The sequence below is a fragment of the Plectropomus leopardus genome, chromosome 10, assembly GCF_026936395.1.
Source record: "Plectropomus leopardus strain MGB_pleo_1.0 chromosome 10, ASM2693639v1, whole genome shotgun sequence".
Classification (NCBI taxonomy): domain Eukaryota; kingdom Metazoa; phylum Chordata; class Actinopteri; order Perciformes; family Serranidae; genus Plectropomus; species Plectropomus leopardus.
Genome location: NC_142185.1, coordinates 17771577 through 17915755, shown reverse-complemented (window position 1 = coordinate 17915755; position 144179 = coordinate 17771577). Strand labels below are relative to the sequence as shown.

The 144179-nt window shown below is 38.8% G+C and overlaps 1 protein-coding gene, 1 long non-coding RNA gene and 1 pseudogene across 4 annotated transcripts; 1 reads left to right on the top strand and 2 right to left on the bottom strand.

The window, feature by feature from the left end:
- Positions 1–9583: 9583 nt before the first annotated feature.
- On the bottom strand, positions 9584–23759 carry LOC148188502 (glycerol-3-phosphate dehydrogenase, mitochondrial-like; annotated as a pseudogene).
- A 6693-nt stretch (positions 23760–30452) lies between these two features.
- LOC121949080 (nuclear receptor subfamily 4 group A member 2) lies at positions 30453–36436 on the top strand. Its single transcript, XM_042494680.2, has 8 exons — positions 30453–30612; positions 31112–31213; positions 31394–32265; positions 32726–32855; positions 33026–33189; positions 33525–33727; positions 33895–34073; positions 34176–36436. Exons 3-8 carry the CDS (start codon positions 31396–31398, stop codon positions 34430–34432), a joined length of 1803 nt encoding a protein of 600 aa, XP_042350614.1. The 5' UTR covers positions 30453–30612; positions 31112–31213; positions 31394–31395; the 3' UTR covers positions 34433–36436.
- Positions 33980–129266, bottom strand: LOC148188501 (uncharacterized). Of its 3 annotated transcripts, none has more exons than XR_015777633.1 (4): positions 129130–129266; positions 121646–121804; positions 57972–58062; positions 33980–34102 (listed from the first exon to the last, which is right to left on the bottom strand). It is a non-coding gene; the product is annotated as an uncharacterized LOC148188501 (long non-coding RNA). The 3 variants fall into 3 exon arrangements; XR_015777632.1 differs by lacking the exon at positions 33980–34102 and adding an exon at positions 53121–54690; XR_015777631.1 differs by lacking the exon at positions 33980–34102 and adding an exon at positions 56118–56756.
- Positions 129267–144179: the final 14913 nt, after the last annotated feature.

The window sequence follows — 144179 nt, the reverse complement described above, 5'->3', positions numbered from 1 at the left end:
TTTTCCCCATGTTTTCCGAAGAAATTAAACCAATATCCCTAGGTTTCAGGGGTTTAAATGCATGTGAAAAGGGTCTAAATGCAACACAGCAAAACTGGTGTCGATCCAGGAGTTGAAGGGTTAAACTTATACTCAGGCAGTGCACAACTCAACCTTCCTGTTTCAATGTGCAACCTTTAGGATGACAGATGAAAACCTGTAAATTTATCAGCTCCAGCTCTAATCTGCCATTAACAATTACTCTGCTCTGGTCTACTAAAAATGAAAAGGAGTATATGGCCTATTTTTAGCGGTGAATATGAAAATGACAAAATTTCAAAACTTTTGTGTAACTTTTCAAGGACCCCAAATATCTCTTATCCAGCCCAATATGTTTTCCTTGCCCAGTTGCTCTTATTTTTTTCCAAACATATAAGAGTCAAATCTATTCAGACATAATTTCAGCATCTCTAATTATGTGTTCAAGAACTGTGAAATATGTAAAAATCCAACAATAATTTCTGTTGTGACAGTTTCTGGCTATGATAAGAGGTGTAACTTTGGCAGTTTTTAAAGTATGCATTCAAAACTGGTTTTCTTAAAAAGAAAAGAGAAAGAGAGAAAAAATGCCAATTTTTTAGTTTGTGTAATTTATTACACACAACAAACATGATTTTTCCAAGGCTTTTAATTATTATTACTTGTTCCATTACTTTTCCAGGGCTGGAAAATATGATTGTGAAATGCCATGACTTCTCCAGGTTTGCTATGATTGTGAAAACCCTGTGAAAAACCCAGCTTACGCACCCTAATTTTGGTAGAAAAGGGGTATATGGGCAATACATTTCACAGACACACAGTAATGTCATTCATTGACTAATTGATGTACAGCCTCAAATGGATAGGTCAGGTCTGGTTTAGCAATACTTTTACTGTGGCCATGTAAAGGGTCTCAAGACAGTTTCACACTAAATGATGCATCAAAATTTAAGCTAAAAAGATAATTAAATTGTATTTAAGTGAATCACTTTCTCCTCCACATGTAGTTTCAATAAATCCGTAAAGTTAGTTTGACACCGATGTTTGATGTGCCTGTCACATGGTCAGTTTAGACTGATCTTCTTTAAATCCTATAATGACCATGAACTTTGTTTCACTCTTTTTTAAAACCCCCATATTCTCACTGCAAAGGGGCATTTATAACTACTGCCGACCAGCTTTTCACATAAACCCTGAAAACACAACTTATCGATTGTCGTCTGAGGACCTCAAATGACCTAACTAACCCAAAAGCTGAAAACTCCAGAGACAACAACTGGAAATGTGAAAATGAGAAGAGAGGCTGCCTGGTGAGCACATCTCAAAAAGTCCCCAAATCTCTCAGAGCGGGTTAAATGCAAAATAATATAAGCATTTCATATCAAGAAATGATGAAAAATTCTTATGAATATGTCTCTTCAGTGTTTGCTGTTGCAGAAATGTGTTTAATTTAGAAATTGTGTTGACAGAAACTCCCACACAAGCCCCCACAGCAAACCCACAGCTCAATTAGTAGTGCAGCAGGGTTCACTTAGAGAGACCTGTCACTAGCTGAATTGCTGTTTACAAGTAATCCATACTGATACGGTGAACTGGCTTTAACTAACGACAAGACCAAAATATGGTCCTATTTGTTATACCCCAGTGGCTCAGGAACACCACTGATTGAATGTTTCCACTGAAAGTTGTTTAGGCACACTCTTAAAACAATAGTAAAGTGCAAGCTTCTGACATTTTAGTGACTTTTTCATGACATGCAGAGTAAAGTTCATGAACAATTTTTGCCAGCATCAAAGTTGATTTTTACTCCTTGTATTTGACTGTACGGCATTAGGTCTATTTAAACTTGGAGGTAGAAGAAACATTACAATGTCTTCATGACACTTTTATGCTTTTTGAATACCTGCTGTATCATTTTCCTCAGTTTTTCAGGTTTGGTCGTAATCAAAGTGTTCAACAGGAAGACAAAATATGTCATTAGATGTCATTATAGGGGTACAATCACAGGGAAAAACAACATGGATGTGCTGTTCCAGTCAACATTTGGAGTGTTGTTACTGATCCTGCACATCAGACCGTGAGAGTCTGAGTGTCATGGTTACTGAGCTAAAAGAGGATTCATCTGCACATGGCTCCTATGAAAGTAGAGTAATCTAAAACCTCTCCACATCTCATAAAGGTGCACTAGAGAAACAACGCCCACGGCTAATAATCAAATATAAACATGTTGTCACACACACACACACACACACACACACACACACACACACACATCCATGGTTGATCAAGCCCTTATTTCTTTAAAAAAATGTATGGAACCTTTTCATGTACTATTCAGCAGAGAAACGAGGAACACCTGTAAAAGGCCCTCAGAGACCATTACAGACTATGCCGCATTCACAGATGTTTGGCAGAAATGAAAAAAGGTTCCCACACCTTATATGTGTGACTAGACAACTCAGGACAGTTGTATAGCAGAGTTGGTCAGGTAAGGCTTAAAAATATGGTTAATGTTGCACTATTAAAATAAAGTTCATTATAAAATACATAATATAAATGATCTTGAATCACAGACTTTGGCATAAATGAAGTGTCAATATTTGCTTGCCTTTTAACCTTTTGAAACTTGAGCAAATTAGCTCGATTATTTTCAAAAACATGGGAAAATGGTGGTGAGCAACCTAACAAGAATTGGTATGACAAATGTAAAAGTAAAAACCAAAAACGACAATAAAAAGGAATAGCGAAGGTTCTAAAAAAATAATGTAATTTGTTTTGAAAAAAAATGTTCACAAATGAATACTGCATAATCAGATATTATAAATGTAACACAAAAATCTGTGTGAAACTCTGATCCTAGAAATATCAGGCAATGCATACTAGAAAGTTCCCAAACAAAGAACAGTTTCCTCCTTGTAAAGGTGCTGCGAGGAATTTAAGGACAGCAATCAGATCCACGTCTGGGCTGCACGTCAGATGACTTATTAAGGAGAGAATGACAGGAAGGGCAAGGTTTCAACTAAGCTCAGCAGAATCAAACTGTATCAAAAGTACTGCTCGGGAGTGAGCTAATAATAGACCAATACAAACAAAACTCGCGACAGGAATAGAAAGATCAAAACAATGCCTATTTAGTGCTCACGCAGGCAGTGTGAATGGCTTTTGTGTGGCGCTTATTATTGCAATCTCAGAGTAGCAACGGTACAGAGCAAATCTCAGTAATTAACCTATGGTAATGACAAAAGCCAATTTATGGCTCTTAAAGATCAAATGTATCTGGGTTAATGTGAGGTCAATCTAATGCATGTGTGGGAATAGCAGCACTGGAATTGAAGTAGCTGGTTGTACTGGGATTACTGTCAGTGTGAATGGTGCTGTCAAAAAGATCCATTCTAAATAGACAGTAATGCACAAGCTGGTGTCAGGCTTAATTTGACCCAGAAACAGAACACAATGTGAACACATTTATACACTGGATCATTGGTCTAGGAAGTATAAGGAGCTAAACAGAAGACAGATAAAAAGCTTTTTGGGGGGTTGTTTATCGACAGCATGTTTTGAAAATGAAACTTGACTCGTCTGCTCACTTTCTTTCACATGCCTCGCCACAATTCAAGGAAGAGCCTCCTCTGCAGCCTGCATGCTCAGGAAGCCCAGCAGTGTCTGCCACAATGGCTGTGATTACTGTACATAGTCTATTACAACATGAGCCCCGTTTCCACTGCAGGAACTTAACGACACGTAACCTGGAGATTCCCATCAAACTGAACTGCTGAGAAACTGGAGCGCTTGGTACAAGGTTCTGTGCTTTATTTCCATTGTGCTTTACAAACCAAAATATTTCTAATTCAAGTCAGTAGAGTGCAGTTGTGGCATTGGTATGAATATGAGTTTCAAGCCCTTTCACATGTGCACAGAAATTTAGGAAAACTGATTGTATGGAAAAAAAATATTTGGATGGACCAAACTCCTGCTTGACCAATAAAATCCTTTGTTCCAAATCCAGGTTTTAGCAAACTTGATGCCAAAATGGGGGAACGTGTATCAATTTGGTTTCCCAATAAAGGTTCCCCAAATAAAGGATGTATGGCTTGAGATTGCCCAGCAGCTGGGATATGGTGAAGATAGTAATGTTGTTGATGTAAACTTGCACAAATAAAGACAAAATGAATGCATGGTCAGAAAGCCCCATCAGTGTCTGTATACGTATCTAATATTGAGCATAAATAAGCCATTACTCAGACGGTACAAAGACCACTTATATTATCAATACATAATTTGATGCCAGCATCAGTGTGCCATCTTACTCTTTGAAAGGAAGTTTTGATCGAGGCTGTGTGTCATTAGTAGGCATAGACAATGATTTCTTTCCACTATAGCTTCCCATCAAGATCAGAATCTAATTTGAGGTTCTTCTGAAGTCAGCTGTGGTCAGACATTTTCATACATTAGAGAGCTACTGTTTACAGCCCTACTTTACCAGTATTGTCTGAGGTCTGCTGATGAGGGCTTGTTGGTTGTTCCTTGTTCCAGTCTCAAAGCTGAGGTAAACATTTGTGTTTGTTAATTCTATATCAGTTTCATAGTTTATTTTTATTGCTATAATTCTTGTTTACTCTTGCATTACAGATGGATAGCAAGTTAAAGAACAAACAAGTTCACAGTAATATTCGGAAATGTCCCTTGGCATAGATTTGACAAGCCACTGGAGCTTCCTATACCGACAGCAACTACAAAACAACAAAAAACATCCATCAGATGGTGTTTTGATGATGGTGGTGTAGAGTCATCTGTGCTCTGTATTAAAACATCTGCATTTATTTCACGTCTGCACTTATTTATTCAGGTTTTCCTTTAATTTGTCACCTGTTTATCTCCATTGATTTGTTTGTTATTGTGAAGCACTTTGTGACACCTGCTCCAGAAAGCTGCTGTGTAAATGAACTGACTTACTGTTGTCAGGTTATAAGAGCTCTCCTGACCACGTCGTAGGGCCCGATCTCTGCAGGTGGAGGCCAGATGTTGGGCCACCTGGACACAGCGACAGACAAAACAGGCATTAGTTATTCAGCCAGACTCCAAACAGAGCCTACTGACAGATCATGGCTCCTGGGGAGTTATGCTGCATTTAAATAGCACCTTTTGATATTAGATCAATACGACGGATTAACAGTCAAGTCACTCATGGGCAGATGCTGCAGGGAGACAGCATGCTTTGACTGTGATACATTATGTGCCAGAACTAAACAAAGAAGTTATTTCAATTCCAATGGTTTTGTTACTTTTTTCACAAAAGGTCAAGCGCTGTCAAAAATATCAGCATATTGACCTTTTTAAACATTCCAGAAACATTGGGATCATAGATTATGCTTTCTTCCCCTTTTTCTTGCCAACAAAGGGTTAAAACTCATTCACACCAAAGTCGCAGGGGGCTGCAACTCTCTGTGCTTGTCGTTTGCAGGTCATTGTACAGTTCATTTGAAGTCTAACATGGCATTGACTGTCCTGGTGATATGTGTGTATTATCAGGAGGACAGAGACACTGTGCAGGATGACAGCAGGCTCTGTTACTACTTAAGAGGATCTGTTCACTTTTCACACATGGTGGCTCATTCACTCACCGTCCAACACCTGTACAAATCTTCATCGTCCGTGTTTGCAGTCTTATTCCAACCCCCTCCCCCATACATTTTATGTTAAAATCTTGTTTTGTTTGTGCACACCGTGTGACAGGACAAAAAAAGTTTGTTTGCCACCAATCAACTCGCATCTTATCTAGAAAGTTTTCTGCCCATTTACAGTAGGACATCATCAAAAGAATGTCTTTTTCATTTTAACAGATTATGTATTACTGTCAGCCTTTATTTAACCCTATGAAACCCTATGAAACCTGGAGAAACATCACTTTTCTTGTGCTGCTTTCAGACACCTTTCACAAGTATTTAAACCTTTTAACCCTAAGCAAATTGGTTTGATATCTTTCAAAAACATAGGAGAAAAAAGGCAATGGGCAACTTGGCAAGAAATGTTCCACATATTGCTAGAAATGTGTATATTTTAAAAAATATTTTAAGAAAAGCTCGGGTAAAATGTCAAAGGCAATTAAGAAAAAAAATAAGCTATGGGAAAACATTGTTATAATTACCATGATTACATGTTTAAAATTATGTTACAGAATTATTATATTTCTGTATACTCTTATACTATACTTTTTAATTTTTTTAAACTGATTTTCAGGTAATTTTCATAAACCTTTAACTGATTTCTTGCTAATATTTGGCTCATTTTGTCTTTTATTTCTCATTGCCTTCTTCCCATGTTTTTCAGAAAGAAATAAAACCAATTTGCTCAGGTTTCAAAGCGTCAAAGGATACAGCTATTTTTTGTTTTTTACTTCTTGTCAACAATTCCCATGAAAAGACCATAAACAAGACTGGTGATATGTTCCTTCATTACCATGAGCCTGGTATTTGTAGTTTTCTTGCCAATCCCACCAATATCATGCTGCTGGTCTAAGTAAAATGTACTAGTTCTTCCTTTATGAGTATTATTTTCTAGAAACTACAGTTACCATAAATTTCCAGTTTTTAAAAATTTATATCTTCAGTAGGAACCAATGGATAGGAAAGCCAGGAAGTAAAGATAAACAGACTGTTGAATTTTAAGCATTGGTCTTTATATGGGACAATATATGTTGTCAATGTTGACAATTAATCCTAGAACTCATTGGCTATTGGTCTGACGATTAACCTCTGGGGGCAACGGCACATTTTGAGGGGTTCCGGTGTAGCCAGTAGATATCTAGGTCAAGACTTTGTCTTTTGAGCACCGGTCATTTTGGCTAATCCTTACAAACAGATGGTTTGGGGTTTTTTTTGTTTATATATGAGTTTAGATTAAAACACAATAAAACACTTAATTAGAAAAAAAGTTTCTAATTACAAAAATTGAGACTGCCCCCTCCCATGAAATGATCCCAGAGATCGTTTGTACAAGAAGCTTATTAGAACCTATACTTACCTTTATGTTAGGTGGCAACCTCTAGTGGCTGTAGTAATTATGACTGGAGCAAAGAAGGAGGTCAGGTAGCGTTAAAGAATGACCAAGTCTGTAAAGATCGGGGTGGATGGACCTTGACCCTGGAGACAGCTCTCTGTGTCCTGTGTAAAATCAAAAGTCAACATTAAATCTTTTTCAATTTGCAACATAAATTTTAATATGCACATAAGTTCAGTTACTTAACATATCATACTTATGTGTCACATTATATATGTAACCTATTACATGTACTCATTGTAATGAAAACCGTGGTTCCTTTCTTAAAGATAACCAAGTAGTTTTATTTCCTAATCAGAACCAGGTAGAGATACTAACTTAAGAGATGCTCCTGTGGGTTGTATAAGAGGATAGGTACAAATGACTGTGGTCGTATGGGTTGGAGGACTTTTGGTAAAAAATATAGATTATCCCTTACCTTATTATTTAACTATGTTAGGAATAGCTAGGCAAAACACAAAACTTCAGCTTTGGTTCAAAAAGAACACTTTTCTTGTCCTTTTCTTTGATATAAGTGTATCTTGATGTAAGTAGTTTTGTTGTTAACATACAAAGATCGATTATCTGCTAAAAGCAGCCAGTTGTGATAGTTAGTACATTTACTAAGTGTGTCTTAATTAAACTGGTAGCCAGTTCAGTGGGAAGGGAACTGGCAGCATGGAGTAAGAGGAAGAAGAAAAATGCCCTGTCTCAGCCAAAACTGTTTTTTTGAAGGTCGTGTTCAGGATTGACATTCCCAGCAATTACACTGAAATTGCTTTATATTATTAATATTACCTCATTTGAAAATAAAGCAGTGGGTAAAATGTTTTTGATCACTCCAGGGTCACGAGACATCACCTCTCCTGTCTTAGACAAGAGCAGAGACAGGCGGGCTGGCAAACATAAACATGTGGACACCTATGGACACACACATCCTGAAGATATATGCAATGCCTGTGTGTCTGTGTACACACACACCCCTCAAGTGAGTTGTCTATTTCCTGTATTTCACTGCTACAGCAGAAAAATAAACGAGCTCCAGCTGCTGCTTCTCAACAATCCACTTTTTCTTCTATCGTAGTGACATATAAAGAATTAAATATTAATACGCCATTGTGTATCGATTGAAAAAATACCTGCCACTATAATGGGCTGGTTGATATTTCTGAATAAAACAATGACAAACTCGTTATCAAAGGGCATTTTTTAAACATTCATGACAGCAGAGTAGCTGTGGAGCAGAAGGCCTCACATGGGCAATAAAAAGCATGCAGATGAAGACAATACCCATTTATAGTTGTTCAAAATGAAAGTTATGCATGATAAACAATGTCCCTTGAGCTGTATTAACCTTAGAAGACCTGGCACAATGGATTCAAAAGTCTAATTGATTATTTTGATGGGTGAAAAGGGTTCAGCTAACACTTCTGGATGCTTACAACTCAGTGCAGCAGTGATAATCAACCATTTTCTAATTTGCATTAAAACAATAAGGTGATTGACACTGAGAATTGTTTCTCTACTTTTAGTATACAAATGGTTCCAGAGTGCATAAAGCAGCATCAGATAGAGCTTTAATTGCTATATCGTAAGCAACTGGACTTGCTTGAGTTTCTTGAAGACGTCTCGCTTCTCATCTGATCTGAGAATCTCAGATTTTAGGAACGTCCTAAAATCCTAGAAACATTCATGGGGCTGCTGCAACTGGCCCATGGCCTCCAGTCATTTTGCAAAAGTGGCCCTCAAGCAAAGCAAGTAGAGTATCCCTGCAGTACAGTGTACAGCTCGTACTGAATACAGACAATAGAACACATGTTGTAGAATTTAAGCATAAATGATCACAGTGAACAAAGGGAAGATGTTCCTTTGGATGTGAGGGCTGAAGGATTGAACTGGAAATATTCAGTGGAAAAAAAATTTTCAATCTTTAATTCCAGAGGCAGGGTGAGCGGCACTGATGCCTCCTTTGTTTGGGCTGACTCATGGTTGGGGAATGGAACTGTTGTGTGGTGTGGAAAGATTTCACCACAAAAACAGAAAAGAGAGTCTACATCAGGCTGCAGGAAGTGAACAAAGGGAGTCTTTAAACATGCCAGTCCAGTCAGTGGAGAGCCCAGTGGAGTCAAACTGAGTACAGTTGAATGGAGATCTGCTGCGAGACATGCAGAGACTCTGGTGTGACTGTGAGAAGCCATGGAGACTCTTCTCCCTTCAGGGGAGGACTGGGGGAAACATTGGCTGTCCACTGTGGGGGCAGTAGGTCTTCTGAGGTGTCACCTCCACACAATGTGACAAACCCCTCTGGTATGACCCTTCTTCACACTCCCCCATACCCTTCCTTTCACGTTCTTAGACAAATGAGTGAAGACCCCGGTCCGGGCGCAACCACAGGCAAGGACGGAGACCGTGTGGACTCCGCCAGTCACAGCTTCTCGCTCCATCACTTCACACTTATATCCCCCGTGCTCTCCTCTGTCCCTTCTCCTTTTATTTCTCAGGCTTCAGGCTCTTTCTGCTCATTTTGTGACTACAGGACTTTTACCAGGGTCTCGCCCAGACATACGCCACATGTCACCCCGCTGTCCGTGGCCACACAGCCTGAAGCCAGATGTAGTCTGAGGCTTGAAGTGGAGAACCACTGTGACACATCCCCAACAACCCTTTCTCTGTCTTGTTCTCCATCTCTTACAATGATGGAAGAAGCACTCAGATCCTTTACTTGAGTAAGAGCACCAACACAACAGTGTAAAACTACTCCAAGTAAAAGCCCTGTATTCAAAATCCTACACAGTAAAAATACAGTAATTTGTTTTAACTTAAAAATGTCCAGTCTGCCTTGAAATTTTGAGTGGACTGAATTTGAGAAGACAAGTTGAAGTTATTTTGTAACAGTTCACCTTGTTCTTCTTCATTAAACTTAAAAATTTAAGGCAGTGTGGACACTGACTCTTCTAAGATAAGACTTAATTGCAGTGCTTTTTATCAGTCTAGATTGTTTTGGTGCAAGTTGCAAGGTGGACATTTCCACCGTAAAGATGTCTGCCTTCTCTCCAATATAATGAACAAGATGACACTTGGCTTGTTGTGCTCAGAGCACCAAAAAATAAAAAATAAAATTTAAACTCAACTGTAATTTCTCTTCTCAGAAATTGTGATCTGGTTGTTCCACAATCTACAGAACTTGTTGTGAGCAGTCTAATGCAGGAACTATTTTATTTCTAATAAACTACACCAACCAACCGTATCATTGCACAGGAAAAAGCATACATCTATAGCCCACCTGAAACCACTATGCTGGGTAACGCTGCAGCTCAGAGGACGTTACTAATGTTTACATCTCACGCTGTCGTGAGCCCGAGCCTCCCGTCCATGAGTAGATGAACGCTTCCTTCTGAGCAGTGATACAACTGTTCCTACATTAAACTTTTTACAACAAGATCTGTAGATTACCTTCACTAACTGGGTCATTATTTCTGGAAAGGGACATTGCTGTGAAGTTTTTTAAATGCATGTTTTTAGCTCTTTGAACACCACAAGCTGCCATCTAATTCAGCTATATTGAAGAGAGGGCAGACATCTCACACCATAACAATCTAGATTGCGAAATTGGCGGGGTAAGAGGAAGAAATATGTATTTTTGATTTTGGGATGAACTGTCCCATTAAGTAATGTTACACTTTTTTGGTCGGCAATTTTTTTTACAGCATCCAAAATATAAGTAGTGGAATAATATTATATATGCCATTATTGGATTTTTATCAATGCGTTGCTTTCTAAGTAGCATATAACTGCTGTTATACTTAATTTATATACAGCTATACAGTAACAAGCTAAAGATGTCTGTCAATAACAATATTACATATTTATGTAATATTGTTATTCCAAAAAGTAACTATATTTATCAGATAAATGTAGAGGAGTAAAAAGTACATTTTTTCCTCTTAAATGAAGTAACGTACAGGTATAAAGTAGCATCGACTGAAAATTCTTAAAAAATTCTCAAGAACCTCAAAATTGTATTCAGGTGTACTTTTACCGCTGATCTCTTTCCACCTTTCTGCCATAACTGTCTCGCAATCTCTTGCCTGCACTTCACAGGAGATCAAATGGATTGTATCTGCCGACTTTTTCTCAATTTTTTCCCTTAAGCATATAGCAGGCACAGCTAATATTGAGGGATGCAAAAAAAGAAAAAAAAATCCTCATGGACTAATCTTGTGCTGAGTACAGCCATGATAATGATGATGGATTAGAAATACAGCAGTGTATTGGGATTACAGTGCTATTAACTGTCCAGGGGAGGAGGATGAGGAGGCAGACCAGTATCAAGCTAATCAATCAAATAATCGGGACAAGCCCTTGTCTACTCGAAACAATTAGACCACTTCTCCAAAATCAATAGCCCTGCATTCTGTTTAGATACCCACTGGTCACTCATTCAATAAAGCCTCCGCGGGTTTTGATAAGCCTGCCAGTCGGCAAGGGCCATTTGAGGCTCAGAGTGGAAACCAAATACATCAAACAGGCTCCAGGAAGGCCTCATAAAAATTGCAAATCGAAAACAATATAATTTCATGTGGCAAAGGTTATTTTTCCACTTGTTCATTATCAAATGTCTCATGTGAAAGCATTGCTATAAAGGGGGGAAAAATCTATTTTGTCTTGAGCGTTTGGGGAAAACAAAAGGGACATGTATTATGTCTAAAGGAAAACAAAATAACGATGGAATCAAAGGGGTTCATAAAGTTGCTCTGAGAAATAGTCCTGCTAGTGGAGGTGTCTCCTGCTTCCAGCGCAGCTCCCATACATAATTAAAGCAGGAATTTGTATCTGTCTGCACTCTGTGGCCTCCTGATGAATTAATATCTGGTGGAAGTCCTACACAGCCATCAGATTAGCTCATTTATTTCTGTCAGCTGCTTGCTCTATCAGCTATTTGTAAATCAGAGAGGGTGGGTGGGTGGATGGAGAGGGGGTGTTCAGATTGCTGGACGTATATTTATTATCATAAATGGCTGATATGAATTAGTTCTGATTTAAACGTCCAGGCTATAGTGCCGCAAGTGTAAGTGCACAGTGATGACTCATTTTTTTTTCCATGGGAGAAATGTTATGTTGACATAGTTGTGCTAGTTATACCTCAGCGTCACAGCACTGTACTGTAAATCTGACTGCAGACACGCAGTTGATAATTCGGTACAATTCTGAGATTTTGTGATTTAGAACAAAAACTCAAGGTAAGGCATCCTTTCACAACTAAGGTCCACGTCTGTGGACCAGCCTGCCTGAAGACCCGAAGGCAGCAGGGGGAGTCGAATATTTTTGAAGCAAACTCAAGACCTACTGTTTTAGTCCAGCTTTAATATTATCCTTTTATTTACCTCTTTTCTACTCTTTAGAATATTTACTTATTTATTTATATTACTATTATTTGACTTATTTATTTATTAGTTATATCTCTCTATCTATAGGTTTTACTCTCTGGTGTTTCCTCACGTATGGTAGCATTTCCTCAGTTCCCGGTTTTAATGAGTACTCTTATTTTAGTGCTTTACTTAATTACAAAGTCTTTAGCTCTAAACTATTTTATCCACGTACTTGTGTGGGTGTGTTTGTGTGACTTTTGCTTTACTGTATGAAGAACCTTTGTGTTTCAGTTTTGTTTGTATGAAAAGTGCTTTACAAATAAAGTCTGACTGATTGATTGATTGATTGATTTGTTTTCACCCAAATACCAGCATAGAGGTCACAGTCAGTTCAATTTGTGTGAAAATCAGTGTGATAATCACCTTCTGTGTCCTGCCTGAGGTTGACTTCAGTCAAGATGAAGTTGACATCCTCCTCCATGGGGATGGTTTCCTGTGCGTGGGAGTGTTTGGGCATCCTCTCCCAGTACGAAGGTGACGTGACGGGATGTTGTCGGTACTGAAGGTGTCTGTGTGTGTGTTATGTGCACTGGAGAGAGCAGGGGTAGGGAGGGGAACAAACAAGAAGACTGCATTAACCTTTGGTCTGCTGGGGAGGGGAGGGCACGAGCGGGCCGGGCTGGTTGAAGGGACACCCCATAATCAGGCTCCTGTCAGCGCTGTTTCCAGGAGATTAATTCAGCTGGTTTCAATTCCAGCCGCTGCTCCCCTAGCCTCAACCCGGGGTGCACATATTGTCCTGTTTAAAACACATGCACGTGGCACTGACTCAATTTAACACAGGCATGGCTGAGGGGGAAGGCTGGGTCACAAGAGTAGCCTTCCTCCCTTGCAAATACAAATAACATGCATCAACAGGAAAGCAGAAATCCCAGCTCAGGCCGAGGCAGAGAGGAATTCAATCAGAATGGAGTTACAAGAGGAAATTATTTTTGACCACTAAATTACTGGCAAGAGATGTAAATCTTCTCTTACAGATATGATTACATGATGCTCTCTTCAGCTATGGTGCTTGATTTCTGCTAAGCACCTGCTCTGAGCCACCCGCACCAACAGAGCTGCCAGACACTGCCAGGCTGTTGTGGCCAGAGGCTGAAGAGGAGACTCTACTAGCTAATGAACTGATGAGACGGCAGCGCTAAGGAGCAGGTGATACAGGGGGACAGTGACAGAGATGTAGGGGCCCACCGTTACTTACCTGTAATAGCCCAGGATGACGATGTGCACCCCAGCACTGGGCTGACAGATGTCGGGGTTCTTCTGATCATCCATTTTCCGTAGCGCGTCTGTAAAAGGTCCCGTGGCATTGATAACACATTTGGCTCTGACATCAAATTCCTGCCCTATGAAAGAAAACAGCATCAATCACCAGGGGCTATTCATCTGTGGCTGGTGACAAGCCGGATTATTAATTTATCAGCGAACGCCCCCCTCTCTCCGTAATAGAGTGGCTCGAGTGTGTCCATGGGAGACTTCCCAGGATTGTAATTAATAGGAAACAGACATACCTAATTTCCCTCTTGCCTCTTTGTGTCGCAGAGTAGCTCAGTGGCAGTGACTGAGGGAGCCTTTTGAAACTGTGGAAGGGAAATGTTTGTTAATGTGATGCTTGATGTTGACGAGCTACAGTATATAATGGGACGTGCATCAAAAGATACCATGAGGATAGCAAATGATCTGTTTTGACAACGAGATGAATGACGGACTACCCTTTTCTAATTTGACATGTGATGTTGCCACTGCTAAGAGAGAGGAAGAGGAGAAATGGAATGAGGCTGGTGAGCTTGAGATTCATGTTTTTGCAAGAAAAAAGACAAATAAAAAGAACTGATGACAAAACTGTTTCTATTATCCTTTGAGTCTAAGCCCTCCCTGTGTAAGGCCCTCTTTCTCAAATTATTAAAGTGAGACATCTCCTCTGAGAGCACACTTCCATCTTTTAAAACATCAGGGGGTGGTCATGTGTTGAGATCCTCAAATCTTGGTTATTCATGAAATGTTTCAGAATACCATCTTTTACCCTTAACTGCTTTATTCTTCCAAAGCCAGCCCTATGCATGACATTTAAAAGGTAAGTAAGGCCATTTGGAGTACGCTAATTCCGTCTTATGTTCCTCCCTACAAGATCTGAAGCGGCCCTCTGCGCCATAAAACGCTTATAAAATATTAAAAGCCCCTGCATTAGATGTTCAATGACTATGTGCAAACTAGCACTGAGTAAGAAGTGCTGGGAGGGCCCCTGTTGTGAGGGGCTGGAGAGAGTGGGAATAGAGTGAGGCAGGAAGGAAGGAAGCGGCTTTTGTTGGATTTACCTGTGATCCCATCCCTGCAGTGCGCTCCGCAGACCCTCTCCTTCCCCGTCTGAGGGTCTGCCCTCTTCAGTAGGTGCACCACTTCAGTGTAATTGGCTATGGCAGCCCCATACCTGGCAGCAGTGAGGGCGATGGCGAGGTTCACTCGAGCATCGTTGTGTTGTCCTGCAGCGGGGGGACAGGACCAGAGCAGGGGGATGTGAGTCACCCCGAGCCTGTGACTGGTGGTATGGAAGTGTGTCGGAACCGATATGTCACATCTGTCCCTGTCACTTTGCATCAGTGCGATGGCTGCTCTGGCCACACAAGGAGCACACTTAAAGCCACAGTGGCCCTTTGGCCTGAGTGTGTGCCCCCCCCAACTGCCTCTCCCCTCTCCTCTCTCCTGCGCTGGGAAGGGGAGCTGCTCCTCGGGAAAAGACAGGGAATGTGGGGATAAGGAATAGATGTATAAATATACCGAGAGTGCAGAGGAGGGAGCTGAAAAACCTGTTGTTTATTTCTGCTTTTAGAGGATGCTCAGTTACTATTAAGACATTTTATCACATTTTTTTCTATGGGCTCCCACCTACATAACACTCATTTTTACACATTCAAAGTTAAATGGGAATAAAAACAACAAACAAAAAACATCCTAGATTTGAAAAAGAACACCACATGAAATGCTTGGTGAAAACAATCCCTTCCTCTCCTGATAATCACATTTTTCAATATGTCAATATGACGGTAAACAGCTCTTGACAGCGTCTGATCTGCTTTTCCAGCCGAAGATCCCTCGGCAGAATCCTTTTAATGAACAGAGAAATCTAATATCAAGATTTATGGATTAATCCCTCTTCAGCTCTAAAATACCAGAGATCTATATTCAGAGTCACAAGGTCACAAGTTTTGTAATTTAAATGAAAGGGTCTAAAAGGTGACAAATGAACAAAGCCCAGTTTCATTAGGAAGTGATTCTTATGTACATCTTTGAAGATTTATTGCTGGACAATCCCTTGGTTCAAAAGTAAAGAGAGAATAGAGATGATTAATCACTTTTAATGTTGGTGTCTCGGGTGACTTTCTTTCTATTTGTTATTGCCAGGGAAGTTCAAGTCCTCATTGTTGGCCAGGGAAAATGTTGCTACTTTGCAGGAATGAGCAGGGTCCTTTGTGCCCTGATTTATTTTACGTTTGAGCGACTCGAGGCTAGCTAGCTGGTGGGCTCTGCTTAATGCTACGGCATGCTGGAAGCCATTCCCCCACTATGGGAAATAAATAAATAAATTGAAAGCAAAAAGTAAAAAACAAGAAAACAACAGATTTAAAGGCCACATTTTAGAATGAATTACATACAAGAGTATGCACCCTGCCATGATGTATTAGGAAGACCATGGAATCCACTTTTTCATCTCTGTAGGGTGAATGTGACCATTATAGGAGGTGGTTAGCAAACTTATGCCACCGGTAGTGTGCGTGCACATGCATACACAAGCATGCACGCACACACGCGAGCAGAGTTGAGAGGGGGGCTCGGCACCAGTAGGCAGTGTCTGATCCTTGGTGATTACTGAGCCTCCTAATGACCTTTGACCCTGTGATTCACAGCTCTCTGTTGTGAGCCTGTCACAGATTGGCACTGGGCAAAGAACAGGAGCATTAATACTACATTAAATGTCAGGAATTCAAGGATTAGTCAGATCGCAGCGGCAGGATTTATGAATGAACCACGCGCGACGGCTATAATAACCTGACACGCTGATGAAGATAACAATAATGATGATGATAATTATCATCAGCAATTAAAAGCCAAAATGGCCGAATGACAGAGCAGAGCTAAATGAGCATCAAAGCTCCCTGGAAGAACAGGAGCCTCCTCCTCCTCCTCCTCTTCCCTTCCTCCTCCTCCTCCCCTCCTCTCCCCTCCCTCTCATCCCACCCCTACCTCCGCTCGGCTCACACCACCACTCGTTCCAGCCTCCTGGAGGTACAAAACTCAGTGGAGTGAGAGGAACTCTGCGGCTGGACAAAAAGCTGCAAAATGACAGGGACAATAATGACAATGAATGTCATGTCTCCCAGTCATAGAGCCAGAGATGCTTGGCTGGGCTGACTTGTCCAATTAAATTGTTACAGGTACAGTGGGAGATGAAGTTATTATCCCAGATGCTTTTGTCAACTACTCCTCCAGCACAAAGAAGGGCACAGTTGAATTGTGTGTAAACAAACAAGACACAATATTTCCTTAAAAGTATAAAAGTTTAAACATGGCCGCCAATTTTATTATATACATTATACATAAAGAATATTTTTGCCGTGTGCAAATACTTTGAGTTTATCGGCACCATTGTCTGTGTGATTTACGTGCATGTTCTGGCAGTGTGTTCATCATTTCTGACTAAATTTTATGTTTGCAAAGACTACGTTTTCTAAGGCTAAAGGATGTCTACATGTTGAAACTATCTGACCATGATGGCTTGAAAAATCCTGAGGAGATGAACCCGAGCAGTCAAAGCCCGATCCCCAGTAAAGAAGGTCAGGACAGAAAATGTCACTGCCATAATGTACCCACTTGCGTATGGGGAAAAGGGGTGGAAAAGACAGCTTGAGGAAATATTTAATACATGTAAGTGGTCTAATGTTTTTAATTTTTTTCATTCTTTTGTCCTTTCTGCACTGATTATGATTTTAGAATATTACCGTTATAAAACTATATTGTTTTTTTTTAGATTTACAAATTCCAAGAAGTACAAAAGAAAACTGCTATTATAAAACAAATGCAAAGAGCTCATGTAAAATACCCCCCTCTCCTACTTACTTCTGCTAAATGAATAAGGTTGACAGATCACTGCTCAGATAGTGGCCGTATTCCCTCAGAAGTATGTTGCCTTTTTGCAGTACATGGGAATCCACATATCCTCAAATGCTAAATGAAGTCTGACAGATAGCCTAGAGAAACAAAGTTGGGAGTTTGCAGCTACAAGGGAGACCTTGAGTGAACAGGACATGCTATGTACACCCTGGCTAACAATCAACATATGCTTTGTTTTTCTGATGCCAACACGAGGCACATATAGCCTGGAGAAAGATGGATCCTGGGACTGGTTGGAACGCGATGCCTACTGGCTATTTTCTATTTTAAAAAATGCTGGTTCTAATTTGTTTACGCTCACGTAGACAGCAATTACAAGGCTGTGGGAGACACAAGATATTTTACATAGAAGGTAGCATCTAGAATTTAACATGGGATGGCTTTTACCACCTGGCGAAAAACTGTTCCTCTTTCAAAAGGTATAAAAGATGCTTAAAAGACAATTTAACGACTGTTTTGTAAATACTGTATTACATGTATTTCTAATGTATTCACGTTAATTTGTTCTATCTCTCAGTGACATGTAGCCAATCACTGCATAAAGACCTGCACACACTCACACATACATGTACACAGACACATCTACACAAATGCTTACATAGATTTTCTATTACTTTTTGCCTCTCCCTGTACTGTATACTGTGTAATTTTTTTGTCATTTTGTATATTTTAAATTTTGTAAAAAAAAAACAAACCCAACAACAACAAAAAAACCCCAACCTGAAACATTATTGGCGAATAATAATTAAAAAGCTGTGTTAAGTTACAGTGCCAGACTGTGATCTAAAAAGAAAATGTCTGTGGCGCTCTCATTTAACACCTAATTTAAGGGTTTATGGCAGCAAAAAGGACTTTAAATGTGCTTTTAGCTTCATACATGTGTTATATGGCAGCCCAAATATCTGTTGTTCTATAAGTAAAATCACTAAACTAGTGTTCCTCACACTTTTTGTTCAAGACAAGAAAAAAACAGGTCCTGCAATCACACGAAACAGATAACAGGAAAGATTTAGATTTCCACAATTTGCCGCCAGACTGCTGCTAACGGCATCTCCAGCTGTGATAAGTGCAATAATTTTTAACATTGCAGTGATTCATACACTTTCATGGTGCATCGTGATGTGCACAGCGCACTACACACTGTTCGAGCAACGATGTCCTGATTTGAGGCTCTGAGCATCATAATAAACAACAGCTCCCACCAGCTTTTCTTTCATAAGCACGGAGAAGCGCAGGAAACACTGCCTCGCAATACCAGGAAAAATACAACAGTGCAGGGTTGGTAATATGTGCTGTGGATCACATGTTAGCACAGAGTGACACTCTTTTATTCCCTGCAGCTCTATGACAGTATTTGCAGCACTAAAAAGGACTTCATTTTATGATAGGCTTGAACTCTGGTTTGACTGATCATAGTTGGGTCAGATATGGCTTTGTGCGAGTGAAGGAGGGGCTCTGGGATGGTGACAGGCAGCATGATGAGTTAAGACGCTGCCACGGCCCAGCAATGAGAGAGAAATCAGAAAATCTCCTTTCCCCCTCTCAGTAATGAGCCACACCTGTACACTGCTTTAAATACCAGAGAGAAGCTTTAAATGTCAGGTGCAATTAAAGCTTATGATTCAAGGCTGCACAAATCAAATCAAGGCCCCGGAGTTCACCCAAGTCTGAGAGAGCAAAGGCGAGATGGTGCAGAGATGCCATGGACCACTCTTCCTTTACCTCACACTTCAATGGGCCTCTCAGCCCAAAGGTGATTGTAAAGTTTACTACCATTCAGCTGAACTTCTCCATCTTCCCAACTCCATGCCTTTATCAAAGGAAAGGTTTACTGCTCTTTCTGGTATATGAGGTGAAAAATGATCAGAGAATAGTTGAGATGAGGTTTTGTAGTGTTATGGAAAAGGGTGTTGACAAATAGATGAGAGATTGTCACACAACTGGACTAGACTTTGACTGGACATGAAGGTAAGAGTTGAAATGGACTATTTGTCAGATATGAAATATATTCTAATTAGGGCTCAACAAATGATTATTTTCATAAATTAAAAAATGTTATCTTGCCAAATCAATTAATCATTCCATGACCGTGAAAAATGCTGATCACAGTATCCTAAAGTCCAAGGGGCCTTTTTGTCCAACCCTGTGCCAAAACCTAAAGATATTCAATTTACTATCACAAAAAATTAGGAAAACCACCAATTATTCACATCTCAAAAGCTGGTGAAAGTGATTTTTTTGTAATTTTGCATTAAAAATGACTTTGGGGGATCCTCCAGCATAAGCAAAGTTCCATTAGGACATTTTAAGACTTTTTTAATGACACTCAGGATGAAAAAAAGACTAATTTTACAAAAAGTAAAATTTAACCCCCCTGCCCCACCCCGCCAAAAAAACAACACACAAACTGCCATCAGTTACTTAGGACTAGAGACATTTTTTTTCCTAAATGTTAACTGTAACATAAAACTTCAAAAGAGATCTGGGAAATACCTGGAGTTTGTTGGTGAATTCACTCTGTGTGTGGGTTTCAGCTGCCTTGATTCCCAAAGTGCAGAGATTAAAAAATGTTTTGCATGAAGTACTCTATTCCATATGCATTGGCTTGTAATTGTTTCAGCTATGCCAAAACATCTTGCTTAAATAGCCAATTTTTGTTGAATTTGCGCTTCCCCATCCTGTCCAGGTGGCAGTGACAGCTATCCAGCAGACAGTGGATTCTCTGCTCTGAGCATTGCGGCTCTAAACAAAATATGAGTGTTGTTCCATTATCCTGATCTGAATGATGTTAATACAAGACAATAAATTATTCTTAAAAAATATATTTTACCAATTATTTCAAGATTTTACAACTCAGTAGAAAAAAATATTCATAAAATTCTATACTGCACTTATCGTAGAAAGATTGATTTAAGACATTTTAATAAGAATCAAGGCCTTATTTTCAGGTTTAATGAATTCAGTGCCTTTTACGACTTTTTAAGGATCTGTGGGAACCCTGGACCCCAATTATCTAATTGTTCCAGCCGCATATTTCAATTCCAACTTAAATTCAGCTTTTATCTTGATTCTTAAGGTAATAAATTAAACATAATCTGTGCGCGTTTGAATGACAGCAATGACCTATTACAGCTTACCTTGTCCTGCTGCTATCAGAACATTTTATTTCTCTAATCAAGAAGCAGACTTTAATTTCTCGCCCTTTTGTTATCTGTTGATTTTGAGACCTGAATTTGATTTTAGCTTTTGAGGATAAATATTATTGTGACAGGAAATCTTAAGTCACAAGTTCCAAAAAACTCTTGCTTTAATTTGCCCTCTGTTTCATCCAAGAAATGTAGCACAGGCTACATTTTACTGTTGAGCTGCTGACTAGGCAGTTGCGTTTCCTGCAATCACACTAATTGGTCTCCTCTGCTGCTCACCTCCAGGACCCTCGTATGTTCATACAGATAGCAAAATAAGGCTCCTAAAGAAAACACAAGCTGAGAATAATGAGATTTCTCATATATTGTGAAATGTAACAGAAAATGGTGACATTTCAGTTTGAACCTGGGTGAGTCGTCTTAAACAATTCACAGACAAAGGAGGACACATAGGCTTCATTCCACCTATTACTGAGGGATAATTTCATGAATTAAGTCACAATATGATAACAGCAGAGGTCTGCTAAGTTGTAAGAAATCTTTAAAACAACTTCAGAAAATCTCAGGCAGGCAGTCATTCAAGAAAAAACATGTCACTGCTTCCCGTGAATGAAAAATGAACATGGGAGGGTAAATAAAGCAATATGACCAGAGGGACCAGGAATTCTGCGGATAAGTGTCAGCTGCGGAGAAAAAATGAAGCATTTACCTGTTTGTAATCCAATTTCATGATGGCTTTCTGTAGATATCGGACTCCTCCGTGAATGAGCTTGGTGCTCCGGCTGCTGGTGCCTGATGAGAAATCGTCTCCCTGCACAAGGGCAGTTTTGAGATCTGACAATAGGAGCCAAGGAAACACATCAACACTTGGATACTTATTGTCCCAAATCTTTAGAGTGGATCAAGATGCTACTCACATATGCACAACTTTCCACTGTAATATTCATGACGAGAACAATATTGTGAGGCCATACATATTCCATTGGTTAAAAACAACAATCATTTCCACCAGTGTGACAGTATGAATCTCAAAAAGGGAACAGCATGTTTTTGAGAGCACAGCTATAGAAACAAAACATAGAAAAGAAATCTAGAAAACACTGGGTTTTTTTTGGAACAATTTCGATAAATGTGTTTATGAGATATCGTACGACTTTCCGAGCATTTTTAACACCAAAATCGCTCTTTACTTTGACTATTTGAAGCTTCTTTGCTGTCCCAGATGGTCTGTAAATCCCCGTTTTGAAAAGAAGAAAAGAAGAATAACTGAGGATTAGAAGAAAGGGTTTGAAAACCCCCTCTACACCGCCATTAGACAACCCGAGTAAATAAGGGGCAAAACACATTTAAGAAGCCTCCTACCAGCGGCATAGATAATTGATTTAGTATGTAATGGTAACCACGAGAGGTTGCTTCCTTCATTGGAAGAGAACAAAAGAGTTATCATTTATTTCTTTTGGAGATTGGACTAAAGCCCATAGACTTGTTAAGGAGAGAAATCCTCCCAGTTCAAACATACTGCTGCTCCAAACTTCATAGCAGACATGCGAAGCGCCTTACAGACCAAGCCCCAGAGAGACGGCTTGGAAGCAACTCCATCACAATGGCAAGGAGGTTATGCAACATCAGGATGGAGAATGCCCATTTGTGGTTGCAAGTGGGGGCTGAGCAAGTATCTGCCATGAAAAATCCTCTCAAAAAGCTTCTCCCAAAAAACGATGGCACTGTTGCTGCAGGAAAAACTGGGATTTATCAATTCGCTCATAAACCCCAGTACAGTAAACCAGATGATACTTTTTAGTCAAAATCAACAATGTGCTAGTTGATCTGTCAGTACTTTCTAACTTCCTTGCCATATATTTGGGACTTCTGAGCCTTAGACTATTGGTGCTGAAGATGTAAAGCTTTCAAAACAGGTTACAAATCCATATATATATATATATATGGAATAAAAGTCATATATGAAAAAATATAATTTGTGGCAATGTTTGTTTTGGCAGTATTAAAAGGTTAATTTAGCTTAAGAAGTAGAAGAATTTTGTCAAAAAATAAAAGAACCAGAAACCCTTCATACTTGAGTTCATTAAAAAAATCACCATTTTTTGATATAGATTTCAATGGACTGGGGTCAAAAAAAGACAATATTTGCCTCTGAGATGTAACAGAGTAAAAGTATAAAGCAGCATGAAAGGAAAATACTTAAGTAAAGTTGAAGCACCTTGAATTTGTCCTATGTACAGTAATTGAGTAGATGAACATTCCACCACTGGAAATTTATGAAAACAGCTGGGCACTATTCATTTTAACAAATATTACTCAAACTGGACTGAATTTGTTGGAGACTATTTTAAACTGTGGATTACTACACATTTGGTGCTCTACTGAGCAGCAAGACAGTGTATTTGGGACTGACTTAAATAAACTATGGCGCCCATGTTTGCGGTAATGACAGAACATGTCACCCAGTGTAACAGTGTGGCTCACAGATGTGTTTTTAATTTGGACAATGATGGAGTCCTGTGGCACAGAGAAATAAGATGGATTTGGCTACAAAGTTATTAAGATAAATTTGTTGCTGGTTTGTTAACAATAAGCAAAAATGAAATATCACCAGACTTATCCTTTCAGGGGATGAAGAAACATGTTCTATAAAAGCTGGCAAAATCTACAGTGTCAATAAAATAACCGAAACAGTTAAGGTCCCAGAAACAACACGTGAATCTGAACTTAAGAGCCTGCTTTTAAATGAGTAGTACAAAACTCCAGCTCTTTTTTTTCTAACCCAGAGGACAAAAGCAACTGTCTCCCAGTGGTTGCATCTCACCTGAGTCAGCGGCTCTTCCTCCAACGCCAAACCGTCAAACTCCTGTGAGACCTCCGTGAGGCCACTCTGACCTCTGAGCTCATCCATGTAGATGGTTTCTACCTGTTCGGCTGCCTCCACATGGGATACACAGGCCTGCAGCATCCATGCAAAAGAAAACCAGTCATCAATTTCTTTGTCATGTGACTCCAGGGGACAGTGCACATTAATAAATATGTTTCATTATTATGCATATGTCTTTATATTCCTTATGATGGATTTAGGAAAAAAGAAGCCATGCATTTTCTGTGACAAAGCTGTCAGACACCATCAAGCAATAAAAAACAATACATCACATGCTTATTTATATTCCACTCTCCCAATAACATTTCAAAATATTGTCTTTCTAGATTAATCACAAAATCTACATGTGGCACGCAAACAGACGGCAGTGAGACATGTTAACAAGCAAATTCGACTAATTGTGAGACGTGTACTTAGTAAAGAAGATGATGGCACAGGATTATCTAAAATAAGCAAAACAGAAAAAGACAAATGACAGCCATTCTCAAGTTTGCTGCAGTTGTTAGTCATGAGCACATTACAGAGGCACAAACACGATCTACCATCTGTTAGACAGAACAGTGAATAGGATGCAAAGCAACTGAAATTAGTCTCTGAGTAGCTCCTTATTATTTATACCATTTACCATCTGAGATCCATAAAATTAAACTGTCTAACATGAGCACACTTTTAATTTTTTATTCATCCAACATAATCTGAAGCCTTCTAATTATATGAATAAGTCTAACACAGCATACGAAGAAATGCTCTGCAATACTTAAGGGAATCTCACCTGTTTTCTCTTATATACTGCCAACTGTATACTTATACTCAAGTGTTGTACTCAAAAGGAGAGTTCAGTTGTTTTTTTAAGTTGGGTTGTACAAGCTTCATATCTATAGTCAATGTATTACAAACAGTAGAAGGCAGTAAGCTTGAACCCAGTTTGGAGAAGCAAGCAGTACCACCACAGGTGTGTAGCATTTTACTACTGTGAACGGGGACAGCAGCAAAATGAATTTTAGCTACCAAAATATCTATCTATCTAATAAGCGTACACTCTATTTTTTGATATTTTTCACTGCTTTACCTTGCCCTTGTCATCTATGCTTTCCTCAAAGTTACCAGACTCCAGACTGATGAAAACAGAAATTTTACCTTAACACAGGAGCTGCTGCTCTACCGCTGCCTAGATCAGTTAGTTTGTGTTATATGTTACTTTAGTGAATCCGAACAAACCCTTTAAAACATAAAAGTCACACAATGACACAAACAAACCAAGTGATAGAAGCAGCAGCAGACCAGCAAGTCCCGTGTTCTGCAAGGTATAACTACTGGTTTTGTCACTGGGGGCTCTTGGTTTTGAAGAGAGTGACAGCTTCAGTTCCCCATCAAAAAGGGCTGTCTGATGACAAGGTAAAGTGGTGAAAAAAATCTAAATATAGCCTACACTTAAACTAATATTGTTTTTTTTAGTATTGATTATTTTAGGTGGGACTTTTTTTGAGGTGGCTAAAATACATTTTCTAGCTGCCCCTGTCCCCAGAAGCTACTTTGTCTAGCTGTTGTAGAGGTACTTCTCCAAATTGGGGGCGAGTCAACCGCCATCTGCTAATACACAAACTATGAATTAGTACCTCATACAATCCCAAAATGTTACTTTTTATTTATATCTACCTACAATTCAATTGGAAATGTTGCGTGTTTACTTCAGATTTGTTTTACAGCAATAGCTACTAGTTACTTTTCAGGTTAGAATTTTACAAAAAACAAAGTATTATAAGATTATAAAATGTAATGCATTGTTGAAGACTCCAATTCCCAGCCTTTTTGAATTGTATCTTAAAAGTAGTACCTAGTTGCGTAACATTTTTATTTTATTTTATTTTATTTTACCAACAACACATTTACCCACTAAACTTCACAAATGGTTTAATTTAAATAAATGTTGGACGCCAAAAGACGTCAAATTAACAAATATTTCTTAAAACACAAATAAAATAAAATTGATTTGTTCATCAGAACTATCAGAACTTTGCGTTTTCTTCTTTCCTTGTCCATTAATTATCTTTTAACCCCTCAGATTTATTTTGAGACCCTTGGTTAGTTGGGAACCACTGGACTAAACTGTCAAACTGTATATAAAGTATTAATAAGCTCCATCTTTACCATCTATAAATGTAAAATACTACATATACACCGATATATCAGTTACAGGGGGTATTTTACATACAGAACAAGTACTTTTACTTTCACACTTCATGTACATTTAAGTGGCGATGTTAGGATGATAGGATTTTGAGTGCACGACTTTTACTTGCAACTGAGTATTCGTATGTTGTTGTATTGGCACTTTTACTTCATTTAAGGATTTGAATAACTCTTCCACTCCTTCAAACATGACAATTGCTGTGCCTATGAAGGTTTCTTTGCTGCAAACAATGTCACTATCGCAACACTGATCCTTCCACTGATCTAGAACCAGGTCTACCTCCTTACACCACAGCTTGAATGGTGCACTGTACTAAACTGAAGGCACGAGGAAAAAATCCTCCCATCTAGCTGCTTAGAGGAGAAAGCCTTGCAGCTTAGGCAAAGCTTTATCCAATTCCCTCATCATCCATTCTAGGACGTTTCAGTGGGGCCGAAATGGAGTCGCGAGCAAATTCCAGTACAAAAAGAAATCTGCCACAGCAAGCCCACTATCAGCGTGTAACCTCGATGAGCAGGCTTGTGTCTGTACAAGCAGCTAAATCTACTTGCACCTCAAGCAACTGAAAGAAACTGTTTTTTTTAGCATCATTAGAGAGCAGAAGCTCATTTCTCATGTAATTTTGGTGTGTATTTTTTAGGCAAAGTTCATCAATACATTTGACTAGTGATCTTTTAACTGCTCAATAGCCAGTGGCACTGACATGGTATATAGGAGTACTGAAGGCCTGCATTTATAACTATTACAAAGAGATTCACTTTACACTATTTAGAGTCCTCTCAACCTTTGAGAATTCAGATATATTATTAATCAAAGAGATTGACAAAGAAACTAATGGTTTGTCTGATTTTCACTGGGGCACAATCCAGCCAGCAATTGATTGTGGCACCAGGGACACCTGCAGCTTCAGAATACATTTTCACTTTCAGAAGGAGAGAAAAAAACAGCACCACGAGGAAATATTGCCCCACCACATGAATATGCAGGGACTTGATACCAGCAGTGTCATTACTAATGTTGCTGCCAATTACAGAGCATGTCATGACACTGTGATTCATGAATATTCATCGTTGACTGATATAGACAGCAGCAGTATGCAGAGGCCTCTATTCCCATTTTACTGTCTCATTGTGAATGGTGAACAGGTACCTCCATCATGCCATGGAGGCGCCTTCCAGCTGCAAGACAAGCTGTTCCATAAGGCATTGCTAGTTAACAGTGTGTTATATAAAGGTGTATAAAAGTGATGAAGTGCTCCCTGGCTCTAAAGAGCAGGCATTAAAGCATATTAAGTAGACATTTAAGCTTGTAAAGTGGGAATCTAGAAATGGAAAGAAGACACTGAGCAAAGGGATGCCTTCAGGGTCGGGCTGTTCAATTCTCAGAAAGTTTGATACTTGCTGGTGCTTCGAAATGAAATGAGGTTTGTGCGAGGGACCAGCAGATTTTGCAAACTACCTAAGCTTTGATTTAAGTGCGTGTGAGAGGTACAACTCCCTCCTGGTTTCTATGCAGTTTCAGGGTTAACTAAGTAATAGGTGGTTCAATCAGTGATTATGAAATTAAAGTAAATGAGCTCTTTACTTATTTTCTCAGTTTTCTAAACTAGTTTCATGTTTTTGTTTAGCTGCAGCCCCAAAACAGTGAAATGAGAGTAAGGTGCATAGTTGCTAAAAACAACCAACTGGAGCCAAATTAAAAAGTAGTTGGTTCAAGACTTTGATCAGCGAATGAAATGGTGATCTGCTCACTTTCCTGTTGTCACCCTGAAAAGGGCAGCCACTGGTCTGACTGGGATCCATAAGTAACCCATGACCTTGAGTTGATGACTATCCATTAATAAATTGCATTTCCTGCAGATTTCCAGATTCTACCTCAGGGGCGTGTCCAGGGAGTGGCCTGGGCCGACCCTGAAATCTAATTGTCCACCCCAGGTGCCAACCCATTATGATTGGCTGTCTGTCCGGACAGTTCATGTTTGATGAGTAAAATTAATTTTTGTTTATAGGTGCAATTCAGTCTCAAACCTAAGAGGCAGTAATAAAGTGCCACAGTAGTGTTTGGACTGACTAATTTTACATAGAAATATATTGATACAACTGTAAAAAATGTATTCACACATGCTCATTTATTTTAATTTTTTGGCACTTAAAGTTTGTCGACACTTAATGTATACTTGCAATTGTACTTTTAATTTCTGGAGGAACAATTTCCTTATTTTAGCATGAAAGCTTTATTCTACATTTGTGTGGCGTCATCCTGTTTTCTTGTGATTGATAGGTTTATTAATCTTTTAAACTAAACTATTAACAGGAATCTAAGTCTCTGCAATGTTAGTAATTAAAGTAGATAAGTTGTGGAGATAAAAATGTTAAATTAAAGCTGTGCCAAAGTGTGTGTCGCAGCAGCAGGCCCCGTACTTTACGCCTCCCCCCACTTGGGCCACCCCAGTGAAAAAAAAAAAAAAAAAGCCTGGACACACACTGTTGTACCTACAGAGTAATTAATAACAGAGCTGTGTCAGTCTGTAAGCCTATGAAAACAGATGCATTTCTCTCTCCCTCCCTCCCTCACGCACAGTTACGTGCCCAAACACTAAAATTGGTAATGTCAGTAGACATTTCTGCAAACAAAGTTGAAAATACAATCAAACAAACTCCTCACTTTCAAATTGCTGTCAATTAATTGTGCATATAAATGGGAAGTTAATTATTCTTCAGTAAAATGGCCAATTAATCTGCTAATTGTGTTTTCATTCCAAATTCTAAATGGATAACAGAAACACAGTATGACCCTGCAGCATCCTGTCACACAAAACAGTTCTACAGTACCTACATACAGTTGTGTGATCAGTCAGCACACAGTTAAGGGTTTACAAGGTTTTATGTGAAGAAACTGGAAACATAAGTGCCAGTGAGAGGCGGCACTAAAATACACCTCATCGAAAAACATCACAACTTTAACTACATTAGTTAACTTAATATTCACAGAGCAGTGTGGTGAATTTGCAATTTACAAATCCTGCCATCTAGTCCACCTGAAAACGACTGGGCGTGACCACACAGCCTTAATGGGGTTAGGTTAATTAAAAGGTTAATTGTAAGAAACAGGAGCTGTTTGATGTATGGCTGGTGAACAATAGTGTCCTCTAGAGGTGAGTGTAACCATGATATACAGTTTTCTTTTCCCCCCTTCCTTGCACGCTCTGTCCTTGTGTGCACTAAGCGCAGGGCGCACACACTCATTCTCTCTCTCTCTCTCTCACACACACACACTCACACACGCACGCGCGCGCGCGCGCACACACACACACACACACATACACACAGGCACACGCTGCTCTGAGACTGATGGTTGTTCTGTGGCTCATATAATAAAGCATCAATCCACTAGAAATAACACACTGCTGCTGTTACCTGCATACATCTCTAACTACATGTCTTGTTGCTCACTATATGCTCCCTCCTCACCTTGGCTTGCTGCCCAGGGCCCGTATGCATGTAGAAAGATTTAGGCCAACTTGATTGGCTACAAGGTGTTGGTGTAAGATTACACTGAGATCAGTTATTCCATCGCTGCAGAACAATAAAGCCAAAAGATTATTTTGGCGACTGCGTCAACTTGAGCGTTTTTCTGCGTCACTCTCCATTCTGCCTGCTCCTATCACGTTTCCCTCTCTGGGGACTAAATTGGTTCCCCCATGACAACTGGCTACAGGCCCACTAATTACCCCCCACCCCTTTCCTCCAACAGCAGCTCACATGCACTACACAGCAGCTCTATGAATAGGCAGCCCACCCCGCAAACCCCACCCCATCTGAGGTCTAAATTTGGAACACAATTGAAATACAGAAATCCTGTCACAAGATAACGAAGAATAATATTGACCCTCGCTTCATTAGGCCTGTTTTATACATGTGTAGTGAGTCTGGCATATCAGCCACATTGTGACATAACTGTGCCTGGATGTGCCAATGTGCACTCATTTCAATTTTAAAATAACAGCTATGAGGCAGTGACTGCACTCAATATTAGTCAGCAGGGATGTCTTACCTGCGAACTGTGTGTTTTTAAAAACGCACCTTTACATGTTGGCCTGCTGCAGCCCCAAATTATATCGTAATGATGTTAAATCAGTTATCTCTGTCCACAATCAGTGACAGTCCCGTGTGTTTCTACGGTGGAGAAACAAAGGAAAAACATCAAACTCAAGTGAATCATATGTGCAGAAACTCATCGTAACCTCTCATTTACTTTGCACACATGTGACAATGAAATCACAGCACATAGATTCATGTCAACCCACAACAAGCGTCACCTAAGTCCTCTGCAAACACCAAAGTGCCTGCACGGAGCACAGAGGGGTTTACCCTCCACTACATCTCTGCTAATGTCCATGTGGGAAGCAACATAGAACACATACCACAAGACAAACATACTCGCCAGAAAAATTGGGGCTTGAGAAAGTTCCCCAGCGGATTGGTCCTTGTCTGTGTCGACGCCGATGACGTTGCGCTGTGAAACACGTGGGCCACGGTATCCAGAGCTCACATAAACAAAGCCACATTGGCCAGACTGGGTAGTCGAAGCTGGTGTCGCTGTCAGTGCGCGGAGTCACACGGTTTTGTCCGCCTGGCATTGTTGGGTACCGCCGCTCATGATTTGGAGCTTTTACACAAATTGATGAATACCCCCTGCATGTTTATCGCATGGATTGAATGCCACGATCCTGATGTGAAAGAGGTAAGAATGACTCTTTGCTTTATTTGCAACATGATCTGTGTCTGCGCTTTACTTGCGTCGCCTTCTCCGAGCCTTTTAAAGCTTTTTTTTCTTTTGGTTTCTTTTCACTGTTTAACTGAAATAATTAGGAACTGAATCAGACTGCGTAGATCTGCTGTTGCTGCTGTAATTTCACGAGTTTTTTTTCGTGGCTTTCTGCTTTCTACACAAGTAATTCTAAGTGCGCAAAGTTGGTCTGATCACCACAAACACTTTATAAGAAGAAAAGAAAAGAGGACTTTTTTATGTTCTGTGTGCACGTATTTTGTCAGTATCCATTCAATTTTTTGACATATTCTAAAAACGCTATGCGTAATTACAAATTGGTTGCAGTTTGCGCGCAGTTTTGTGGGATAAAATTGTCTGTATTTGGGATCTTGATGTCATTTTTTTCTTCAGATATATGCTTTATTTTATAATCTAAAAATCTAGTAAATTACAAAGTGATGTGTTTTATTAGGGGAAGATCCAGGACAGAGCCGCTTTCTTGCATCCTGACACCCATACAGTTCCTGACAATACCCGTTTCAAGTGTCACCGAAAAACTGTCAGAAGACTTGAGGTAGGATATGGAAAATTATTTACAAATATAATTATAGATTGTTTTTCCACTGTATTTTATTATGAAAATACTCATACACTGCTATTTAATGTTTGGAGTAAAATTAGATTAAATACTAAACTGTGAAACTTCCCTCCCGGTTTCAAAGTCTAATGTGTTTCTACCGGTTCTGATTTGCAGCCATGCCCTGCGTTCAGGCTCAGTATGGATCATCACCTCAAGGAGCTAGTCCTGCTTCCCAGAGCTACAGCTACCACACCGCAGGAGAATACAGCTGCGACTTCTTAACACCTGAGTTTGTTAAGTTTAGCATGGACTTGACCAACACTGAGATCACAGCTACTACTTCGCTCCCAAGTTTCAGTACATTCATGGACAACTATAACACCAGTTACGACGTTAAACCGCCCTGTCTGTATCAGATGCCCCACTCTGGAGAGCAGTCCTCCATCAAGGTGGAGGACGTCCAGATGCATAACTACCATCAGCAGAGCCACCTGCCACCTCAGACGGAAGAAATGATGGCTCACTCTGGGCCTATGTACTTCAAACCGTCCTCGCCTCACGCACCGAGTACCCCAAACTTCCAGGTCCAGCCTAATCACATGTGGGAGGACCCCGGCTCCCTGCACAGTTTCCACCAGAACTATGTCGCGGCCACGTCTCATATGATAGACCAGCGCAAGAATCCGGTGTCGAGGCTTTCGCTCTTCTCCTTCAAGCAATCCCCGCCCGGTACTCCAGTGTCCAGCTGTCAGATGCGGTTCGACGGGCCGCTGCACGTCTCCATGAACCACGATAACCCGGGCGTGCACCGCGGCCTGGACGGCCAGAGCTTCGCGGTGCCCAGCGCCATACGGAAACAGGCTGGTCTGGCCTTTCCTCACTCCCTGCAGCTCAGCCACGGGCATCAGCTGGTGGACAGCCAAGTGCCATCGCCCCCGTCCCGAGGATCTCCGTCAAACGAGGGTCTGTGTGCTGTATGTGGGGACAACGCAGCCTGCCAGCATTATGGAGTGAGAACCTGCGAGGGCTGCAAAGGATTTTTCAAGGTGGGCTGACATGACAGCAACCGTCAATCAGAGTTTCTGTTGTTACACGAAAGATATGCTGTGTGTTCTTTATAATTGAAGGCGCCCGTGATTTAAAATTTGACCTAAAATAATACATCCTAAGCATATAATACAATTACATTTTAGACACTAAATAATAAACAGCACCTTAAAGTGCGCGCGTGAAAAATAACTTTATATGACAAGCACATATAGTTGATCTCAAAGGAATAAGTAAAATATGAAAGACCACGAATGTCTATTTGCTGTTGGTCTATTCCCTCTTGTTGGTTTATTCAGCGCAGTCCCAAACAGGAGATGAGACTGATATTATATCGTTTTCATCTTTTCTTTTTTTTTATATCACTTGTGCAGCAATCCACACTCCATGTTCTAGGTGTTATATATCCTTGGAAACAGGCCTGTAGAGTGACTTTGTTTATTTTTTCTGTCTTTTCAGCGCACTGTTCAGAAAAATGCAAAATACGTGTGTTTAGCAAATAAAAACTGTCCTGTTGACAAACGCCGAAGAAACCGTTGCCAATTCTGCCGTTTCCAGAAGTGCATTGTCGTCGGAATGGTGAGAGAAGGTATGTTTAGGCTATGCATTAAATTATTTTAGACCTGTAGTTATATTTCCTGTGGAAACGTGTGCGTAAAAGAGAGTTGGATTCTTATTTAAAGCCAGATTGAAGTATTTACTCACAACACCAGGAGTGCGTATTAATGATTTATATGTCATATTTTTCTTCCAATGCAGTTGTCCGAACGGATAATCTGAAAGGTCGGAGAGGACGCCTACCATCCAAACCCAAAAGTCCCCAGGAGCCCTCCCCACCCTCGCCGCCGGTGAGCCTCATAAGCGCACTTGTTAGGGCCCATGTGGACTCCAACCCCTCCATGTCTGCTTTGGACTACTCCAGAGTAAGTACAATGCAAGAAATAAAAAACACTTAAAAAGAAAAAAGTGACAACTATTAATCCAGGTGAAAATAGAGGGAACAAGATTGACGGCCTTTTTTAATTTCTTTTAGGTAACAATTTACAGCCTTGAAAGTTTTCTGTAATACTCTCAGGCTTTTAATGTGGTATATTTTCCCTCCTAAGTAAATTGCGTTGAAATAGAGAACTTAATAAAAAGAAGACATGAATTTAATAGTGAAAAAGCACCCTCTCCCTCTTGGAAATGGGCATTTGCAATTTCACGGATTATATATTTTAAAGGACCTCATTAAGGCGCTGTTTAAATTAAATTCCAGTTCCAGGCTAACCCTGACTACCAAATGACTGGAGACAACACTCAGCACATCCAGCAGTTCTATGATCTCCTGACGGGCTCCATGGAGATCATCCGGGGCTGGGCGGAGAAGATCCCCGGCTTTTCTGATCTACCGAAGCAAGATCAAGATCTCCTCTTTGAATCCGCCTTCCTTGAACTTTTCGTCCTGCGGCTGGCGTACAGGTGAGCCGCCTAATTACTAAACAAAACAATCTGTGGCTTTAGATAATCATCAGCTCCTCCTTCAAGCTTCATTGCTTTGGGTTTTATTAGCTGCCCAATAATAAGGAGGCTCTTAAATTCCCATTTATTGCCAAGCATAATTAATGGCATTTTCTTATTAATTGCAGGTCCAACCCGGTGGAAGGCAAACTTATTTTTTGTAATGGAGTGGTGTTACACAGGCTACAGTGCGTCCGTGGATTTGGAGAGTGGGTGGATGCAATCGTGGACTTTTCTTCCAACTTGCAGAGCATGAACATAGACATCTCAGCTTTCTCCTGCATCGCAGCGCTGGCCATGGTAACAGGTGCGTGAAGGCGGCAGCTTGTTTGGAAACTACGATTACAAAGAATGCAAAATTTTAGTTAACGTATCGGAGGTAATTTATATGTCTTTTTTTGTATTTCAGAGCGACACGGGCTTAAGGAACCCAAGAGAGTGGAGGATCTCCAAAATAAGATAGTCAACTGCCTCAAAGATCAAGTGACATTCAATGGCGGTGGACTGAATCGTCCCAACTACTTGTCAAAACTCTTGGGAAAGCTCCCCGAACTGCGCACGCTATGTACCCAAGGTCTGCAGCGTATCTTTTACCTAAAACTAGAAGATCTAGTCCCTCCGCCAGCAATAATTGACAAACTTTTCCTCGATACCCTACCTTTCTGAGTCTGACTCCATGGCAAGACCTCAAAGAACTTCCAAAAGACTGTTTATGAGTCAGACAGATTTTTATTATTTCTGAATATTTGCAAGCTCCGTAGGCTAACAGAACAATACCATATTATGAGTAAAGACAGAGAAAAAAAAGAATAACAAGAGGAAGAGACAGAGTTTGATTGCTGTGTAGGCCTTTTAATTCTTTTTTTTTTTTTAAATGCCAATCAAGTGAATCATCACGGGGAATTTCTCTCCCGAAATTGTCAAGTTAATCCGGTCTTGCAATCACTTACTGTTTATTTAACATCGGCTCTACTGATTCAGCATACTCAGATGTAATATATTTCATTTATATATATGAACACACACGCACACACACACTGTATATTATGATAGATTATGTGATGCCTCCAGTGCATCGGTTTATAACATGTGTACAAAGTTTGTTATAATGAAAAAAGATTTAATTTCCTTTTTTTTCTGACTCGTGCCTATGTGTTTCTGACAGGATCCCAAAAAGTATCCAGAAAAGACAACGCATGTTCTAGTTTTCTTTTTCTCCTTTTTTCTTTTCTTCTATAGGCACTTGCTGAGGTGATGTCTATATATAATATATACCGGACACTATGTAGTCTGCTAGATTTGATACAGATTCGTAGTTATGGCACTCCTTTTATGTATGACGCATATGTGGAAAAATATCTCATCTGTATAGAAAATGAGGGACCCATGGTGTTTGTAAAACTGTCAGACATTCCTTGTTTGTATGTGCTGTAAGTATTGTTGCTGTTGAATATAAACGTTTCTATATATTTATTATTTCTATTGCCAAGAGCTACACTAAGCATGGTGCAATTTAAACGATTTCAAACCATCCAAGTTTCATGCTGAGCACGTTGTCTATGTTTTATGTCTTATAAGCGTCTATAGGTAGTTATGATTTAACACGTTTTTTGGAAATGGAAAAAAAACAAAAACTCCCATCTTATATCAAGAGGTTCATGAGTGTGTGATATAGGCCCACATCTTTGACATCATGATGTACTTAACTTCTGTAACGCATTTGGTGCCGGATTTAAAAAAAAAAAAACTTTAGAGAGAAAGAAATATTTAATGTTTACAAATAAAACTTTTAAATCAATTCTTTTGCTAAATAATTTCTTTTAAAATAATTTAAATTCTCTGATCGGAAGGCACGAAAGAGAACATTTCATCTGAGTTTTAACCCTTTAAGCTAATTTCTATAAGTATTGTGATCAAGCCCATTTGCGCAAAATCAAACATTTTAATGACTTGTTTCTTTTAACATCGTACCTAAATTAAATGCGAAATTCTGTATAATTATTGAGTTCGTTATTGCATTTAAAGATTAAGACAATGTCGCTAATAATGTGCAGGCCTAATCTTTTGTCTCATCTTAGCCTGTTTAGATTTTCTAATTTGTTTCTACAAAAAATCTGTTACACATTTTTCTTCAGACGATCTAATTGTTTTATTTCAGCCTAAACTGAGCAAATATTTCGGTTATCAAAATGACATATTAATACAATTCAAAGTTGGAGATTTACTTAAAGTTTTCTCCTGCATGCGTTCATATTTCTTATAGTTGAATTGTAAAAAAAAAACCCCAAAAACAAATAAAAAACAATGGCATTTTTATTAACACAACCCAGGCTGTTAAAATACCTCCTTTCATTATTTGCCTTTTAGTGTTTTACAAAGGAAACAACAAAATTAAACAGGAGTCTTCATTTTCCGCTTGAATCCCAAATAAAGTAAAATTATCAGCGAACAATTTCAAAAAGAAAATCGGGGTTTTATAATTCAGTCTGTTCCTCTGGGTGCTCTTTGTTGACGCGCAACTTGATGCAAATAAAAGTTTAAGGTTGTCTTTCTGGACAGACTGTCCTTGTTGCCTAACAGTCAAAGGATTAAAAATGTGATGTCCACCTTTATGTTATTTCAATTTGTACACAAGATCATGTTTGCGTTACTTCAAATCTGCCTTCACTTTTATCACGCAGATTTAACCTGCCGATGATTCAGACCAAAACTTAAACGGACAGTTTTCCCCACAATAAAAAGCCTACAATGTGCTATAACAAATCAAAAGAAAACGCAAGGAGTGTGCAGCTGAACAATTGTGAAATCCTGTTGAGCGCTCGTTTACATTGTGCGTCACAGCGCTGCACTTTGCTGCTAATTTTTAAATGAACAAAAAATTATGACGCTACACACGGGAACATTTTTGTCTAAGCCACCGTTAAAGGTTTAACCGGAGCCTGTTATGTAGTTGTTTTATTGTAGTTTAACAGTAAGATTGTCCAACAACCCCCCGGGGAGTCCGACTCCGCGCCTTTCATTTCAGTCAGGTAAAACTCCTTTAATCCCATTTACGGATCGCCTTCACACAACACACAACTACAATTCACACCGTTTTCGAGATGTTGCTGCGCATCAACCCCGCGTCTTGTAGTCTGCACATGCAGAAATGAAAATCATCCAGAGATGTGTATAAAACGGCAGTGATTGGCCTGCACGAGCTGCAGCAGTGCGCTGTCACAAACCCTTTCCTTTAGTCTGTCAGAGGAGAGAAGTGACGCTAGGCTCTGAGGCATGTCTGGGACTTATCCTCACTGATTCCACATTTATCACATGATCAAGATGAAGGGAACAGCTTATTTTGAGAGATATTAGCAGCAGGCAATAAATTGTCTAAATAATTAGATCGTCACTGTAAAGTGCTAATTCCAAGGCAAATTGGGATTACACTCAGAACCAGTTTGCTGACATTTAGCAGATCTGTTGAAAGGGTGCATTACAATGTCACAAGTTCTCTCTATTGACTCAAAGTACAGTTAGGGTTTTAAACATGTCTATCTCCACACAATAAAACATGACACAAGTAGCTAATACTTCTGTCAGTGTTTGTGCATGATTATACATGCTGGAGGACTTGGAGTCTAAATTCATTAAGAGCCTATGACTTAATTTCCTCCCTGCACTTGACATCAGTGGAAGGTTAGACATGATCATGTCAGCATGAGTAGAAGAAAGACAAGAAATAATTCTCCAGTTGTTCATGCCTCGACTGCAGCTCCTGCACAGAGAAACCGAAGCCAGCAGGTGAAGGTGGCCATCTTTCAGAGAACAGAAGTAGATCTGCTGCTAAGTGCTCTTACACAAAGTGAGAACGGAAGGAAATTATAAGAGTCCTGGCTACTGCGAATGCTGCTTCACATTTACAGTAATAGATGCTACCACACATGTGCACGGTGCACATTGTGACGACCGTGGATTATATTGCACGCACAGCTGCACATTGCTGCACTTTTGTGTAATACTGTGATGCAATTTGACAGCTTCACATGTGCGGTGCTTGGTGGATTTAGAGCTCTAGGTGTTACATCAGGAGTCACTCCCCAACAACAAAACTGAACAAAGATGGACTTTCTCGACCATGTAATTTTATCATTTTTTGTTGACAGCTGACAGTGTTGCTTTGATTTAGTCTGGAGGTCTCATGTGTGAATTATCATGTTGGGAGGCCAACATAAACCAGCCCTTTGCCTCATCTGATCCTCATGGTGGGAGAACACTTGACCTTTCACCTGTGCACTACATGAGAACTCGTTAGGACATCCAATGAGGGAATCTCACTGTTACTCAAAGTGCAAGAATTATGTCCGCAGCAGTGGATGTAAGATACAGAGAGGATAATTACAAAGATGCACAAATATGCAAACTTCTCTACATTGTGTAAAACTGTACTTCCTTACACGATCTCTACTGCACATGAGTTTCAGACACAACATGTAATTTTCTCTGACTTGGATAGAATTAAGCTGAGAGTAAATGACAGCTAAGTGTTATCTTTCTTTACATTTTCATGTGAGCGGCATTACAAGTTATTTTGAGGCACAGAGTGAGAATCTTATTAGGAAGCTTGTGAGCAGGACCTGAAATAGATCCACATTGCTTTATGACTAAAACGGCATGACATGCTCTTTATTAGTCGACTTTCTTTCAAATGAAAGTGATTAACTCATCTAACTTTTTCCTGTATGCCAGTGCACTCTGGGTTTCATACTGCTACCTGAGGTGATATCCCACCTGTCTCATCCACAGTCTTTGGTTGTGTACCACTTTTCAATAATTCTGCTGCACTTCTTTTCATGTTACCTTTCCCTCCGTTCAGGCAGCAAGGCTGCAGTAAAACATGTTGATTACACAACTTATGAATCTCACGAGTCCTCCCGACTATAGCTCTAAACAAAATGAATGAATAATGAGCTGAATGATGGCCCTTTGGATATGACTGCCTATAGTTATATTACTGTGACTATTTGATTTACCATATTGAAATGCTGATGATTGTCCAATAAATAATGCAAAAAGCTGATTTCCAAGTGGCGAGGCAGAAAAAAAAAGAAATCCACCTTGCATATAGATGGAAGTGAGCCGTGTCTGTCCCTCTCAGCCTGTGGCCCAGAGCAGCTTTATCATTCATAGGACTAAACAGACAATCAATTCAGCAGCCATGTATGAAGGATGAAGGGATGCGACAAGCTGTGAATGATGAGGAGCCAAAAATCAAAGGCCTCACTCCTTCTTAGCTCTAATGGCCATTACCAGCCCAGACAGCACCAGTAAAATGAGGTTAATCATTTGCACAGATCCTTTCAAAGAAGATTGACTGGACTTGATGCCTAGTCAGATCACTCATAAATATTTACTTCATATTAAACAGCTGTGTATGCGTTGTTATCGCGCATTGATTTCTGACGGATGCTATCAAATTATTGTTTCAAGTGTGGTCAGTTAAAACTGTTAACACAATGCTTGTACCAAGACTCAATTATGGCAACCACAAGGAATTAATAATGCAACCAAATTGACAGGACATGATGTTAGAGAGGAGATTCTTTGGGTTTCTGCGGGAAACAGAGTAAAGTGACTTACAAATTATTGTATAATACAGAAGCAGAATTTGAATTTATTGCTAAACTATATTACACCCTGGAATAAATAGCCCTGAAGTTTATGGACGTAGCATGTATCAGTATTGAACACACGGGCTCAGTCCTTTGACCTTATTGACAAAACGAAATCGGAAATTTCCTTTATAGAAAGAGTTAATGTTTCCTCGGGCAGACATGTTTCCGATTCAATTAGTTTTAATGAAGCCGGTGCTCAGTGGTTACTGAAGTAGAAAAAACAGACATAAATGCCTGATGGTAATAGAGGACATATTAAGGAGGAAGGGATCGGACACACAGTGCGTGTTTCTAAGTGGCGAAAAATGCCTCTATCAGGCTGGTAGGAGCCAGTAGCTTGGGAAGCAGTGAATTGTATGAGCCTCAAATGATGCATTAGGATCTCTGGGGCGAGGCTGGAGGAGACTGAGGGGCAAACTGTAAAAACACACGGGCGAAGAATCTGCTTTTGATGACGCACGTGGGGGTATCGCCACACAGACGGTAGAATGATGCCCTTCTCAAAATCACATCAAATCAAATTCTTGGGCTGATGTCATTTTGTATTATTTTTTTGTCTAAAATGATGCACATTTATTGCTTTTTGTATTCTTCCCCATTTACACCTTCCACTGTGACAATGTGACTGAATGCAGGGCTGCAAACTATGCCCCCCCCCACCCACCTCCCCCGTCTGATGTCAGTGTGTAAAATGTCAACATGGTCAGATGCACTGGCTCAGTTCCCGCAAGAATATGCCCTCATCCTGTGTTATGGTTTGTGCTGCTGCTCCATGTGAAGTGAAACATATTAAACACACCCATGCACATGTAATCTGCTCATGTCTTTGAGTCAAATCGTGTGTGTGTGTGTGTGTGTGTGTGTGTGTGTGTGTGTGTGTGTGTATGTCTGGTTCTCTATCATTTGCTAAGTGTTAGAGTTCCTTTGAGTGTTTTGCAGTCCTCTCAATTAAAACAATCCAGATTAAAAAGCAGGTACATGGGCGCTTTGGTGACATAGAGATTTAAGGTGCAGGCCATCTAATCGCAATTTCCAGTTTGAATCCAGATGTGGAACTATGTTGCATGTCATCCACATAAATCTCTCTCCCTGTATTTCGAGTTTGCCTCGATGATCTGTCCTCAAAATGTATTCATTTAGAAGAATGCAGGTGTAATAGAAGTTATGTGCTTCACTTGGACAAATGTAGAGCTAAACAAAAATTATACAACTATTAGGGATTTTTAAAGGTTCAACATAGAGGTGTGTGATATATTGAATATACTCAATGTATCGCAGCTTGTTCAGTGTGAGATATGTAAAATGACTATATCGTGAAAATCAATTATAAATTGCGACATTTGTTTAAGCCACCGGCAAGACATTTGCTTCAGTGTTTCGGTTCTCTTGCTCTCTCTTCTATGGCTCTCTCCCCTCACACACACACACATGCGCACACACACACACACACACACACACGCACACACGCACACACGCACGCACGCACACACGCACGCACGCACGCGCACACACACACGCACTCGCACGCACACACACGCGCACACACACACAAAGCAGGGCTTTTGCAGAGCTCCATATTGTGACTGTTTCGTCACATTTTACTGCTATGGAACACCAGTGCGACTTGCAAATACTACCAATAGATGAACTGGAGAGCTGTTAGTTTGTTTACAGCTTACAGCGAATAAATCATAATGTTTAATGGTACGGCAGTAACAGTTGAACTTTCTGCTAATGCAAACATCCATCTGTTGACTTTTTAAGCTTCAAGTCCACAGCAAAAACATCGACACTTCTGAACCGAGATGAGCAGGGTCATTAAAAATAAAAGCATCATGGGTTCCCCTTTGATTTATTTAATTCAAGCTATGCTCTTTAAAATGTATTATATGAGTACTTTAACTTTGTTATGACAGTAGCTACTTCAGGTTTATTGTAACTGCAGTTTATTTAATAATATAATTATTTGGAGTAGATTTCAAAATATTAAGATACATATTGTGTGCTGCGATACAGCCTAAAAATACTGCAATATTATTTTAAAGTCATATCACGCAACCATAGTTCAACCAGAAAATGTGTTCTTACAAGCACCAAAACTAAGATCCCAGTTGTGTCACCCCTTGATTAAATCAGCAGACTTGGAAAAACAGGTTGCGAAGCTTTTGCAGCGACAAAGTCCTCCCTTCAGTGTGATTTGGTTTCCAAGCTGAATCCCAACAGAGATAATATCAAGTTGAGAAAAGGAAATAAATGCCTTAAAGTGTTTTTTCACTTCACTCACAACAATTTCAGCATTTCCTTTACCTCAATCTTCCCTGTGCTGACTACCAGGAGGTAAACAAGCCTGAAATTCACTCACCCTTGTCTGCATCTACAGGACATCTCAGGCCTCTACTCTTGCTCTTGTTTGCTGCTAGTGTATGCATGGATTTCTGTGTGCATGAATACATACACTGTAGGCGTGAACACAAACCAGTAGTGATGGTTTTACAAAGCTCTCAAAGCACATATAAGTACACATCTATAGTGACAAGGTGCCAATAGATAGTGGAGTGGTGGATTCTTGAAGGGTCAAGAGGGGAATATGATGTGTGTGTGCATGTTGGACAAAAGAGAGGGGGGAGAGGGGGTTGTGGGGTGTGTGAGTGTGTCACAACAGACAGAAGAGATCCAGCCCAGGCTCCCACACAGCTTTGTCATATCACTAGGAGATTAGGAACACACACATGTCAAGCTAGGCAGAGCCTTCTGCAATAATGCACCTGCCAGCTCTCAAGATCCACTCAACCCCTGTTCAACCCCTTGTTCCGACATGCTAACACAAAGGCTCTCACACACACACGAATGTACAAAATTTTTAAATATTGATCCCCTTCTGTTAGCGCACATGAAAACTGAAGAATGAGATCAGTGGAAAACAAATTAATTGATAAATAGCATGAAGCGTGTTAACTTGTCAAACAAAAGAGGAACAAATCAAATGCGTATATTAAAGTTATAGGAAAATGTAGTTCAGCAGACGAACAGCGAAAAATATCAAAGAAATGAAAAGGTTGGGATCTGGGGAAAGTGGATATTTTACATGAAAATCCCAACGGGAGAAGGTCGTTGTCTTTCTTCATGACAGAGTTCTCCAAGAAGAGAAGAAGAGAGGGGATGCTCAAAGAGATTCATCTTCACCAAGATCCAAGGTCATCCAACCTAGTCATCCTAGAAGCACTTGAAAAATATAGAGTGACGACTGGAGATATTCGTCCCCCCAAAAAAGGAGTGCGGAGGAAAGACTGACTGAAGAGAATCACTGACCTTCAAACAAGCTCTCTATCCATATAGAGTAGGGGAAGACATGCACAATCCATCAAAAATGCACATGAACTTTCCCTCTTCAAATAGTTCCCGCTTGAATAGCAGTCAATGGATCAACTATGAATATTGCATGTAGTGAATTGTGGGAGGTTCAGATTGAATTCACCATGAAAAAAAACCCAAAACAAATCAGTGATATTAGAATATCTTTTTAGATCAAGTCTCGAAAAATACATCATGTGTAAAAAAAAAAAAATTAATTGTGAATTGTGAGACCCTGTTTTTGTTCAAATAAATTAGGTGTGTAAGCATTTACATGTAAGAGAAGAAAAAATAAGCTACATATTAACAAAGAGTGTAAAAACAACTCAGATTCCAAACTATGGTCTTTTTTTTGCCTTTTGCCACAGTCCCTTTTCAAGAATGGAAAGATCAGTGTTAATTTTCAGCCGCTCTTTGATTGGATGAACCTGCCTCCCTCTTGCACGACATGGCTAGCACAGGTCAGTGGCTGGTGCAGTGTAGCATGAAACAAACAAATAGAAAAAGGCACCTTGTGGCACTTGACTCTCGCCAGAATGCAACTGACGGCAAGCCTGCCAGCATCCTGTAATAACGACCGGTGCCTCCTAACCAAAGAATGGGAGAGAAAGGAGGGGTGGCGGGGAGAGAGGAAGGAGAGATGGGAACAGGGGAAAACATGGATTTAGAGGTGGATATGGACGGTGGAGAGGACGGAGATGTGGAAGGAATGATTGCACATAAAGTCGCATGTTAGTGCTCTGAAATCCAGGAAGAGGTGACATCTGACCAGAAGCAGCTGCAGTGAAAATAGATTTACTATTGAACAACGAAAGAATGCAGTAGTTTGATAATTGATTGACAAATATCAATGACGGATTGTGACGGAGGCAAAGCTTTAAATATAATCAAATGGATAATTCAGTGCTGAAAAATTTAAGAGTTTGATGACACACAAGATGCTTTTAAACATCAGATGTTTCATTTTATTAACTTGTTACTGTTTATTAATGATTGTTTGACTTTATGATCTATGGATGCACTGCTGCTTGTTTTTTAACTGTGTCTTGTAATGTGTCCTTGGATGCTTTGAAAAGCTTCATTAAATTAAATGGATTATTATTTATTTTGTATTAACAACAACAACAATAATATTAATAACAATACTAATAATAATAACAATAATAGTAATAATAATAATAATAATAATAATAATAATAATAATAATAATAATAATAATAATAATAATAATAATAATAAATGTGAAGAAATAATATGCATTATGTTTTGAGTTTTTTCTTTCTATACTAGCAGTGCATGTTCGCTGCATGGCTGCAGCACTATTAGTGTCTTGGCTTTCCCACAACTTTATGAACTGGGGTTGCATGATATTGGATTATTTTGCCAATTTCCAATATGCCAATATTTTCCAACTCATTTTGGCTGATTGTCAGTGCCTACTTGTATTGTGATGCCCCACTTGCAGATGCAGATTGAAGATGCTTTTCAAAAAGCACACATTCACCAAGCAAACCTGTCCCCTACTTTACACCTTTGCTTTTTCTTACTGTAACCCCCCTGAAATGCTTCAATGCTACATACATACATACATTCAATGCTACATTTTATATGAATCAGTACCAATAAGAAGATAAATACAAACATACACATTCTGCTAATCAAAGGGGAGCTTCCCCAATTGTACACATCAAAGTCTTTTTACAGGTCTTGAGGAGGACCACTGCGTATGTGAAAAAAGTTGTTCAGAGCCTGTTGTGGCCCCAGAGGGAACTCAACCAATTCTGATAAATTGCCTCAAGTGATATCACTTCAGTCAGGACAGGATCAGCTCAAACCATGGATGTATAAAGAGAATTGGATACAGCAACGGAAGCAGGGCCCTGTTCATACTATAAAGTTACTTAGTGGCGCACAAAGTCAAAAAAGATCCACTTCCCAGGTGTCATATTACCCAGATCTTCCACATCCTGGAATCCAGAGCAAATTAACTAGAGATTTCGCCATCTTAGCGGCTAACTTCTGCCGACTGAGAGGCTAACATCAAGTAAAGTTATGGTAGCCCTCCATAACTTTAATGGAGACGAAATTATTTAATAATGCAGCTCTTCTAAACCGTTTATGTTATTGGACTGAATGAATCAGATCCTGATAATGAAATGAATCATTTAATGGGGGTTCAAAAATGATTTTTTTCCAGGCATCTCTCTCACAATAAAGTCGATGGGAAAAAGTGCATGGCATCAAGTTAGAGACCCAGAGGTAGTAATTCCACTTACTGGCCACTAAGTAAAATTTGCTGGAGGGGGAGTTGTTGGTTGAACTGTGGGTATTGTAGGCCCCACGTTTTGACAAGAAAAGAGAATGAGTGGTATAAAAAGGAAAATATTTCTGGTTCTCTGGCTTTATTTAAAAAATATAAGAACATCTATTGTGGGTCTTACAATGTTGTAATAGTACAATGCTAAATAGGTCGAGGTCTTTTTTAAGGACCTTTCCACCTTTTTTTTTTTAAATCAAATACAACATGCATGAATATATGCATAAAACAGAAGAAACTTTTTTTTTTCAAACTCTAAACATATCTACATTCAATTGTGGTTCAAGACAGCCTCAACAGTCCATGCAAAATTAAGAAAACATATAAGCTGGACATGAGAAGGCAAAGAGGGTAGGAGGAGGGGCAGGAGGAGAGGGGATAAGACAGGAGAGGAGGGAATGGAGAACAGGAGAGACGGGCCGATCATTTCTGTGATAAGACGAGGAAAATAAGTCTGATTATCACAGAGGCCGGGAGCATTAGACAGACAGTTGGAAGTCATCTCAAAACTCAGGAGGAAAGAGACAAGACAAGAGGTCACAATTATGCCCTGCTAGCTGCACTCCCCTCCTCCTCATGAAGTCCTCTAATATATTCGGTTAGTTCCTGTATGGCGCGGAGGGGAAATTCTAATTAAAGGGTGGGGGGAATTTTGACACATGTGAGGCAGAGATCAATATTTAGCACCATAATCAGCCATTCCTGATGGCATGACGGTGTCACTGCGAGCAGACTGCAGCTCTCCATTAGAGTGCTCGAGAAGCAGACGGGCGGGCCGAGCAGGCAGGCAGCCAAGCAGGCAGGCTGCATAGAAGCCGCCAAACTCCCAGCCATCATGAATCAAAGCAAGTGATGCCTCTCGAACTCCATTTTGCTTTGCTTTTTATCTTCATTCATCCTCTTAAAGGAGAAAAGTGAACTCTGTCAGGCTGGTTTGTGATATGGGTGCAGGGGAAGTGGAAAAGAAAGGAAGAAAAATGCCACAGACGGGATACGGTAGATCAGGAAGAAGCACAGCTGTCAGGAGTTTGGACTAGGAGATGATTGTAAGGTACACAGATGGTCCTGCCTATTGAGCGATTTCTCCTTTGGTTTGGCAAATATTTCATTTGAATTTTAAACGGTGGTGGAAGATGTATTTGTATCTTTTAAAACAGTAGCAATGCGACACAGTGAAAATTCTCCATTACAAGTAAAAGTCTTGCATCAAAAATTACTTAAAAAGTATGAAAGTATAAAAGTATTTAGCAAAATGGGCCTAAGGTATATAAGGTAAAAGCACTCAAAAAGCAGAAATTGGATCCCTGTGAGGGTTACATTGTTGGATTCAAATTACCATTATAGGTAATGCAGTGCAGTTCTGTTTTGTTTTTTGGGGGGGGGGTTCAGTGCAATGCATTTGTGCTTTATAATTCCTGTATTTCCAGCAGTGGTTTGTGATTTCATTTGTTAGCATTCCCACACAAATTTTTGCAGATAATGCATTTTTAGTTGGATTTTCATTGATGCATTGTACTGTTATAGGTAATGCAGTTCAGCTTCCAACTCTGACAGTTTTACAGCTCAATTTCTGTTTTGTTCCTTTGTTTCCTAGTTGTGCAATGTAATGCATATGCACCTTAAGATTCCTGAAGGTACTGACGCAGAAATGAAGTTCAGCTTCCAACTCTGACAGTTTTACAATTCAGTTTCCTGTATTTTTTTCTGCAGTGCAATGTAATGCATTTGCGCTTTAAGATCCCTGTATTTTCAGCAATGCTTTGCAATTTCAGCTGTCAGCATTCAAACGCATTTTCTGCAGGTAATGCATTTTCTAGTTGGGCTGTTCTTACTGATGCATTTTATTGTTTTAGCTGGTTGAGGTGGTGCTCATTTTAACTATTTTAGACAATGTTGGGTGATTTAAAAAATAACAGTGTGCCATAGATAATTAACATTTTTTTGTGTTTAAATTCTTAATCTGTAAAATGACTGGTGGAAACAAGGAAAAGTAAAATATTTCCCATTTAATTGTAGGGAGAAGTAGAAAGTGGTATGAAATAAAGTACAAGTATCACAAATGTGTTTTCCAGTATAGTACCCTACTTGAGTAAATGTGCTTCAAACACTATAAATTCTTAAAAAAATGTTTCTTTTTCAAACTGGCTTCTTATTTTATCATCAAAATTACTTTTGAAATTTTCCATGCACACTCATACACACCGTCACACACTCTCACACAAGCACACACAACATTTGTTGCGTGTGAACACTACGGCTCAGCTGACATGGATAGTGACCACTGAGTCAGTATCAGGAACATGGTGTTGTTTCCTGAAGGCAAGGAGAGAGGGCGAGGGGCAAAGGAGGGGGCATGTGGAGGTGTGTGTGGGTGTGTGCATGTGTGTGCGTGTCTGTGCGTAAGAGGGTGGGTGGGGTGGGGGTGGCAGTCCAGCTCAGGGTGTCCCCTGTCTCCATGTGTCAGCCCATCTCCTTGTTCTTGCATGTCAGTGACACACACGTGGGTACTTACCAACCCAAGTTGCTCCAATTAATGGCTGTCCCACTGCGCTGTCCGTTGCGCGGTGTGCTAGCCTGGGTGACAAGATATGGTCTGGGATCTGTCTCTCCAGTGACATAAGGAAGGAATTTTAAGAGGGAAAAGTGATGCAAACACACACCGCCTCACGCTGCGCACAGATAGGTAGATAACAAAGACTCTTGTAAATGAATGGCAGTGAGGAAGGCATTGAGGATTCTCTAATTACTTGCTGCAATCTATCTAAGTCACTGGCCTTCTAATTTGATTTATCAGAATGCATGAAATCCCTTGGAATAATGCCCTTATTAGAAGGACAGAATTGACGGGGGGACAAGAGGTCTGCCGAGAGGAGGAGGAGAGCGGAGATTTAAGCATCAATTACAGTCAAAAGGAGAATTAATAGTTATTAATCCACAAACATAGCCATCGTTCTCTCTGCTGCCTCTTTGGCACTTGGAGACAATCTTCTTCACACTTGTCCTGCCACACACAAACACACACACACACACACACACACACACACACACTGGCATATAGTATAAACACACATAGGCTTTTTTCTGTATGCATGCGAACACACACATGCATGCCTACGAACAAAGATCAAAACAAACACACCCACACACATACACACACACACCCATACTCATGAGTTGGAACACAGACATTCATACTGCAGAACTGAGTGAAAACGAGCATCTAAAAAAAAAAAAAAAATCATGTGTAAAATAAGGACAACAGTTACAACGGCAACATGCCATAAATATCTCTTACTGCGGATGGTTCGTATCATTTTGCCCACCAGCAGATCAAAGGTCTTTAACTCTTTAACTAAATTCTTGACTGACAAATTCAATTGCTGTCAGTCTTCCAGGGCCCTCAATGTAATATGTGCATTTTGATTCAATTTACCCCTGCAGATACATACATATACATATTGTTTATCTGGTTATGGGCACAGAAAAATCAATACTTATATCTGTGCTTTGTCATTCCTAAGTGCATCATGAAATAGCAAGATATCCCTCTAATTGAATCCAACAAAACCACATAGATTGTTAATTTTGTGCTATTAAGCTTTTGCAACATTTACAATGTCTTCTTTTTGCCTGTTGATGACTCTTGTTTGTCCCCTTGTATGGGAAAAGAACATTTTATATATCTAAAAATTGAATTTAGAAAGGTCAATCTCTAAACAAATAACAATAAATCAGGGATGAAGCTAACTTGTGTCATTTCCAAGGAGAAGAATTCAGAGTACACAGGACCAGTTTTCATATCATATGTAAAGGATAAGTATTTTGTAACTGCACATTATCATGATTAATCAAAAAATTCTAATTAATTCAAGTTACGACAGCACTTTTTTTGAAACCCACATGTGCACGAATAACAACAAAAGGACAGCTTGTCATGTTAAATAATTTAAAGAGCAGTGAAGGCAGCAGTGCTACATTACAGTAGGTGACACTCTGGTCTGAGTTTTATGTTAAATCCTGTGGTTTTTGTTAAAGGGTTGCTGAGTGGCTGAAAGGAGAATGCCAGTATGCTGTTGCCTTGCTGTCAGTCACACCGAGGCAGTATTTAGACAGGGAGCTGAGAGGTCTGCTCCGCTGCCAGCTCCTGCCTTTTAAACAGCCCTTTCCTCAGAGAGACAGCTTAGCACTGAGTGCCAGTCAACCTCGCCTGCCCTGTCGGCGTGTGCACACACACACACACACACACACACACACACACACACACACACACACACACACACACACACACACACACACACACACACACACACACACACACACTTTGATAGCCTCTCTGCTAAAGAACAAATTGGCAGAAAAGGGAGAAATGATCATGTATGGTCCAACCCAAAGGTACATTGTAATGGGTCTATCCCCTCTTTTTCAACAAAGTGGAGCGAAAGGCGTCTGGACAGCAGATTCATCAACATTACTTGAATGGAGGAACAAGCTCATACAGCATTACGTGGCTGACAGGGAAGATGAATCTCGGCAACTTGGCGCATCGGGGATCCTCAGAGCCCCTCAGTCATGGCCTGTGGTAAAGACTGAAGGATGGGAGAGAGGTTGTGGAGATAACACATCACGCCCTGTCTACATCCCATATTATGATGCTGTCCTGTAGAGTGTCTGGGACAATACTGTGTTAGCTGCCAGAGTGCCGTTGACATCATTGACAAACCTCTATGGTGTCAGGCAGTCACTCACACTTCTACTGGGTGTCTGTCATCATGCTCAAACGGTCAGGCACTGACACCTTTTCACGTGAATGAAGATTCTCCAGTGGCTGACAAAAAATAGTGGATGGCCTTTAAGGAGGGGAAAAAGACACAGCAAGAATAGCACCTCTCCTCAAAAGGAGAGACTTATAATTTGCAATAATGGCACACCGGTAGCTCTAGGAGAGAAAATTACAGGAAAAGCCGATCTGAAATATCCTTTTAACTGGCAGAAACACATCCATTGTAGACAGAAGTCTTGTTTACTTGGTAAAATGGCATCAATTAGGAGCGGATGGCAAAATTAGCATATTCTCTTAATGGACTGGCCTTTCTTGTGCGGCGCTCTCACACTGATTGTATGGAAGGGACATGTTAAGGGAGACTGAGAAAAGGTCAGATGTCTGCACCATTCAGGTGATCATATTTTTCACCAAACAGTTGTGCATTCTCCATGGCTATTGTCATGTTATACTGCAGCTCAGAGCAACATTCCAGAGTGCAGGGAGAATTTGATTTTAAATCGTTGCGGAAAACAAGTCACTCATTCTGACACTTCCAAGATTCTGGACACCTAGCCCTTGAAAATATCCACTGTGTTTAATATATTCCATATGCTTATGTTCTGAAATAGAAATAAGGTGATCACTATAAAGATGTAATTATCAAAGCACAAATAAATGTGCTGTGGTTACTACAGGAAAAATACCATTTATTCTAATAAAAATGTTTCCAAAAAGCAAAAAAAAAAAAGCTACACACCAAAAAACATTCTCTCATCAAAAGTTAAGAACAATCCGATCTACTGCGCTTTTCTTTCACAATTAATTACCAGCACCAACTGTTGGGATTTACTCTTTAAACTGTGAAAAATATATCAAGAAATTAGAGAAATTAACAGACAATTTAAAGTTGTGTTCAATATCCTGTTCCTAGAACTGAGCTAATCATTTTGAATGATTTGCCAGTTTATTTCCATTATTAACAGCCCCCCATCACTATGGAGGCTAATTAATTCTGAAAATGATATTTCACCATCAATGCTGCGGTACGTATCTCAAGCAGCACTCAGCTCCTCCCAGCCAGACCAGAGCCGCAGACTGCAAATTCTCCCCTCGTCCTCCGCCCCCTCCTCCCCTCTTCCCTTGTGCCTCTGCTCCCACTACCCCAAATTGACTGGTCTTGCACAGTTGCAGCTGAACAAGAAAGGAATTGCTAGTGTCAAGACACAGTTTACAAATATGACATCTCCTCTGCCATGGCTGGAAATATGAAATATTGATTTATGTGCAGTAAAAGGTCTTATAAAAATGATCACATACACATGAGGGATTAATGCGCAGAAGATCAATAGAAATTTCATTCTTGACACTAGACTGTCACCTATGGTGAAATGCTAAAATAAAGAAATCAATATTATCTATGAAATGTCAAATTTATTATAATTATGTGGATGAAAGCTGGCCAAGTGGCTCCCAGGGGGTTGAGAGGGATAGGGTACCGCTCTCAAGCATCCCTCATGTCCCTCCTTCTCATGCTGCCAATTTTGAGAGCAATATTGGTGTAAAGGGTTTTCACCCGTAATGTATGGCCTTGTTGTAACAAATTCCTCCTGGAATATTTAACTGTGGAGAGACTGACAATGGACCGAGCTGCAGTTCATAGCCTGCAGGTTGCGTAGTTAACAGCTGTTAGCTTTGGCACATATTATATGACTCTGCCCTCTAGATTGAAACCTATCTGGCAGCTGCCGCTGACACGGACAAGTCGCAGGCCACATAAGTACAACATCTCAGCAGGCGTCGTGGTTCAAAGATGACAGATTCAGTCAGGCTGTGTATTGATCTCGAGGCTCGTATGTAGTGGGTAATCATGCAGATTTGTTTTGCTCTGGACTATTTAATAAGAGAAGCGTTCACACAAAGCCATAAAATAATCAGAATAATTGAGAAAAACAATGCCAGTTTAAAAATGAGTTTTTCAATCCACACGGGAAAAGTTTGTGAACGAGCTTCCCCATTTTCAAACGAGACTTCAGCTCTTTATGTGTCATTGGGCTTTCTCAAATCCCCCCTCAGTGTTTTATTTGCATTTAAACTAAGAGCTATTTGTGTTCATTCACTTGTTTTCCATGTCTAATTAATATCCTTTGAATGTGTGGGGATCAATTTATTTAATCAATGTTGGGTAGTGCCTCTGGCCTTCTAAAGGTCACTTAGATATGGAATGGGAAATCATCAGAGTCAGATCACAGAGGGGCGAGCAGGTAATTTGAATGTGGCAGGCAAACTTTGCATGTATGATCACACATTTCTGAAAAACTACAGAAAATTATTCTCCTTTCCGTCTTCTCATTTCAGGCAATAGTCTTTTTTCCCCCCACCGGAGGCCCACTGTACACACTAGAGTGTGGCAGCTGTGTAATCCCTTTAACAACCGACGGGGCTATTAAATGAACCGGCGGTGCAGCTGCAAATAGCCAATAAAGCCAGCACAATATCATCCCTATTAAACAGTAATCTCGGCAGGCTTAAGAAGTTCTCTGAAAAATGGGAGGAAAACCATAACAAAATGTAATCAAGCAAAACATGGGGATTTTCCTCAACAAAATAAGCCAAACAATTTTCACAGCGGCTTACATGAAAGGTGTCGAGCAAACGCACTCGAGCCTCAGAGAACTTCTCAGCCCCTTCAGGTGACCATGGTGTGCTGCCTTATCACAAATACAGAGGCGCACAACAAATAAAATGAGCCTGTCAATCGAAGCAATTTATCGCCACAGATATTAACAGAGAAAGGGAAACAGGGGAAAATAACAAATTGTGCAGTTACATTTTAAAAGTGACCAAATCGAATTCATAAGATCACAATTTGAGAGATAGAACCCAGTTTATTTTTTCCTCCCTTTCACCGGCTTATGTGCTCTGTCAGATGAAAGCTGAGCAGAGAGCCGCCGTTGATGGAGCCTTTGAGCCTGGGAGAGGAGGCAACGCAGCCTCTTGAAGGGGTGCCGGGGACAGCGATAACCAGGGAGGCCGCGGGAGCTTCCTCCGCTGCCGGGGGAAGGTGTTCCAACTTATCAGAGTCTGCACGCGGGGAATGATTACCCCTCTGCCGGGCCGATTACTGCTGGCTCTCCGGGTCAAAAGCAGGCCAGGATGAAAGAGAGAACTGAAGCCTCCTATCCTGCCTCCAATCATCCATTAGCACTCAGAGCGAGGGGCTTGTCTACCCGTCCACCCCCCTTCACACCCCCCCTTCCTCGACACGGGCTTGTCAGTCTGGTGCATAAGGAGGAGAGGGACGTAATCACAGGCGTGACTCTCACTCACACTCACACTGATGTCATGGAGGACAGTGTGGGGCCTGTGGAGGTAATTTATGGATCCAAGTATAAGCACTTCCTTGACATATTATTTATTCATTTGAGTTTGTTTAAGAACAGTCCTCGTCATCTGCAGGCCGAGGCAAAGAGTGTTTACACTATTGATGTATGGTATATATGCTGATCCACTCGCATGAATAAGAAACAGGCCAGAAAGCACAAAACAACAGACACATCAAACGACAATAACTGACTGCAACAAACACACACCACCCAAGATTTTTCTGGTTTTTGTTTGCTGAGTTCTAATAATGTAGGAAAAGGAAGGAGAAATGCACTGCTGCTGGTCTTTCAGTCTGCTTGCTGCCTGTGCCCGTTTTTTTTTTTACTAGAGCTGTCAAATTATTAATTTTTTAAAATCGAGATTAATCCCAGAATTTCACCAGTTAATTGCAATTAATCACATTTTTAAATCACGTTTTCAATTCCATTTTGCATTACAAAACAGTTCTGAAGTCCATATTGACAAGGTTAAGTAATTCATACCATACTGTCTTGATTACGGATCAAATGTCAGCAAAAACTGCATGGGACTAGCATAAAGGCATGTCTGTAAAGGGGAGACTCATGGGTATCCACAGAACCCATTTTCATTTAGATATCTTAAAGTCAAATGTCAAGGGACCCCTGGGAAATGTTTTTCCATTGCCAAAATTTAGCCTAACGTTGGAGCGTTATTTGGCCCCCCTCCCTGAAAAACTAGCATGACATGGGCTAAGGGACAAGGGCCACTGGGTTCCTTAGGTCTTCTAGTCTCAATTAATACCAGTATCATCACTCTAGTTTTAAAACTCAGTCCGGTACAGCGTCTTAAAGACAAAACTTTAGGCCAGCAATTAAAAAAAGTTAATGTACGGATGTGTAAATGCTGAGAGCCCTATTTTTTTTTTTTATTTACAAATCTTTCATGACGCTCCATTCAAACAAATGTACTGTCTGTGAAATATCACTAAGTACCTCAACAAACCACCTCAGCTTGAAACTATTCTCCCGAGTGAGTGAGACGCTACACTTATCGTATCTACATTTAATGCTTCACTCTGTATGCATTCCCCAGTCGCCAGCATGTTATGGATGGACAATGGACTGGTGCAGCACAGCTGACCAGACTCACCTTTGCCTATAACAGCACAGCCCTTCAGATTAAGGTCAGTGCTTCAGTCAGCTACCTCTCGCTCTCCTCTCTTTAATACCAGAAAGGGACAGGGGAAAAACTCCAAGCCAATTGCTGGTGGCATCTCTGATGAACAGAGTGTAAAAATTCGTCCTTCTATGCTTCCATGCACAGGTCAGTGTTGGGGTCTTTACAATACAACAGAGTAATGCCTTACTCGGAAACCTCAATCGTGTACTTTCAGTGACCAATCTTTTTGCTGATATGGAGAGCTGGGTCTCAGGGGAGTGGGTCCGGCTGTGCCGTCTCTGTCACAGGTAAGCCAAAGACAGACTGCAGGTCAGTCCTGAGAAAGGAAGAGTAGGTGCTGCAGTCACAGAGACATGGAGCCACCACCGACAACACTGAGCTACTGCTCAATTTAAAGTTTTAGACCTACAAAGTACTTCATGAAAAAGAAGAAAAAAATTGGAAGAATTACAGTTCCATAGAAACTGGGGAATCCTGCTGAGGTATATCATGTGGCACAACTGAAAGCTCCAAAAAGCTACAACTGCCCATTATAGTGAGATTGTTTTTTAGTAATGCCCTTGGTCTTGCGGGTTGTTCCACCACTCTGGTCCAAACTGCAATGTGTCAACAACTGTACGGATTAACGTGGAATTTGGTACAGACGTTCAAGATCCCTTGAGGATGAATCATACTGGCTTTGGTGGTGCCCTGACTTTTCCTCTTGCACTGCCATGAGGTTGCAAAAGAATTCCCGCACACTGTCTAGCTTGCAATGTCACTGTATTTGCAATGTTTCGGTGCTAGACCTTCATCAGGCATACCATGTTCGCAAAGCACTGAAACGTTGCAAATAAAGTGACATTGCAAGTTAGTCTGTGCACGAGTTCTTTTGCAGTTTTTTTGGCCGATCTGTCCCTCTCCAACGCACCTGTCTCATGTAATAGATGTGTGAAGTGTTCTTCTGCTCGAGATTGCTGCCATGAGGTTGACATTTGTGAACATCAGCATTTTAGCATTGTCATTGTGAGGATGTGTCTATGTTAATGTTAGCATTCAGGTTAAAGCACGGCAGTGCTTAAAACAGCTTCACAGAGCCACTAGCATGGCTTTAGACTCTTAGTCTTTATGATCAACTGCTTGAGAAAAGTTTACCAGCATCTGTTTAAGCTCTTTTAGCTGCTGATGTGTCACTGAGGAAGACTGTGAATCCCTGGGGCCCTTCTATGTATCTCACCTTTCTCTATGAATATTAATTTGCCCCAGGAATCATTTAAAGGGAATGTTCTGTGGATTATCTTGAGTAACAGAGTCATGATTTCCAAAAAGTGACACTGCTGTTGAGTTCTAATTTATGTTTTCATTTTTTGGCGTTCGAGCTTCACAAGCCAGTGCCAACTAGTTCAATAATATTTGAGAGAAGGCAGCCATCTCTACAGCTGATATCTCCAACTACTGGTAAGAGTAAAAATATGTATTCTTGATATTCTGGTGAGCTGTTCCTTCTAGTGTCAGTTCAAATGACTTAAGACTGCTTCTGGGAGGATAAACAGTAAAAAGGATATACGTGGCATCAGATATGATGAAGGAAATACCGCACTAATACAACAGTGCACATTACCTGACACGGAATCAATCACATAAACCTCTAATATGACTGAGAAATTATAATCACGAACTAAACAGCAATTCATAGTGACCATCTTCATCCCACGATACAGATCTTTATTGAAAGAAATGCTCTTCCAAGCTGAACCCATTAGCAGCAATCTATTGAATAGCGGGACATTGTTACCTACATGTCAAAGACTTCTGTATAACCAGATGTGATCCCTGTTCTGCATTTAGGTGATGCGAAAGTGTCCGACCGACTGTTTCCTATGCTGTGATGGACGAATGATAGAAGTAGAGTAGTCCTCACATTACTGGAGATAAGAACTGACCCTGGCCTTCTACAGATGAGCGGACGTAGAGCATGTCAGAAATAGTAACCCCACACTACTGTAGTGATGCTATTCCCGAATAAAATCTTGTTTGTTCTATTTTGACCATCCCCTGTGTAATGAAAGTATTCGTTCCATTTAAATATCCTTTCAAACTGATCAAATCTGGAAATAAAATGAAAAGAGTAACATGGAATGAAGCACATTCATCATTATTCAGATGAGATCACAAGTTGAACGAGGTAACAAATTTCTGAGGCCTGCACAAACAAAGAGGGAGCTCACACTACATGGAAAGACCTGTGGAAATGCTGTTTTCAATGATCCAAAGCATCTTGTCTTGTCCTTTTCACATGCTTCCAATGAATTATGTATCTGCAGTGATTTATGGTGCGCCATGCTCAACCCTCTTCCTCTCCCTCAACGTGGAATCCGACATGGATTTTTCACAGGGAGCCAACTGGGAAAACCAAAATTGCTCAATTTAAGGAAGTAATTAAAACTGTCCGCAATCAATATTTATCTTTAGACGGACCCTGGTGGGGGTTTAGTGGCTCACCATCCCCCCACCCTGCCCCATGTCTAGCCCTATGTCCCCCTGCTCCTCTCATTGACAGCTGTTCAGCTCCTTCAAATAAACCACAAACAGGAGCAAGCTGTTCCCACTCAAGACTAAAATGACATGTGTCGTCATTAATCAAATGACCATTAGATGTGAGCCAGCACAAAATATGTTGAGGAAGTTTAAGATACAAGATTTAGATCTATTTGCAGGGCAGTCTATCTATAAAGGGGAACTTGCCAATAATTGTGTAGTCAGTGCAATAATTAACTGTAATTCTAAAACCGTCAGTCCATCATTTTTACTCAAGCGAACACGTTTAGATATTATGAAACATTCAAAACTCATGAATAATCAAAAGCTGAGCACTCTCGTATTTTGACACTCTGCAGTCACATAATTAGTTTGACATTATCTTTTCACCTGTGCACAAGTGGAACAAGTGGAGCAACACAGATTCCTAAAATGATATTTAGATTTTAAGGATAACAAAAAAAAAGAAAAGAAATCTGCATTTATACTTAATAGAAGACTGATATTCTGGAAATAAATAATTTCAAATAGGTAGAATGAATTTGTAACATTATCTTACGGTCAACCTGGTATTCTTGACCAGTTTGTCTATAGGCATCAGAAACTTAAATGAAATGCTTTTGAGACCTTTTCAAGGGAAGTTTGGACATATAGGTAAGTATTGTATGCGTGTTCCAATGCAGGGGTAGGTTTTATGTAGGAATAAGGTAATTAGAGTGAGTAAGTTTAATCTACATTTTGCAATCTAGCAAGTGCAAATATAAAATAAATTCATAGTTGCTAAGTTCAGTGGTAGAACTGTGGACTTTGATGCAAAAGAGCTTGATTCATTTTGACAAAAAGACAATAAAAGATGTAGAAATTAATCAAATAAAATGTTTGTGGCCTTTAAGACAGAAATGTAAGACTTTTAAGGCCTAATAATTATTAAATTGAATTCAAGACTTTTAAAGAGTGTTTTTAAAGTGTAAAGCGGTGCATTACAAATAACAATTGTTTGTCTACTATTTCTAGAGTATTAAAAACAACAACAACAACAAACCAACAGACAAAAAATCAACAAGCTCAAAGTCCACTTACTGGATTTCCTCTGGAGCTTTCAGTCACATTTCATGGCCTTCCTCAACAGGAGGACGAGTTTGTTCAGCTGACATGAGGAGCTAAGAATGATCTGTAAAAAATGACAAGAATATAATTAAATACTGGATTATTAAATCTAATAAATACATATATAATCAACAAATATAATAGATGAATACTTTGTTTTCTAAGATTACAACTAATAAGCTATTATCCTGGAAATACATGAACAATAAAAACTGACTTTACATCCGCTGACAGCAACTTTATAATGTGTTAACATGCATTTTATTGAGTATTAATATACTTAGTAAATACTAAATGAGGGGGTTAAAAGATGGTGTTGCCCTCTTTAAAGTGTAGAAACTGTAATCACCTGGTAAGCTCTTTAAAATAGATTCAAAAATACACTCTAGTCGCACAGAAATCCCTAAAATTAACTTAACCATGATAAAGGGTCAGAAAAGGACAACTTCCATCAAAAAAAAGCAACCTCAAGTCCCTAGACTGATATATCACACTTTAATTCAATAGAGAGTATTTACTTGCGAGCAATTTGGTAAGGTGAAACAGTCATGTAAAACAGAATAGCAGTGGCCTGACAGTTTGGTTAGACTGTCTTCAGAGACCTCTTGCTGCAGGCAGAATTCATGTCTCTGTCATTCTATATCATCAATTTTAATTATCCTCACAAGTGCTCATTCTGCTTCAGGCAGCAGTAGGAAAGGCAGGATCTGGGAAAAAATTCTTTTAATCTATTTGGGACGTGAAGTGTGAGGTGAGACTTCTGTCTGTCACTGCTGCCCCCCACCCCCACCCACCCCAATCCCCCACCCCACCCACTGCTCCAACACCACACCACTTCACCCCAAAACCACACAAGCACACACACTTTATGAGCTTGTGCTTGGATGCACACATAAACAGTAAAAGGATCAAATGCATGCATGCAACAAACAAAATCACATATATACTAAGTGTAAAAATAACTCTAGTTTATCTGTAATTACACTAAAAAACACTGCATGTTTTTTTTTTTCTTTTTTGCCATTTTCTCTCTCCTCCTCTTGAATGTTGTTTCTTGTGTTGTTGCAGCACCCCTCTAGGAGTCAACCAGTAGGTCAATATAGCAAAGGTCATGCACCTCCTTGCCAATCTCCTGCTGTAACTGAACACCACACACATTTAGTGATCATTATGACACCCCCAGTTCCTTCTGTCCTCAATAACTTGGCGGGGGGCTCACTGGCCACTGCCTCCCTGATGGGTTAGACCACCTTCTATCTACCAACACATCATATAGACTGCACAGTCACTGTTTGTGGGGTTTTCTAATAGGGTTGCATTATTAGCTTTATGAAGATGCAGCAACACCGAGCTCTGGTTTAGATGGGAAGAGCTATTGCTCACTGTTGGGATGTTGGATTACTGGAGTTGATCCTAAAGATTAAAGGGGAACCACTGAGGTCATTTTCAGATTCATACTTGTATTTTGGGGTTATACTTGAGATGATTACATTCTTTAATATTTAAATTTGTTTTTCCATATACCATTTGGCCTGGAACGCCTGTATTCACCCTTTTCTATGACGCTCCATTTTACCACCTGTCTCTTTAAGCCACCTAAAAAAAACTTTGTCAGATCTTTTGGGTGTTCCGCATCGCCATGTCTCTGTACCTTTACTGCAGCTGGGGAATAACTGTCACGAAGTAGAACGGCGCTTTGAAAGGATTTCAGGTTTTCCTGATGTTAGTATGTAGCTACACGTAGCAGTGTATGTAACAAACACTTGCAGATGGGCCTGAATGAGACAGGGACCTAAAGTGCCCATGCCCAATTCTAAAATTGATATACGTAACAGAAACAACACACTTTATCACAGTCATAGGCTGATGACTTTTGCTTGCAAAAACTATTAGTAACAATACAATAGCTGACGTGGATAAAGTGAAGCGCATTCATTTTTATTTTACGCAAAAAGAGGAGGAGAAGGGGAGAGGAAGAGGAATACGGCCATAGATATTTATAATTGCAAGGTTCAACGACAAGGTTTGACTGAGCTGGTGGCTAACACTAACATAGCTAATAACAACAAGGCTGACATGGCAGCTAATGTTAGAGAAGCCACAGTAACTCCTGGTGCTCTGCTGTCGAGGAGTTCGATCACATTCGTACCGTGGACTGCTGGCTGATCTCTAAGCGTACCAGATGGACAACAAATAAAAGAAGTTTGATAGCCAATATCCAGGCCAACGTGGCCAACACAGACAGAGTGAACTGTAATGCAGAACCATTACAATACACAAGGAGAACAAAAGCACATGCAGGCATATTATAAATATGTATGCAAATAATGAATTAATAAAGTCCATGTTGGAATATTTTGAACAGTGCTCCTAATTTTCTTTGTGTGCTCCTTAGTGTAGAGCTCTGTGAGATGACCATATAAAGAGCTAACCTCTGCCAACTGTTAATCACTACATTCGTTCAGAAGAAATATACAAGTTAGATGTTGTTATAACTAATAGAAGGCTATATTTGCTTGTGAGATCAAGGGAGTATGCCAGTTTTGCGCCAAAAGAAAACCAAAAACACTTTGGACGCAGTGAAAACATCCTTTTACCAGACAGGAACGTTCATATTGAAAGATTTTTTTTTCATCCAATGACAATGGCTTTAAAATGCTCTCTTTCTACAATATCTATGAATCACAACTTTGGTTAGGTCCAGGAAAAGACTGCAAATTATATGCCAAATGATCCATGTCTAAGGGTTAGGGCTAAGTGACTGAAACACCATGTTAAGGTAAGGGAATGATTTTGGACACAGCTAAAAAAAAAACTGGCAAATATTAACTGCAGAATTATTGGATGCAAAACTTCACTTTAAGACAGACTGATACTTAATTTTTCCCCGTGGGGAAATTAATTTGCAGCATATCACAAAGGCATTTTAGCACACAATGACTTTAATGCAAGCTTTGTGTAGTATCATCTAATGTGGTTGTAATTTCAAATATTAAGGGTTGATATCAGCCTTTAGATGATCCAAAACGAAAAAATAATAATAAATATCTTAAGCCTGAAACTGAGCAGAACTAAATATGCAGTGAAAGAAAAGAAAAGTTTTGCTGAAGTTCAAAAGCTATAAATCCTCTGTTACACACAAGTTCAGCTTTAAGACATAATATTAAACCACTATAGAATAGCTGTGGTATCTCCTGGCTGTTGATGCCATTATTTACCATACAATGTCTGATGCTCAGTCAGACCTTCAGTGATTGGAAATCTGTGGCACATAAGTATATAATATAGTTAAATCCAATTTGGGCAAATTGCATGCATTTTTAGGGATCATTAAGTTATTAGCATCACTAGAGGGGGCAGAAAAACACTTGAAAAAATCTCTGCTAATTGCAATCAATTTCTCTTTTCAGAGGAACTTCTGATGCCTTCCGGTATCCTGCTCTTCATGGATTTTATGTGTGGCTTCGTGGATCTAATCCTAACAACAGCAACAACATTGTTGGCCACTGGGAATATTAAAACATGTCTGAGGAAATACTGAAAAATATTGTAGTTTACTGTTAGAGCTATAAGGTACTGCTCTGCATATAGCCTCAGCCATAAAATGAAGGCAGGAATGACCCATAAAAAGACGTAATTAATAGGAAATGGGTAGCCTGTGATTGGCAACCTCTGAAAAGTGAAAGAGACAGAATGAGGAACTGATAATGAGTTCTGGTATTGGTGAAAAATTCCTCTTGCTCCAGGGTGAAGAAAAAAGGTGCCTCCCCCTCCATAAAAAGAAAGGATAAAAGAAATAAGTTGGAGAAAATCACTGACCAGCTTTTATGTTTCACTCCGTCAGCTGAGTGTCAGGGATTTGCTGTCATAAAGATAGTGAAAGCTCAAGAGCTGGTGCTTACCAAGAATTAATCAGTTTAGGTTTTGGTCCTGAACATAAAATGTCAGACATTGCCTCTCAACTCTTGTAGGTGATTTCTTTGAGCTGAACAACACAATAATCCCACTCTCACTTCTATTGAAGGTCAAAGTTGGTCAGTGAGCCAAGAAATACCATATCAGAGCTTCCTTCCTCCTCAATTGCCGCGAGTATAAATTATGGAATTAGTGTATTGATTGCAGAGTATGGCTTCAAGCAATCACTTTTACAGCCATGACAAGATTATTTTATCCTACTTTTCCTGTATTATTATATGTTGTGTTTGAGTTATTCTACCAGCATGGGAAGTGACAGCTTGAATTTATTCAATAAAGCGGGGCAGTTAGGGAAGCCAGTGAGGCAAAAAACAGAAGACATGGCATGAGGGAGGGAGACAGCGTTCCTGCCTGCAAGGCTGCCATCCTAAATAAAGAAAGATATCTGCCCAAATGGAGCGCTGATCAATACATTCATACAAACACAAGCACATCATTTGTTAAGTCTTGGGTGATAACCTCATGGTGTTGCACATGGGAAACTGCAGGAGTGAGAAAAAAAAGAAATAAATTACAGATAATAGAGTTTATGATGATTTGTAATACTGCACATAAATGGGATATGCCCTGTTGTGTTTGATTTCATATTTGTTAGCTAAATACAATGCATCATAATATACAACAAGTGATATCATTTCACAAATTATTCAACCGTGTCATTACACTACTAGAAAGTATTTTTACATTTATCAGATTGGAGATAAAGGCAACCTGTGGAGCTTTTGACTACTAATGATTTTAGAGAGCAATGTTTTGCTGAACGGGTCCTCGTATTTGTATTGTGTGTTATAACAGCAGGCATACAAGCAGTCACATACATGAGCATAGAAGTGACGCGATACACATTTTTTTCTGCCTGCAGATGGCTGTAAAAACAGCAGCAGACACCTTTAAATAAGTCAAATATTAATGTTTCTTGGAAAAGGTAACAAACATCTTAAACTTTGTTAAAACATAATCTTATGTTTGTATAATTCTTATGTACAACAACCTCTTTTCATAGTTTTTGCCTTCCTTTATAAAGGTTGATAAACTTTATACTTTGCACAGCTACCACCAAGATATGGGACATTACCATGACATTGCTACAGTTAAGTTCACCCCGTGTTAATTTCACAAATAAAAAACATGATGCAAAGTTGTTTGTCCACAAACTTTTTTCATGACCAAGACGAGACACTAATGATGTAAAAATAGATCTCTGATTATAAAAACTATGACTAAGTATATGTTGTTTTCGCTGAAGATGAGACTAAAATGTAAAATGTTAGTGCTGGCATATTTTCCCCAAATTGTGTGTCAAGTCTGTCTGTCAAAATATAACAATTGGTTAAATGATAAACATTGGCTGAATTGGTGAAGGATGTGTGCAGATTCCCAGAATCACAGCTATACAGGGAGTCTACAACAAATACGTGATGGTGAACAGATCAATGCTCAAAGGGTGGGGTCAGATAAAAAGAAACAGATCTATAGACACGCTATTTATAATGTGGCAGAATGAAAACACAATGTGAAATAGGAACAGGAGATTGAGACGCCCCGTCGCTACAAATTACGTCAAGTCAATATTACTGCCACAACCTGTCCATATTACTGCCACAACCTGTCCTCCTGATTTCAGTGTCCAATACCTATATTAACCTAATTAAATTAGTTTTAAGAGAAAAACACTGTCATCAAAAGAGGAAGAAATTATTAAAAGTTGACTAAAATGTAATGACTTTTCATTAAAACTTTAGTCAGGCCTAAAAAAAAAAGAAAATCAGGCCTGGCCCTACATGAACCCACAGTTTCTGTCCATGAGACATTCCCAACCACGGCAGCAGTTTTGGGCCAAAGGCCTATAAAAAAAACAAATGAAATTCAACTGGACCATTCTTAAATTCAGGGGTGGCAGAGCGTACTCTGGAGATAGAGCAGCAGAGTGCTAAGCGCAGTAAAAATGAAACTTAAACGTAACTTCATATAAAAGTACAATGCTCTAACAACCTTAGTGGGAACTTGGCCAGAACCTGACCCAATACAAGCTCAGGGGAATGTTAAGAAATTATGGGCCCAATCGGATTCAGGCAGAGAAGAAAAGCTCCACTTTTCATCAACTAAAACAAGACTATAAATATGAAGCACAAAAATGACTAAAAGAATTTTCATTTAAATACTAAGACTAAATGTAAATGGCTGCCAAAATCTACACTGTTCCAAGCTGGCCAGACATGAGTTCTGAAGTGCACCATCTACAGTGGTCCCTTTAGAAAAAACACTTTGCACAACTATGAATTGTGCAACATGTCAAAGTTGAACCAGTAATTCTGTCTGTAAACTGTGATGGATGTTTACAATGGTCGGGTCATGATTTCACTGTTCGCCTTTGTTTTTTCTTTAAAATAAAGTAGTAGCAAATAAAAAATAATGCAGAAGTTTGTCTAAAACCTGTCATCATCTTACTGTGCATGTTTTAAGCACCACTGTACTTCATAAGTTATTTTACAGGTTAGATAAAAGACAAGGCAGATAAAAATGAAACTGACATAATTTTTTAAGGACAGGGCAGGCAACTGACTATAAAATCGTACATGATGCTGAATCATGCTAACAGTAGTCACTCAGTCGATTGCTGACACACATAAGCACACAGACTACACACTCACTTTCTGTGTGCACAGTATGTTCCCTTGCACAAAAATATGTGGCAAACATAAAAATTGATCAGAGAATCACAGAAATAAATACACATCTTAACATGTAATAAAAAACAGATTTTGGCCGCCCATAAAAACAATAATTTGACTAACTGAAGATTCATGCTCTTTTGTGCTGCAGCAGCTGGTCGAGTAAAAAAGCAATAATACACGTGTGCTATGATTGATGCACCTTCCAATCCCTAACCTAATTTGTATTGGTTTTCACTTATTCCCAAAGCATTTCAAAATTGTAAAGTACAACAATGAGACATAGTGTATGAACAAGGAAAATTACTGACATTAAACAAGGGGAATTTTATACTGAAACACTATACAAATTTCATAACCACTGATTTACATAATGCAACCCTTTGCATAGAACAGCATTGGCACGTTATAACATGGTTGGATTTAAAAAATAAAAAAAGGGTTAAGATTCAGTTTCCTCAGTGACCACTAAGAGAAATGCATGACTTTACATTACACTATCTGAAAACAGCTTTAGAGACTGAGACAATACCTCCGTCTCGCGCATGACAGACAAGCATCTCCAGCCTGTATGGCATCAGAATGACAGGACCCTACACAAGTAATCTGACACATCTTGATCACAGCACAGTCCTGATCTTTCTGTCACACTGGGGATTAAAACAGAAACACAGGGCTAACAAGGGTCAGATATGAAATTTCAAGGAAGTGACACATGACAGGACAAACAATTAAGTGTCAGTATGCTGACCTTGGGGCAGCAGTTTTACACCATGACCCTCTATGCATTAGTCATTCTCCCCGCAGCATGAAGGGAGGAAAAAAGGGGAGCCTCACTGCCCCTGTTCATCCGATGCCACAAGCCCAGTGTTGTTCATTGTTTAGTCGTTATGATTAAAAGATGTACAGCGCTATGGAAATCTGAGAGCTTGTGATTTGTCTTTGTCCGATCAGCTTCCTACAGTATTCTGTGCGAGTTGCAGAGGTGCAGCTCAAGGTAGTTGTGGTCTTTATAAAGCACACACGAGCATGGATCACACAATATATGAACACAAACACACCTCATTACATTTCAGGAGTAAATAAATAACATAAAAGATGTGGTTATTGGTTTTGGTGCTATGGTTCACTGTCCAAGGTGCACATTTTTCGCATTTGGCTGTTTTAAAAAACACTTCTTTACAAGAGGAGCCTCTATCAATCTTTGGGGTTTTTCTACTGTGGGAGCTAAACAACTGCACCTCAGAAATCAAGGATGTAATTACTCATGCAAAAAAGCACAACGTGAAGGAGAAAAAGCCATGTTCTGCTGAGTTCTGCTTTTAGAGGAGGCAACCAAACAAGCAGTGGTGGCGCTATAATCAGTCAAATCTGACTGTTAATTCTTCAAGTCGTGAAGACTGCGGCATTTTTACCTCAGAAGTGTCTGTATCCCCTTTTGTTCTATACAAACTACAGTGGGGGAGGAAAGCTTCCCTCTCAATCTCTCAGCCCTTTCTATGACCCAGAAGTTATATGGCAACTTCACGATATATATATATATATATATATATATGTGTGTGTGTGTGTGTGTGTGTGTGTGTGTATGTGTATATGTATATATATATATATATATATATATATATATATATATAGAGAGAGAGAGAGAGAGAGAGAGAGATAATATAGATATAGATATAGATATAGATATAGATATAGATATAGATATAGATATACTACTGCTACTGGAGTGAGATGAGTGTTCAAAGACCCCAGATCCTAGACTCCCAGGCTAAGTTGGTCCCCAACAATATGAACACGATGTCTAAGGCCTTACATTACAATGAGTCAGATAATGCACATATGCCAATTAATTAAAAAACAAACAAACAAACAAATAAGTGCAACAGCTACCGCAGAATTAGAAGTTTAACTGTACTTATTTTTTTGCTGCTTCATCTTTTTCTTCCACCTGTTGAACAATTATAACATTAAAATATTTCATCTTCAAACACACGACTACTGATTAACTTCCTTATTTTAAGTAACTTTCAACAGAACGGAATAATGACCAGCACTACCGTACAACTGCCTTGCACATAAACAAATTTCAGCTAATTAATTATTAATTTCTAAATGTGTTTTTTAATCATCATAGACATTGGCCAGCATGGTCTCATTTCACTGTGACAGCTGGTGATGCTTTCCTGTGATTCACAGTAATCCACTTTTTATTATGAAGAAAATACTGGTATTTTTTTATACTGCAGGGAATGAATATAATATTGTACGTGGTAGGGACATATGGTCTAAACAAAGCAGAAATGACAAGCCAAATTTCAGACACAAAATTCTGCACTCACATACAGTACTATCTAAAAATGATTAAACCGTTTTGTTTTTATTAATATAAGGGCACAGAAAATACATTAGAAATTGTATTATTATTTTCTCTGTCATAAAAAAATAATAATATTAGAAGACTTTGTGTTTGGCTGAAAGTCAGGTTTCTAAGTTCTGCTTTTAAACATACAGCTTTTCGTATCACATTTATGACTACGGGTGGCAGATTTAAAAATGCAACAAATCCACATTCAGACCAATAACTGTGTTAAAATTTTGGACATCGCACAAGAAAAACTGGGCACAGTCTGTATGAACAAATTAACCAACTGCCACAGTTGAGTTTCACATTGTGAAACATAATATCCTCTGTTAGCAGGCAGAGCAGGAAACAATATTTACTGGAAATGATACAGAATCCCAGACACTTATTTACTTTTCATGCAATGAGGTAACACACCAATGATTAAGTGTGAGCACTTTGCCTCGTACTGTAGTTTACTTGCTTTGATAATGCATACTATTATGTAAATGAACATGACATGACCCAAATCTGCTCTGTGTAAATTAATGTATTTTACCTTTAAGATAAGATGTTGCATATTTACAAAGCCATTTGTGTAAAGTGTTAACAAGAAGGCATAGCTGAGATTTAGTAGCTAAAAAGTGGCATAAATTATAATAAGATGAAGCTGCTGAGCAATGCTTTGACTAAATAATTTCCATAAAAAGCATTAATATTATTCTATTAGTAATAATGGTATTTTCAAAGTGCAAAACAAATGTCATTACTCATCTGTGGTCTCTGTGGTGAAGCTGGCTGCAACACTGTATGGCAACTTGTTCAGTAATTTAATTATGGACCAGTCAGACCTCAGTAAAGTTGTTATTGCTGCTATCGTAGGTCAGGAACAAACCCACAATACTGGCTGTTAATTAGTCATTACAAATTATAAAGCACTTATTAGTGTCTTATTCTGGCTGACCATATTCTACAACTACTAGGCCATTTATAGGGGTAGGATTCACCAGGAGCCCCATGATATGATATCATCACGATACTGGTTTTATTTTGGTCTTTTTCAAGATGATAAGAATTGTGATAACACATTTAGTCATATGTAGCATTTTATTACCTCTTTTTTTAAACAATAATGTCCCAAGGAAAAAATGTCAGCATCTGTTTTATCTAATGAGATAAAGTTTTATAAATATATATTTTTTTCACTTCAAGTTTCTCACTTCAGTCATTTTTATTGCTGCAAAATATATCTGGTGGACTGAAAAAGAAATTTAATTGATTTATTTCTTTAGTAGACTACCAAATGTTTAATTTGTATTGGCAATATAAAGAATTTATATATTTAAAAAAATGATCGTTGGCAACTGTGTATAGATACAACATACAAAATATCGCAGTACTATGCTGTATCAATATTTTTTGTTCTTCCTTGAAAGTCAGGTTGCACCTTGAAAAAATTAAGATGCACATATTGTATTCCCACTGAGGAGTAGAGGGATAAAGTCAGCACAAATAAATTTCTACTTTATTTAAAGAGCATTTCAGTAATTTTCAAACATATCTAATAAAATGTACTGCCTTATCACTTATAAAAAAAATCCGGCTTATTTATTCCAATTGCTGTGTGGTTTTACTAAATGTGAAGAGAAGACAACTTTAGGGTGTCAAACTACAAGTAAACTACATTACAGCAAGACCTCACCTTAGCATGGGAAACATATTCTGAGTTAGACTCTAATTTAGACTTATTTGGACACCATTAACGTGTAGTTTAGTTTAGACAGTACAGACAGTATTTATTATTATTAAGGGAGAATGTCTATTCTTGAAATGCCACCTTACAAGGCAAAGCATTTTAAGATCAATATCATCATTATATTATATTGTTCAACAAGTTTCATACTTTAATCAACAAGCATTGACTAGGAGGGACAACTGTTTATGGCAGAGTAGTTGTATAATTTAGTATTGCTGAACAAGGTGTTAGTAAGTGCTTTATAATTGCTAAAAAAGAGCTAATATGCGACTAATATGCATGCAAACACGCAACTATGGTTAATATGTTTATCTTAATATTAATTGCTACCAAAACATTTTTAAATGGGTATTTTCTAAAGTGTCAAAAATAAGGGGAAATAAGACTGAGTGTATTAACTTTATGTTGCACAGGCACAATGTTTGATAATAAACAAGCTGCTTGTGGTACAGAAATATCTATTTCTTCTGCATAATCTGGAGGGCAAATTCTACAAAGAGCAAATACAGAAAGACAAAACAGAGAAATCCTGACAAATGTAAACCTGAATCAAAACCATACAAAGAAAGAGTGCCGGGCTTTGCAAATGAAAACAAACAAAACAAACAAACAAACACACACAAGTTTAAGAAGCAGATAAGTGGGGTTATGACCGCTACAATATGAAGCGGGGAGGTTGACTGGATGGAAACAGGGGGCTGGGGACACCTTTTTTAAACTACTTCTCCTGCAAACAGCATTATCTTGATTAAAGTTTAATTAAGGATCACATTTGGCTGTGCCTTTCATAGTGATCTACATGAGCAGATTTCCTAGGGCTTAACTCTATCGCTGGGAAAATCCTCCTTTATTACTTTCAACCTGTTGTAAAAGCTGTTGGCACGGAGGGACGGCTGCCTCATTCACTGCCCTTGTTTGCTGCTGGAAAAATCCAGAGTCTCAGGAGATCTCCCCACAGTGGTTCAATTTAATATCTGTCCTATCACTACAAGGCTCGGGCTCATTATTAATGATACTATTCATTAATTTCTTGTTGGGCTGATGTTATTTATTAAAATATTAAAGAAAGCTCCTGAGACTCTCTCACGTAATGAGGGATGTGTCCTCCTTGCACAAACCCCCTCCGCCCTCCCTCCCACCCCCCTCCACTGGATGGATGGTGGGTGGAATTACCCCACTCGGACGCTGCTAGCCTGCGCACCCTCATTAGTCGTTCTCCAGGGCTGAGTGACACCATAAATCCATTCTACACGTCCACCACCGGCAGCCATATACAAACGCACACCGCTTGCCTCGCCCCGTTAATGAGCCATTCCCATGCACAGGGAATTGACTAGTGTCCATCCACCATAACTGGACAGTATTTTTTGGAAGAGCTAAATTGCAGCCTTGGTATAGATTTAGGGCGTCGGAAAACAGTTTCACTTCTCATTAATAAACTATCATGTTATAAACTTGGAATTGAACTGACTAGCCGTGTCTGCAGTCGTAAACAGGGGGGTGTTGATTGTTAAAGCAGCATTAGAGTAATGCCTGTAGACATGATGAGAAGAAAAAGCTATTTTTTTATTTGTATGGCAAACAACTTAAGTTGCACAAAAAATACGAATTAAGCAAGTTAATACAATATGCATGTATTGACGATAACCTTGATATTTAAAAAATGATGTTAATAGTACACATATGATAATATTGCATAAATAATCTAGTGCTTCTTAAATCACATTTTCTTTTTAGTCTCGCTTTTATCTCTCTCTTCACCGCCCTGCACTCATATTTTGGGTGTAATTAATTTACCAAAAAAGAGACAAAATGCATAACAAGTAAAGATAAAGATTAATTTGACAGATACCATTTTCCCCCCAAATTTTCTATCAATATTGTGTCAGTGTTGTTATCATGACTTGTTTTGGCCAGGAAAAATGTTTAGTAAAAATCTGACACTGTGCCAGCCCTTTTATATACAGTATAATAGTCTAATATTTAGAGGAATAGACGCTACTCTGAAGTACTAAAATATAATGTTAACAATTTTTGCTTTGTCTCTCTCTTCACGTCCCTACACTCGTATTTTGAGCATTAATATTTTACAACAAAGAGACAAAATGCACAACAAACACAGCTAAAGATGAATTTGACAGTATTTTTTCGTGAATTTTGTAAATATTGTGATTATATTGTTATCCCAAATTGTTTTGGCCACGATAATGGTGAGGGGGAAATCTGATATTGAGTCAGCCCTGCTATATACAGGACAGGGTAACTGATAACGACTAAACCACCATGTTGACAATCTTTTTTTCATTCTTGCTTTATCTCTCTTTTCTTCTCCCTAAGCTCGTATTTTGAGTGTAATCCATTTACCAAAAAAGAGACAAAATGCACGATAAACAAAGTTAAAGATGAATTTGACAGTTCGCCTTTCCCCCCAGATTTTATATAAACATCACAAAAATATCGTTATTGTGAATCATTTTGGCCACAATAATCGTGTAGTGAAAATCTGATACCATGCCAACCTTGTTATATACAGTATAATATAATAGGGAAAATAGTAATTACTCAGAACTACTAAAGTACAGTTATTTTGTTTAAAGTTTCATATAATTTTTGAAGATGCAGGATAACTACGCAAAACATTGACTTCTATTCCACATATGTACACATCTGATCGCAATGTTCTTGTAAATAACTCAAGGGGCTTTTACAGTACATCTTATATCACACTGGCACCTTAAATTTGTATATGTTGCCTGTTTCAAACCCCTAGTATTAATGGTTGCTCACAAAAAGCCCAAGAATCCATTAATCATAATAATTAATCTGATCCAATTATATTGCAAAGAATATAACAAATTGCAGGGGAAAATAATGATCTATCACTGCCATGTCACAGGGATATGGGACTAAAGCAGTAATTAGACAGAGGGATTTTAAATAGTACACACCAAGCGAGCAGCTGATGGCTCTACTGTTTGAATCTGATGATGTAATTAGAGACGAAGTTGAACACAGTGTTTTTGCTGGTTCAACTAATGAAGGTCTAGCTGGAGGTTTAGCCAGCTTTTCTGAAACAAGATTTATAAGTAATTAATGCTTTTTGTGCGACTGTAAGTGCAAAAATGCAACTGTGCTGTCGAGTGAGATAAGGACTTTTACGTCATTATGTGGGAATCCTGCGCAGTCAATTAATAAACTTTTCAGCACAATGTATAGAAAACAGAGCATAGGGTTTTCATGATGAACGTTCTGTTTATTTAAGTTCAGTGAGGGGATTGCTGAGACTGGTAAAATGTGTATGGCGTGTGATAGGAATGCAACAAGAGGCTTCAGACTATGAAGACTTTGATATGAGTGTTACCAGGAGTACAAAGACGTCAGACGCTTATCACGGCGCCTCAAGAGCATCGGCACAACAAGACCTCAGTGATGCCCTGAAATATGCAATAATTTTCACAGAGCAGGTAAATCCTCAGACATAAAGCACATCTAACAAATCCGCTTGTTGTTTGTTACCAGATAAAACACTGTGTACAAACCATCTCAGCACACACAGAACTATATGAACTCTGCACAACATTAACCCTTAATCACAAGTAATTCGGGACAATAAAACTGGAATATAAAAATAAACAGCCAAGAAAGTAAAGAAGCTTAGTGTTCACTGCAAAAAGCCCTTTAGAAATCCTCCTCAGCTCCTTGTTGGAGAATTGTTGGCTTCTCATGAGTACAGAATTAATCACCTGCCTGCCTTCCTGGTCTCTGTGCTAGGACCCGAGGACAGAGGTAATAAGACAAGCCCTTCAGGGACGCACTGCCGAGTATAAATATCAGCTGCTGTGCATATGTAAATCACTCGCAGATTTATTTATTTTTTAATATCTTCTTAAAGGCTCAAGTGTGCTAATATCAAATAGCAAGCTTTTAGGGAGTGTTTAATGGCTGTTGGTGGGTGGTAGGGGAGCGGCGGACTCTGGAGCGTGCGCCAGTTCATGAGTAATTAAGGGGTGTTTTGCTGAGCATAAATAATGCTGTTTGTATTGGCCCTATGCAGGAGTGGAGTGCAGAGAGGAGAGGAGGAGGCTTGGGTGGGGGTAGGGGTGGAGGTGGATGGTGGGGGTTGGTGTTGGACAGACAGGAACAGCAGGGGTTAACCCCTCAACACACACCTCTCCTCACCACTGCGCACCTCTTAACGCAATACGTCTGCATAGAGAGACCCATTTGTTAGTTCCATACCACTCAGCATTACTTAAAGAAAATTATCGTTCATGAGGATCACTGTGACGTGCTGGGAATTACTGTGTTTCTTTTTCACTAACCTCCTTAATCGTTCTTTGATGGAATAAATGTCATAACTGGAATGTATACACACTGATGAAAATGCTAAAGGCAAACACAAGGGTGTAGGTTTCGTTTTAACACTGGGGGGTACACATATAAAATTATATAAAAATATAATTTATATTATGATATAAAATATAAAATTTTGACCATCAAACATTTAATTTCCTGCATTCTGGTGAATTTCTATGCACCAATTTGTGGCTTTTTCTGCATCCATTTATGGTGTAAATGTGAAAATAAAAGTCCTCTGCTACTTTCTTTTTTTTTGTGCTCATATAAATGTAAAGAAAAAATTAATCCTACACATTTTTTTGTTGTTATTTTAAAAGGGAACACCACATAAATTAAGAATTCCAATGTCATTTTCATGGCCTTGGAAAGTTAAATCAATATTTGTGAAAATAACCAAATCTCTCTCAAAGCCAGAAACCAGAGAAGTCCGTCTCAAAGTTGTGATGTAATCAAGTATAAAATCTGGAGCTGCTCCACAGACTATGAACAGGGGACTGATTTTCTCGACCCACAGAGTGCTTGTTTTCTTTTTTTTATACCCAAATGAGTTTTATCCTGTTGTGATGTTCTCCGTTCTAAAACAGTTAATCTATCTAAATACTCAGAACATTCTCCTGGGTGCTCTCAGTGTCATCTAGAACATCTTTCCTAAATCATTGTCTTTGAAGCAGCTCAACACTTTATACACTATGACATCACAAATTTGAGTTTAAGCACTCTAGTTTTTGGTTTTGAGATTGTTATTAATTTTGACCAACACTTTTGGACCGTCTTAGACCATAACAATAAAATGTATGACTTTTGAAAATTGGTGTTGTTTCCCTTGAAAAAATGCTTTATGATTAACAGTTAATTCATATATTTATTAACAAATCTTGGCATATCGCCCACTTGTTCTGGAACTTCATGCACATATTTCACCATGTGAATTTAACTGTATTATCATGAGGCTTTTGAAACAAATTCAACATAAAAAAAGGTTATTCTGAACAGTGTGTACTGTAAGTCGTGTCAGAGCAGGTGATTTTCACTGGGGTAGGAAATAGAGTTATTTCCTCACACATTAGTAGAGGAGTTGACAGGCCATAGAATGTACTGCACTTGAGCGCACTAATGGTCAGTGAGTAACCCCTCCTCCCCGACACCGCCACTGCAGACACCAAAGGAGTAGGAGCCATTTATAGATCCTTCCCTCGTCTCCTCTCGCCAACATGTTCACTTGCACTTAAAAAAAACTGTGCAGATATGTGCAGCTCTGCTCACCAAAGATATCACTCCAAGTGTTGAGATTTAAACAAAGAAAGACCATTGTGATTTAGATCTGAATTACAGCAAGTTTTTACTTACGATTACAACAAGAGCTGGGCTTTATTTTTCACAACACAAAACATTTATCATGCACTTGAAATATGTTTCTTGTTAGCATTAATACGATCAAAGCACAACAAGTGCAGGAGATTTGCCATGAGAGAAAAACAAAGCTCTAGAGGATATAAGTGAATCTAAACGGTGCTCTACTTTATGAAACTGCGATCCAATATTGCCTCTAACAAAGAGGGAATACATACCCTACCCTCCTGCTCCTCTACCTCCTCCTCCTCCTCCCAGTTTTAGGTGCCACAAAGGACTACGCTTGTGAAGAGAAACAGACTCACAATATACGCTTACAAGTTCCTCTGGGTACAATTATACCATATCTCTCTAGTAACAAGTGGCTTAGGTAAGGGGGACAAGAGGACAACCTCTTCAGTGAAACAATTTAGCTGTCATGACTGTGTGGCAGGACCCAGTCCTGTTTGGGAAGCAGGCTGATCCCCAGAGTCAGAGGATAATAGTGTCCAGCCCAAAGAACCAATAAATCAATCTGGTTTAACAACCATGTTTCACGGACCTCTGTTTAGCTCTTTCAAAAAAAAAAAAAAAAAAAAAAAAGAATTATTGGTATGTGCCTTTAAAACAAGCTTTGGTTATTTTTCACCATGTGACAACCACAAATTCACATTAACAAGAGAAGCAACTAATCAGATTTTTTCTTTGAACATATCTCTGTCTTCATGCTAATTAAAAATGATACATTTGTCATTACCAGCGATGCCACAAAACAGTTTTTATTGCCTAATAAAAATGATCAAAGAAAACAAAGAGAAGTTTATTCCACTATCACTTCCGTGGTCATGCACACAAAAGACTTGTTTATTCATTAGACTTTTAATAAGCCGAGGTATCAGAGCAGACACATGCTGGGGTTGTTTGTGACTCACCGGGAGGTACTGTACAGCTAACAGGGACTGGCAGCACCTGTGCCCCCACGTTCCAGCTGCCAGCGCTGTGCTGCAGGGCCCAGGAGAGGCATATTAGCCCGGGCTGCGACTGGAGCTCCACTAGCCCGGTCATGCTGGGGAAATGTCATCTGCGAAACCAGCCAGGTCCACCGAGCCCTGAGCCTGGCTCTGGCGCCCAGCATGACTCTGACATGATCATGGACGGCGGTTGTGACACATGTAAGCAATGACTCCACACAGCTATCTGATCAGCATTACACCACTGTCAGAAGGCGCTGACTACAGGAGCGTGATGAGAGCTGTGATAGGGCTGCCTCTCTCGTATGGGTCAGAAATGGAGGTGGCCGGTCCACCTCCCTGAAACACACCACAGCATCCGATGTGTATGAAAAGACTCGTGGAGTCCGACAAAAAAAAAAATCCTTTCACAATCATTCATTTATTTCCATTAATCTATTTATTTATTTCTCATTTGATGTATTTATTTTTAATGAAACACAAGTAGGATTTAAAATACACCGGGAGCAAAACAAGCATTATTTGTCATAAGCCTGTGTGTGCATCAACCATCAATCATTGCCATCAGAATTGCCACAGTCTGCTGTCAGGGCCTATTACCGCTGAATTCATTTCCCTCAATTAATTCAAAATCTAACCCCTTGGCAGCCACCAATGTATGTTTTTTTATATCCATCCACCCACCTATTTGTCAAAATGGACTCAGTGACAGTACAGTAATGCATTCATTATAAAAATGAGAAACAATAGTGCACACATATCATTAATTAACTCCGCATTTAGAAAAGACACATATACAGCAGCAGCATTTCTGCAGATACTGTGGTTGCCACTCAACATTTCAGACACTTGGATATTGCCAGGATAAATCCATTGTTTAATATTTTTCCATAACAATTTGATTCCAGAGAAGAGTTGCTGTCTGATAATAATGTTTGCTGACCCCACTCATCTTTGATTGAACTATTTTTCCGAGCTTATGAAGTCAAAGCCCACACACGAGATCCCATCAGTTGAGTAAGAAAAGACAAAGAAATGTCATCAGCAGTGTGTTACTGTCTGATCATTTGTCTTATCTAAATAAGATACACACACACACATACACAGACATGAAGATAAACAAAAAAAATAGAAAGAGTACATAATGAATAAACAGCACAAAGTGCGACTATCCTTATCACCGAGGCTACTGTATCCTATTAAACAACGGTTGTGTCTTGAGGAGGACAAGGAGACTTTCATGCCTAAAATGTGGTGTTTAAATTAATTAAGCGTGAACAAGATCTAACTTCAGGATATCATTTGAAAGTATAATTGCCCAGAGGGATTAAAATGAACTCGGTGGGCTGTAGTGTCACCCCACTGAGCTCCCCATGTTGGGAAATGTCCAGTTTTAAAGATTAATTTGCATCTTTGAGGAGAAAGTTTTAATCTCAATCTTTCACAGACGTTGAAAGAAGAAAAAGAATTTGCAATCAGATGCCACTTGACGAAAATGTTCACCATGCAGAATCCACGACTACATTTTTCCCTGTGCTGTGATTCCAATCTTTTTTTTTGTGGCTGTGCAGGGAACATTTCACCGTGTATATTAATTACACAGGGGCTTTGTCATGTGAGGGTCACAGCAGCCATGCTAGCTAAGCTGGGTCATTTAAACTGGGAATGCAGCTTTGTGAGCCTGCTGTGCACATCATGGCCTCAGTCTCAAGGCAAAGAGCTGCACAGATAGGTTGCTGGTATGATTACCAGCTCAGTAATAAATACCAATTTCTCACCAGCACCTGCAAAACTCATGTGTCTAAGCAGCTCACAATAGGATTAAAATATGCCTATTAGACTGTGTTTATTACAGATTAGAAAGTTAGGACAGCCAATTATTCTGCTCACTCACAGTACAAATATATGCTGTTGTTTGCAAAGGTCTGAAGATTCTTATAAATTATGATAATAAAACCATTCAGCACCACATGTTGGCTTTTATTCTTCACTCATGCAACTCTGAAACCTGCTTTTTAACAAATATATCATGTTGTGTAAACCAAACTGTTTAATTCGCTTACCCTGCACTGCGGTGGCTTTGTCACGAGTGCTGACTGACATGAGCTCATGTGACATTTGGGAGGAGGGACGGGCATGAGTCGTAGATGGTTGGGCATACAGCAGTGACTCAGCTTGTTGATGTGTGGGACATTTCTCACATCTCTTTAGGCAAACACACCAAACAGCTCCAAATAGCTCCCAACGACAAATGTCTAAAAGTAAACCCATAATGATCCAAACAGTCTGGTATTCTAGTGACAGTAAAGTGTTTTTACGTCATTATTCAGCATATTGCTGTCATTTACAGACTAACTTTATTTCGCTATTTAGGTATGGTATCTCTCAAAAATATAATAAAGTGATCTGCACCATGTTGACTGGTCGTTTCCAAATGTCAACCTTTGAGACTAAAAATGAAGCAGGCGTAAAAGTGCAGAAGACTGCAGTTCAAATGGCCTCTTTAGGCAGGCTCCAAAAAGAAATAAATCCTCATAGACCCCAATGTTAAAATACCCAACTTGCGAGCAGAAGTAAACACATTTACAGCCTGGTACATGAAGACTTTAGCCTCTATAGCTAATTTCAATATTCATGACAACTATAAACAGGGTGATTTTTTCTATAACTCACCAGTTTAAATTTTATTAAGCCCCATAGTTACGTATATTTAAGAGCGGGCCATTTTGAGTAACAGACTGTCTGTTGATTATTTCTTGGGATTCTCAGTCAGATCCACCCCTCGCTCCTCACCAGCCCCAGTATTTTGCCCAAATATGGTCACTTCTGGCTCCCAAAATCCAAGATGGCAGCAGCCAAAATGCTGAAGTTGAGGCTTCGAAACGGCAGTCTACAAACCAATGGGTGACGTCACGGTGGCTACATCCATCATTTCTACAGTCTATGGTCATATACAGATGTCTATTTGCGAAACTAAATGTAAAGAAGTGTTCATTGAGATTTCATACTACTGTATGAAGAACAACAACTAGGAGCTCAAAATATACAGCACAAATGATATTTTCTGTGATATTTACATCAGAAAGCCACACCTGCAGCAACTCTGTGTCCTTGAAATAATTACACTTGTACCGTTATGGTGGTCATAATTCATCCTCATTGTCCTGAACTTTCCTGTGCGAAAGAAAAATCTCAACACACTCATGCTAATGTCCATAAGCATTTGTTGTTCAGTGGGAAGCATGAATTAGGCCCCACTCAGTATGTAGAAGTGATATCCAAATCCTGTGATGTGTCCTTTTGAGGCACACCTAACAAGTTTGCCCGTTTCTGATTAGCTCAGCAGAAACTGTGAGTTTACCTTGATAAATTAGAGGAGGCAAGATTTAATGAACGGAACATGGGGGTCACCTTTGTTTCTTGGGGTGATACAATAAGAAAAAAACAAACAGATTTTTCTTACTGCCACATGCCTCTCCTTAATAATCAGATTTCTCATCCTCCTCGTAATAGAGGGTGCACAGAATCTCATTACCTCCTCTAGCTGAGGGGAGAAAGGCAACACTTCTTCTTTGACTTCCTCTGTAAACCACGGAGGGGAGGGAGAGGACGGGGCGATGGTGGTGGGAGTGAAAGCATGGGACACACAGAGTTCTGCTTATTTGCACATACATCGACATCCCCTTACAGATATGTAAATGACTCAGGCAAAACCCAAATGCTAAAGCCTACACCATTAGTTTTCCACTTCATAATCTCCACATGGGGCCGTTAGAGGGATAATGTACCATACAATACATGGTTTACTTTTAATTAATAGGGAAAACGTATTTTGAAACGAATATTAAATCTAGATTAATGTGGAAAACCTCCCAGTTCTTTGTAAGTGTAAGGATCCGCTCCTTTCAAAGAAAGAGGGAACACAGCAAAAACTGTCCACTTAAGGAAAAAAAAAAATCTAAATTCAAGAGGCGTGAAATTGTTAAATTGAACAATGGGAGATCACTAGTTTATTTTTCTGGAAAATAAAAGGGATGGTATGGTCAGTTTGTCAGCAGAGAAGAGACAGGAATTTGAAAAATAAGTAGTGGAGCTTTTGCAATTTCAATTAGCAAGACCAAGTTATATAGATGGTGAAGGTCAGTGTGGGCTGAACGTACAGCAGTCCGTTACAGTTGCAACCCTAACCTACACAAAAAAAAAAAAAAAAAAATCAATCACACGGCTAGGCTTTCCAAATGTTATCTGACTGAACTGATCAAATTTGGATAGTATAGCGTGCCATTTTTCTGGGGTTGGGATGTTCAAAACAATTAATGAATTAATTCCCCTGTTTTACAGAAGCGGCATAGTGGGCTAATTAACTTGGTCGTGATTGGCCAGTGAGCCCACAAGCTCTCATGTGCACCCTGACTGACAGGCACACTGCAAGGGCCAGTAGAGAGACACACCTCAACGCATTTATCAGGAGTAATTTTGTTGTATTCCAACAAATCACAGAACCCAGTTCTTTGACCGCTCGCTCCCACCCACAGCAAAGTGTAAAAAAACCACCACCTCCTGCAAGATTTGTGTTCCGATGCATTTCGGTACCCTGGAGAAAACACATTTCTGGATCAAATTTAACAGCAAATGTTCAAATACTTGTGGAGAACTACTATTGCCATCTGCCATAGTGCTGACATGGCTAAAATACCAAATATTTGCTGGTTCGAATCTCTGAAAAATGAGTTTTTGTTCTTCTCTTATTAAAATCCTTTTAATAATTTTAAATTTATTTTTTTTATTGTTTTAGACTGCTGGTGGCACAAGTTTGACATTGCCGTGAGAACTCTCTAACTTGTAAGGGTTCTTCATTATTTCCTCCAATTCCCACTGTTATTTCCAGACTAAACAAATAAATTAATTGGAAAAAATAAACTATAGATCAATCAGTAATGACAACAACAATAACAATACAGCCCTAATTGTTAAATTTCCTAGCTTTTGATTTCAAATGAATACAAGGATCCATAAATGGTGAGAACAAACAGATTCTAACTGTTAATTCTCACAGTACATCTAATGTAAGTGCTGCTGAGGCAATCATCTGTGTCTTCTCCCAAACTATTTCTGATATTTGAAACAGAAATTACCGTACAGAACTTCCTCTCTTAACTGACAAACACCTTGCAGTGATATACATTGTAAGTTTCGGTCTTCTTCTGAGACTGAAAAAAAATCTGTTTGATCTCCTTTGATCATCCTCCCATCTGACAGACCACAAAGTAAAAGCAAAAAGGACAGCTCCGCCACCACCCGAAGTGGCACAGTGCTGTATAACCCTTTGCATGCTCTGCTCTCTCCAAATGCCAGACTTTATTGCCAGGTTGATACCTGGTTGGACCAATCTGCACTTTTTATATCCCCTGTCTCCACTTCCTTTGTCATAAATACATCTTTCCAGCATCACAAACTCCCTTGATCAATGCAGCCCTCCAGTCCTCCTTTAACTCACAAGTATACATGTCAAGCCTTATAGCTGAAGGGCTGTTTGTTTATGTATCTGTCACTGATGGGGCTTCGTGGACACTGTACAAGTGGCCTCTTTTTCTCTGAGCACATGGGGTGTTCCCACTCCCCTAAGCAAGAGGTGACAAAGCATTTAGCAGCTCCTCTACAGTAAGTGACACATTTGGCTTCAGTTTGCATTAAGCACAACAATTAATGCATGTTAATTCTTAATTATGCTAATTTCATTTGAAACAGGCTGTGAGGTTCTAACAGGGTGGCTGGGTGAGAGAGGATGCTTTGACGACATGGGGTTGTTGTTTTCTCTGGTAATGCTTCAAGCACATTCACATGTCCTCTGGTGTTAGGGACCCTTAATGAGGATAGAGGTCTGAACATGACGGCTCGTAAAAATAATTGGGCTGTTTTTTTATCTGCCAAAAAATTTTAAAAAATCGGAATACAATGTAATACCATTTGCATGAATCCCCACCAAAATTTCCATGAGCACTTAAAAACACCATGATTGTTTTTAACACAAAACTGTGGTGCAACCAGGACACTTTGAAGGTCATTCAACACCCATTTGTTATTTTAGACACATAAATGTAACACAAATAACTACCGCTCATTGTAGTTGTAAGTATGGATTAAAAAAATAGTAGTTGTTAGCTCAGGAACTTGATAATGTTGAAAATGCTGAAATTATGCTCACTTGACATGAATTAATCGGTCTTTTAAAGTCTTAATGTATGACAGATTACAGCGAGGAACAACAGGGCTTTGGTGGGCAATTGACATTTTTAGGAGACTGTACTGTGCTTTTAGGATTTCAGTTAATGGCCAATACTTTTCCATCCATCTTGAGTATAATGTCACACATGAAAAACAAAACAGGACTTCCAAGTTTCATGTTTAAGGGCCCTGACATACAAAGCCTATATGGTCGGCTATTGGTCAATTTTGTATCATTGGTGAGCGTCTGTCATCATAGTTTTAGCAGTTTGTCACACACCATTGTTTTTTTTTCCGGCTGATCCAGCATGCTGCATCAGCGTTGTAGACAGTGGAGCCTGTGTTGGTGAGTGAAATCACTCTGATTGGCAGTTCAGCTTAATGTATGATAAGAGAAACTGAAGTGAAGAAAGTGAACAAATAACTAAAGTCAAGAGGGTGTGAGGTCAAAAGTTAAATTAGGAAAGAATATTTTTTAGCCATTGAGCTCTTAAGCAGAAATGGTTTGTAACACAGACTGTATAAAAAGATGAACTACACTCAAAATACATGTCAAATAAATTTTCCCAAAGACGGTTTCTATAATTTTGGGTAGTTCTTATGCTGATTTATGTTTGAATGTTAACTTTTTGATAAGTTTGGTTTTAATTAGTTATTTGATACTTGCAAAAGGGGGTCTGATGTCATGATTGACACTGGAGTGCTTGCAAACAATAGCGCAGTTGGAATGGTGTATGGGCGGGACCTTGATACCACAGAGATTGCTACTGTACTGACTCCGGTTTCATATGATGAAAAGTGGGCAAGCCACTGTATCCTGGATATTTTGGCTTCATTGTTGTACAGCCAGAGTGGAGATGCACTGTCTATCTTGATATACAGGCAATGGTTTATAATTGTTTGTGTTACTGTTTACTAGCACATGGTAAATATAATCTAATACAGATTACCGCCACCTGCGGCGGGCCAAGACAAAGGCAACATGAGGCACTTAGCAGTTGCCTTTCTTCACCACTCATTCTTTAATATCAGTTTTATGTGTCTGAGCCTTGACGTAGTTAAAATGTTTTGTCTCTCTACTGGTAAATACACATTAGCCCAACATTAAATTGAATCCCAGAGACATCTCGTTTTGACCATTCTGTCTTTTCTTTTTTGTGCTTTAGCCCTGTGCCTGGTCGTAAGTTCACACTCAACATCATAATTCCCCAGAGGAACACAACAAAGCCATCTGTCTGGTGGGTAATGTACTGTACGCATGTGCTGTAATGAGATACAATTAAATCAAACCAAATTGTGTGGACAACTTAGTGTATCTAATTTTCTTGTATTTTTGCTGTAAGCAATTTTAAAGCAAATCAGATCTTTGTGTAGAAAAAAATGTGTCAGTGTTTATTAAAAGTGTGTCATCTTATTAGCGTAATTCCCCAACCAGAAACCTGCAAAATGTGCACTTTTGATTTTACAGTTCCATAAAATGTCTCTAATTCTTTTTATTCTCTTGTGTTTAGGGTATTCAAGGAAAATGAACAAGACATGGTTTGCACTGTTAAAGACTGTGGCAGCCGGAATATTTCACCTGACAGGAGCTGTGCAAGTCGTATGGCACAACCAACCACAACTGGGCCATTAAATATATGTAAATGAAGAGAAACACAAGAGAGCTGGGTATAATAGCACGCACAAGGGAGAAATGGATCCTGGGTAGTGATTAATTTATTTGATGATGCCTCTAGTGAGGAATTTTAGGTCACAAATGAAGTGACAGGATGACAAATTACCATTTTAAGGAATTTACTGGGAATCATTAACGAACAATTGTCAAGTAGTTTACAGTGGCCAGAGAAGATGGAATAAATGTAGATCTCTGTCCTTATCAAGGATTTTATTCTTTTTTAGCACATCTTCTGTCTTATTATATAGAACGCAGCTGGAAATTGTAACTGACGAGCAGATTTATTTATACAGTATAGAAAAAGGCACAATAAAATAACTGTTTGGTGGAAAGTGCAAAATTAATTCTCAAGCAGAGCTGCAAAAAAAAGGTTATTTTAACTGTTAATTAATCTGTCGATATATATTTTTTTTTTATTATCAACTGATTAGATTGTTTGGTCTATTAAATATCTGAAATGTCTAAAATGTGCATTACTGTTTCCCCAAAGCCCAAGATGACACACTCAAATGTCTTGTTTTGTCCACGACTATTCCTGTCTCAGAGAGATTACATGTATATAGAACTAATTTAAAACAGCAAATATGTTTTTGAGGGAAACATAATGCCACGTGAGTGTGTTTTAATTAACATTCTAAGGAGAATTTGGTAATAACCTTACCTGGCAAGTCACAAAAATGTTGATTTAGTCACATATGGGAAAGTCACAAAAAAGTCTCAAGTCTTCCACTTCAGGTCTAAAGCGAGTCCTGAGTTACTGTGGTAAGAATCACATAAGTCAGGTGATACATCAAACAAGTCAAAAATCTAATTGTGAATTTCTGGCCAAATGTTTGCCGTCAAGCCAACATTTGATAAATGTTTATTACAAAAGTCAAGTCTTCTCAAGTCATCTGTCTCAAGTCAAGTCAAGTCTCAAGTCAGCAATACCAATTAAAGTCAATAAAAGTCCTCATGTGTGAATTTTGAGTCAAATCATGTGACTTGAGTCCCCCACATCTGCTAAATGTACTAACAATGTATTTCACTTGTTTTCCACCAAATAATATTATATTCTATTATATATTATTATATTCAATATTGCATTGCACTATCCACTTACAATGACTACAGCAATACATTTTTTTTACATATTTTAAAAAAATATTCCTGATTGAGAGGCTGAAATCTGAGACCTTTGACTTTTTTCCCCTAAAAAATACTCAAACTGATTATTTGATTATTAAATAAGTTGTTGATAAATTCAATAGCTCACAACTAATCGAGTACTCATTGCAGCTCTAGTGTAAAGAAGACAAGGAGCAGTCATCAGTCTGTTAATCTGGATTAACGTGCTGGGATTGCACATTAAAGTTTCTTATCCACAGTGGCACTCAGAGCCGTGCTCTTATCAACATGAAACTTTGTAATCGGACTTTAGTCATTCCCCATGCAAAGCATGATGCATGAAACTTCTATTATTACAATTTTGTCAAGGCTTAAAGCAACAAACACAGCGATTTAGCATGTCCGGTGTAGCCTAATTATATCATCTTGTTTCTGAATAGTTGAAAAATAATTCTTATTCTGCTGTAGATTAATACCTATAATGATGCTTTACAATTTCAAGCAAATGTCTAATTAAGAAAAGGATTATGCAGAGTGATATAAACCCTGGCCTAGTCCTTATAGTAAGAAACATAAAGATTGCTTCTGGCATTTTTAAACAGTTTGGCTTTGTCACTGACAGAATAAATCAATTCATTAATTAAAATTAAACTCATGTGTAAAAGACGTATCATAGTTTATTTAAGTGTTAAAGGAGACAGATGCTCTTTCAAGAGTCGCTGTCAAGCTTGTCTGTCCTGCTCACTTTACTGCCTTTAAATGGCTTTTAAAAGCCTGTGGTTAAAGAGAGCCGAGATGACAGGAGGAATCTTCACTGCGTGTATTAATTCGACAGATTCCTTGATTCCCCTCCTGGGCCCCTCTAAAGGACCCAAAGCTTCAGCGACTCGATGGTGCATTACAGTAGGTGTGACAAATATCTTTGGTTTAGAAGTGCAAGTGGTATGCTGGTTCACAGATGACATGCCACTGGAATGTCTAAAAACACTCATAATTGCACTTTCCAAAGAGAAAGCAGTGTCCCAATTTGGTCCATGCTAAACTGATGTGTCCCTAAGAGGAGGCTACTCTGTGTCTCATATCGTTATATTTGTTTTATGTGAGGCATCACAGAAAAGGAGCAGTTTTCACTTTGATTAAATTAATTCAAACAAGAGTGTTGCATTTAAAATAGCAGCATGTAGTGACACAAAAAGCTGCTGAAAATGTTAAATATGTGCAAATGACAATAGTGTATTTTCACTAAGACAAAACTACATTTACACAACAGTGTGGACTACTTGTCATCTTAATTCTGAAAAGTTAAAATCCAACTGAAATTAATATAAATTTTCTGTAAGAAGTAAGTAGCCTATACTTTACCTGGGTATTTGCTTTGACTTGTATACTTGTGTGTAAAAATTGTAATTAGCAAAAAAGCATACACATGAAGGAGTTGTATCCAATATTTACACTGTATCAGAGATTGTCCTCACACAGCTCTCTACACGGAGGCAGCTGAGCTGGCAGCCAGCAGCTAACAGCACTAATGGCGCCGTTAGCGCCAATAAATTAAGTATTGTGGTTGTCGCCATCTTGGTCAGTACATACAAAGTGCTAAATGCGCTTATTGAAAAAAGAAAAACATTTCTATCAACATTTGTGAGACATACAGAGCTATGATGTCAATAGCGCACCATAAAATTGAAAGCATGTCTCCTAGCAATGCTGGCCTTCAAACGCCAGTCACTGAAAACCAAGAAACACCCTCCCAGAGGCTTGAAGCTCAGACCCAGTTTTAACAAACATGTCCTAAAAAAGTTTTTTCCTCTGTGAAAACCTAAAAAACTGCACAATAAAGAAAAAATAGGAAACTTCTACTTTCCATTCAACTTTGATGTCTGCTTTAGGTGAATGTCTATGCAGGCCTTGTTACACATAAAATTGTTCTAATACACTCTTTTAGTGGGACAGCAGGAATTGCACCTTCACTTGTGTTTTGATAACCCAACCGCTGCAAACCATGCAGCGATAAAAACTATCCATATGATACAACTATAAAGGACAGTATCAATAGCTACACTTTACACACACTTGACAACTCTTTTCTACATAACATTTTCTGGATGCACTACCCTTGATTTATGTCACAGTACAAAGAAGCAGTGCGCTTATATCCCTTTTGGTGTCCCAGAATGCATTAAATCAAATATCACAGAGGAGTGACTTGGTGTTTCTACGATAGATGTGGGTTATTTTGCTCACAAGTTTCCTCTAGATTAATTACATGAATGATTACTTTGCTCAGAAAAGCAACACTCCTATTGAACATAAGTCTGGCAGTAACACAACAGCCTATCACAACTCACTGGTGCAGACACAGCTTATTTTTGCTCACCACACAAGTATTGCATTAGAGGGAAACGTGGAAATTGGATGCTGAAATTGAAAAGTCCTCTTTGAAGAGTCCCCCAGAAGAATAAACCATTTCTCTTGTTCTCCTTTAACAGCTCAAACATATTAACAGATTTATTGATTATCTAATGGGGTGGTTGCTCATTTATCAAGAAGTTTGTTGAGACTCAGAGAGGAAAACAGTGTACATTTCTCTTAAATGTTCAATTTGAATAATTCAGTTTTGAGAGCAAGCCTGAATGCTTTGAGCTGAGAGGTCATCAATTTACAGTTGTACTTGACTGCAGTTACTCAGTTGACACAGGCAATTACAGAAAAAAAATCAGTTGTAACTGTTTTAACTTCAGGCACATATGCTTCTGGCAGAAATCTAGAGCTTAAAAATTTAGGCAGGTACTGCAGATAGAAGAAAGATGGCAAATGGACATAGCAGACAGCTAGACAGTTAGACAGACACACAGCCCACAATACATGGAATCCATATCTCCACTGCAAAGCCTTGTTTATTATTTATTTTTTCGGCCAGGGAGACATGGATACTCTTACCTCTGCATAACCTCTGACCAAGCCGCCCTGATGTCACAACTGAATGCATGACCGACCAGGGTAATGTTCACACTCTGCATTGGATACACATTGCATGTACCATGAAAGTGACTATGAGCTTCTTTCCAGATTGTGCCCAATTTCATGGTGCTATACACACACAGCATCAGTTGATCAGTTGTGGATAGTAACGCCAACAATAAAATGGAGAATTTCTGCATTTTTAGTTAAGTAGTGAGTTCTGTAAGTAGGACTTATCGCACCAAAATATGTAAATAAAGACAACAGTAAAGCATCATTCATGATTTCTGTGTTTTAAAGCTGGGACTGTCTGTACATATCTAATGGCAGGGTTTCCAACACATTCGCCTATTTGTGGCGGCTCACTATGATAACAACATCTGCCACCACATACTAATTTTGGAGTTGGACCGTTCATTAGGAGTGTTATTGGAATATACTGTTCGGTTTTTCATTACTCCTCACTAAAGGAGCACACTCTCGGCACAGACAGAGCAACAGAACACCAAACACAGTTTAAGTGTTGCATTTTAGAGTTTGCATTCACCCACATCTGCAGTAGATGCTCTTCTCATCCACTGATCTGATCAGATCAGCTCTGATCAAAACAACTGATCAATCATCCATCCCACAACTCAAACTTTACAAAGCGCAGCCAGGACTAATGAAGAATTCTACCTACGCTGCACTTTCATATCTGTGAAAACCCCTGAATTTAGAGATGGGACACCGAATTATACAAAGGGACACACATAAAAAACAAAACAGCAACAACAACAAAACAGATACTGCCACACATAGATTCAAATTCTGTGGGAAACACTGAATAGGAACCTACGGAGATAATCTCTCCCAGTGATGCAGAGAAAACGTGGATATTCCCTCTCTTCCCTCCTCTCCTGCTCTTGGCCTTTGTGGCGAGAATAATAAGCTGAATGCAAGTGATGTGTATGGTTGTGGTTTGATTAACCTCTGCTCCAAGCTGTTGCTTCATGCAATATCATTGCCTATTGACCCGCAGGTGCTCAGAGGTAGGGCCGGTGTAAAGGTCTGGAGATGTGGGACCAGCAGTGGTAACAGGCCCCGGCCTAATTGTCTGTTCTTTGTAAGCTGAAGTTATTGGCAGCTGCCACTATCTCGACCGCCCTGGCTCCTGCCAAACAAACCAGGGCCTGCTAATTGCAATGGCCTTTTCATCATCTCAAATCAAACACTTTCATACAAGCAAGCAGAGGCAGCATCCTCTCAGACCATTAGTGAAGTACTGTAAGTATAGCACTGAGCTTGGAGCTGGACAGGCGCATCACCTACACCACTCCCAGGATGTTACGCACTCTCCCTCACTAGCTATGGGAGTATTTAGCACACAGCCCCATTGACCTCCTCTCTCTCTCCTTACCTAAATGCCATAACCCGATTTTACCAGTCATTTAAGGGGGTGGTTGGCAGGAGGGCGGATAGCAGCTCGGATGGCGAGTGTAAGTGGGGGTGTGATGGTGGTGTTCAGCGGTGCTGGATTGTAAGGGAGGGCAACTGGTCCTCCTGACAAGAGATCAATACTGTCCTCAGAGTGGCTGGAGTCAAGCTGCTGGGTCTGACAGGGGGCCGTGTGGCGTAATTGGATCAGGGGGCGCAGCAAGTCGCCTGCCCACCCCCCTTCAGTACTGTCACAGCTGTCACATGTCATCCCCCTGCACTGCTGTCACCCCAGGAGGCTAGTGGTTCTCTCCCTCTCCCCTTCCCCTCGCACCCATGCAAATGTCCACTTAGCAGATGAATGCCGCCGATATTAGGCACATTCTTCATGCTTTTATGCAAAAGTAAAATCTATGTCATTTGAGAATTTCATGGAAATAAAGTCGCCATTTATTCAGAGCCGAAAGAGTGAAACCGTCTGTAAAAAGTGAAAATGGTTTGGTTCAGCTTATTAAAAATAGAAAGAAAATAAGGCTTTGGAAAAACAAACAATGAGGGAGTTGAGGATTAGAGGAAATAAAAAAGAAAAGCGAAAGGAAAAAAAACTTTATAGACAACATACAGTAATGAAAAATCTCTCACCTCTATATTACCTCATATAACTCACCAGTAACACTTAATCCAAGACTATTGATTGACTGATGTGTAAGCCCGCAGAATGTCTGTAAATTGAACTGTGCATTGTGAGGTGGCAGTTGTTTTCCAATAAATTTTGTAGCAACGTTGTCAGATATGCCTTAAGTCAACAGATCCTCAAGCAAAAACGGACAAAAAAAAGATGTCCAGTATCTTAATTATCTTTATTTAAAAAATGAACTGCATGATCACTTTAATCTGTCATTTTTCAGCACAGCACAAGGGAGCTGATGATCGATTTCAATAGGGAAGACTGTGCGCTGTAAAACCACAATAATGGAGATAATGATTGTCTGCTGTTAATCTAGCCAGTGTGGATTCCAGCTGAAAGCCCCTTAAATGCAGTGCTCTATTAAATTCCTGGAGGATACTGAGAATGTTTTGTCCACCATGACTAAAACGCTACCCAAATCTAACTGTTTGAAAGCATCAGTAATTGTTACCATTTCATCAAAAGCAGCCGGAGTGCATTTGGCATAATCACCCGTCATGTGACAGCGGATATTTTCGGCTGCAAGACATCACAGCGTAGGGTGGATTAAAGACTGGTTAAACATTAAACAGGAATCCATATGTAAATTTACAGCGCTAATTAAGAGATGCTGCCTGTGATGTTATCCTCCAAGAGACTCTCTGCCCTCAATTTTCACACACTTAATCAAATTAAAAGCTTAGGAGCGGCATGATTATCGGATTATCACTGATACATGTACAATTCCTTTTAGTTTGGGCAAATAATGGGAGGATTCTCATACAATCTATCCAATGGCTTAACTCACTGTTGTTTGTTTTAGATGTGGTTTAGAGGGAAAAAAAGGAAAAACACTTTTCTATACTGAATTTATCCCATTTTAAAGTCCCTAGAAACAAATCTTATTCACCTGCTAAACATACATTCACACAATGGCTTGATTTTGACAGCGGATTCTATAAATGCGTACAAGTGTTCGCTTTTTCATATCTCTGTCCCTCGTCATTTGGGGATTTGATAGAGACGTCAGTTATGGCACAGTTCAGATGGCACTGCTTTGATCACAAGGCCTTAAGACTCATGGACCTCAGGGCAGCCAAACACATTTCATACACGTACACACTGCGAGGGTTAATACACTAAAAGAACATGCACAAGTAAACCCCCATAAACACGCGGGTGAAGCTGAATCACTGTTTCACTGATCTATGACAGCAAAGCCTCCTTCTGGGACTGCACGTTCACCTTGGCAGTCTCAACGGTTCAGCGGCCCCAAGGATGTGGTTAACAAATCGGGAGAAAGCTCGCCAACTTCAGGGCGGTCGCAGGCTTGTGCTAAGTGATCTGTATTCCCTGTGAATCTGCTGTTCCTTAACCCTGTGAAATTAAGAACACTTCCTGAAACTCACCCCCAGACCTCTCACATAATACAGAATTCAAAAAGCACCATGCATCAGTGTCCTTGTGTAATGTAAGAGGAAAAAACAGCCAGAGCAGAGCCAGGAATTTTCTTCCTCAAACATTATTGGAAAATTCTTATGACTATCTACATTATATATACAGTAACTCCCTCTTACTGTGCTACAATATGCCAAATAAGATGGACGTTTAATTTGTGTTTTTTTTTCTTCTGTCTCTCAATTTTGGAGGCTTTTCTCCACAGTAGGAATTCCACAAGGCTATACCCAAGTTTTGTCAAAGTGTTTTGTAGATATAATTTACCAGATACCACCTGCTGTAAGACAGTTAACAGTAAAAAGAACAAGGCTCTCTGAGTATCCAGGAAAGTAAAGATTGGCAGGTGAAAGTGAGGCTTACAGGCTGACCTACACACAAGACCTCTTCATCCGTGACTCATAATCACTACTCTGGGGGAGTCACATGGTCTGCTAAAAGGCAGCCAAAGCCATTATGGGGGTGCTTAAAACTCCACTTAAAGATCACTTTATAGCCTATTACTTTAACTGTGGTTAGGTATTTACATGACACCTCCAGCAGCTTTTTGGTTTGGTAATACATTTGCTTGTGGGTAGAGCATCTTATGTGACTGTCTGCTGTGACAAAAGTAGTCAACATCCAGGCAACTGCTATATAAAGGAAGGGTGTATTTCTGCTCATCTGCTGAAGATCTCCATGTCATATTAAAGGATAAACTGGTAAAAGGCCAAATATTCAAAGACACAAAGTATAGATACATTTTGAATACAATTTTATATATTGTAAGAAAAAAAATATTGCCTTTTTTAAAAAAAAAAATAGAGCCTCATTGCAAAGCCTGAAATACTACATAGTCTTTAATTGGAGGACATTTGTATGGTGGCATGAAATGCTGCTGTGTATTACATGACCAGGGCCTGGTCCCCCAGCAGGGTACGCTTGGATCAGTGGAGACAGCCCCTGCCCTAAGGTCAGCCACGGCCGCGCGACTACACCACTCTAACGTGACGTGGAGCCGGAGCGATGGTGTGTAAATAAAGGGAGAGAATTGCGAATCTTGTCATGGCTGCAGCAAGCAGAGCAGCTCAAGCAAAGATGGTTGCCGCAAACCTAACTGGGAGGTGGTTTGTGGCTCTGTGTGGAGGTGGCTGGCTGGCCGGCCGGGGAGGGAGAATGACTACCATCACTAAATCCCTCTCACAGCCTCCCTCTGGCCTGACAGCTCAGGAGCAATTCACCCGGCAGCTCACTGCTGACATATGACTTAATCAACCACATGTGCACTAATGACTAGCTATATGAAAACAATTAAAGCTATCAGAATTGCCATGGCAGGTATTCAATTGTTAACAATTCAAGTTGTTTTTTTTTTCCCTCAGCTGCTTAATCATATCTGAAAAAGTATGATTACATATACAGTTGACTCTGGTCACTGACAACTTCCAATTACAACTTTCATTTTTCCTGCCACTTTGAATGTATGGTGGATAATAACACTAAACAAAAGGCCATTATCAGGCATTTTCTGACAATTAAACCACAGATGGATCAAAATTATTATTTTACTTCAATATTTCAATACCCTGCTCTGTGTGAACCCCATGCATTGTGCAAATGTCTTCTCAACAAAGGATTACAATCAATTAAACATTTATGGAAATGGCATCGCTTCCTGTAACGCTGGGCTATTTCCCCTGACATTTTGCACCTATTATATTTTCAGACATTTGATGATGTTCCTGACTCATTCTTGGACATTTTTGATAAACACTGACATGTACAAGACTGAGACAAGGTAACCGAGTGCATGTTGAGACAATATCTGTGTTTCCCAACAGTTGGGATGAGCAATGAACCAATCTGAAAGTTTGTCAGATTCAGTGAGAAATGTCATTAGCTGACAAATTATCACAGAATAATTACAATCGTCACCTATTTGACTGTGTTAGAAGGGTAACTTGTGTTTATAACTTTGGGTTGAACTTTTTATAGGAAAACAACACTTTTGGTATGTCAAAAGTATTTTTTCAAGATTAACATTTATTTGTAATTTTAGATTTGTCCCTTAAAACAACCTAAGTGGAAACACAGAGAAATACTATGAACCTTATCTTTTGCTGTTAAATTCTTACATAAGAGTAACAGTTTTCGTTTCTTACATTTCTATTTCTTTCTTTCAACCTGCAGCTTGAGATATGCAAACAGAGTAAACAAGAAATGTGAATTTGTGTAGGAAGTGCCCAAAGGTTGAACTGGCAGACACCTTTACGACTGCAAAGATTCATATCCTCTGCTTATCATTCATATCTGTGTTTATGCATAATACCACTTCACATTATATGACTCAGTTTAATCAACAGGATTTGCATGAAGGAGACTTCTTTTCTGACAGAGTTTGTCTAATATGAGTGAGGCCATGGGGAGAGGTTGTCTATGTTTGCCAGTGGGTTTGCTCGTGGATGAGACTGTGATGAACGTCTCACCACTCTATATGCAGCTGATTTTAATTCACAGTAAAAGAATCTCACTTGCCACTCAAAGCTTTGAAATTGTTGAATATTTCACAAAGCATTGATTTTGACACATTTAACACAATATTAGTAAAGCTTCCAAACTATAAATTACATGAACAGTTTGTGATGTTTTGCTTGCATGTGTTGTAAAAGCACATGTTTGCATGTGTTGTATACTATCTGAAAGAGGACTTCGTGTTGGAGCACCAACATTCAACCTCTGTCTGAGACGGTCCCATCTACCGCCTTTCTTTAAGCTCTGACAGCTCTGTCAGCATTTACGGGTCTTTCATATCTCAATGTCTCTGCACCAGGCCCTAAAGAAGTGCGCCAGGCTTTGAAGCCAATTATTGTAATGGCCAAACAGTGGAATTACACCTGCGGGCCCTTCACAATGGGCCCAAAAAGACTTTCCCATAGAATTAGATTGGGAAATAGACGTCTGTAAATCAGTGTATACAATTTTTTTGAGTGACACAACCCCTTTTAAATGACTCCTTTCCCTGTCGGGATTTGATCCATTCTGTCTGATAACATTTGGAAAGTCTAGAAGAGCAGCAAGATAAAATAATTTCATCTCCATCCAAGTTAGCGGAGCACTAAACTGGAAGCAGTCGGCTTGGCCAGTGAAGTCTCTTGTGCGCTTGCTCTATTGGCCCAATGATGCAGAAGCAACAGCAATCATCAGGGTAAGTTTCTTATTGCAGAAGATGAGCTTTATTGGCTTCATGCTTCACTGAGCAACTTTTAGAGGACTGATTGGGCCCTGCTTAAAATGCTGTATCCAAGTCTCTTCAGACATCTATGCTCTACACAATCATTGCAACCAGAGCTTGACTTTAAGGAAGTATACCCGCACCTTCTACCATGAAAAATCACCATAAACACAACCGCACATGTTCCAACAGGAATATTGTCCAAAATCAGGGAGAAATTTACAATATCGGCAACCAAGTTTACACGTTTCCCGAATGGAAGCATGTAGCTACTTGTGGCAGTGTAGGCTACATAATGTAAACACTTGCAGTAGCGTACCAGAGGCAGATGACCATCTTAAGAAATTGGCACACATTGTTGTCAAAATTTAGCCAGAGTAGGAAAAAACTGTTGGAAACAGTGTTCAGAATGATAGGAAACCTGAAGTCTTTGCTCACAGGGATTACGTTTATCTCACTATTTGAAACTTTGGTCACATTTAAAATGAACATCCTTCATTGTAATACAATATATAATACACAAGATAAAGATAAGCATAAGCCACCTTTAAAAATGTGACAAGTAAACAGGTCTCTGATGTATCCATTTTACATCTCCCTTCAGTAATGCATTATCTCAAGAGTAAACCTTGAAGTCTTGCCTGCTTTTATGCATGTATATTGACAAAGGGTATATAATCCATGCTGTTATTAAAAAAAAGAAGAGTTTGGATAAACAGCATGGTTCATTCCATCATAATTCTTTATTCAACTGGCATATCATGGAAATTTCAACAGTCATAGCAGATTAACCTTGTGTGTGCGCTTTCTATGGGCACCTTTTTGATACATTTATATGCATCCTGATCAGAACTCTGTTTGGTGAATTATTTCATTTCCATTTTTTTAACACCAGCTTGACCTTCGTCTTGCAAAATAATCACAACTGTAATGTTGGAATATTTAGTCATAGCAATTATATAAATAATGAATCCCTTGGGGTTGGGAGATTCTCAGTGGACCATGTGCAGAGACCATGTCCTCATCATCCCTCTTTAAATACACTGTGTAGTACAGGCTTCAAATCCAGTGTTCAGAGAATCACAACTGGAAGGTCATATTAGGTCACACAAAATAAGGGAAATAAAGGTTTGTTTGTTTTTTGCCTCCCACTGTAATGGAACGTGAAATGTTTGTTTTAGTGTTATAGTGTGAAAATGTCATAACTTCAGTCCTGGTAAAGCTCACAATTTAAAAGGACAGATTGATGACCTAAAGTCATCTCAAGGTAAATCCTGGAGCTGCTCCATATAAGTAAACAAGAGAAGGATACAGAATGATACATCAACAATAATCAAGTTTTTGCAGAAAAGCAGTTAACTCTCAAAAACAAACAACTTAATTTGGAGAAATGTTATCACAATTTTGATATGATGATTCCATTTTCATTATTTGTAAATTCAGATCTCACTTCTTACATCCTCTTTGTAAAAAGTGTGTTTTTTTTACCCTTATGTAATAAGAACTACAGATCAAACATGATCATTTACAATAGTCTAACAGTTCTATTAAAAAAAGGTGCCGTGTTTATTTTAAAATGCAGCTGCTCTACTCGATCAGCTGTGAACGCTGTCCAACACATGCTTTGGCCATTTCTCTTCCTTACAAAGAGCTATGATGTCTCGTCTGTATACCTGACAGTAACAAGAAGTACTTCTTTCTATGACATGGTTTGTCCTCTAAAGCAAAGTTGCTGACATTTTTGAGGGATGAGTGAACACGTAACAGAGCAGAGCTTGTGATATGCTTCACACTGGACTCTATTCACACCACTTAAAAAAAATTAGTAATGGTATCCCTAGGTGTAGCCCACAATATACGACTGTGTGATTTCAATATCCATATGCACTGTGGGAAACACAGTATGTAGAGGAAGATAGGAATCCTCCATACAAATATGAAAATCAACAGTGTCTCCCTATTTCATATATAATCAGTGAGCCCACTGCAGGCAGAGATATCAGCCTAGCTTTCCATTTGCTGATAGTGGCATGCAGCGGCATTAAGAAATCACCCTGAATGTGCCGGAGTAGATAACTGAACATGTTGGGTGTCTACGGGAGATATATTTACACAAAACAGGGAGCAGACAGGGTAGATCTAATTGACTAGGTAGCAGTTTGCCGAGGTTGGTACGGCAGGTCTCAGAGTCGAGTGGATGAGGGGCTTACAGAGAGGCCGTCAGAGAGCAAAAGATTAGTGCTGACGTCTCTGCCACATCAATTACAACCCGCTGCTTGGCTGGGGAGAAATCCCCACCACTGTCTCTTCAAGGCCACCAAGCACAAACTGGGTGTGTCAGAGGTCATCCAGGGGAGGAAGCGCAAGGCCTCGGCCCTCCCAGTGGGAGTCACTGCTGTGGGCTGGTGGTTCAGAGTCCCCTGTGGAGGGAGGTGCCACAGAGAGTTTCACAGCAAACACCAGAACTGTCATTCACCGGAGCCACATTGTCCAGCACAGTAGGAGGGTAGTGGCAAGGATGAAAAATATAGTTCGAGCTCTGCAATTTTTCATCCCGTTTTCATGTTGTTGCATAGAGGTGTCACAATGTTCTCATGCCATGTTACATTCTTTGTTGCATTCATTTCTGGATTAAAAATTATGTTTTAACTAATTTAACAGCTTCACAAAATATTGGACAAGAAGTAATGTTCCTATACTAGGGATGGGCATTTTGAGTAATTTACATATGTGAGTATTCGCATAATTTATTTTAGAGTGCTCTAGTACCTGCAAAAAAAAAATCTAATGTAACAATATGAATGCAAATTGGCTGAAAACAAAAAAACAGGTGCAATTTCAAATGAATTGATTGAACAACCAGATTTCAATTATTAAACGATATATTGAAAGTGAAGATGAGCAAAATCAGCAAACTTTATGTCCCTGCTGTTAACGTTACAGGTTGAAGGCAGTACTGAAGGACCGTCCAACAAGCCGCTCTTCTCCAACCCAAATCACCGTCTGCCGGCACAAGATAACACGGTATCAGAGGCTAAAAACCCTGGTACCAACCAACACCGAGTCATTTCATGTCCCCAACAAACTCTCACCAACACAGAAAAAGTTCAACTCGTTAAACCCCTTAATAATCGTTAGCCATGTGATGCTAACAGTAAGACAGTGAGCCCTGTCAGTGTGTTTGCGTGGCGGCGGACTCTCATCAACTGCTCCCCTGTGTGGAGGTCACACTCCCGTAGCAGTAGTAATATTAATAAACACAGAGATAGCCTGGCAAGAAGGTGCTAACTGAAGCAATACACAGCACACGCATCTGCCTTAAAATAAGATTTTACCTTGTAAAAAACAATAAAAACAATGTAAAAGTCATGTTTGTGTGTGTGTGTGTGTGTGTGTGGGCAGCAGAAGTACTCTATATGTTGAATGAATACTGATATCCAAATGAGTACTCAAGTGCTCATGTACATTCTAACTCATACCATAAAAAATCACTTCAACTGTACATGCAGTGTATGGTTGATGAAAATAGTGGATAGGTAATAAAAATTCAGTGACTCAATTTGCAAAATACTATTAACCTTTAAAAACCAGAAAAAATATTTTTTGAAAAATTTGCAAAACAATGAAAGAAGACATAAAACAACAACAAACAAGGAAATTCCTTGAAAATAAGTGCCAAAAATAGATTTTTTTAAAAAAATCACATAATTTCAAATACATAATTATAATGGTTATAAGTATCGCTTTATGGATTTTTTTCCCTCTCTCTTGGAAAATCATCTAATAATTTTCTGTCTCTCTCTGTCTCTCTCTTCTTTTTCTTATCATTTTTCTTGTCACCTTTACTTATTTCTTGGAATTTCAAAAGCATTTCTTAACAAGTTGCTCATTTCCTTTTTTCAATGTTTTCAAAACAAAGCAAACCAATTTGCTCGGGTTTCAAAGGTTTAAATGCTTGTGAAGGCATCCATAAGCAACAAGAAAACTGACGTCGATCCAAATTTCAAAGGGTTAAATCTGTGGTCCAAATGATTTAGTTAGGTGACAAGTGGATGAGAGATGGTTTAAAATCAACCACCCTTCTTAAAACAATGCAAATATCATAGAAAGTCTCCTGTAATTGTTAAGCCAAACAGTTATAGTGATATGTTTAGTCTATGCTGCTGTTAAACCCAAACAACCTCTAATTCCAAACACCGCCGACTCCAGCATATATCCAACACAGTCTCACCGTACACAAACACAATGTCTTGGTGTGTTAGCCACCAGGCCAGAACGGCATGAAGCCATCACACAGAGTTAGTCTGCCCAATCTGCCTGCCTGCTGTTGTTGGACCAGTCAGAACCCCCACCCTGATGCATCCAGATCTGCATCCCTGTCAGTGGGGGGCTGACATCGGGTATTAGCCAGCGGGGCCTCTGATAGCACCAACACCTTAACCCTCGGCTTGAACCCCTACCACGAACCTCCACCACCAGGCAGAGAGGCACTGTGACCTGGGGTGGCCAAACTCTTTACAGACCGCTAAACTCTGTTTCTTGATATCAGCGTTATTTCAGCCATGGTGTCAAGAGAGAGTTTCTACTATTATAAACCTGTTAAAACAAAATGTTTTACCTTTCCACATTTGTTTTCTACTTTTACCAATTTGCCATTGCTCTGATACTAGTTATTACATTAATTTTATGTTCCATGGCAGTGATAATCAACTAATGGCCCACGGGCCAAATCTGGCCTCAGATAAGGTGCCGGGTGGCTCCCAAGGCATTGTCTAATTCACAATAAAAATAAAGTGATTTACAATGGGAATTGTTTTGTACTTTTAGTGTACATAAGGTGACAGAGTGCATAAAACAGCATCAAAATAGTAAAATAGTTTATTAAAAAAAGCCAGTGGAGGATCCCCCACAACCCCTGACAGAGGTGTCCTAAAATCCTAGAAATGTCCTAAAATCCTAGAAATGTAATGAAATCCAGAAATGTCCTAAAATGTGAGAAACGTCCCAAAATCCTAGAAAAGTCCTAAAATCCTGGAAATGTCCTGAAATCCTAGAAAGATCCTAAAACTCTCAAAATAATAGAAATTTCCTGAAAACCCAGTATTGACCTAAAATCCTAACATGTATGGGGCCGGCCCCTGGCCTCTTGTCATTTTTGGAAAAGTGGCACCAAATCAAAGCAAGCTGAGTATCCCTGTTCTATGGCAATCAGTCTGAGTCAAGTAGATTATCTAATTCTAGTATATATACAAATACTGTCATTCACTCAGTCATATGCAAAATCATAGTGATGAGGCACTACAGGAACAATCCTTTAGTTGCCAAAACAACTATAAAACAGGACTTCAGAGACTCAGAGAATGGGATCATAATCCCATTAACTTTAATTAGATTTATGTGACGCTCACCTTTCTTCTGTGACAACAAATTAATGATAAGCCAAAGAGAATTAAAACAGTGGTAAGTGAAACCCTTTTCTTCCCCCCAAGGCTCTCTACTGGGTCCCAGCCTCACCTAAAAGCTCATGAGAATTTAGATCAAACCCCTCCTGCGTAGAGCTGAGTGAGACCAGCCATAAATTGCTAATAGACTAAATGAAACGAGGTAGGAGGCTCCTGCTCTGCAGCAATTACCCCTTAGATGTAGTCATTCATATCCCTGCATGTCTCGTTTCATCAGGGTAGCGCCGGCATTTTGTCAGGGCTGTCTTTGTTGCACAGCTCCAGGTTGGTTAGAGGACTGTCCATGGTACCGATATGCAGGGGAGCATTTGAAACAACAAAGTGCCGTTTGACTGGCTGGCCGCTCACAAGAATGGCACCTCTTCCTGCCTTTCATGTAGCATGGGTTTATATAATCAATTATTAATCAAAGTCCCGTTTTGAAACTCAAACTCAAAGACACGCCTGCCACACTTAAGAATCTCCCTGTGTTTTTTATTTGCTTGGGCGCCTTTTCATAGCTTTATTTATGATGCTCTCAGAGTATCTGATGAGCGGCTATTAAGGTACATCTGCATGCAGCAGTGGCTCCATTTTTTGGGGGGTGATTTATACCACAGAAAGGACACATATAATGACCATGCGTTAATACAGCTTAAATGAATCAGTGCAGCCCATCCAATCAGATTATAGGATTTAAAATGAAAGGTTGTTCTATTTATTAATGAAGCTATATCTGCATTACACCATACAACATTACGTTACATTTAGGCTTATTTCTCTAAATAAAAGTAAAACTTTAGGTAATTTCTATTTCAGCTCTAGGCTTGATTAACCATCACTGCAATATTACTTCCAGCATTTGAAAAAGTTCTGTTTCATACAAATATTGTTTCAATTAACAAAAACACAACACAAAACAACTACAAACATAAATTTAAAACTATAATTTTCTGTCTTATTAGGTTTATATATATATATAATGTTTAATTCCTGTACATTGAGAGCAAAGCTAACCGGAGTCAAATAAAAAATGAAAATGCAATGTCTGCTGCTACAGAAAAAAAATGCAGAGGAGCTACATATGACATAGGGGCATCCTTGTAATGTTAATAAAATATTAGTAGTTTAAAGCTGCGTTAAAGCTTCTTATTTAAAATGCCAAATGTCATGTTCCAAAAAAAATACAATAAAATAAAATAAAATCACACATATGCCATGATGCTAAAGATAAAGACAACTTCAGTTATCCCAAAAGGGCAATTCTGTTTACAGTCAACCACTCATATACCTGCGATTGAGCATAGTTGCGAGACAATTAAATAATATGACGGATTATGAAAAACAGACCCAGCCAAGCAGGGATCAGAGTATCTGCCACATCAATAACATTGTATTAATGCAGAGCTGTCATCTTTAGGTATGTACTGTACCTTGTTGGACTTCACATGGTGAAAATTAAATCAGGATTAACACATCTTTATATAGTTTAAATACAGTGCTTCTATCTTTTATTGCACAAAGTGTTAAGATCCACACTGAGCACATCTTGTACAAAAAGTTAACTTCAGGATGAAAAACTAGACGTGTAAATCATGAAAACTAGGTGTGTAAATCATGATTGATTCATTCTCAGTAAGGTTGAAAGGTTTTCAATGTGGTGAGTCCCCGTGACCCACAGGTGGTCATTTGATTGAGTCCCAGGTAAAATGTATTTTTTCTAACAAACTGTAGTGTCAAATTCATGTTTGATGTTATATGGTTACAATTCTGATTCTGTATTATATAATTATAGTTATATTCGTGTATCTGCGTTTTTAAACAAATCCAAAATATGAAAACTTTAATTACAAACAATATATTGTATATTCATCTTAATAAAGTCTACACTATGTAAAAAACATTACTCAAATGTCTCATCTGAGTTGTTCACAGAACAACACCAAAGTCATCACCCAGTATCAAATACATTAAATCTGATATATGGTAATCCATACAAATTTAAATAAGATAGTGCTGTATTTAATAGTTCAACATTTTAAGAGATGTGCTTATTCTCTTTGTGAGAATTTCTTTTATGTTTTCCATTCACTCATTGAGACTATGGACAAAACAGGATCTCATCATCTTGCACAGACTGTAAGAAACAGCAACCACTGGTGAAAACACCTTTTCAACACAGCGCACCCCCTTGACAGAAAAACATCACTGGGTCATTATTGATCAACATGAGTCAATAAGATATTGGTAAGCAGCACAATCACATTATTACAAGGTGGCATTATCGGGGAAAAAATAGGATGTGTCCCCCGGACAGTAAAACATCATTGGTTCATCATCATTAAGAGTGAATTTTGTCACAGCGATAGTTAACAAGAATGACTGGAGTACTATTCAGTGTATTTGTGAATTCTGAGCTGCCCCAAGGACACCACTGCCTTTTACAGGCAATGACAGCACACACAGCTTCAAAAAAAAAAAAAAACAGGGATGAAAACACCAGGGTTTCCCCAACATTTATTTATTTTCAGCGGGCCGCCACAACAAAAACATCTGACACAACAAATAGATTTTATATTTTTGGAATTGTACTGTTCATTAGGAGCACTACTGGAATATATGTACAGTTCAGTTATTTATAGCACCACAATGTCGGAGTGCAGAGGGTGCCCTGGGCAGAGACGGAGCGGAAGAACGACAGACGTAGTGAAAGCAAACACCCTTTATTGAGCTGGACCTTAAAATTTGCTTTCACGTCTTCTCTAGCAGTTGCGCTGATCTATTCATCTGAGCGATCAGCTTTATCCGGATCGACGGATCAGTTATCCACCCTGCGACTCAAACTCCTCAAACTACTGCTAAGAAAAAAAAAAACAACTCGTGTCTAGCTCTGCCTGTGCTGCATCCATGGACCCACAAAAAAGGGCTAAATTTAGCTACAGCCACATACTGATTCCAATTCTGTGGGAAACACTCAACACTGACACATAACCGACTGAATGATAACATCGTAAACACAAATTTCACGTTCAGTGGTTTCTGTAATATGAGAAATACTTTTAAAATAAGTTAAGTCATGTGACACCACTGTTTTAATGATTCCAACATGGATGTATTGTTCGAAGTGTAGCATTATTGGGGGAAATAATACGGTGCGTCGCCTGGACATACAGTAGTGAGTTTATTGTGTCCTTTCAGATTTAATGCATTGAGGACGCAGGGTGCGTACCTGGCAACATCACTGAATCCTGTTTGCATTTAGCTCGCACAGGATAAGGAAAATCTTGCTTATGTAAACCTCTACACTTGTTGTATCGTTCACTTTCAATGGAATATCTCTGAATAAAGATCTATGAATAAATATTGTGCCACTTGCAATTCAATTCAACCATTTGATAAAAAATTCATCCATTGTTTGGGAAACTCCAACTCTTCTGTCCCGCCTTTATTGTTAGACAAATTGAAGTGTGCACTGGGAGGGAGGCCAGCGGTAAACACAGAGAATCTATTTAGCCATCCCATTCCAGGGCCGAGAGGAGAGCTGGGCCCTTCAAAGGCAGAGGCAACAATGTGAGTGACATCAGGTCATCCTGCCTCCTCACAGTCACCTGGCTGATAGAATTGTTCTGGGGGGAGATAGGAGGGACCTGTGAAGCACAGCTTTTTTGTCATTGCCATATCTTATGATTGATGGCTCCATGGCCGCAGTGAATCTGCCCTTTTTAAATAATTTATGTTGCCCATCGCTATGGACAAGTGGCTTATAACCAGGTTGTTATTTTTCCATTGACTGGAGAGATCAATACTTTAAAGACATGACATAGCCACTAATGAACTACTTAAATGGCTCTCTGGAGTGCAAAACAATTGCAGTGTTTACTCAAAGCAAAGAGTGACTGTAAAGTTCTACTTTAAAGATCCAGCATTTAGGATTTAGAGGAATGTACTGGCAGAAATGGTATATACGTATGTTTTTTTGTTACCTTAGAGGGAGCTGTTTATATCTATCTAGGGAGTGAGTCCTTTCGATAGAGATCGCTATGTTGCACCACCATGTTTCTGCAGTAGCCCAAAACAGACAAATTGAAACACGCGCTCTAGACTGGGATCTTCACGCTTTTGCATCGGCAACCGTAGTTAGCAGCCCCTCTGCGACAAGCAGCGTTACAAAACAACAACACTGATTTGTAAAATGAAACTGCTTTTCTTTCAGCATTTTAACCTGTTTAAGTCATCTGTTCTGTTTGTTCTGGAGGGGAAGAGACCTCCTGAATAACAAGCACTGAGGGAATTCTAACCAGGAGTTTCAGCTAGTTGCAATCTGCAGTGTTCTCCACTAGATGACACTAAATCCTCCTAAATATTACACACTGTTCATTTAATACGTACACTGCGAACAAAAAATTAGGTGCAGGCCAGAATTGGGGTCAATGCCCTTGAAATGCAACACTTACCGGTAAGTAAAAACTAAAACTGAAATTAAAAAAAGTACCCTCTACAGTCGAATTCTCAGTAACTTAAACAATTATGATAGAGTCTTCGGTATCAAACTGTGACAGGAGAAAAAGGTAGGATTTATTGCAAGACTGCCCTGATAAAGTAGATTAGACTGTAAAAGTGTACCTCATAAACAGATAAGCTGGTGTATAATCCAAGAAATAAGCACTGTGATTCCCTAACATAGTCCGGTAGAGTTATGTGTTGTAAATCAAGAGGCCCTTGTTCATTCTCCCTTTAACAAAGTGACAAATTAGCTGAACAATAGTGTTTGAATTCTTATTAAAGTTGATTAATTCATATCATTAGTTGATCGCACAACAGCTCATAAAATATACTAAATTAATTTCTTTACTGTGATTAATACATGAAACACTTGAATTAACATCAATAAATCAATTTGTGAATCAATTACATTATCATGTTTAAATACAGAGCTAATAGTGTACATTAACTATCGGTGTAGAAGTGTTCATATATCATTTGGTATTCCAAAGAGGAAGAACAGAGAAGCATCCTTAAATGATCAACGATGAAACAGATCCAACTCTGACCTTAATAGGTCTCAACACATTTTGCACGATGTTGTTACTGTAGAGCCAGGATAAGTTATCTACCACAGGATTCAATGTAAGCCATGCTTCCTTTAATCTCAGATTTATTATATATACACTGATTACTCTGTTCCTAACAAATAAGTTACAATTAGCTACTGAAACATGGAAGTGATGTGAAAATGACTTACATCAATGGAAATACTGCACGTATGGCAAAGCTTCACTCAAATGTATGAATTGTAAGCACAGATCTAAGCCTGTTTCATAATTTATACATGAAATTATATGGTTGAACTTGTTTTTCCCCCCCACATAGTATGTAAAGTATACTGTAGGTGTGGATACACTTCAGGCAAGACACCTCATCCAATTTAGCTCTTGGAAAGTGCCTTGTATAAGTGACTGCCTGCTGCAGTATGAACAAGCCAGATATGAAACGCATGTCAAGGCTTCTTTGTGGTCTCACTGCAGAGAGCTTCAGACATACTACTACCTTACAGGGCTGCTGCAGGTGTGAGAGTTCCTCTCAACCAGGTGTTGTGTGGATCAGTCAACAGAGTTAATGTGACACACTTTGTAGAGAATTACACCTCTACCACAGAGAACGTTGGGCCTATATGGTCTCGCTAATAAACCTGGACCTTGTAATGGCTGTCTGATCAGTCAAACGTAGGAGCAGCAGCAATGGGAGGACAAGGAAATGTCATCCAACACGGATAGAAAATGTACCTCCACCTCTGTTTGAGGTTCATGTGTGCTGAGTTTGATTGCTCTCTGTGTTTGTGCCAGGATTTGGCTTGTTACATAGTATATGGGCACAAGATTTAACTATTTTTTAACCACTAAGCCATCTTTAGAAGCTGGCTCTCGTTTATATATGAAGTTTATGGATGAAAGTACACTACACCTTAGGAAGCACTAATGCACCTGAGCCAAGAGGAGGAATAGTGCACATTTGAATGATCTAAACTATTTATCTAAATCAGAAGCAATAGCTTGCAAGAGCATTTAAGTCCATTGCCTTAACGCAAAAAATACGCAACAAAGTAACCAACAACTGCTTGTCCTACACTCTGTACATGACCCACAGGACTGTTTCCTAAATAAGATCCTTTACCCCGCTGACGACAAAAAGCTGTTATATGATCATTAATTATAGCTAGGGATCTGTATCTTACTCGATATTTTTTAGGTATCAACCAAAATCATCAGTATCAAGTAGTATTAAAACTTCTCCAGTCAAAGGATACCTGCATTTAATCCCTTTTGTAACAAGATCTAGAAACAAATGACTATTATTTGTATGTATGTGTTCCTCAATTTAATACAGTGTGTGATTGGTCAACCTCTGCAGCACCTACAACCCATACTGTCTGTGCTACAAAGACCGTATTTGACAGAGTTGGCAGTTCAGCATGCCGAGATGCCACCAAAATGTCAAAAAGTATGGCTATACTACACATCTGTGGCATCTTGTGACATTTTAATCAAGTTAATTGCTTTCATTCACTTGATGGGTATTGAATGAAGTAGGACAAAAAAGCATCAAATGAATCACTCTACTGGTATCTGTATCACTTTAAGGGTATTGATACTGTACTTCACATGACATACGTCACATACCTCTCATACGTCACGTGACATGCATCGTATATATGTGATGTGATATATGGCACATGTCATTTGACAAGTGACGAACATGACCCCTCTGACAAACTGTTGTATTGTTTAAAGTAACTCAGTGTAGACGTTTAGTTTCACTCGGGACATGAACACTGGTCTCCTGGATGAAAGTCCTTTGCTTGTTTGACCCATTCCCCTTCTAGGAGACCTTGTCGCTCTTTGTACTAAGTCAATTCACTTCCTCATAGACTCCTGTAATAATTACTAAGGCCACTAGAGGACACCGCTTAATAAAGTTAAATATGGGCTGTAATTTCTGCTTGTCAAAAAATGTCAGCAAAATGTCAGCAAATCTCACAAAACACCAAAACCAATAGTAGGTTAGTCAATCTCTCAATACTATCCAACTTCCCTGCAATGCTCAGACCAAAGCCAATTCGTCCTAAGAAAATATTTGAAAATTAATTGCAAAATATATATAATTAATAATATAAAAAATAAATAATATATGATAAAGGCTATATAAAATAGCTGAGCACTGTAGTTTTTAGCAAGCATTACACAAACAGGACTTAATTTTGCATTTGTTGAGAATTATTTTCGATCATGGATTTGGTATACTAATGAATACTGTATAAAATAATGAATGCAGCTACCATGACGTCACCCATTGGATCGTTGACTCCCATTTTGAGGCCTCAAGTTTGGCAACCTGTTATTATTGGGGGATTTTTTTCGTTTTGGAACCAGAAGTGACCATATTTGGTGGAGCTGCATAAGCAAGAAGTGGATCTGACTCACAGATGATGCAATACCTGTAAGCCTTAAAACAATGTAAACAGGTGAAATCTATGAAAATTCAGGCTCTATACAGTTGTCGTGAAAGTAAAAATAAGCTATAAAGACCAAAACTGTTCCTTTCATTAGGCTGTAAACAGTTTTTTTTCTGCTTTAAAGTTGAGCATTTTAACATGGCTGTCTATGGGGATTGACTCACATCTGGAGCCAGTCTCAAGAAACTGCACTTCTGTGTTAGCGTCATTTTTCAGCCTCAGAGTTTATTGCTAGATATTTACCAAAAATATATTGAATAATACTACATTAAACCCGTAAATTTCCCCATGGCTAGTCTATAGTTAGTACAAATCTTTTGTGGCATGAGATCATGTACATGACACCCATATATGACATTTAAATGCACCATGACAACGTCTCATCAATAATGTAACGTAACGTCTATTATTTGCATATTATTAGAGAGAGTTCCATGTGTCGGTTGATTTTAATTTTATTAATTGATGTGTCTAAATGTTCCTTTTTGTTAAAGCTACTCCTAAGATCATCCGATAATAAGCATCTAAAAATCTCCAGGGCCAATTCAAATGCCACTCAACAAAAGGACTGTCTTTGCTATTGATGTATCAGCTAGTGGCCTCTTCCATTTTCTTCCAGTTGCTCCCATTGACTCAAATGATGTATCTTTTGATATCATAAAAGACATACTTACAAATGCATAACTGAATCCAAATGCTTACCAACTTGAAACAATCCATTATTATAGAGGGGATCGAATTAATTCCTTCTCTTGAACCAAGAATTGTTTGATGCCTCAAGATAATTTGCCATGTAATTCTTTTCACCTACACAGATGCACTGACATACAGTACAAGCTTTTTTTTCTAACCCTGATAACGACCGTTAATTCATCAAGAGTAAATAAAATGTTTAGTTGGGAAGGGACATTAATTATCACATTCATCTGCTTGCTGCTTCCAAACTGGGCTATAATGAAATGTGCCGTAATAGAGATTGCTCTTGGGGAAGCAAGCCGTTTATGAATCGCTAGAGGTGCGGCAGCTGCCTTTCCCCTTGAGAGATAGAAATTTATGCCGTATACCCCGCTGATTGTTGAGAAGGTAAAGAACCAATAGCAGCATGTTCAGAGGTTTAATTTAAAGTGTGTTTCTCACTAGGCTGCTCACAACACTTAATTAAACTCTGCTGTTTTGGCAATGACAAATGCTGTGGTGCAGGAGGAAGCTGGGCTGCTGTGACTGAGAGGCTTTTGTAATTTCTTTCATGTGCAGCGATGGCCAGATCCAGGTCAGAAACTGTAGAATTAAAGAACTAAACAAGATTTAGACATGGGGAATGGGAGGGCAAGGGGGTGGGCGGTTACAGTCATTTCTTTCTCAGGAATACATCTATTTTTCTCTCTTTTTTGTGTGTCCTCTTTCTCATTTTTGGAAAGTTCTGTCATAGATTTATGAGGGTTGAGCTTCTGTGCCTGGTTTCCTGCGCTTATTGCCTTTCACACTGGTGTTTCCTAAGGCATGTGTCTGCATGATGGAGACTTCAACATTTTACTGAGAGGTATGATGAATAAAATGAATAGTGGGTTCCTGCAGAGCACATTGTTCCTATTATTTCACAATAGTCTGATCTTTCTATTAAGTCCCTTAGCATGACTCTTGATTTGCAGAACCATATATTTTTTTTTTTTTTTTTTTACCAGAGGAAGCATTACATTTAAAATAAGCAAGTGTGAAATTTAACTTCAGAGGTCTAGCACACACAAAACATCAAACTGGAAGCAGTCAACAAACTGACAGGGAGTGACTAATAGCTTTCTTTCTGGGTAGAAATCCAATTCATGCCAAACAAAAACCTTATTTTGTTTCTGTAATGGTATGACTGCATTACTGTGCATTTCATGAGATCCATTTAAAAGGTGGAGCCAGTCTAGCACATAGCCCCTGCAAAGCCCTGCCTGCTGCTGTTATGAAGTCGCACAACTCTGGCAACACTACCAGGAAATAACCACAGAGATGCCTGCGAGGCACAAACAGGAGCTGGAGCATTTCATTCAATAATGTAATCCATACTTTTAAGTAAGAGACCTCAATTCTTATGTCCTGTTTTTATTACTTGAGTGAATGGTAGCACACATTATTTTTCTGTCACATGCCAATCTTTTTGCACAGAGCCTTATCACAACTGTATATGTATGTAGTGGGTTTTACTGGGAGTGTATTTGAGAAAATAGTCACTATAGTCACTTTGAAAAGGTGTTTCCCACTACACAATAATTTTAAGATTTCGAGCATATTTTATTTAATCTTTAGTTTTTACATTTAAAAATACCCTCTTGGTATGACCTAATAAATACACCTAATATTAAGGTTCCATAAGCTACATATCAACTCATCTGTACCTTTTTAACAAATCTACTTCCTATCATCAGACTGTGCTAATTATATCTTAATTAAAAGGGTACAGTTAGTCATTTAAATTGTACCGAACCAAATTGTGAATATTGATCAGTGCAATGTATTAATATACACTGACAGACAATTATAACTGTCTTCATTATCATGCAAAAATTATATCAGTTCATTTTCAAATTTAGTAATTCCGCATAAGATGAAAAATGTTTTGGCTAATCCAGAGCATTACGTAATAATAATTTAAGAAAAAAAAAAAAACAGGAGCATATAGAAAAAAAACCACAGTATTTACCATGTTTTTTACAGGGGAAGCAAACAGCTCCATATGTATTTTGGTGTTCTGTAAATGCCAGGGAGACACAGCAGCATCCGTTGGAGTTAACGGTGCAGCACTTTTGTGTTCAGTAGCACAAATCATTAATCATGAGGCCGGCCATATTCTTGTAGTGCCTGTGCTTTCATTACTGGGCCTAATTAAACAGTTCTGTGAACTGGAATCTCAGATTCCTCTGTTACAGATTATCATTAATTATGGTGAAAGTGCTCAGAGATGTTGGACTCAATTATATTCTGCTCAACCCTGGCAGCGGGGTGATTCATTGTTCTGAGCACTCCACAGCCGTACTGTCTCTGCTTATCACCAACCTCCACTTTTGTAAATTGGGCTCTGCCAGCCAACAAACTAAGAATTATGTGCTGCTTTTTTCATTACAAACATGTTGGAGGAGCACAGACCAATTAAGGGTGGGATATTTTGTGTGGAGTGATGAGGCAGGCATTGGTGCAGGGAGATGGGGGTTGGATGGGGGGGACTATGGGAATGAGCTCACCATGCTGAAGTTGTGGCTTTATTACCATGTGTGGTGCAAACCTCCACCAGGACTGATTATGCTCAGCATACTTCTTCAATATCTCAAAGCTCTCAGCACTGTAACGGTAAAATTAGAATTTGGTCTGAATATTAAATTGATATTTCTGTATATATCCACATATTTTCATTGTCCTGCAGGAGGGTTTAAAAAGAGATTTCTATTATACTGGGAGTTTAGGGAAAATGTTAACTTTTCATAATATTTGTGTATGACATGCAAGTTTTTATGCAGCTGAACAATGTCAATATTACTTCTATGGTCTTATATATGGGACATGGGGGTCTATGATGGAAACAGTGTGTGGATGAGATTATTGGCCACCTTTTTTTAGGGTCAGAGAAGTGAGGGGAAAACCTGAATCAAAGAGGAGCAGAAGTTCCTGTGGTAAGCTTAGGCCTTAGCGGTTTGCACAATTTCATATGCCACAGTAGGTAGTGATTTTAATATATATGAAAATCAGCCGGAGCTGTGTGCATGTGTCTCTTATAATATCACCGGTGGGAGATTTTCACTGCCTTACAAAGCAGGACGGTTTTCGTTTCCCCCCACTACAGTGTTGTCTCAGTGTGGCTCACCATAAGATATTTGTCTCAGTTCCGCTGCTTTCAAGAATTAACGGAATAACGCACTTTGCAGTAAAAGGGATACATGTGAGTGGAAAACAAAGCAAAATTGGAGATGTCAAAATTAAATTTCACAGTATCTTTGTTTCTCTCATAGTTCCTTAAACTATGGTTGCTCTAATCCCATAATTCCCTTGGCAGAGGAGCAAGAAATGGGATTGTTCCTTCTAGTGACATAGCAGCAGCTCATTGAAAATGTAATACACTACTTCCAAGTCACAGGTCAGCTGGCAATCTGAATTTTAAAAGGACTGTGAATAATATTCTATTTTATTTTGAAAATGAACTTTGTGGCCTCCATCATGAATCCAATATATGTCTTAATCTTCTGGGCTCTTGAAGCCCACAGCTCTGGAAGAAGGCCTTTGACTCCTGAACCTAATAAGGAAATCACTTGTTTTCTCATCCATCTTCACATTTTTATAGGGGCTGACACAAAACAGTCCTTTATTTTAAAAGTAATTGATGAAGCATATAATATGTGTTATTTAATATTAATGCATTTTCTCACCGTTTCTCCATACATTAAATGATTTTGTTATGCATGAGGCATGACAAACTAATACACAGAAACACAAATAATTTTATTTTTATTAATCATATATGATGTTAACTTCTAACTTTTAAGTTTTTACTGCATTTGTATAGGCTTGTGTGCACAGTGTATCTTTAAGATGAAAAGATTAACATCTGAGCATCTATTGTTATTCTGAACTGAACATGGCTGACAGTGGCAGTGAATTTAAGCGTTAATTACACACTAACCTTTTCAGAATGGATATTTAGACACGCTGTGTCCTGCGACTCTGAATGTTCAGGAAATGAAAACATCCAACGACCAATCAGTATCTACTCACATTAGCATAGTCTTTTAAAGCCCAATGCCCCAAAACATGCCACGGAAATCCTCTCCTATTTATCTTAAAATAGCCACTTAACTTTGACTGACACTAATTCTTACTACATGGAGCTGTAGAAACCCCCTTCATTTCCCCCTTCTGTCTCTGTCAGAAAATTACAAAAGACAGAGTTTGTGATGTCCCCAGTGTGCAAATCCCTTTATTCTGTCAGATTACAGCATTTGATATGACGTAGTGCGGCATTCTGGCCTCACACGCCTGCCAGAGAGAAGGGACCTGTCAGCAGCGGAGGAGAGCAGTGCAGATCATCACTCTGACTGATCCACAGGCCCAGAGACTGTCATCTCCTCCGACTGTACAAGTCAACACAAATAAAAGTGAGGAAGCAAAAGCCGTAATGGCTGGGAGAGATCCGGGCTCATTGTGGCCATTACTTTTATTCAAACCTTACAGATGACATGATGTGAAAAATGAGCCTGTGTCTAGTCGGGTGCCCATTAGTGAGTGAGCACATTATCTCCCCTTTTTCACATTGAATCTCCTCCCTGCATGCAGTGGCAGATGCTCCAGAGGAGTCACTCACTTTTATGGGCTTTTGACTGCCCTACTCTTTTAAATACAGGGGCCTGCACCAGGCAGAGATGACGTATGGCTGTCAGCGCTCTTTACCTCACTGACATATGCCTTCAGTGGATCCCTCCTTAAACCTTCTGTCTAAAACTAAGGGGGACAGCTAACCTCTTCCCTCACAGAGCAGACAAGCATGCATCAAATTGATGATTACAGCAAAGGGGGTGATTTCTAAAAAATCTCTATTACCACACAATTATAGTGCAATTTACCTAAGTACAGTCTAAAGGCAATCATGAAATACAATTCCCCAAAGCTCTTACGAGTGATATTACCAAGGGAAACCTAAAACTTTATCAGTGCTGAATTTATAATGAGGATTTTTGGGGACAATTATTGTAGATTTGATAACTGCAAAATGATACAGAGCAAACTAAGTCCACACACTATAATATACATCTAAAAAAGTTATATTTTGGAGAAGTTACAACCATCAAGCCCAATGTGCTTTTCCCTCACACCTCTAGTTGTTAAAACACCTCCCCCAGCTGATGAAGGAAAATCAATTACTTTGTCAAATCACTGCGTTCCTGTTACATTGTTGTGGCTGGAATTGACGTGATAAACACGTGCTTCCTCTGTGCTTCATCCATCTATTCACAATGTCAGAAGTTCACATAGCATTAAAAAAATCAAATTGCAGGGAGACATTTGAACTAATATTTTAACACCCATACTACATCCAGACTTACTTCCATGAAACAATTTCCAAATAAATGAAGCTTTACAATGAAATTTACAACCACTTTAGATTAAGTTTGTCATCTGTTTCTCTAATTATGTTTGTTGAATAAATGCAACAAAACCAGACCTTAACCCTGGAGCCCAGTGTTCACTTAGCATATGCCTTTGTAGCATAAGTAGCATAGCATATGTAGATGCAAAAAGTCCATTGAAAATGTGGCAATATGTGACCAGTTTGGAGTGAGAATATATTGCTTTTTTTTGGTGATACAGCCTTAAAACCAGGAGAGACAACACTTGGGATATTGCAATACCCAAATCCAAGACGATATCTAGTCTCATGTCACAGTACCAATATAATATTGATATACTGCACAACCCTACAACAAATTATCTGTTGAATTAGGTTCAAACTGAGAGACACATATATATACCCTTTTCTCCATTTTCAATGGCCCAAAATGCACAAGTGTACAATGTACCACAGTTAACAAATATTGAACAGTATCGCAAGCCCCTGGAGGGTTGAGTCTATTTGAAAATAACATATATTTTATTTTACAAAGGGAAATAAATCTGGATTCAGTAATGCAGAGCAAAGCTCAGAGGTTGTGGTCAGTGACAGGGAATCCTGGCTTCTCTCAGGCATGAGTATGAACCAGAGCCGCTTGGTTCAATCTAATCTCTGACAAGAAACAACAAGCCTTTGGGACACCCCTGCGGACCACCTCTCCGCCGCACAACATCATAAGCAGCTCAACGCAGGGGGTTAGGCCTACTGTAGCTGTCAGGGGAGAAATATGCTTCCATTTTACAACTTCAGTGGCAGAGAAGACCATACAAATGCTCCTCTATTTCCCTCACTACTGCTCACTCGTTTGAATCTCTCTTCTCTCTCTTCTGCTCCTGTCAGTTTTCCCTCAGTACACACTCAAGGGGTTCCCTGGTGACTGCGTCCCATTACTATCCTGAGACTGCTGCACAGCAGAGCTGCACTGCCCATGTCCCCAGTGATACCACTCAAATTCCCACAATGCCAAGTCGAGCAGTGTGCAGGGTAAACTGGATTTGGTAGCCAGCACAGTTTCAATTCAACCACATCACTTCTGTCTTTTAAAACTTTAAGATGTAAAAGAGATGTGTATGCACTATAGGTGGGGGTTAGGCTCTATATTTTACATCATAATATGGACAAGTTATAGAAGTTATATTTGGGCAGCCACGTTCAACACAGGACCCAGACAAAACATCAAGATACTGATCCAGTTATAAAGCTTTCTATTCTTGATGTGATGTGATGTGTGGCATAAAAACACTATTTTAACAACTCACCATACAAGTTAACTTTCATTTCAGGAGGAATTCCATAATATTCTTAAAAGAAAATCTTACAAAAATGCTAAAACAAGTTTTTGAATCTAAAATTAGGAGTCCAATTCATAAAACAATCACCAGAATTTAACTTATGTGGATCAAAAGTTTTTTTTTGTTTTTTTTTTCATTTTTCTCAGTTCATCCAGCCTGCAAAATAAAGTCCTGTATACATTCCACTGAGAATAATATGACTTTATCACAGGTACGTAATAACAGAAATGCCTACATGTTGACCAATAAGTTGCAGAATTCTGCAGTGCAAAAATGACAAATACTGTACATATTTGAGGCGATTCAGAAACATGTTAGTGAAGATTCTCAGTCATTCAGGTCATGGTAATTTGAAGTATTCAATTAATTATAATAATTCTAAATTAATTATAATAATCCTTAAACATAGTAATTCGCAGGCCTTAAACCCTGTGTGGGTTTAAAACTCCTTCAACATCTTTAAGAAATTCAAGCAAGTCCAGTTGACTATGATGTAGCACTTAGAATGATTCAGAAACAGGGTCTCCATTACATACTTTGTCCACCAGAGAGCAATGAAATGATTAGCGGATTTTTCAACTGATAAATAGGACACGCTCAGTACATATCTTGATAGAAAATCATATTTAATCAAAGTTGTAACCAAAAATGTTTACTGAAATATCATGAGCTGTTTTTTTAAAACTCTTAAATATCCAAATTTTCATAAATCCAAAAGCGAGCGGGCTATAGTTTTAGATTCTACGTTTACAAATATTACTGATGAAAATAAATCTTTAGCAGCATTTGGATTTTATTAATGATTTAGATTCATCTGTGTGTATTACAAAGGCCATCTATTATTTTGACAAATCCCATGTTTTTTTTATTTATGCAAGGGCACAATGGCATGGTTTAATGCCACTGTTTATATTGTCAGAGCAATTCCTGGCTATACACAGCAGATTTTATACTGCGAAATAGTTTTAAAATGGATGTAAGGAGTTCTTAAAAAAGATACAGTAGATTGTTTACATTGCACAGCCACTGCTACAGTCTGTCTGCAGTGTCAGTGTTTATCCAAATAATATAAATATATATTACTATGATTCCTCAAGGATCTCAGGCATGATTGTGCTAATCACCTGACACACCTGATTTCCCGATTCATTTTCTCCATTCATCTTGAGCAAATGTAGTGACAGCTTGCAATCTGTTTGTTTTGAGTTGTCAAAAAGGAACCAAAGGCATGTATCAACATGGAATAAATGCTACTGCAAGATGTCACCAGCTGCACATGATATGATGAATTACAATCATATGTTAATCAGCCGGAGTTGCAGTAATGGGTTGTTTACACGGCGTTCCATCACAAAACCTTCTTGGACTGTTTTCTCATATACAGATACGTATTCTTGAACAGACAGGAGTACACTACACTTGCAATACTAATGAACAGATTTAAGTTTTTTGTTTTACTGTGTTTGTTTTCCAGCAGCGTAGGAACAACTAAAAATGCATTTATAAAATAAAATGTGTCTTCAATGAAAAATTAACTGAGTTTGTTTATGCGTTTCTAATTACTGCCTGCCTGTTTTTGTTGTTGTTACACAAATATGTAAGACAACTCCCGCCAAGACCGCCTGACAATATTGGAAACCCAATAATGTTTTCATACTTCATCACCCACTGTATTTCTCACTGACATGCATGCAAAATCATATAATGTATGTGTGGATGTGCCTGTGTGTCTGTTGTGGAAGGCTGGCCACAGAGCAAACAGCAGTCGGTCCAGCAACAAGGTCAATACTAGCGTAAGTACCTTTTCATTTCCCCAGCCACCCACAGTGTTAGATCCTGCAGTTAGTCCAGTAAACTTACTAATAACTGGAATAGCCTCACTGCTTCACTATTGTTTTGCTTATCCTCAGGTGGGTGAATCAGATGGATATAGTAGATATATGCACAGTAATTAAATGGTGCTTATATTAGAAAACATAGATGATCTGTAGCTTATTATGTGGATAAAGGAAATTTAGATTTTAAAAAATCAATATATAGGCTAAATTTAACGAGTCTTGGAAACTGTGACATTTCCCTATTTCAGGCCAGGTTTTCAGCTCAATTCTGTTTCTGTTTATTCACAAAGAAAGTTAAAATACAAGTACAATTCATCAGACATACGGGAGATGTGAAACGGTACACCCTGATAAGCTATCTGCAGCAACACGAAGCGGATAGCATTTAAAATGCATTTACTAACACATTTGCAAGATTTGAAAAAAGAAAACGTGTTTTAAACAGTAACATTTAAAACCTACAAAGCTCTAAAGCCTATCCAGACCCAAAAATCTAAACCACAAAAAAAATCCAAAGACATTTACTCCATCAGTCTAAACATTTGTTTAATAGGTAAGTAGGGCTGCTATTAATTGCTATTTTCATTGTCAATGAATATGCAGATTTTTTCTCAATTGATTGAGTAGTTATTTGGTCTATAAAATGTCAGACAATGGTCAAAAATGTTCCATCAAAAATGTTCCAATTTTTGTTTGCTTTTTTCTGCCTGTCTTCCCTTTTTCTCTAATTGAAAAGGAATAATATTCTTCACTCACATACTAACTGTTTACTACACAATATGAGCTGTGGTACAAGCGAAACATATAACTTCAGTGTGCTATTGATGCTGCACAAGTATATTTTACATAAACCAGTCTTGTTGCATTTTTGTAATTTTTGACTGTTTTTCTTTGTGTACTGTTTGTACTTTTGTCATAAAATTGAATAAATAGAAGTTTGAAAAAAAATGTTCCAATTAATCGCCGATCAAATTAGTTGGCAACTGAATAGTTGACCACTATTCAATTAATTGATCAATCATTGTATCTCTAAAGTAGATTAAATAGTTTAAAAAGGTTCCCAGATGAAGCTTTAACTTATTCACAAAATATGGCATTGATGGATTTTTTTCACAAAAAATGACAGTAGATAATAGATTAATTTGGAAAAACCTGAGTGTTCTTCTCCATTATGTGGTATTTTGAAAAGCAGAAAATATCAATAAATTAGTTCCTGTAATTTCAAAACTAACTTTGCATTTCATAAATACAAATCTGGACATTAGTGAATAATAGCAGAGAACATTGTCATTAATCCACACAGGTGATACATGAAACTGTGATAAAAATAAAAATATTGGAGATAGATATTAAGAACATTGCATGGCAGCTGAATGTGTGTGTGTATGACCACTAATTTCACAGGTGTTAAACTTAATCCTTCTGATGCTGTTTTCTTTTTTTAATCTACAGTTTGTCTGGAGTCCGTGTGGACAACAGAATACAGTTAAGCATAACATGATATGACCAAACCGTCATGACATACTACCAGTGAAAGACAACCTCATAATATGATACGGTGCAGATTGAAGGCGAGTATCCTAGCAACTTAAACAAAACAAGTCATATCACAGTAAGCAGTTAAGTGGTGGGGATTCAGAGTTCTCCACACAAAAAAAAAACACAACACCAGACACTTTTGGTTGTGCTATCTCACCTGCATCTTATCTCACTGGTACATCATCTCATAAATGTTTACTCAACATGAAGCATAATGGTAGAGGCACATGAAGTTCTCAAGTCTTAGAAGACTTTATCAATGCTGCTCAATGAAAATATCCACATTCTTGCAGAGATTCATTAAATAAGTGAAACTGCAAACAAGGTAATATTTTCAGAAAATTAGAAACGACAATATGACTTAAGTAATTATTACAGCATATGAAATATCTAGAGGGAGGCTACTCTGTGTAAATAAATGAGAATGAAGAGTAAATAGAAACATCACAAGCTCAGACATACTTATAAACTATGCTACAACCAAATTGCCTCCACACTCCATGGGCTCAATATGTGATTTAAAAGAGCCTGGCGGTTGCAATATTCCTCTGATATGGTGTTTAGTTTTAATAGGAACCCTCAGCTCAAATATGAGCTGACAAACACAGCAAGACAAACACAGTCTCTCTCCGGCAATGAAATATACACTATCAAATAGACCTGTACCTTTTTGAATCCGCTGTGTGGGTGAAACTAAAGCGCAGAACAAACAGCATTCTGATATGGCTTTGAGGGTGATAACAGCGTCTGTCAGGGTGGAGAGAGCAGGCTTTGGGCTCGGTGCGAAAACACAACCTGTGATTGACATGATTCCCTGGCCTTAGAGAAGTTTACCTTTTAATAAGAGCTCAGAGAGGCCCTCTCAACAACCTGGTCCAGGCTCTCACCGACAGCAGGCGACGGCTGGGGAGGTGTGTGTGCGTGTATTGGCCGTTATTTGTGTGCGTGCGTGCACATGTGTGTGTTATCGACGCACATGTGTATCTGTGCCCACTTGTAGCAGATTTCAATCAAGGATTTCAGCCATGCCCAAATATCCCTTCTCTTTTGGGCCAAGTTGTTTGAAGAAAATGAGTGTATTCAGGATCAAGAGCCTTTCTGGAGGAATTTAAGTCTGTTTGAGGATTATGACTTCTTCATCCTGTACAAAGCCTGCGGTGAGAGCTATATGCTAGCCCTTGGAGGCCGGGCTTACCAATGCATTCCAGAAGGTGATATAGAAGTGATAAAACCGAGGAAAGGCATCATAGTTTTCGGCACAGATCTTCAAAATAAATAGGAGGATGGAAAACTTTCCAGGTTGACTCTAAACAGTAATTCTTTTGCAGTGTATGCATGATCAAAAAATATTTTTGATGGACTACATCGACTTGCAATAATAAGAGACATAAGAGGGTGATAAGTGAAGAATGTCTTCTCTCCTAACCACAGCTAACAAGTCAGTTTACTGCCTTTGTGAAATTCTGCAAACATTTCTCTGTACTTTCAGCGCTTTGCTTCCTGTTCATGCAAGTGCTTGTTTCTCCGAATCCAACAAACTGCTAAAAAGCCACCCCTTCGGTCGTCCGAATTCTAATTAGCAAACTAACACATCCCCTGCCAGTTCCGATCAACATCTTCAGGTTTCAACCAGACTTTCTGCAGCATTGACAACGTGCCTTATCTGTTTCTGAGAGATGTCACCACTGACCCAGCCTTCATCGAAAAGCCGAAATGACTGCGACTGCCACTCTACAGAAGCTTCATTAGTTACACAGCTGATGAGTGGACTATGTCCGCAAGACAGCCGGCGAGGTGTGGATCATCTCTTCAGGGAGCTCTTATCAAATCTGTCATTATTTACCCTGTTTACAGCGTAACCCGAAAGCAAAACAAGAAATCAATAGAAAATGGGGACAAATTACTGTAAGTGTCAATACTTAAGACAGCTGAGATAAAGGGCTCTCAGCCTGTAATACATTCTTCCCATTTACCTTAAGCTTATCGAGCAGAGGGTTCCTCAATTGCTGATAAGACCATTAGTTAGTTGTTGATAAAACAATTTAGTATCATTATGACGCTAAATATAATAAACGGAGGTTGTTATACAGATAAAATCAACATCCAGCAATTAAACTGCCTTTTCTTTTTTTTACAGTGTGTTCCTTTCTTTGCAATTCCCGTTGACATTAACTTTAATATTATTCCTGTAGACCACCATCAGAAAGATTTAAGCATATATAGTGTATGATATACAGCAAAATTTGTAAGCTCAATGCAAAAAGGGAATAGCCATTAGACACTGAGTTACCGTCCTCAGCATACTAGTCTAAAATCTGATAGAGTCACAGATATCACTGTCAACTTTTTTATATTGTTAAGCCAATGAAAGTATTACATCCATACATACATGCATTACTAAATGCCTGAAAATATTTTGGGTTTAAGGACTGTACGGTACACAACACTTAACTCAGCACACAGATCTCGGATATCTCCCAACAGTTCGACTCAAGAGAGTCGGCATTGTTAAGGAGGTTACGGGACTTTGTGTGACCCCAGAGCACTGCGACTCTCTGCTGTACTTCACATTTATATCCTTTGTTCTCTATCAAGTGCACCAACTCCGATACAAAATGCAGCCAAACAGACAGAGCGAGGTGATCATCCCGAGCAAAGGAAGCCATGAGCGAGCAGGAGAGAGGAAGTCACATCTCCTACAGACAGTCGCAGCAGGGGCTGGACTAACTATAGCCACATCAATGACTAACTCTCACAGCAAGGACACCTCCCTTCACTTTGAAAAGAAAATAAATTAAACAACAAAGGGTGACACTGACATTCACTGCCTTTCAGTTTATTGCACCAAATAACTGCTCGTCGGCCAGTAAGACAACAGTGAAATGAAAAAAGTCTTTTAACAACAAAGTTTCCTTCCCAGCAGGAATGATGATTGTTCTATGGATTCGTAGATGATGCAGAAAAAGTTCCCTCATCTACCGGCCTAATATGGTCATTCCAACACAGGAGGAGACCCATCTTTGTACTTCTTCATGCATTACGTACACAATCAATAATGGAAAAATATACACTGCGAAAGGCCTTAGTCGCACTGCCTACAAGCGGCATTGATAAATGATTTTGTGCCAGTTATGACAGCAAGGTGCATGCAGTGAAGAGAGTAGAAGGCCTTTTTAATAGTGCAAGGAGAGAATTAAATCAAACCCAGGAGGGCCTCCACTGGAAAGGAGAGATGCTGCATCTCTCTGCTCTAAATCACAGCTCTACTTAAGCCCAGCCCTCTCTTTCCCCATTTTTCTACATTATCAGAGGAAACCTGTCACTGCTGTCTATGGGAAAGTTTACAAATCATGATTTATCAGAGAGAGGATCTCTAAACACCTGTGTGAGAAAATAAGCATCCCATGCATTGTTATTTATAGGCCAAAAAGTTTTTTTAGTCCTTCTTTAAGCTTAGAAAGTATCAAAAACATTGCACATATGTTTTTATAATGTATTTAGATTTTCACCCAGTGCATTAATGTTTGATAAATGCTTTAAAATATACAGAAAAATGCTGATGATATACAATATAATTCCCACATTCACTATAGCTTCTATATATCTATACAATTTTATGTGCAAACAGTGCGCTCCTTTTGAGTCCTCAGTGAAAAACCCTGTAGATCACGGACCCTTATTATCCCGGTGTGGGAAAAAAAATTTAAAAAGGGGGCTTGAGAAGTAGTGAAAAGTCTGCAAAGGTTAAAAATTAATCAAACTCATTACCTGTGCAAGAGAAGGATCCTGGTTGCTGCTAACTCGTTTAGCAGATTTTTAACCTCTATTTTCTTTTCATAGGGGCGGAGATTCCCAAAGGAGCAGACGTCCATGGCGTCTCATTTACAATTGGATAAGTGAATCATAATGATCCTCCAAGGCCTGTTTCTGGAGACACAAACATTACAGATTTTAAAAACAGAAGCAACAAAACATGTAAACTCAGAGACAAATGTGATTATATCATGCAGTACTTGGTTAAATACTGCATTACTTATTTTTAAACCTGAGAATTTATGCATCAAGAACCCTAAATCACAACCCAGTTTCAAGCCACTTTGTCCAATACAAACAGGCAAAGCCACACCAGCTGGGGAAGGAAAATCCGTCTTACTGGCCACCAAGGCCAGTTGTTACCACTTTATCCGCTAAATACTGCAGAAGAAAGCCACAAGGCAAAAGCCGTATGAGGCAAAGATGTGAACTCGGGGTGTTGGACATTCAGTCCACTGTCTGGTCTCTGTTCCTAATGCAGAACTTTCTCTAGGCAGGAGTTTCTTATCGAGGAAACCCACTGATGACGGACAGAGGCAGATGGTTGGATACATAACCTAAGCCCGAATAAGTAAAGAGCTTTTCATGTATAGAAAATTGCTATGCAAATATCTTTATTTTTTTTTAATAGTTTGCTTTAAAAGGGAAACAATGTGTAAATATATTTCGCTGAAACTGACACAGTCAAATAATAAAATGAAGTACATAAAATTAATATTACATCTGTATATTAACTATGACATTATGTGATTTAACAAAACAGAGAAAATAGAAAAGTGTATGTGGCATTAAACATTAACAACATTTAACATAACTATCAGGAAAATGCTCAGTATAAATGGATTTTTATTTTTAATTTGGTTCCCTTACCATTTCAGTTTCATACATTTCTTAACAGTAATAATCTGAAATAGGAAGTTGAAATTGATTTGTACTAAAATCAGGATCAGAGCAAATTGTCTTCTCACAGGAAAAAAAAACATTACAAGACAGCATTTAGAGTAATTTTCCACGCATAAATAACTATGAGCCTAATTTGAGTTCATTTGGGTTGTTAGGTTTATGGCCTAAATATGCCGAATATTGGATTTTGGGCGGCCACAGAAATGTAAAGACACCACTCACTAAGTAAAAGTCCCCATTTGGTAGCACAGTGAACTAGTCTTTAAAATCTAATTTAATTTAAACATATATTTACCCTTTTAATTTGCCCTCCCCCCGATTAGAAAAAGCAGGTGTTTTTATCATTTAATGTTTTTATTTAACATTTAATATCAATCTTAAAAGCAAAAAAAAGTTATAATAGTAAACCGCATTTTAACATGCTCGGCCTAGACATAAAATAATAATTTGTATTAATTATGGTAGTATTTAAAAATTGAGTTTAACTTGAGTCTTATTTTCCCCAAAAGAAAAGAAATCTGAAAAAAACAAGAAATGCGTTAATGCTCTAAGGGAAGCCCAGGCTGTAAATGTGCACAATATTCCACATTATATACATGTCATTTCAGAGTGCACTCCAAGTGACGCAGTGTCAAATCTGTGTGACAGATTTAGGTGAACGCTGGTGAAGGGAGCCCTGCGTGGGGAGAGCGGCTTAGGGCTGACTCAAGCAGCCAGTACAAGATCTCCAGCAGGCAGAAAGGAGCTGTGCTCACCGCGGAGCCGCTGCCTGTCCAGCCCACCAACACTCGCAGCCAAGCAATAACCTGACACCATTGCCATCTTCTGACTAGAGTCACACATGACTTGTGTCAGCTTCATACTCAAGTTAAGAACCATTACATTTGTTCACAGATTGACAAGACCACAAAGCAAAGACAAAATTTAAGGAAGTTATGGCCATGGTCAAGTGTATTCTGCAATAAACAGCAACAAAACAAAAAAAACAATCTATATAACAACCTGCCGACTGATTTGGTCTATGAACTTAATGGCATGCAGAGGTTAATGTGAGAGCTGCGCCGCTGACTGAGACACATACAATATGTGGAGGTTTTATATGTGGAGCTAACAGTGTTCATTATTTCTAATGTAATGTCTCCCTCTTTTGGTCGCTGCTGCAGAAAAAAAAGCAGGAGACAGCAATTACTAGCAACAATAAACAGTCACCAGCACAGGATATAAAATACGGAAAATTTTGAACATTACACCCTTTTTATTGTATTTTTGTTGAAAACCATCCATTTGAGTTATTTTCCACTGAGTAGTTTATGTATCATTGTGAGTGGATGGACACTGAATTTAATCATTTCTTTGTTATGTTAAATCACAAGGACATATCTGGGGCATTTGAATTTAAGACGTGCTGAAATGTTTCTTTGGTTTAATCATATTTAATTAAAGTAAAGTTAAAGGTATGATGTCACTGAGACCTGAATACTAGTAAGTTCATTCTCAAATCTGGGAGCTCCCTGACATCTAGTGGACAAAATGCAGACTGTTTCTGGAGCAGCAAAGGCCAGCCGCATTGCAACAGCAAAGTATAAAAGGCCATATAAAATTTGAATTTTAAGTAAACATAGGTCTTAAAAATGGTATCAATTATGGTATCAAACATCTCTGTTTTTAAGGTATTGTATGGAAGTTACAAATTCCAGTATCAACATCACTTCAAAGAGAAAATGGTTGTGCTTTGTGTTAAAGGAATACTTCACCCCAAAAATAAAATTTGACAGTATAGGCTTTACATTGAGGCTGTAATAGTAAATGTGTTAATTACAGTGTGATTTAGGTCCATTCATAACATCTTTTTTGTATTAAATCATGTTAATCATCAGCCATTATTCCTGTCTTTAAGTGGCTGTACTGGGCTGAGCTTTAAAAAGTAAATGATGATACTGGTATCATATGAAACTAGAAGACCTCAGGAAACTGGTCTCAGCTGTGTTAGGCTAAATTTTGGTGATGGAAAAACAGCATGGCCACTCCACAGGGGTCCCTTGAACTCTGACCTCAAAATATCTACCTAAAAATGGACTGTATGGGTACCCATGAGTCTCCCCCTTCCAGACATGACCACTATGTTAGTCCCATTCAGTTTTTTGCTGTCATTTGATTCTTAAGAAGATCGGATAGAACTGCTTTACCCTTTGTCAAAATGAACTACCTAACGGTTTCGAAATGCAAAATAACAGACTTGAAAACATGTTATAAAACAGTGCCATTAATAGTAATTAACTATTGAAATTCTGCGATTAATCGCAGTTTTAAAAAATAATTATTTGACTGCCCTGCCTTACATAGATAGTTCTTCTGCAGAAATATTTCTCTCAAGTAGACATAAACTAATTAAGGACAGAGGCAGAAAGCCCAAATCTGGCCACGTGGCCAGATGGCTACAGGTTCCCTTTGCTGCATGTCATACCCATCTCTCCCCCTTTCATGCTTACATTTTGTCCCGTCAAATAGAGGCAAAAATGCCCCAAAATCTTAAAAAAATAAAACAATGTTGAACATAGTACTAAAGCTGGTAGACCCAGAACTGAGAGCTTACAAAAAATCAATACTTATTCTCAGTTTTATGGGACCGAATTCAAGATTGAATATTGTGAAAGTAATTGAGGCCAAGAAGTTGCTAAATAGAGGTTGGTTTATACAGTATGGGCCAATAATTGTTAATTACCCTGACATCCAGGTTATAGGCTTAATAAATGTTGCTTTCACAGCCTGGAAAATTACCTGAGAAAAGGGGAGCAGGCCTGTTGGCTGCCAAGCATATAAAAACATATTTTCAAAAAGCACAGTATCAAGGCAGCGGGTGAAGGTCTTGGATATAGTGTAAGCAGAAGCAAGAGTCTCGTAGGCAGTGGGAATAAAGTGTCATATTTACGTAATCAGTTCATATTTAATACTGAGGTGAAAAGGCGTTTTTGTTATATAAGGAAATACTGATGAACTGTCATACATGACTTACAACACAAACAACACAGGGCCTACTGCCACTTTAAAGTGGAAGATATTGTATGTCTATCATTAACGCTTTTATACAAGGATAAGATAAAAAAAAATTCAAATCCATTTTAATACAACACTCATACCATATGCACATTAAAACCGTTATTATCATGACTCGTTTGCTGGCTTTAAAGCAATCCCTTCCAACGCAACTCCAGTGTGAGAGATGGGGTAACAAAATCGACGGGCTTTTGGTGCTGAAATGCATTTTATTATATTAAGTTAAAGTTAGGGTTGGGCGATATACAGTATAAATATTACATCATGATATGAGACTAAATATCCCAGATTTTGGTAGGGATGCAGGATATTGGATTTTTTGCCAATATCTGATATGTCGATATATAACAACTCAATTGGCTGATATCGATATACCCACTTTTTTTCCCCACCTAATTTAAATGATCGCCAGGTCTCTTCTGTAGTGAAATTAACATTATATTATGCATACTCTTATCATGATGGCCCACCAGCAGATGGAGACATAAAATACAATGCTTTTCAGTGTATTTAATATTCATTCAATGTGCAAAAAAAGAAAAATATTTAAAAACTTAGGGTTGATCTTTTATACATGTTCAATTTGTCAGTAAAAAAAATATATCAGTTTGTGATATCTGTAAAAATCGTCATGTCGGCCAATTTCGATATTCCATTTTAAAGCCAATATCTGCCGATTACAATGACATGCCAATATTATCGTGCATCCCTTGATTTTGGATGTCATAATATCATAAGTATTTTCTTTCCCTGGTTTTATATGTTGCATCACAGTGACGTGATGTAATTTTCTGAACTTACAAGACTGTTCTAGCTGTTCTATTATCTTCCTTTACACACTTAAGACATTATATTCACATTAATATTGATACTTTATTGCGTCTCATTGCGTTAATATTTTGTGAAAGCACCAATAGCCGACAAACAATATTGTTTTAATATGTTTATCTAGGTATTTGGTCAAAAATTTCCTCATATTTAATTTTTCTCCATATCAGCCAGCCCAGAGTTAAACAAATCAAGTGGGTCTTTCTTCTATAAGATCCAGGTTTTGTGTCTATCCAAACAGTGGTTTCTTGATTTCTATTCCAGTGAATAGATAGTAATGCAAAGAGAAAATTTCACTCTAAAAGGACTGTAACTTTGTGAAAATACACATTTGATTTGGCTAGCTCTGAAGACAGCTGAAGCCTCATACTGTTAAACTTCAGATGAATTTAAGAAGGGTTTGCTTTTTATTATTTTTAATATGGATTTTGAACCCTCATTTCTCTTCCTTCAATGAGTCAATTTATAAGAAACATCTTCAGGGACAGTATGGAAAGCAGGAATGATTACAGTGAACAAATAAATACAATATGTGCATGTGAGTATTGTATAAGAACTGATCTGAAAACATCTGAACCCATCCTCGCTTCATCCTATTCCTCTTATAGAAGAGAAAAAAAATTGTTCTTAAAATATCTTGCAAAAAAGTTTGAAAATTAGCCAGTTGGCTAACAGTAGAACATAATGGGATACTTTGCTGCTCAGCCACACTCAGCTGTGCAGCTGTGCGTTTGTTAATGCAATCTAAAGCTTTACACTAAAATGGGATCGCTATTGTTCAAAGAAACACAGCATCATCACTAAAAGCCGTACGTCTACTACAAGGTCCTTGCGGTGAGATTACTAAAAGTTTTCAAGTTGAAGATAGACCTTTTTATTTCAATTCAATAGGTTTCAAATGTGTCTCTTCACAGCTGCTTAACACAATCTTTTTATCTAAGTTTAAAAGTGGTTCAAAAGTGGTTTACCACATCAGGAGTTATGTTGATCACACCATTTGTTATATTGGTAATGTATACAGTTAAAATTGTCTACACTGGGGCAATCTCTGGCTCACCGGGCAAAGTGTGCACCCCAGGTAGGCCTAGTCCTTGGCAGAGGCCCTGGTTCAGTTCTAACATGTGGCCCTTTGCTTCATGCTCCTTTCTCTCCCTCCAGTTTCCTCTCACTCTGCCTCTTTCTGTAATAAAGATAAAAAATCCCCCTGACCCATCCATGTCTATCACATAGTGACAGAAAATTGCCTTCAGTTGGAGGCTCCTACAACATGAAGAAGCATTCACACCTATGAGACTCACATAAAGACACAAAAAGTCTCACAACAGTTCCATAGATGACTAAAAACATGTGTGCAGAGCTACATTTAAAAAAACAAAAAAGACTAGCTTGCCTTGAAAAAGTAATGACTATCTTGCCTATCTGTATATGTGAATAAACACGGCTGCAGTGACAATCCAAGAAAAACAGGAATGATCTATTATTACAGAACATCCAGCACATTTTGGGGATAACACCCATACTTGGGCTAAGCTGATGCAAAATATTTCTGTGCCCCTGTATGGAAATAGATAACTTTGTTAATCCCAGCGGGGAAACTAGTTTGGGACTATTAACAGAGACATTTGTCAGACAGGTCACAGCACACCACGGGTTGTGTTGTTGTATTGAATGGCTTTTTGCCCACTTTTTTATATTTAACAGACAAACAATTACTTGAGAAAAAAATGTATGACTCAATAATAAAAAAAATAATAGTTAACTGCTGCCTTACTGACAATACACTTTGACCATCAAACTCAAGCAGGCTAGTTGAGTTTTAGAAGTTGTACAAGTCTTTAGAGTTGGGGGGAAAAAAAGACATTTCAATACTATAATATTTTAAAGCCCTCTTAAAAACACATTTTTATAAATATTATTTCAAAGGTTTAATGGGTTGAACTCATTTTTAACTGTTAGTCATCTCTTAAAACCTATTCAAAGGCATACTCTCAACTTCCCTTTTTATTCTTTATTTATTAAGTTTTATCTGACTTATTTTACTCTCTCTTTGTGGCTCCCTTTGTCCCATGTCATATAACTTGTAGGCCTAAATTGCTTTTATTTTATTTTTTTACCACAGTCTGTTGCTTTATTTAATTTCGTAAAGCACTTTGTAACTTTAATTTTGAAAGGGACAACATTAATATTAGTAGTAGTAGTGGTGGTATTATATTTAAACTCTAAAAAAAATAAATTACTAACTTATCTGGGTACGAGATGTATTCACAGTGCCAGAAAAGATGGAAATAATTTAGTAATTATTATATAATAATAATATTGTGACTGGAATTGTCAATATGACAACAGGTCTACTGGTAACACCCATCGAAGTTGTTGTATATTGATATCCAAACAAACACTAAAAATAAACATTCTCACATTAGATAATAATAGTTACCAAAAATATCTAAGTCACCTGTAGACTTTGCACAAACAGGTAACAGTTATGTGAGTGTGGTGTAACATCCACCTCGCTTTCACATAACTAGCTAGGCTAATCAAGCTAACGCTAGCGTGAAAGTTAATTTACGTTACCTGAGCGCGCGCGTGCTTCATGAATCACAGGGTCAAAAGAAGTTCTTTGAAACCAAAAGCAGGACGTTTAAGACACTTACAGGTATTTGAAACACATATCCAAGCTCCTCAAAGGACTCTTCTGTCGAAATTTCCCATCCAGGTTGCGAAAATAACACTCGAAAACTGATTTTGACCGACTTTGACCCGTTGAGACGCGTTGATATCCGTACCTGAGTTCCTAGCACCCAGCGATTAAAACCGGAAGTGACATTTAACCTTGCCTAGCTCGTGAAGTGCGTCATCAAAATGGAAATTCAGTGGTAAGGTTAATTTACATATTGCGTGCGGAAAAGCAGTTGAGGTAACTCCTACTGTGTATCTTTATTTACTTTAGGAAACGTATACATTTTTTGCACACTAATAACAATACAAGGTCATCATGGTAATTAGTTTGTAGTATACAATCTACTGTGTGTAGAATTAGAAAATACAATCTTCAGTGTGCTGCCCAGTGGTATATATTGCGTGTTTTTTGTTTGTTTGTTTGTTTGTTTTGTTTTCAGACGTCAGCAGTGGTGGGAAGTAAGTAATTAGCCTACATGTACTAAAGTATTGTACCAAATTACAATTTTTAGGTACATGTACTGTAGCCCACTTAAGTATTTCTGTTTCATGCTATTTTATATTTTTTCTCCACTACATTTTGGAGGCTAATCTTGTACTTTTTACTCCTCTACATTTATCTGATAATTTAAGTTACTAGCTACTTTGCAGATTTTGATTATTAAAGCAAAATATGAATCAATACTACATGATGATGCATTATTATAGATTAACCAGCAATATATAAAAGCATTAAAATGAGAGCCACTACTACCAGCTGCATGTTAAGTGATGAGCAATTTAATACATAGATTATCATTATACAACAATATGAGCTTACACATATAGCCTACTATTCTGTATTATGAGTACTTTTATTTTTGGTACTTTCAGTAGTCTATTCCATATTTGTATACATTTCCTTGAGTAAAAGATCTAAGTACTTCCTCCACCACTGGATGCAGGAGACTTGATAAAGTTGATTCAATAAAAAGCAGAAGCCTAAATGTCCATGACATTCTTTTGCTTTTAAAATTACATTATAGCCTTCCTACAGTTCAAGAGGGTTTGACAGCAGGTCAGTGAACATGTTTGAACATACGATTTCAATCACATAAAAGTGTACTTTTTGATTTATGCTGTACTGGAATGCAATTTTGGCAAAAGAAAAAGGTACAGGACATATATGTATCAACAAAGAGACTATGGCCACATCTATATACACATCATCAACATAGTTTACTTATCATTTGTACAGAAAACAATTATATAACAATATGTGTCGCCATAATTGTTACAGTGTAAAGACCTCATTTCAGCACCAGGAGCTATCCATATTATGATCTTATACATCTTGCTTTGTTTTAGGCTACTTTGTATTATTTACTTTCTTTAAATTTCATTCTTCTGCTTTTTATACCATTTTGGTTTGCTTGTGTGTGAGGCTTCACTCAGCCTCAGTCATTTCATACCTTTGCAGTTTTTGAAATGTCGCAGTTGGACTTTAATTCTATTTTCAGAGCCCTTCAGCCGTTGTTACTCCCACAATTTCCACTGTTCCCACAGAGTTTATACAATAAAATGCTGACGAGCTTGTCCTAGCTCACACAGTGTCACTATTTAAGTGATATAACGTATTGTTTGTTAATTTTGGCCTACAGGAGAGTCATACAGAGAGTCAATTTCAACTGCTTTCACATTAACTGACCCTTCAACTACTTTCACCATTGTTTTTTGTTAACTGCATGGCAACCTGTCAATGTGCACGAGAGGAAGTGGAGGCGTAGCTTTACGGTAATTGGTACATTATTAAAGTTTCAGTACCAATTGTACTGCAGCTTTATGTGCAGTTCAAAGTGGCATGTCAAACCTATTTTTAGTGCAAAATTTACCATTTGCTCTTCAGGTGCCGCTATGAGAAAGACTATCAAAATGACCAAATGAGTCTCATAAAACTGAGAGATAAACAAGTGGTAAGTCACCTTTTCCTGCCTTTGTATCTCTTACAGTAACTGCAAGGCTCAATTTTTGCCCTGCACAAATAATAGCGTTACATAATTCTGTAGTTCAAAATGGTCCCATGGCAACACATTGGTTACTGTGGTGCCAAAACCATCTGGGTCATGTATTGTATCGGGCATTACAGTAAAGGTGCTATTACAGCAGGTCAGACAGAGAGAAAGCAGTGAACAAGGGGACAACTAATACATACAGTACGGACCTTTTCACTAAACAAGGACGGGAGCCTGGCAAACAAATGAGCCGGAGCTGTGAACACAGGAACTATCAGTCCAAGTTTGCCCTGTGTGAGGGATTATAATGGTGGTGATAACAACTGATAACGGCCATTTAATAGGCTGATAAAATTTGAAACGGGTGGAGGATGATGTCTAAGATGGTGATTAGCGAGTACCATCTAATGAGTTATAAAATTGATTTCAGTTTAATAGTTTGATGTGTGCTGTGTTTGGCTTTGCTCAGTCCAGTATGTGTGTCCAGTGAGTTGTCAAGGAAACAAGTTTTTAAAAATGTCAACCAGATAATGAGGAAGTTACTACAAACAACTCATTATCATCTCTGTTGCCTGTCTCTTATAAAAGAATAGTTAAAATTTTTTGAAGTGGGTTGTGTGGGGAACTCATCTATAGTCAGTTCTATATTACATACAGTCAATGTCAGTCAGCACGCCTCCCGTTATTGCCACAGAAGCTATAATGGATGGGGGCAGCAGCAAGATCGATTTTAGCCACCTAAAACTCTAAAAAACTACAGCAGTTTACATGTACATTATGTTGAGAGTATTTTTTTTAACTTTACCTCACTGTCAGACAGCCTGTTCAGACCATAGCCTACATAAAGATGGATGACACGCCCCCACTTAACCCCACTATGCTGAAGTGACGTTAAAATACCCAAGATACAGACACTGCCATCTTACGAGGGTGATGTCATTGAGAGCCAGAGCACAGTAGTGATATCCGCAGTGGGGGAGTTCCCACCAAATCACCCATCCAACCAATCGTGATCAGCTCCATTGAATGCGAGCGTACGGAAAAGCCCCCTTTTTGTAATTGAATAACTGACTAATACTGAACTTATCAAAAAAAACAAACACTTGAAAAAACATCAGGGCGATGAGCTCTACCTGCACTGAAACCATCTTTGGGAAAAATTTATTTGGCGTTTATTTTGAGTTTTTAGTTTGGCCCATTCACTAACATGGAGGGTCGGGATCTAGGACCTATACTGCAGTCAGTCACCAGGGGGCGCCAGCCTCAGTTCCCCATCAATGCCCTCCTCAAAGCCACCAGACTCCAATGACAAAAAGTCATTTTTGCTTGCTGCACACAAAACTACTGGTTTCCCACTGCAGCAATAATTGCTTGTGTTATTATGTGACTTTGGTAAATCCACACTTCCCATTTGAAACAGAAAGGTAACATAATAACACAGAGAAACTGATTAATTTAGACAGTGGTGGACAAGCAGCTACTGTGTTCAATGATGTTAAATCTCTGTTTTTTTTTCAATGGAGTCTGACTTTGAAGAGAACTATATAAAGGCTTCAGTTCCCAGTTGGAAATCGCTGTCTAACATCATGATAAAGCAGTGAAAATATTCTAAATTTAGCATACACTTAAACTAATATTGATTTTTTTAGGTGGGACTTTTTAAGGTATTGAGTTTTGTTGCTGACCCCACTACAGTGGTACATTGCTAAGCTACTTCCAAACTGGGGGCTTGACTGACTGACATCTACTGTAGGTGATACACTGACTATAGATAAGCACCTCATACAACCCCCCAGCCACAGCTAAACATTTCTGAATTGAGGCAAATGTAAAGTCTATTATATCTGAAAAAAAGTTTTCTACGTCTCTATATAGAGTACCGGGCAACATTTAAGTGGATAGGAGGGTGCTATCAGTCATACTACTGCCTGTCTGGACTGATGAAAGGCAAATAATGAAGGGCGACACATGATCTGAAGCTTACTCGGACTGCATCCAGCAGACTACATGAGCCTGCTTCCTCTTCAACATGAAAGTGGCTGGGGGAATGAGATTTGAGAAGAGACTCTGGAGGACTGCAGGGGGACATCAGGCTGAGGTCACCAGCTGGGCATCTCCAACTGAAGTGGTAATTCTGCAGAGAGCAGGTAGACGCCACCTGCTTACTTTCAGCCATAGACTGCACCACTTCAAGGCTCGCTAGAGAAAGACTACCTAAGATGAAGTGCCGCTGCCAGTAATGTTTCTATCATTAATGCTTCCAAGAAGAAACTGAAAAGAATACGTTTTTAGTTTGAACTGTGCAAATATGTTGACAATTCTCCTTCTGGTCATTAGATGGCACCATTGTCCTCATAATGTGGTGGTTAGCCTGCAATCAGAACAGAATCCATTAGTCAGCATTACTGAGACATGCACTTAGCATACCTGTTATAAACAAGTTAAACATGTTTTTTGTTTTTATTTTGCATCTAAAATATGCTGCATGATGCTTATTGTTGTATAATATATTTGCAAGCTTTAGTATTGATGGGTGATCATATAATAACTCCACCGCAGAGCAAGAGAAAAATGCATCCAACACCAGGAGGAACAATTGAAAAAACTGGTCTGGAAACTGGGTACCACAGATTGTTGCAGCAAATTAACAAATCGTGATTAGAGTAATTAAAACAGCAAATCCTCTTGTGAAGATTATGAAAGAGATATCAGTAGATCGTGATTTTTTTATGTTCATAATTCACTCAGCTGCAAAACCCATTAAGGAGGCACCTGCATAGTTTTTACTGATGTATAGAATTTACTTTTCTTTTCTAGCCTCTTTAATAGCCTCTTTTCTTGTGATACCTCCCAACTCGGTAAAGGCTGGTTGGTTTTCTTCATGTACCTGGAGTTAATATCGCACAAGCCAGCTGTTGTCATTTTAAATGAAGATGCATGATGCTAACAGGCTTACATCCTGCTGCCACTTTGCCTTCATGTGTTCTTGTCACACTGAAAGATTACCTTGTATTCCCTTTCTTACATCATACATGCTTTAGGTTGCCACTGTTTACAATTGCTGTCAAGAGCAGCAATTGTAAACAGAGTGTCTTGATTGAGCTCATGAATTATTTGATATAATTCGATCGCAGAGGATAAGACTTTGAAAGAGCAGATTGTGTTAATCCTATTTGCTTGGAAATATCTGTGAAGGTGAATCAAAGTGTCAAGACAGCCTCATTATAAATGATTTAGACAGCAGGAGAAGTGACATATTTTGTAAAGAGTGCCACAGGAAGATGATGTGCAACACACAGGAATATATATAATAGAAGAAGCACAGAAATACATATACATCTCTTTGATGTACCTTAAAAACTACAACGAGCCCTTATTACATTTCATGTGAAGACATTATGTGAAGACAGCTGGTTAGATGAACAATGCAATTGTAGAAACAACTTAAATGATATGCAAAATAATCAATCTGAAATAAAATTTGACTTATGTTTTGAAATAACACTTTTAAGCACCCCGCTCTGGATGAAATTGGTTACATATATGTATATGTGTGTATATACAATTGAAGTTGTAATTAGTGATTCTATTTTTTCATTTGTTTTCATTATTATTATTTTGTTAGCAGTCTTTTTTTAATAATTATTTTTTCATGTCATCACATTGTAATGTGTGTTTCTGTATACTATTTGCTCGTTCTAAAATAAATAAACTAGGGCCACATGAAATCTATGCACACTACATTAGGAGTTCACAGCATGTCCAAAATGACAACAACATTGTTAATACAGGTTGTATAATAGCAGTGCCTGCTGTTAAGTCTACCATAGAAAGGTAGGTTCTTACCACACGATGGATGTCCTCTTGGGACAATGTGGTCTGAATGATTTCTCCACAAACTGAGATCTGTTTCAGGTGTACAGTTTGAACATCATGGGGTATTATGCAGGAGAGAGAGGGAGGGAAACTCTTTCTCACAACCCCTACAGAGCAAGGTGTCCCGCACTCCACATCAAAATGGAAAATCTTCTACACCTGACAGAGCTCGTCTGACAGGAGAGCTGTGTCTCATTATAGGTGACTCATTATCTGCTCCACTCTGTGTGTGTGCTAGCATGTGGGTGTGTGTGTGTGTGTGTGTGTGTGTGTGTGTGTGTGTGTGTGTGTGTGTGTGTGTGTGTGTGTGTTTGCCTGTGCTTCAGCATGTGTGCACGTCTGTATGATGACATTTTCCCTTTGAGCTTACATGACAAGGCAAACGAAGGCATCATGTCTTATCCAAACACGCTGTGACCGTCAAAGCGGAGGCAAGTTTCATGAATTGCACAGAAAAAGTGACAACAGGGAGGTCGGCGTTTTACTAAATGTGACGGTCGTCTGACCTTTACTGCATGTCCGCTGTTGTAACTCACACACATCCTCACATCTTCACAAAAGACGTGACAACCCCTCTTTTCCCTTAAACTCTCCTCTTCTTTATGTTCTCAGGCATATAACTCTATCAGGCTCTGAAACCATCTCTGTTAAAACCTGCCCCGCACTTTTCCAATTTAAAATAGGTGGCTTGGGAATGTGAGCAAGTGCCACGTTTTCCATTGGAGTGGCTGTAAGGATGATATTAATTAGCATAATTGCAATGACCATGTGGACTGAGATTATTGTGTGGCTGCTCGGTTGTCTGTTCTATTGTAGCTCCTCTTAGAGCCTGTGGATTGCTCATTGACTCACCCAGCAGTAGCGTTTCCTAGCAACGCCTCTTGAATGTACTGTACAGTACTTCCCCATCTCATGGGCGCCTTTAATAATCTGCTTTGCTATTTCCATGTAAGCTTTGTTAAAAGATTTATGGTGCATTTGAAACTGTGCTTTTTTTCTGTTGTTCTTTCAGTGCATGGCAGTTTTACAGTGTACATTCATGGGATAAAATGTAGTTTACAGCATGGCTTTTCCATGTGTACCTGTCTATGACAAGAGATTTAACATGATGCAAGAATGTGAGGACTCCAGTTTTCACAATGAGGAGAGAAAATGCTGACCAAAGTTTTAAATGAATCGTTCCGCAGCGATAGCAGTGTTCTGCTGAAGAATGGCTTTGACCTGGGCAATTTCATTAACTGTACCACACTCCTGATAGGCAGTTTTAATAAGTGAGGATAATTTCACTGGGCGACCTCGTTGTCATGACAAAGCAGGCTGATTGCATACATCATGGTCTTACACAATACAACTGGCCTCAATCACGTGTATCCTGTTAGAAAAATGTAGCACATTTCTATAGCAATAATCATAATAGTCCAGGATTCACAATAGCAGTCTATATAAAGCAGGAGTGCACTGGAAAGCTGTGAGCTGAGGGCATAAGGAATTGGGAAAGGTTATCTGTTTGCAAGTGATGAATCCTGACATTACATGTATTGTTGTTGCCTGAGTCTGGCTGTGAAATTTATGGCCCACATAAAGGCTCCTCATCATGTGGCTGACAGACAGTATATATTCTCCACGACAGGAGATCATGACTTCTGCTGCCTTGAGAAATTGCAACTGAATCACCACGCAGGGGAATCTGTCTACATGTGGGCTGGCATGTAAAAATCAAAGCTCAGGTCTTGGCATGGGATTGCAATATGTTTACCCCTGTGTTTGTTTTGTTTTTTCAGCCCCTCACCTCCATCACCTTTATCTTGTTTGGAATCCCACCACAGTTATTCAAAGTACCCTGACCCATCTCTCCATGCACAAACATATTCTTCGTGGTTTTGCCATATCAGTCCCTACAGTCTCAAACTAACTCAACATGTATAAATATTAGGGTCCACAGCTTCTCAGCGTACAGCAGGAAGCCTCCCTGGAGCGCAACATGTTTCCCCGCATCGCGTTCACCTTCCTGCTTGTCTATTGTTTTGTTTTATTCATGTCTCATATTGAACTTCCTCTCCCATCATCCACAGCTAAACTAGACCCGTGATTGCTGCTTGACTGCAGCATCCCAGAGTTAGCTCCTCTAATTCTGTTTCGCTTCTTGTTTTCTTTCTCTCTCTTTTATTCACCTGTTTCTGTCCAGTGCTTTTCCCCGAGGTGAGGAAGATGTTGTCTCCCATCTGGCTGACTTCACAGCAGACTGACAGTCTGTTGCAGTCCTCTCGTGGCTCCCTGGTGCATAGTGTTCAGACCACTGCCAGAAGCCCCACTGAATTAATCCAGGCATATTCTTTTAATGCAACCACTGACAGACACCTAGTAAAATTTTGGGGGGAAATAATGTGTTGTATAAGGAGAAAAGATCCTTCTTTATCCAATATACTTGCTGACTGTATCTGAATGGAAAATTTTATTAAGCGTCTGGGATAATAAAAGATGTTAACTAAGTGTGCAGTGGAGTTTTTTCCTCCCTTTGAATCGACAGTCATCTTGCATGCTTAATCGCTCTTTAGCGTCAGTGACTGCAGGGAAGAAATGTGACACTGATATTACCCCACTGAGATAAGATTCTCTTCAAATCTGTGCCTATATTTAATTTGTTTCCCCCCTCAACATCACATTTGGAGCCACAGTTTTACAAGGGGCTCTGAAATCCTGTGAATAATGGCTAAGCTTATGGCTTCCAGCACTGGTAAATGTTTGCCTTATACATTTTCGAAATGCATTTTCTTTTAATACTTGTTTTTTATTGCAACAACTTGATGTTGTTTGTTGTGTTTTTGGCCTGATCTTATTAGAAGAATTGGAAAATGAAACATATTTTGTTTGAGTGTAGATTATGTTCCATATTAACAATTGCAGGTCAAAATATTAAAGTAGATATGCAGGATTATACTTTGCAACTCTGCAGTATGTCTTAATTAAGCCATTAGGAGGCACATTTCCTAGACCTGGATGTGTCTGCTGTTAATGAGCCACCTCGGCTGTCCACTGTGGTTACTTTCAAGGCCATGTGGCTCTGTTTGGGCGAGGATAAAATGAAATGAGAAAGCATGAGTCAGCAGTGAGAATTCTCAGCGAGGTGATTAAAGGTAGTAGCGAAGGCCCTTTCTGGGAGCAAAAGATTAAGACGATGCTACTCTATCATCTTCCTTAAAGCCTGAGCCATTTGATGTGGCCCCTACAGGCTGCTCGTCCAGAGCCAGCATTTCTCGGCAGCAGTTCACAAATGGAAATACACATATTCAAATATGTTTTTGATGAGAGTGGCTATCATTAGACGATAAATTGAAAGATTGGCTTGGCACATCACAGAGTGCATTTGAAATTCCTCCTGCTGAGGATCTGGCGACGGAGAGGATTTTGTGTGTCCGAAGCCAAACATTGGCAAATATATATAGTAACATAGTTTTCTGACTCTGGACATTTGTGCAGAATGAGCATTTATTACTCCAGTGACAGTGAAAGCAGAAAACACGTCATTAGAACTGAAATGATTAGTTGATGTATCACTCAGCAGATAGACAGAATATCAACTTGCAACAATTTTTGATCAGTCATTGTGTCATTTAGCAAGAAAATAAGCCACATATTCTCTGGATTCCACCTCTAAAATGAGAAGATTTGCAGCTTTGTCCCTTTTCTGCTGTTATTTTAAAATTGCATTTTGCCTTTATATGATTTAGATTTGTTTTTTTTTTTGTTTGTTTGTTTTTGTTTGTTTTTTCACTTCTGCACTTTCAAGTTTCTCTTCCATTTAACAAGACTAACAATGTCCTTACAACATGAGTTTTATAACCCTGGAGCACTGACAATCTCCTCGATTCATTCACTTACAGACATTTCCCCTCTGTTTAAAAGGTCCAGTTTGTAAGATTTAGAGGCACCAATTGGCAGGAAATGTATCTAATATTCATAAATATGTTTTTAGTTTTTATAATTACCTGGAATTGTTGTATTTTGGTTATCTAAGAAGGAGCCTTTTATGTCAACATACTTCCACTAAGTCTGACATATAATACTACAGTAGCCCAGAATGGACAAACCAAACACTGGCTCCAGACATCAGCCACTGTAGTTCTTCTACAAGGTTGGCACACAAAAGAAGTTCTGTAACCTTATGGGTAGATGCCACTAAATCATACCTTTAAAACCTGCGGACATACAGACAAAAAACTCGATGGTAAAACTTAAAAACTTGTTTCTTACGTATAATTTGTCCTAGAACATGTACAGTATAACTGACAAGCAAACTGATGACATTTCTAAATCTTCCAGTTTATTTCAAACATAACAATTTGCAGCAGGCCTGACTAAGACATGTAGTGACCCTGCTAAAAGGCTGTAAATGAAGAAAGTAAACAAAGCCTCGGGTCAATTAAGGGTAAGAGACAGACATGAAAGAGGAGGAAAGAAGGGGATGACATACAACAAAGGTCCATGACAGGAATTAAATCGAAGGCACTGAAATTACATGGTATGCCTCTTAAAGACACAGTCAGCCATTTGTGTCCAATTCAGTGGATATTACCTCACGGTCCACTTGCTGTCTGTTCTGCATGTTCGTGGAAAAAAAATCTGGTGTTCATACACAGCTGTGGCTCTGCAAACAAAAATAAGCAAGGCCCACACAGCGTCACGCAAGACTATTCCGGCAAGGCAACAGACAGCAAACAGGAGAGTTTGGACTAATGCACAGAAAAGGCCATCATTGGCAATATGCGTCCATGAATTTGGGGGGCGGAGTTTCTAAAGGAGCACTAATGGGAGGTGCGTATTTGTTTTAACATAATTATAAATGTAATACCTTTGGGTTTTGAACTCTTGGTTGGGCAAAAGCAGTTTGAAGACACAGCTTTTGGCTCTAGGGACTGCATTGTATAGTTTAAACCAACAATTTCTTATACAATGGTTCATATAAGATCTCATGAAAAAGCACATACAATGGTGTGTATGATATCTATCAAAGTAGCGCCCCGCAAATGATGTTAGATACTTAACATAAAGTTACAAAAGTTAGGTTTAGGCAAGTAAAACTGTATAGATAAGGTTTAGGAAAGGAAACATTGTGACAATGAACCTTATAATAACTCAAATTTCACTTGGTTTTGAGTCCCCGAAAAACAGGTCTCCTGGGGTAAAGTCCTGTGAACCAACCAGCAACCTGCCTCCTACACAGACTTTTAGTCTTTATACTACTTCCTTATTTACTCCCATCAGCACATTGGTCTTGTGATTCCCATACCCCATGGTTCCCCATTATGTTGTTTACTTACATACTGCATTACTTTTTCAAAGTCTAAATACGAACAATGCATAAGATCAGCCTTTATAAGCGATTACTTGATCAACTGAAAAAGCAATAACGAATGATGAGAAAAATCAAATTTGGATGAGATGGCAGACAAAGCTGAAACCATCCTGACCCTACAAACTTAGTTTGAGCCTTTTGTTTGGCTCTTCCCTCTCGACTTTGCTTGCTTTATCTCTAATACACACAGTTCCTGGGGTGACAGGCCTTAAGGACTTAATATTTTAATCCGTCCGTTGAAAGCCTTTTCCCTATATGGTGATAATTTGTACCTTATCAGAGCAAGGTCAGAGCCTGCTCAGAAACTCACACAGGCAGCTTCTTCAGACAGCTTGTTTGTGAAATTCTGTTGCGTGTTGGATTTTTGGTCATAAAATGTGTATGTGAACATGTACTCTGTGTGTACAGTACAGCGTGCGTGGGTGTATGTGTTGATGTGCATGTTTTATATTGAATGAGTGCATGTACGAGTAAATGTGGCTGAAAGGCCTATTACATATTTCTTTTCCATATGTTCCTCATATATTTCTCAGGGGGGTAATCATATTAGAGTGAGTCACACTTGACCTCACTTACAGAGGATTTAAATAGATCATAAATACTGCTGCAGTGTGGTCAAATTACTGATATGTTTCTAACATGTGACATGTATGTTTACTAATGTGCTGTTTGGATTGAAAAGTGTTGATACCTTAATGGCCTTTACTCTATAGTATATTAGAAGGACAATTATTCATAGCCATTGTCAATGTTAGAAGCGATGGAGCAAATGATTCAGACAAAAGGATGTTTTGAAGGCGTTCATACAGCCGAGGTTTCCCTCCTTCGTTGCTTTCACTGATTTCCTCATGGTGAGATGGCTATTGTACTATACGTAGATGATGCCATTAGCACAGATACATTAAACATGAGCCATGAGCCGGGACTAGAATAAAAATGGAACAGATGGTAAGCATATTTTGAGCTGAGCCAGAATGAATAATTCCCCCAACTGATGACACAGCAACGCCAGCAACAGCTTTGAAAACTCCCAATTTGTTGTGAGCAAAATTTTGTGTATTTAAATCATCTTCTTTTGTCTCAATGTCACAAACATGGAATGACACATCTTTAGAGATGTTTTTTTTTTAAATAACAACCAACATGTAAAAACATGTAAAAGTATGAAAAATATAAAGAAGAGAACACATAAAGAAAATCACAAGCTCCTCCTTAAATATAATCCCTTTAGTTTGCACCCCCCTCACTCTGTGATGATCTTTGGTTTACCTTTGTAAACAAGCTGTTGCTGTGTGTGACATTCTGCTTTTACAGCAGCTTAGCTTTCCAGGTTCAGAAGCTGGATGTTTGTCCTTGAGGGGACAGCTGCCCTCAGACCTACCTGTCAGTTTAAATAAGAAGTGGCAGAGCATTTTTTGGTACATTTCCTTGAAGGACTCAGGGTATAATCCATTTCAAAAGGGTAATATGCCTTAATAGAATATTTTTCTGCAAAGTGAGGTTACTGTTTTCCTCCAAATTTTACATAAAACTATTTTCAAACTAATTCTTTGACGAATGGCCTCTACATGCACTCATCAAGAGTCAGTGACATGGTCAAGCATGTGTTGGGTCACATTTTTTCAACATCAGATCACATGTTCAGGGACAGAGATGTACATGATCGCCTAAAGAGCACATCAGTTGAACATGCTCATGTTTTTGGTGGACAGTGAAATTAACATATTCAAGTGCAACCAATAAACGTCAGGGTCGGTAACTGGCGGACAGTTAACACACTGTGTTTTACAGCACAAACTACACATTTTAACAGGATTCAGTGGGAGAAAAGACTATGGCACACTACTAGCATGGCTTGTGCAAGTGGAAATTGCAATAGGCAGTTGAAAGCATTTTATGAACAAATAGGTACAGATTCCATGAAAAAAAAAAAAAAAATTTTATGCAAATTGTGCTGTTTGGTTTGAAAACTCAAGTCTGAATGTCAACTACATCAGCATTGAATTGAAACAACAAAATCTCAACAACAGATCGAGTTAAGGCATCGGAACAGTCTTGGGAAATGTCTGAGTGAACGATGACTGCAAGATTCATCAAAAACAAAAAAAGAGGAAAAACTGAACATAAGCTTGTTCTTTTTCAATGGAAACTCTGAACATTAACTTGTTCATTTAAATCTATGTGAACTGAACTCTGAGCTACCTCTTGTCAAGTGGGAACTAAACGGCAACCTCTGGGGCTGAAAAATGAAGCAAACACCAAAGTGTCAAAAACTGCAGCTCCTCTAATGGCCACTTGAGGCTGACTCAAGAAGGCAGTCAATCCCCATGGACCTTCATGCCAAAGCACCCAACTTTACAGCAAAAGTAAAATATGTTTACAAGCTGATACAAAATTGATATCTATAGCTAATTTTAACTTGCATGACAACTGTACAGGGGATAAGTTTTCCTCATTTTACATAATTAACCTGTTTACATTATGCATAGTAAGGGCAGGCGGCTTTGAGTGACAGGCTGTCGGATGATAGTGTCCTCAGCTTCTCAGTCAGATCAACCCGTCGCTCCTCCACATCTCTAACCTCTCCCCGAAATATGCTCCCTTCAGGCTCCAAAGAAACAAGATGGCAACAAAGAAAATGCCAAAATCAAGGTTTCAAAATGGGAGTCCACAAACCAATGGTTGACATTACAGTAGCTATGTACATTATTTTTTAGAGCCTATGCTTTTAACAGACTATTTCAATTGTCCGATGTGCTTTCCTTTATCATACATGCATTGTTTTCCCCTCTCCTGCTGCAGTGATATAATGGTATCTGATTGGAGAATTAGTGCCATCTACTGCTGATCTCAATGAACCAACTCCCAATATTTGCATAGTGGATGGAAAAGCACAGCATTTACTTTTACAGAATGTCTTAAAATTTGGTTAAAATTTGCTCTCCATTTGGATGGAAACCCGACTATTGTACAATGTACTGTTGACCAATTACTGTCAATAAATTACACTTTAGTTAGCTGCACGTCAAGCATCAACACTTTTTGTTTGCACACAGCACACTGTTTACTGTTCTTTTCCCCTCTATCTCAATGATGATGGACTTTGACATTTAATATTAAGGCAACCCCACCAAACCACCGTGGTCATTATTTCTCCAGCGTGGGAATATTCTTTGCAGTAAAGTTTTGTTTGACTGCATTATGCATTACAGTTGCTGAATGATTTATTCCATCTGACAAGTAGCCCATAATTGAATGTAGCCTTCAAACGCAATGCTGTGAAAGCTATCACACTCACCCACGTTCGACTTCATTGCCTCCAGGAAGCCTACTCCCCCATTCTACCCCAATTAAGATTGTTTCTCTGTTATTACTTTCAGTATGACTCTCTAATAATGAAATACGGGGAAGAAGGAGGAGAAGAAGGGTCAAATGCAAGTTTGAGGGAACCAATTAGGTGGTGTTTTTTATTCAGCAACACTTCTCATGAGAGCTTTTGTTTTTAATAGATGGGCAGGCCAGTCATTCAGATGTCTGGACTTAAACAGATGAAGTGTTTGTTCCACTTCTGTGGAGATCTTACTCACTCTGTCGGTGGGAGAAAAGCAATTAGCCTTTTCAATTGGGAAACTATCATTCTTTTTAAGAGATACAAGAGTGTTTAAGTTAAATTAAAACACTTATCTGAGGCAAGTTTCCTTTTAAAGCATCTAACACGTACAGGAACCTCGTGTCAAAACTGACCTTACCTTCCTCCATTTATCTCTTATCTTCATTGTCCTAGCCCCTGTCACCTATTGATCTT

Bases quoted from the DNA above. Each gene is read 5' to 3' on its own strand.
- LOC121949080 (XM_042494680.2), top strand. From the start codon at position 31,396: ATGCCCTGCGTTCAGGCTCAGTATGGATCATCACCTCAAGGAGCTAGT. The intron at 32,856-33,025 runs GTATGTTTAGGC...CTTCCAATGCAG, and splicing joins CGTCGGAATGGTGAGAGAAG to TTGTCCGAACGGATAATCTG. The intron at 33,190-33,524 runs GTAAGTACAATG...ATTAAATTCCAG, and splicing joins CTGCTTTGGACTACTCCAGA to TTCCAGGCTAACCCTGACTA.